Genomic DNA, 106,230 nt, shown 5'->3' on the forward strand with positions numbered 1-106,230 from the left:
TCTGCATGTTTACTCAAGGAAGCAAAAATGCAAACCTTGCCTTCATCAGTAAAATAAAGTCAAACAATATGACAACAAAGTGTTAGCTATCATAATGTATCAGCCCTATCATCTTCCTACAGCATTTGATCAGATTCTCTTTTCCTTCCTGTAAGCTGTCTAGGGTTGCTAACTTGTATGTCAAAACTAGGAAGAGCCACTTTGTGCGCAATCATGCACATGAGCATCGCTGTAAACTCAGAAACGGCAGGAACTAACAAGGTTCAAAGGGGGAAGGGCAGGCAGGCGTATATGCGCTCCGCCTTAGCGCAAGATGATCCAGAATGCAACCCCTGCACACGTCAGGGGTTGCCTGATGTTTCTGCCAGAATAATATTCCACTTTAAATGAATGAGTCACACGCAGAGTGTTTGATTTTTGTTGCTGCTGCTTATTCTACATGATGCTGATGGGCAACATCAATGCCCCGATCTCCCATCTCGTGATTCTTCAGCTTTAAACTAGACTTCAGCTAGAGAAGGGACCTTCGTAAAGTAGGGCACATGGCCACCCCGTCGTCTTCCCACCAGGGGGCATGTGCAGACAAATGACTCTGGAAGAGAGTACAGTGGTACTTTGGCAGTCAAACGGCTTTGCTCCCGAACAAATCAGCTCCCGAAGGCCGGAAGTGAGTGTTCAGGTTTTTCGGAAGCCAAACGTCTGCCGTGGCTTCCGATTGAGTACAGGAAGCTCCTGCAGCCAGCCGGAAGCTGTGCCTTGGTTTTCGAACTGTTTCGGGAGTCGAATGGATTAAATTTGAGAACCAAGGTACCACTATACAGTACTTGGCTTCTCTGAGCAGATACCTTTGAAGGTGACCCGGAAACTGCAATTAATCCAGAATGCGGCAGCTAGACTAGTGACTGGGAGTGGCCGCCGGGACCACATAACACCGGTCCTGAGAGATCTACACTGGCTCCCAGTACGTTTCCGAGCACAATTCAAAGTGTTGGTACTGACCTTTAAAGCCCTAAACGGCCTCGGTCCTGTATACCTGAAGGAGCATCTCCACCCCCACCATTCAGCCCGGACACTGAGATCCAGCACCGAGGGCCTTCTGGCGGTTCCCTCATTGCGAGGTTACAGGAAACCAGACAGAGGGCCTTCTCGGTAGTGGCACCCGTCCTGTGGAACGCCCTCCCAGCAGTTGTCAAGGCAATAAGTAACTATTTTACTTTTAAAAGACAACTGTTTAGGGAAGTTTTTAATGTTTAATGCTGTACTGTTTTAATATTCGGTTGGAAGCCGCCCAATATTATTATTATTATATATAACTGCAGGATAATTTTAAAAACATTCATTTTGTTTGAGGTTTGCCTCTAAACTGGGGGGAGGTGTTCTCCTAATCAGAAATTTGTATGATCACTACTATTGCACCTTTGAGATGACAAGCTTGAAAAGAGAGAAAGTGGGCCATTTGTGTGCACATCCACAACCCATTAAAAATCTTTCTTGTGCAACTCTCATTCAGCACAATGCGATTTGTTCAGGAAAAGCTTCCTAGGGATTGTGTCCCGATATGCCTTCCAGCAAGCAAAAAATGTGCTAGGGGGAGGTCTTTTAGGCTGCTAAATCCACAGTGCTACTTGATATTCATCAGTCAAGGAATTTGCCTGCTGGCTCTTTAACTCTCACAGGCTATTATGGCTTCTTCTTTGCTAGCTGGAGACACGGAAGTTTTCCTCCATATGACTTAGAAGCATTCTCATTTGCAAGTCTCCTGCATCCTTTGTTCAAACTTCATGCCACCAAATGGCTTGCTGTGGGGGGGTTTAAGTTATGCAGAGTTCACTGTATGAGTTTATTACCTGGGGCAAACTGAAAAAGAGTCCAGCATAAGAACATAAATCAGTAAGCAGGAATCCAACTGTTTCCTAAAAACAAAATCAGCACGTAGTCATTTTTCCCAACTACAGGAAGAGAGTATAGTAAACATAAAGCGGAGAGGCTCATCGGCACTCTCTGGAAAGAGTCTGTTATCTGAGCTATCACAGAAGAGTCTTTACACATGCCTGGGGAGGTCCTACTACTGGATCACAAAGGCAGAAACACCTCCAGTCACCATCTCTCTTTGGGAGAACCAAAAATTCCCAGGAAACACAACTTGTAAGATGGTTTTGCATCCCATCATCTTGTAAAAACAGCTTTTCTCCATGTTAGCAAATTACAGTGGTATCTTGGTTCTCAAACACCAAAAACCCGGAAGTAAGTGTTCCGGTTTTCAAATGATGTTCGGAAGCCGAACATCCAATGCGGCTGTTGGCTATTGTTTCCGGGGCACCTGCATCAATCAGGAGCTGCACCTTGGTTTTCGAACATTTTGGAAGTCAAACAGGCTTCTGGAACGGATTAAGTTTAGTGCTTTTGTTTTTGCTATTTTGCATTTTTATTTTTGAGGCTTTTGGGGTTAATTTGTTTTTGTGACTGTGTGAAACCCAGTTCAGCTACTGATTGATTGATTGATTGTGTGACTGCGGAAATGGATAAAAGCCCCCATCCAAACAGTGAATATCATCAGTGCAGGTAAGAAAAAAAAATTAATTTTAATTTTCATCATCTACAATACTGTATTGTTTCTTTTATAGTACAGTACATGGATTATTGCTTTCATTTTATGGATCAATGGTCTCGTTGGATAGCAAAATTCTTGTTAAATTGCTGTTTCAGGGGTTGTTTTTCAAAGTCTGGAACAGATTAATCCGTTTTGCATTACTTTCTATGGGAAAGAGCACCTTGGTTTGGGAACGTTTTGGTTTTGGAACGGACTGCCAGAACGGATTAAGTTTGAGAACCAAGTACCACTGTACTAAGGGCAGTTTTAGATCTCTGCACATTAGCTTGGTTAGTCCATGAAAATGGGCTCATACATTTTCAAGATAAAGGTTGTTTAAAATTCAGGTTGTTGTTTTTTTTTAAAAAAAAACAGGCAACGAGCACTTTGTGTGCAATCATGCTCATGAGCATCGCTGTAAACCCAGAAGTAGCAGGAAAAGCAGGTATAACGGGGTGCAGAGGGGGTAGGGCAAGTAGGTGTATATGTGCTCTGCCGTCACATAAGATGACCAGAACACAACCCCTGCACAAATCAGGCATTGCCTGATGTTTCTGCCAGAGGAATGTTCCACTTTAAATGAAGGAGACACACACAGAGAGAGTTTGCTTTTTGTTGCTGCTGCTTATTCTACATGCAGTAAAAAAAAATCTTACAAAAATTACACAAATACAGACTTTATAAAAGATGGTTAGGCAGTGTAGACAAGTCTGCAGTCCCTGAAGAAGAAGAAAATCAGGCAACCTCAGAAGCAGTTCAACCAAAGTTCAGTCCTTTGTCAGGAAGAATCCAAAGGAGAGTTTTCTAGGGCCTCCCCAAAAAAACACATTGTTGACTTCACTGTTCGGAACTGTGTTCTACACAGGCATTTATGTGGAATGGCTATGAAGGATGGTTGAAAACTCTAAAGGCACGTGCCACCCATTTCAATGAGGGTCATATTAAAACAGCTTGCATAAAAGAAAGCCCATGAGGCCAAAATCCTGAAAAGAGAAATTAACACTTTTTCCACTCTCGGTGACAAACCACCTCTTTATGGCAGGCTCTAGAGTAGGTCTAGCTGGCTTATGCTCCACCAAGCAGAATGCAGCCCACCACCTATATAAAGCAACTTACAGCAGCTTCCCTAGCAACTCGCCTGTTTTAATCAAAGCATTGTGTTATCAGATCAGCATCCCTATCTGGCCGATGGGCTCTTTTCAGCTCGGTGAGTCACAAGCTGTGTGCAGGCTGGCCGTGGGACCTTGCTCTGATACGGGCCGCAACCTGACAAGCGTAAGAACATCTATTTGCCATACATGAAGTGGAAATGACCACTTTTAAAGAGCTTTGCAAATACCCCTGAACATCCAATACATCCAATTATTTACACATACCTAGGAGACTTTAGCATATTCATTTTTCACTGCCACAAAAAAGATAGATAGAAATGTGGTCGGCTCCAAAGAAGTATGCCTCCAGGTATCTAGAAAAACGAGAAACTTCAGTCCCAACGGATAAATGGCTTTACGAACTACTACTATATGAAGTAACGTTAGCAAAACTGTAAGCAGACACATTTCCTTGTTCAAATGTCTATAAATAACGCCGTATTAAAAAGGAGACGTGGCGTGAGAAGTCAGCCTTGACCTTTCCAAAGGAGGCCTGTGGTCTGATGCTGCTGAACGTACAATTGACTTTTACTATACAAATCCTGGTAGGTAAGGCAAGTCCTTTTGAAATATCTCCAGTGTTCTCTCCAGATCTCTAGCATAAAAATGGACACATTAGATCTGGCCTGAATAAGAGGAAATCCCTCCCTTCTGTTCACTTGATTTCCGGCACGTGACATGCCCCCCCCCTTAAAAACAAAAAAAACAACCTCCGGCAACACTGTACAAACATGGCTCTCATTTAAAACACTCACACAGTGCATGCTTCAGACTCTCAACAGGCACAACATTCCCTGAACAAGTTTTCCATATTTAAAGGCATTTCGTGTATCTTCCCCAACCCCACCCAAGATGCAATCATTTGGCATCGTGGGGCTGTCTTCTAGGCACTGGCCAACTTTTGGAATGTAACGAGTCTAACCTCTAAGGAACTACTGTAAAAGGAAAACTAAGGCAACGGTCCTTAGACAGTAGTAGCTTTCAGGTAGGAGCGTCTAGCACGCTCCATTGGTGCCTGCCGCAATTTCACATCTGTGCACAGAAGGATGAAGATAAATAGCCTTCTTTCCGAGAGGTCAGCATTGTAAAACTGTTCATTAGCCAGGCGAGAAGAGGAGCAGGTTCTTCAGCTCCAGCTTGAAGTAGGATAGCATCCAACTATGTTTTTTGTTTGTTTGTTTAAGTGGTATATTATGGCTTTACGCTCTAGTTGTATCAATACTTTTCTAGATCTCCGGTTTCGTTTCTTTTCTCCTTGCTCTCACAGCAAGAGCAGCCGGGGGGGGGGGGCGACAACGGACGACTGATTTGTCTTTACAGATGATCTTGTCTTCAGAAATGGTAACCTGCCTTCACAGCTTCAATGTCGCAAATCAGTGTCCTGGCTAGGAAAATCCCAAATATCTAACAAAGAAGAAAAGACAAGATAAAACAAGCACTATTTATAAGAAAGAACATGTTTTAACAGTCTGGCGTTCTTTATGAAAATAACAAAACAGTGCAAATTCTGGCTCCTTTGCTAGCCTGTTTCAAACTAGCTTGGAAATAACTGAAGTCCTCATCAACAGTGCTGAGATATTGCAGAACTATTTAGCCCTGGAAAAATAGGTTGGGCATTTAAGTGGTTTGGAACCAATGAGGTTTGTGCTGCTTTCTTCCACTGAAAAGCACTGTCCACATTACAAGTTGGAAAACTATTACAATTGCTTTGCAGGACTGAGATTTGTGAGCATAGCTGCTCAGTCAACACAACATATTCATTCCTCTATTTTCCTTTAGAAGACAATTAACAGCTGAGCAAGGATGTGGGGCAGGGAAGAGAACGACACTCAAACCAAAACATACAGCAATTTTCTTGATCTAAGTGGGCGGGCAGGTAGGGGTGAGGAACAGAAAAACACGCTCAGGCTACTAACCAGCCTGGATTTTACTGGTCCAAACAGCAAAACTGTTTTCTGTTAGTGCTGCTATATTTGAAATCTGAAGCTAGCAACTCTATTCATGGGAACACCAAATGGTATTTTTTGCACAAATATTTGTCTCTAACAATTTGTCTCTTCATCACCCAAACACTGTAATACTAGACAGATCTAATCATTGGGTAAGAAATAATATTTGCTACTTCAACAGGCCAACAGGAACTCACCTGCAATAATGAAATTGCTACAAAAATTCCTGCCACGATGTAAATATTCCGGGGCAACCAAGCTTCCAGAGCAGGGATGCAGCCCCTGGTATAAATTCGTTCTCCCCAGGCGGATACAGGCTAGAAAGAAAAAAAATAAGAGGAGTCAGGAGAGAGAGAAAACTTCACATGTATTTTCTTTTTGTTACTACCTCTTTTTAAGAAAACCAAGGACAACAAAACTGGAATCTCCTTGCTATGGGCAGGGCTGAACTAAAAACAATTAAAATTCTGCACCAAGCTAGGTTCTACAACCAGTATCAAATGGCAAAATCTCTTACTTTGCATAATCTATTCTGCTATTTTTGCTCTCTTGCTGTCTTCACTGTAACAGTGAAAGATAACCAATGAAAATCTTATTTAGCCACCTCTTTAGATTTGTGGCTACAGAAAGAATAAAGAAGTATGTCACAGGTATTTTAAAAATGCTCTCTTTTGATTGTGTTTTAAAAGATATGACCAATGTAATATTTTTGCAACCTCAGGCATTTATCTGTAACTTGGAGAATTGGTTTCTCTAAAAGTATCAATGAATATAATCCACCTGCTACAATATTCATAAAGAGCTAATATGGGGACGTGTCAAACTTTTGGTAATGTTTATTGGGGGGGAAATGTTCTCTTACATTTAACCTGTGACTAATGTAACATGACCAATGTAACATGTGAAAATTAATTGCTAGACACCAACAAATAAATGCCTCCAAACAAGACCTTGTGCATATTTCAGTTGACTATGCATTCATAAGTTGCAGCCCACTTCAAGTCTGTGAGGAAAGTTGTAGTGCCCAAAGAAATTTACACTTAGCTGTGGAAACATCCTAATTGTTTCTTTTCAACACAACATTTATCATCATTTGCAGGGAAGACAAACGTCAAAGAAGTCGTTCCCCCCCCCCCAAACAACTTTTAAAGAAAAGGATTTCATACTAATGAATATCATACTGCATCGTCTGGCCAACCAATTTGCTATTCAAACTCATCCAGAACAAAGTTTCCAACAGACACCAGTACTTCAGTAGTTGTTTCCGCTTCTGCGCCGCTTCTTTTTTTTTTACAGGATAATCACATTTTCCACTGGGAAGTTATTCCCTGAGTTTGTAGTGTCCATTGTAAATTATGCTAAAAATCCATTTGCACTTTCAGACCCCCTTCAACCTTTGACAGGGTCATGCTGTTCGCTCGGGCAAGAGAAGAGACCTTCATCTCTAGACCAGGGGTGAGCAACCTCTGGCCTGTGAGCCAATCTTAACTCACCAGGCTAATTTGACATGATATCTTACAGGTAAGGGTGTAATTTGTCCAAGGCTACTTTATATAGCTCCCAAACACTGTGATATACTGATATATCACAATGTCTGAAATAAGGATGGAGCCATGTAGAGGCATAAGCTGGCTTCAGTTTTCGCCACATTGCAGTTTCTACATAGCGCATGCACACACACACACCACGATTCATGATATATTGCCAAGTCAAAAACTATAAAACCATTATCACAATATGGACTTTAAACCAGTTTTGGACGACATATTGAGCTATTGCCCAGTCCTACTAGGAGTGAAAGGAATTTGGAGAAGCAGGCAGCCCCTGCTCTCTGATACGTTGCAAGAAAGAACTGAACATCTTAGCGCACCAAAAAAAACCACGTCCTGTTATTTTATTGTCATTTCCAGTTTGGTAACAGCGCACTGGGATGGAGACTTGGGAGATCAGAAACTCCTCCAGATTGCAAGTACATGCCAAGGGCATCTTAACAAAGAAGTACAGTCGTACCTTGGTTCTCGAACGCCTTGCAACTCAAACGTTTTGGCTCCCGAACGCCGCAAACCCGAAGTGGGTGTTCCGGTTTGTGAACGTTTTTGGGAAGCCAAACGTCCGATGCAGCTTCCACGGCTTCCAACTGAGTGCAGGAAGCTCCTGCAGCCAATCGAAAGCCGTACCTTGGTTTTCAGAAGTCGAACAGACTTCCGGAACGGATTCCATTCGAGAACCAAGGTACGACTGTATTGGGAAGACACTAGCCTTGGCCAACTATGGTTTCCAACATAGTTCTGGAAAGGCGACTGATATGGCATGAGACTTCCTGCCTCCTATTCTAGTTTCTTGCATCAAGAATTTACCAAGTTTAATTGCCCGATGCTTCTTTTCACAGTGGCCCTAGCTCCTACTCCCTTGTGGGAAAGCAAAACTGGGGGTGGGAGGGTGATATGAGACAAACAGCAACATCAAAAACACTCACCAGATTTCTTACATCATAGCCACACTGCGTGTTCACAACCTTTTGCTGGAGAGAGAGGAAAAACAGGGGTGTCAATATAGCTTATCAACCATGCCAAGATTTGGATGCATTTATTATTTTAAACCAGTATGAAGGGTCCTTTGCGAAGCAGCACGCAGTCAATACTTTAGAGGACATTTTACGTGCTCAATTCAGGAAACACTTCCTTTTTCCGAGCGCCAGTATTAATGCAGAACTAAGACAACAGGAAATATCTCACGGCAGGATCTTGGATGCAGCAGGAAAAAGGAACCCCGCATCTCTCACGGCTCTTGCTTGTGCTACTGCAGTTGAAGTATATGTTAAGGTTCCAGTCGTTTGGCTCCTGAGCACCACAACAGTTATTCTGCAATAGATAAATCACTCGGTTAGACAGGGGGTGTGCCAAAGGATTCAGTACCTGTATCAGAAAAATCAACCAAGAGATTACATGCATTGAATGTAGTGGAATTTGCTACCAAGGAGTGTGGTGGAGTCTCCTTCTTTGGGGGTCTTTAGGAAGAGGCTTGACAGGCATATGTCAAGAATGCTTTGATGGTGTTTCCTGCTTGGCAGGGGGTTGGACTGGATGGCCCTTGTGGTCTCTTCCAACTCTATGATTCTATGAATCATATGGATGATGTAGGTGATTTTGTTGAAATAGGGCATCCTGTTATAAAATAATTCACTGATAATCATGAAGAATGGCAACTACTGAAATCACAGACTGGACTTTGGCAAACTTAACTAGATCGATCTGTCCTGGAGGGGGGCGGGTTGGGATTTTGTTTTAGTATTCTTTTCTCTCTCTCTCTCTCTCTCTCTCTCTCTCTCTCTCTCTCTCTCTCTCTCTCTCTCGTAATTTTTATATACTGGGAATTTAAAAGACTCTTTTTGGGTGTTTTTGTTTTTTTAGGATTTAGTGCATCCACTCCCTGGGGTGGCAAACCCAACTATCACACCTGTTTTATGAACAAAATACACAGAAGCGTTTTTTGGGGGGGGGGGAATTATGTAGCATTCCCATTGTCGCTAAACCGTGAGCACATTCTATGTTTCTGTTTATTTGATTGGGATGGCACAGCTGCTGGACAGAGAGATCTTATGTCAAGAAATAAAGCGTACAATGTGTTCGCATGACATATGTGTTGCTGAATTCAAGACTGCAGAGAGAAGTGGTCAAATATCTGAATAGGCCTTCCATGTAAACTGGTTCCTGCATATTCGACACATGTCAGGGCAAAGCTTCTAGAACAGGCTTCTTCAACCTCGGCCCTCCAGATGTTCTGAGACTACAATTCCCATCATCCCTGACCACTGGTCCTGCTTGCTAAGGATCATGGGAGTCGTAGGCCAAAAACATCTGGAGGGCCGAGGTTGAGGAAGCCTGTTCTAGAAGATCACAACTTCCATTCATCCTTCATGGTAAAATTCTTCAGCGAATCCAATACATGCTTCAGGTTAACAAGCAGTTCATTTTCTTCCCCAAGAACTTTCTAAAGACCCTAACTCACTACTGTTTTCCGAATTTAAAAACCAAGCAGATTTCTCAAAGCAGCTTACCATTTTCTGCAACGAATCAATGAGGTTCTGCAGGTCAATGTCATCTCGGTAAGACTTAATGTTGTTCTTGAAAAACGTCTCCACCCGGTCCCTCACCCAGTCTTGGAACAAGAAAGCCAGGACAGCTGCTGCCAACTCCAAGAGAAATATTAGCACAATTGTGCCACAGAACTGCAAAACAAAGCGGGGGGTGGGGGTGGGGGGTGGGGAGAGAGAATGAGATTCTGCTCCAAACAGAAACCAGCCAGTAGTTCTCCAACAATGTTCCAGGGGACCTTGAAATCCCTCAAGAAGACCTTAGATATAGGATAGCTCAGATTTTGTAAAGTTATCTTAATTAACCATATTGCCTGTGAGTCCCGGAAGACCTGCTCCCTACCTTGCAGGCCATTTCCCACCTGGCCTGAGAGGGTGGGGCTCTGACTGACTCCAGCTACAAAAACCAAGGCTGCTGAAGAGGCCAGAAACTATCTTGGCTGTCTCTTAGTGCAGACCCGGGTCATTGAGCCTGAGCTTCCACAGTCATCATCTGCCATCATCTTTTAAAATGTTTTATGACTGCTGTGTGTGCCACCCTGGGTTCATCCAGGAGCAAGGGCGGGGTGTAAATAAAATAATGGGGACACTTCTTGGCTTGCAAAACACACACCCAACAATCCAATTACTTACGAATTTCAGGAGGCAGATGTTCTCCCGCAGGGCTCCTACACAGCCAGCAAATCCCAGAATGAACATTACCCCGCCAACAAACAGGATAAGGACCACAGGGTCAAAGCCGTGGAGGCGGGTCATTTTGGATATGTCATTGAGCACCCCCTAAAACGAAGCAAAAACGATGAAGAGTGAGAACCTGTTCCTTGTAAAGTTATGACTTTAACGAATTAAAGCTTCCTAGCATTCTACTGCAAGGATACCATATACCTCAAAACAGAATTCAAAAGCAGGCCTGCATCAAAGAAGGATGTACATTGCACGCATAAAAGGCTCGGTGCAATTTAATTTCCATTAAATGTTAGGGGTGGTGGTTATGTCAGTCACCTCACAGGGTATTTAATTGCAATAACCCCGCATACCGCAAGGAAAAATATTTGAATAAGACTTAAGGTCATTTCACTTACTATATTTTTAATTACTAAATTTTAAATAGCATCAAATGGCTATGTGCATGAAGGGAGCCTGGGCTGGCCTCAGCTCTTTTGTCAAGGTACACACTCCTGAATTTGTCATCAGGAAACATCCCTAAATATCAGGTTCTGCCAACAAATCTAAGGACCTTGCAGCCAAGCAGGCTTCCACTAGGTGGCACTAACAGAATGAGGAGCTGCAAAATGATTTTTATTTCTGATTTGGACACAGCTTTCAGCCTAAGACCCCCATGCAGTCATTTTCCTGCACCTGAGACAAAACTGCATCATTTCTGGGCGGATGAAATAACTATCAACGTAATAACTGTTTACTGCAACACTGGGGTATTAATTATTATTATCTTTCTGACATCTGGATATTTACATTTCAAATACGCCTTTATTTATAGGTGTTTGAGGTGCTCCCATCAGGTATATGCCCTCAGGAGGGGACACATCACAATGACTAGGAGTTTCAGAAAGAATTTAAGAAGAAATGTGAGCAGATAGTTCTCTCAAACAGTGGTTCGTAGCATCATTCAAATATGAGCTACTTCACGGGAATTAGCATTGTGTTTCCTTTTAAAACCAACTCACCAGCTACTAATACATTAGATTGGATGGGCAGAGACAGGACAAGTGTTTCATTTGTGCGACACAAAGCGCTTTGGTTTTTTTAAAACACACACACAGATCCAGATAACAGGAAGTGGCAATGAAAAAGAAACACCCTGGAAAGCCTTGCGCAACCTTTAATACCAGGGTGGCAGCTCCATAGCGGTTTTTGCGATTCTCCTTGCACAAGTGGAGAAGCAACTTTGGGTTGGGGTTCACCTTTACCACGCAAAACTCTTTGCAACATCCAGGAGTCGTTCGGTGAGCAAAAGGGACCTTTCCCAAGCGGAAAGGCACTTTTTGATCCAACCCACTGAGAGTTCTTTGGAATGCATGAGCGCATACGGAGAAGCCCTGTTGGATCAGAGGGCTGACAGCAAATCCCAATCTACCTCCTGCCCACATCTGTTCTCAAGTTTTCTTCTTCTTTGGCGATCCCTCGTAGCTGAGTAAGATTGTCTTCCATAAACATGGTTTTAACAATGAGTACGTAAGTGACTGTGGAGGCCAATTCTGGATCCACACGTCCTTCCACAATGGAGACATCGGTTTCCGGGCAGGAGTTGATCACAGCGTGGATTTGCCAAGCGTGCCTTCCTCTTAGCATGTTTCTCCCTTACATCCTGAGTTCAAGTGTCTTCAAAGCCCCATGACACCTTTGGTAAAGGCTGTTCTCCAATTGGAGCGCTCACAGGCAAGTGTTTCCCAGTTGTCGGTGTTTATACTACAGTACATTTTTTTCAGATTTGCCTTGAGACAGTCTTTAAACCTCTTTTGTTGACCACCAGCATTACGCTTTCCATTTTTAAGTTCGGAATAGAGTACAGTACAGTAGTTGCTTTGGAAGACGATAACCAGGCATCTGCACAACATGACCAGGCCAACGAAGTTTATGTTGAATTTTTTCTGCATACTACCTGTCACAGTATCACAGGTAAAAATGCCCATAGTTTGGATATGGAACACCCCCATTTTCTCATTCAGAATTGCTTCTCTTCCTGTCTTCATCCCTGCTCCACTCTCCTAATAAATCATACATTGATAAACCCACTTCCTGAATATACTCCACTGCAATTTCTATGGTTGCAATGGTTCAGAAGAAGGCGCCTTTGGAGTGGCAACAAATCGCAGCCAAAGGATCTCAAGAGCAGCAGTTCACAGGTTGTATTTTCTCTGTGAGACTGTTTACCTGGGAACAGTTTGCGGCTGAGGGATTGGGAGGGGTAGCGTAAAGCAGGCTAACTAATAAAACTTGGCAGCTGAATACAAATAGCAAAACCAGAAAACCCCAAACCCAAAAGATTAACATTAAATGCAATAAAACATTTTCATTACTAAGCAGAAGAAAACAATTTCAGGTTCCAGGGCCCTGAAGATCAACAGCCTGCCCAATTAAAATGGCCAAATCTGGGCTGCTGATTTTTGGTGTGGGTAACAGCCATATGATGCGTCCCTCCTACAGAACTTGTGTGTGTGTGTTAAGTCAGTCCTTGGAGGAGAAAGGGTACCATAGCAACTATTTTTTTTCTGGAACTCTGCCCATTTTGCATGAGGCTTCAGAAATAGCCTATCATTTAGAAGTTAAATGTAAATCCGCCAAATATCCCCTTGCCTCCTCTTTCCCCGTCCTGACCTGCAAATCTCGCCATCACCCTACGGTTGACTGCAGAACAGCCAGCATGTCTAACAAATTCAGAACCTACAATCATGTAAAAAAAGGACCCCATTTTAAAAAGGGATTACCTTAGCACAAGGAATTCAGAATTCAGAAAGGATGTTGGGCAAAAGGGCTGCCCTTTGTCATCTTCAAACCAAGCCCCACAGAGGCAGCAGGAGTGCAGAAGGGGGAGCAGGAATCTCTGCCTTTTCATTCTAACACAGAACTTGTGGTTTTCCCTTGCTGAAACTTGCATATAGACTAAGGCAGTGGTTCTCAAAGGGCGTGGCAGGAGAGGGTGGCAAGTGTGGTGGGAAAATTCAAGAAATATAACAATGTAGTATAGGACAGTGTAGAATCCAAATAATTTTTCTCAAATATACAACCAGAAATAGTATCCACGCCTCTCTGCAAGAGCACAGGCTACTCTTATATAGTTGTCCACAACATACTGTTGTGAGCAGGGATTTTCAACCCTGACAAATATGAAAGAGCAGAAAAGAGAAAGGCTTCTGTGTGCTTCAAATTTAGGCCTAGTATAAATGAGATTACCCGGCAAAAGAAAGCTCATACATCTCAAACATACTTAAGGTATACATGTTAGAGGTTCTTTTATAATTAGTGTTGGGTTTTTTTTAATGACTCATGTTCTTATGTAGCTGCATTGTTTTATACTTCTGGGATTATAAAGCAGTTGTGTTCCATTTTATAAATCAAGCACTTTTTGTTTCCCAATGTATTTCTTATCAATAAAAAAATTCGGTGTGACCATGAGCAACTTTTTTTTTCTAAAAGTGTGGCTCAGAGAGAGAGAAAGGTTGAGAACCACTGCCCTAGAAGCTGAAGGTGTTCAGCTGCTATTCAGACACATGATTACGTTTCCAACCTTGCTGCTTCATTTTGCCGTATCAGACTTCCTGGTGTCAAAATCTCTTCTGCAGCACCTCATCGCATAAGGGTGGGGTGGAAGACAAACCAGGTGCAGAATTAGGCAAGACATGCCAGCTAACAATAAATTTCGGAAGCTAGGTACCTACCCTCCCAAGCTTTCATTCAAAGCAACATGGGAGACCTGCCCCAGTAACAACCATATATAGCCAAAGTCACCCAAGAGGGAGGCAGGATATAGATATTACCTCCACTGAAATCAGCAGCCCAGGTTGGGTGTGGAGGTGATGAGATGGCATGGCTTCCCCACTTAAATGCCTACCTGGGGCCTGGCAGCGTATTCAGAAGTAAGCAAAAAGGAACTTGCTCCCAGGAATTGTATAGAGGGTACCAACCTAAGGCTTTCCCCCTAGAACCATACCTGCCAAGTTCTTGCCGGAAAAATAAGGGATCGGCAGACCGGAAGTAGCGCTGCCGCCATTTTGGAACTGGGCAGAGCAGCATCGGAAGTCGCTTCTGAGCCTGCTCCACCCAGTTCCAAAATGGCCGCCGCACCAGAAATCGTATCTGCGCATGTCCAGAGACTCCAGACATGCGCAGAAGGAGCCTCCCCTGGCCGGTAAGTAAACCGGGGGGAAACAAAAAAATCCGTTTTTCCAGCTGGAAACGGCTGGAAAAACGGGGGTTTCCCGGGGAATACGGGAGACTTGGCAGCTATGCCTAGAACCAAGCCCCAGGGAACCCTGCTGGACTTTCTGAGTAGATATAGGCAGGATTATGCTGCAAGACTCTTTGCATCCCCCCAGGTAAGTAGCTGATTTTGCCGCACACTCATGAAAATAAGCCTGGAGGCAGAAAAGCGGTGCTAGTTGGGATTTCTGTCCTTCAATAAGAAAGGCCAGTGAGCTAAGGATGAGCGCATGTGCTGTGTGAGACGTATTGCACCTCCTCAATGAGAAGCAGCTCAATTCTCTATAGCAAAGAGTCACACTTTTCTTACCTTTTCGCTCCAGGCCCAAAGACCAGCCCCAAGAAAGGCAACTCCGGCTAGCTAGGGAGGAAAAAGTAACATGCTTATTATATGCTGGTAAGCATTGTTTGGTCATGCACCCCCACCCACAAAGAATCATTATGAGGCAATATGTACATCACATCCCCCCCCCCCAATCGGATGGAGTAAGGGACAACATCATGAAACACCAGGTACAGGACATCTGCCACACAGGTGTGTTGAAATTTCGCTTCAGGTGACAGTTTTACAACTGCTGCTGTTTATCAGGTGTGGAAAGCCTCAAGGCAAGCACAGAGGATATTGCCCAAGGAACTCTAAGGAGCGTCTCCACCTCCATCGCTCTGCCCGGACACTGAGGTCCAGTGCCGAGGGCCTTCTGGCGGTTCCCTCGCTGTGAGAAGCCAAGTTACAGGGAACCAAGGCAGAGGGCCTTCTTGGTAGTGGCACCCGCCCTGTGGAACGCCCTCCCACCAGATGTCAAAAAGAAAAACAACTACCAGACTTTTAGAGGACATCTGTAGGCAGCCCTGTTTAGGGAAGCTTTTAATCTTTAAGAAATTAGTGTATTTTAATATTTCTGTTGGAAGCCACCCAGAGTGGCTGGGAAAACCCAGCCAGATGGGCAGGGTATAAATAATAAATTATTATTATTATTATTATTATTATTATTATTATTATTATTATTATTATTATTACCAGATGGTGAGGTCTGAATTGGCTGCGACTATCTGGGGAAGACATGCTGAGGTAAACAGTTCATATAAATCTATAGTACAGCTAAATGTGGCAAATGTTTTGCGTTGAGTCTCCCACAAAATAGAAGGTGCCAAAAAAAAAGAAAAAAGCAATGAAAATTATCAGAGGGGCTACAGCACCTTCATTCCTGACCAGTATTGGTGTTAGCAGTCTCCCTCTTTTCAAAATGAGTCCCCTGCCTGGGGGTGGAAAAATGAGGAAGCCAGGCGGAGCCAAAATTACCGCGTAATGAGATTATGGAGGGGGGGGAACTGTGGCTTTAAAAACTACCACCACCAAACAAACTCAAAATCCATGTGGAACGAGGGCTCTGTATGTCAGCTGACAACACATAGCACAGGCTGTAAGCCTGAACAGAAAGACACCCAAAGAGGAGGGAATTAGCATCATCTGAGCCCAGTTTCCCCCCCTACACATATATGATACGCTGAATCCCCAGATGCACAAAGATGGAATTGTACTAACTGCCCTGCCCCATTCTCAGTCTAGAGAGGGGAGGGGGAAAAGAAATCACCCATCTGTAGTGATATTAAAACCACAACACACAAGAGAGCGCTCTCTGGAACAGATATGTCAAACCCGTCAATAGCCTAAACAGGAGCATTTCTACAGAGAAGATGAAGCTGAGAAGGTGATGAAACAGGAAGGAAGTCATGAGTGAGGGAGAGGCAACTGTTACCTTTGTAATGAATTTCCGAACTTTGTTCACACAGTGTGCTAGGTCTGATCAGTTTTGCATTCTCTCTAGCAAAAGCAGCTGTAGATTTCATTGCAATTTCCACCACACAAGAATGCATTTTACCCCCCTGCCCCAAGCAAAGGTTGTTTATTTTTGAGCTCCCAACAAGCAAAACAGCTGGGTGCCAGTTCAGCTTATTTACTGCCGCACAGCATGAGGCCAAAGTGAGCGCCAGTCAAACGGTTTCGGAGGGGAAAATGCTCTAGTGATCTCAAAAGCTCGAGGTGGAAAACCAGGGTGCAATATTCCAGTGCAAATGAAGTCTTATTGTGGAACTGTAATGTATGACTGGGCCATAAGAAAGAAGAGTTTGGATTTGGATTTGATATCCCGCTTTATCACTACCCGAAGGAGTCTCAAAGTGGCTAACATTCTCCTTTCCCTTCCTCTCCCACAACAAACACTCTGTGAGATGAGTGGAGCTGAGAGACTTCAGAGATGTGTGACTAGCCCAAGGTCACCCAGCAGCTGCATGTGGAGGAGCGGTGACACGAACCCGGTTCCCCAGATTACAAGTCTTCCACTCTTAGCCACTACACCACACTGGCTGTCAATGGCTACTAGTCAGGAGAGTTAAAAACTACCTCCAGGATCACAGACTGCATGTCTCTGAATAAGTACCAGCCTCTGGGGAGTAACAGGAGGAGAGGGCTATTGTCTTCATGTCCTGCTTGTGGTCTTCCCATTAATAGACAATCTGGTGGGAAACAGGATGCCAGACTTTGGTCTGATCCTGACTCTTCTTTCATTCTGAAGTACAGTGGTACCTTGGGTTACGCTACCTTCAGGTAACGTAACTTTTGGGTTCCAAACACTGTATATATTTCTGGGCTTCACTATGCGCGTATGTGCAGAAGTGGCACCTCCTGTTGTGGACTTTTCGGACCCCTGGAACGAATTGAGTTTGTATCCGGAGGGTCCACTGTAACTTATTCAGGTCACCGGAGATACCACCCCCCTAAAGAAACCCATGCACACATGTATGGAGCTCACCCATTAGAGCAGTGGTTCTCAAAGGTTGTGGCACACCACACTGGTGTGGGAGGAGCGGATGACAAGGGTGGTGGGGAGATTCAAGGGCAACCGAGCATTTGAACATTTCACTGTCGTATTATACAGTATACTAGTGTATACTATAGTGACAAGTCCTTTTTTTTTTTACTGAATACAAATAGATACCTTTTTCAAAATTAGATACTGAGGACAATCTCACCATATAAATGAGATTACCCGGCCAAAGCAAGCTCACGCCTCCCATTGAGCTTGTATACATACGTAAGGTACATATATAAGAGGCAAGTTTATAATTCTATTTTGAGAATGATTCACATTCCTATGTAGCTGCATTGTTTTATACTTTCTGGGTGTCCCGTTATCATAATACAGTGGTACCTCACAAGACGAAATTAATTGGTTCCATGAGTCGTTTCGTGTTGCGGTAATTTCGTCTTGCGAAGCGTGGGAAATTAATTTGTTCCACGAGTCGTTTTGTGTTGCGGTAATTTCATCTTGCGAAGCGTGGTTTCCCATAGGAATGCATTGAAATTTAATTAATGTGTTCCTATGGGCAAAAAAGGGCGCCACCTCACCCGCCACGGCCGCTCTGGAAGTTTTTTAAGGCTCTGGGGAGGGGGAAGCAGGAGGAGGGCCAGGGAGAGGCTCCTTCCCCAGCACCCATTCGCGCCCAACTAGATGGCCACTCACGCCCAGCCATTCACGCCCAACCAGGCAGCCAGTGGGACTGGACGGGGGCGGATGGAGCGCTTCGGCAGCCTGCACTCTGCTCAATGACGGCCGCTCTCCCGTTTGCACGCCTCCACGCAGCCATGCCATCCTACTCGGTGACGACGGGCAGCCAGTGGTTCGCGGGCACCGACGAGTAAGTGACTAAGGGAGGGGCGCGTGCGGGACGACAATGGAAACTTCTGCCCACTCCCTCCCTCCTTCCCCAGCAGCCGTTCACACTCCGTTCGCCATTCGCACTCCCAACCAGACGGCTACTCTCCCGTTCGCACGCCTGCCCTGCTTCGTCTTGCGAAGCACGGCCATAGGAAACTTCGTTTTATTAGTCTCCAATGAACTCACAAAACGCTTTCGTCTTGTGAGTTTTTCTTTGTGCGAGGCGTTCGTCTAGCGAGGTATCACTGTATAAAGTAGTTGTGTTCTATTTTATAAAGCAAGCGTGGCAAGGAGCTGTTTCTTTTTGTTTTCCCAACGTATTTCTTATTAATTAAAAAAAATGGTGTGACGTGAGCAGATTTTTATTCTGAAGGTGTGGCCCGGAGGGGAAAAGAGAGAACTACTGTATTAGAACTACAAGCCATGGACACATTGTCTTCTCTGCCGCCATAAACCATCACCACATCGATGCAGGGGGATTGCAGCCATTAACCTCATCCCAGTACACAGCATCAAGGCTTCGGAAGACCTCAAGACTAGAAAAAGGGTGAAAAGTAGTTACGGAACTAATGCGGGTTACTTTTTATTATTAAAAAATATTTCTCATGGGCAGAAGCACAACAGTCATCTCCATTTACACAGCAGAACATGCATCTACGATCTAGCTTTAAAAGCACCTGTAAAAACAGAGGGAAGCTTACCAAGATTTAGACAGCTGTTTCAACTTCCGCTCTCTATGGAAATATAGACCTGCTGCTGGATTTTAAAGCTGACCCTGGGACACAAGCAAGCAGAGAGAATTCTCAGGAATTCCTGTTGCAGCTTCTGAATTCTTGAGAATTCTCTCTGCATCCTCCACCTTCTTAGAACATCACCTGGGGTTGGTTCCATGCACGTTAGAATGGGCCAATAAAATGAGGGAGCCCAAACAGCTACCCCAAACTTCTAAAATCTGATTACTTTTCTAAAATTTTGTGGCAAACACACAAACCCAAGAGAGTAACCAGACAGCAGCAAGCTGGATCGGCAATGACGGAGGCCCTGAGGACTTGGTCCCGTTATCTACACTGTCCCCCGCCACCAAATTTTCTAACACTGCCTGGCCCTCGCTGATACGGGTCCTGCACCAAGCACAATATGCACACCCAAAACACACACCAAAAAAGGAGTGCAGTTCCCAAACCCCAGCACTGCAGCATCTTCAGATCTCCTCTGTCCACAGATAACCGACAGGCCTTTTGTGAGAGTTCAGCTGAACACCAACCCCTCCAACCTCCCAAGCCTGACAAAGAACATATGCACGCCTCTGTATCCAATCCAGTTACATTTTCCAGGAGTATTCGGTCAGTTCTCTTTAGATTAAACCAGCCAACTATCCTGTGGGGTGTGTCATTTTAGGGCTTAAACCATGAGTAGGCAAACTAAGGCTCGGGGGCCGGATCCGGCCCAATCGCTTTCTAAATCCGGACCACGGACGGTCCGGGAATCAGCATGTTTTTACATGAGTAGAATGTGTCCTTTTATTTAAAATACATCTATGGGTTATTTGTGGGGCATAGGAATTCATTCATTTTTTATTTTTCAAAATATAGTCTGGCCCCCCACAAGGTCTAAGGGACAGTGGACCCGCCCCCCTGCTGAGAAATTATGCTGAACCCAGGACTCAATTTTTTGCAATTTCTTCAGTGAGGGGGTCTTACATTTTTGGGTGTAATTCAAATCTGCTATTACTTTTGTGACTGGACAACATTTAGCTTGCTAAGTCTGTATTTGATGAAGAAGCACATAAACTGCTTTCGGGAAATTTTTATTTTTACCTTCTGAAAATGTCAGGTAATGCTAAATAAAATTAATAATACTATAAAATATAAACACAAGGTACTTGACAATCATTTTTCTATGCAATTTTACACACGTTTTACTTACCAGGCAAAACTTAAATTATATTGTTTTAACCCAAATATTTCTTGAATTCCCAAGTTATGTTACAACCCTTTTTAGCACTCCTCATTTTGGGAATCGGAAAGTTGGGAAATTCAACACGCCCTACGTAACACCTCACAAAACACCACATGCATTGTGACATGAACTTTTTAAAGAAAAAGTTAATTTCCTAGCCTGCTTTAGGATTTCTTGTTTTCATTTCCAGATCTTTGTTTATTTTTATATTTTTACAAAGGACACAACTGTGTCCTAAACCTTTCTGAAAGCCAGAACTATCCATGGTCTCTGCAGACAATGCTACCTTGCTTTATCCCAACCTAAAAACCAGAAGCACAGCAGGAAATGGCTGACAAGTGTGGTATCTTTGATAAGGATGAAAGGGAAAAGGGAAAAGTAAACACCAAACACATCTGTTTGCATTAAGCCAGGAGACCCCCATCTCCTGGTGAATGCATGCATTAGAACTTCACAAAGGCTGATGAGTAAGTGGCAAAGGGAGGGCAGGGGAACTCACACAGAGAGGAAACTCTTTTAACTCACACAAACAGCTCAGCTCACAGATTTTCCAATCTGATATAAAAAGACTAGCCAGAGGGCTGCACTTTCGGTGTGGGTGGGTGTGCAATTCACAGAAGCTTTTTGTTCTCATTCTTATTTCTCAAACAGTAGGGGCTAACCCCCAGTCCAGGGGCCTGATCCAGCCCAATAAACCGTTCCTTCTGCCCCATCCCTCTGTAAATCTTCTCCAATTTTGATGGTGGCAGAAAAATGGGATGGGGGCCATAGACACAGAGCTGGGCAGTGGGGGATGTTCATAGCTGCCAAGTCTCCCATTTTTCGCGGGAAACCTCCGTATTTAAACCCGTTTCCCACTGTTATCCCAAATAGAGAAAAATCCCGTAAATCCCCCGGATTTCCTACCTGCCAGGGAGGCTCCTTCTGCGCATGTCTGGACATGCACAGAACCGATTTCGGGTGCTGCTCTGCCCATGTCTGGGCACCGGAAATCGGGCAGAACAGTACTACACAGACATGCGTAGAAGCGACTTCTGGTGCCGTGCCGCTGCTGATCCCGGATTTTTCTTACCGAGAGTTGGAGGGTATGGGGATGTTTGTGTACACACACATATGTATGTGTGAGAGAGAAAGAGACTGTGGGTGGGGACACTCACTTCTAGCATATACACCCCAGGGAGGTGGCCACAGGTGACTACAGTCCTCAGGTTAATAATAATAATAATAATAATAATAATAATAATAATCAGTGCTTTTTCTGGGGAGATGCGGGGGGGGGGTGTTCTCCTAAACATTTTGTGAATATTTGTACTTTTGTCCATTTACTGTATTTATTTTTCCCGATTTGAACTATAAAATGGTGATTTTCTTGAGTCAAAATAAGAGTATCCCTAAACATTTTTAAAAGCAATAATAATAATAATAATAATAATAATAATAATTTGCTACTCCTGTTATATAGGCTGGTTTACACATTCATGCATTCTCAAAAATTTCTCTTCTCTTAATGACTGGAAGCTAATTTTCTAAACAGGTTCTTTTGAAAACCATTTACATCCTTAAAGATGGCAAAAGTAGTTTCTTTCCCAAATAGGTTGAATCTTAAACAACTGAAAGCAACAGTTAAAAAAAAAAGAGTTCGATTGTAATAGATCAGTGGTTCAATGCTCATTTCTTCTCTTTCCAAAATAGATTTTTTTTATCTTAAACAATTGAAAACACAGTAAATACTTGTGATATACCAGTCCACTCGTGATATACCAGTGGTTCAGTGTTCTGATGTTGTTTCAGCAATCAGATGTTTCATTGCTAAAGACTGAGCTTAGTCATCAAGCTTTGTAGGAAGCAATATACAAGAGAAGACAAGCTGCAAAAGGAGCACCCCTTACAATATTTCCTTAAAGCTTGCTGCTTTCTCCCTACAGCAAAGACAACCCCTGTAACCCATCAACTTTCCCTCTAGCTGATAGACACAAGGCTTCCCCATCTTCAGCTTGACAGAGGCGTAGTAAGGTCAGGCCTTCTCAAGCATATCTGGCCCCGGGGTACAAAGATCCCTCTGCCCCCCCCCCCATTTCCCACATCATACATTCAACACATATTTAAAGCACATGATTCTCCCTAGAGAATCCTGGAAACTGTAGCTTCCCACTCACAGAGCTACAGTTCCCCGGATTCTCTAGAGGAAGTCACATGCTTTAAATGTGTGGCCTAGTCTAGAACTGGTGGCAGCAGTTGAACATCTGCTTAACATGCGGAAGGTCCCTGGTTCAGTCCCTGGTATCTCCAGGTATGCTGGGATAGGACCATGTAAAAATCCCAGAGGGCTGTTGTCAGTCAGTGTAGACACTACTATGGAGCTAGGTAGGCCAGTGATCCAACCGGATTGGTTGGCGGGGTGGCATGACGCACCGGGTGCCTGGAGCCGGCTGTCTCAGCGGCAGCGCCTCAATCGCTGCCCCGAACACGAACAGCGCATGGCGCAGCTATTCCTGGAAACTGCTGCTGGGCATGCGCTGTGGTGCAGGGCGCCACTAAATCAAATGGAAAAGACACCTCTGAATTCAGCATTACGGGCTCAACTGCTTCCTCTAGGCCAGGGGTTCCCAACAAAATTTTCTCGAGGACCCCTCATTGAGCCGCTATTGTGACAAGGACCCCCATTAATTCCTAATCCTAAAATTAAAAAGTGAGAGCCAAATTAAGAGTCTTTTCATATTTTATATTTATACGTTTTTTACAGTTACGATTTAGGTTCAATGGACACTGACAAGATCGGTTCGAGAGTCACTGACTTACTTGCTTGAACATCAAATGCACTATCTTCCTCTTCATCTGTAGGCCTTTGTCGTTTTAACAAACCACTTTTTAACCAATGGTCCATTTTTAACTACGCAAACTGTAGCTTCCGCGAAAAACAACGCTTTGTTTACACTACTGTTTTGCAAAGAGGCAGCGCGCGCCAGGGAGGAGGGAGGGGAATGGAGAAGACAGGGTACCTGCGCAGTAGCGCACAAATGAAGCTGACGCGCGCAAAGCATCTTGGGGAGGTGAGCGTTAGTAGAATGCGTGCGCTGCCTCTTTGCAAAACAGTAGTGTTTGTAAAGCGCCACCTAACGGCATACAGCAGAACTACTGCCTCTATCTAATTCTAGTTTTGCGCTAGACTCTGCTCATGCAGGAAGCGGCCAAAACAAAAAATCTGTTATCATACGAAATATATTTAATATATTTTTTATTCTAATAGCATCTTGCGGACCCCTCTGGCATAGCTCGCGGACCCCTGGGGGTCCGCGGACCACCTGTTGGGAACCACTGCTCTAGGCTGCCATGAAGGAGCTGCCAATTAACTACATCAGATAGCATTACAAAGGAGGGAGCAGAACTTATCCAACACTGTCACCTCATGATATAACCGCTGTCAAAAGAAATCCTGCAGCCTCACCTACTTCTTCTACCGCATTTCCCTTTTAGGGAGGGATCCCATTCAGAGTTTTAACTACGGTCAGCCTTACGTGGGCACAGGCACTTTCACTTACCATCGTTGTGCCAAACCACTGTTTCACAACCAGTGTTCAAAGAATCAGAGTTGGGAGAGTTCCTGGGGATTCTCTTGTCCAACTTGTCTCCCTGCCATGCAGGAATATGCAGCTTTCCCATATAGGGATCAAACTTGAAATACCTTGGCATTATCGACACCATGTTCTAACCAACTGAGCTATCCTGGCTGTTAAGAAGGCTTACAAACTGTGGCATCAGCGAACTATGCATCGTAAGTTACAGCACTGGTTTGGACAATACTCCAGAGGTTTGAAGTCTTTAATGTTTGATGTTTTATTGTGTTTTTAATATTTTGTTGGAAGCCACCCAGAGTGGCTGGGGAAACCCAGTCAGATGGGCAGGGTATAAATAAATAAATTATTATTATTATTCTCATCCAAATGTGGAATTGGTTTGCCAGCCTCACCTCCACCATCCATGAAAAAGGATAGGTGTAAATGTGGCCTACATACATGGAACCACACCATAGAGGCCAACATTATGGGGTTAATTCCCCATATAAAATCTGGGAATCAACCAAGTGATTTTGGCTACATATAGGGGTTGTATAGGCATAGGTACAACTGCATGGGTGGTGGAGGCAGCATCAGGCTTCCTTTAAGAAGCAGGATTGGGCCCTTGAATTATCATATGCTCTGAAACTGAAACAGGGTGGGGGAGAAAACTGCATATTTTCCCCCCAAATTGGAATCTCCACCCCACCCCACCTCGCCCCAAATCCCTCAAACAGAAGAAAAACTCTACTCTCGGCAGTGGACTTTCTCCACATTTATATTACACACACATACTTGCAGAGGCTTAAACGCCCTTTGTTTGGAAGATTTGTCGCAGTGTTACTTGTTTCTGTTGGTAAACAAAAGGTAGTTACTAGGAAGCAGTGCTTCCGGATTCCATTACTGTACAGTTAAAGGGCAACAGAAACGATATCCTTTAATGGATCAAAGAACTGCTTACAATGCCATAAATAAGGGAATCAAGTTAATGCCCACAGGACCAAGTCTCGCTGTGCTCAAAAAATGAAATGGTTAAAAAAAACCAGAATACGTCCACAAAGTTGTACATGGCTGGGCCTTGCTAAAAGTGATATTTGCAGAGAGTAGAAAGCTGGACTTCTTAAGTCAGATCTGTGCAGCTTGTGACCAGCCATAAGTTGATAAATTCCCTGGCTTTGCTGCCTGCTTGGGACTGCAAAATCAGAAGGGGTTTTCAAGCACGTGGCAAGACCCATACATGGCTAAAAACTGTGTTTGTATTGCTGGTGTTTTTATCGTTAACCACTTTCATTGGGGAGCAATTCATAAGTGAAATGAAATTAAAAAATTAAATCAAATCCCTTTGGTGGTGGAGGGAGGGGGGGGGAAGAAGACAGTGCCACTCCAAAAGGTAAGTTTGGAGGCCAATTTAACCACATCATCCCAACCCCTAGGAAGACCGTGGTTATGTTGGTGTGGTAGAATCACCTTAACTGCATGGAGAAGCTTTCAAACAACATTTCCTTGTGCCCAGAGACTGGATGTGAGCTTCCAGCCCTCATTTATTTAGGATCAACATGCCAGAATCTGCCTAGGGAATGTGTTAGTAGCTGGTCACCTTCCACCAAGTGGGTTAGAAGCCTCCAACCAAACTCTGTTAGGGTTCAAGCTTCAAGGGAACAGAAATATATCAATGCAGACAAGATGATGTTCCTGGCAGATAGCAAGATGTTCATAATGAACGAAGGTTTACAGGGTGACCTTTTTCGAAGGAGGAAGCAAGAAACTGAAAGATTCCAAGTTACCCACATTTATACATTGTTAAGAGAACCACTTTTCAAATGGCATCACAGTGCTGCTCTATACAGTGGTGCCTCGGTAGACGAATGCCCTGTAAGACGAATTTTCCACTATACGAATAGGTTTTGTGATCAGAGGTTGCCTCGCAAGACGACGAGGTTTTCTATGGCCGCCGCTTCATCTTGCGAAGCGTGGCCATAAAACCTCCGATCACAAAACCTAGCAAAAGGGGCATTCATCTACCAAAAGGGGAACCAGCTGTAGCAAGGGAAGAAGGTTACTCCAGCTTGCTATTTTGCTGCTGTTCTGTCTCTTCCCCTGTGTTTTAAAAACCACAGCTCAATATAAAAACCAAGCAAGTGAAATGTTTCCAAATCTGGAGATTAAATGGTGGCTACGTTTGGCTGGACCATAAAGAAGGCTGATCGCCGAAGAATTGATGCTTTTGAATTATGGTGCTGGAGGAGACTCTTGAGAGTCCCATGGACTGCAAGAAGATCAAACCTATCCATTCTTAAGGAAATCAGCCCTGAGTGCTCCCTGGAAGGACAGATCGTGAAGCTGAGGCTCCAATACTTTGGCCACCTCATGAGAAGAGAAGAATCCTTGGAAAAGACCCTGATGTTGGGAAAGATTGAGGGCACTAGGAGAAGGGGACGTCAGAGGACAAGATGGTTGGACAGTGTTCTCGAAGCTACGAACATGAGTTTGACCAAACTGCGGGAAGCAGTGCAAGACAGGAGTGCCTGGCGTGCTATGGTCCATGGGGTCACGAAGAGTCGGACACGACTAAACGACTAAACAACAACAACAACGTTTGGATGTGTTAGCTGGCTACTCAAAAACATATCAACAAAGTGGCAATACCAGCTATCAGGTTCTAAAAATCGAAAAAACTACCGGTAAGGCTTGTAGGGAGAAGACAGTTGAAGTCACCCATATGCTATTTCTTAGCTTGTCGTATCTTGCTCCATCCCATGGTCAACGCATTTGATGTCAACATAAAATCTGTCCAATCTAAGGTACATAGCACCTGAGCAATGGAAACATGGCTAATTTGACAAGATGACCCTTATCTATGAAAATAGAAAAGAAAGAAGACTGGATACTTACCCAGAAGATTATGTTGTAGCTGAAAAGCAGGTATTTGTACCAACAGCTGACTTCAGCAGAAGAATACCGGTAATAGTGCATCTTTTATAGAGCTGTGACTGTATAGAACCAGGGGAAAAAAGATAGATCAGTAAGGAGGAGAAATGCAGTGGCATTCAACTTACCCAAGCCACTCCAATAGTCCATATTCATTGGTTCAGTAGCGTACAGTGGTACCTCTACTTACGAATTTAATGCGTTCCGAACGCACATTTGTAAGTCGAAAAAATTTGTAAATCGAATCCCATAGGAATGCATTGGCAGAAAAAATTCGTAAGTCGAAGCAACCCTATCTAAAAATTCATAAGTAGAAAAATCCTATCTAAACCGCATCCAAGATGGCGGACGGAGCTCCATTTGTAAGTAGAAACATTCGTAAGTAGAGTTATTCGTAAGTAGAGGTACCACTGTAATTCCATATTAACTCACATGGCATTTGGGCATGTAATCTTTTTGTGTTAGCTAATATAACCACTGACCCTCCGGGGGTTTGCCAATCAGAAGTTTGGCGGTTTGAATCCCCGTGCCAGGGTGAGCTCCCGTTGCTCGGTCCCAGCTCCTGCCCACCTAGCAGTTCAATTCTCCAGCAGAATTAACAGGGGCTGCAGGAATCAAGAGAGCACTGGCTAGCTTCATGGTTTTCCCCACATCGTGATTTTTGCATGGCACATACACACACCGTGATTCGTGATATATTGCCAGGTCAAAAATTATGAAACCAATATCGCAATATGGACTTTAAACCTGTTTTGGACAATATATATCAATATATCACCCAGCCCTAGTTGGGAGTGGGGCTAAGTAAGCCCATAGATAAGAGATTCCTTCACTACTGAGGGCCTTCTCAGTAATGGGCCTTCTCGGTAGTGGCACCCGCCCTGTGGAACGCCCTCCCAGCAGATGTCAAGGCAATAAGCAACTATTTTACTTTTAGAAGACAACTGAAGGCAGCCCTGTTTAGGGAAGTTTTTAATGTTTGATGCTGTACTGTTTTTCATATTCGGTTGGAAGCCGCCCAGAGTGGCTGGGGAAACCCAGCCAGATGGGCAGGGTATAAATAATAAATTATTATTATTATTATTATTATTATTATTATTATTATTATTATTATTACTGCTTTCAGCTCTGGTTTTCTGCTTATTTCCCATCTCTTCAAATAAAAAATAAAAATACTGCAATGAACCTTGACTTCAGCTGAATGATCCCCCAAAAGGTTTCTTTCATTCAGGTATAAACAAGTATCACAATACACCTGTAGACAAAGACATGCAAAAAAACAACCCAATACTGTATTTGACAAATGATGACCATGCATTTGTGAACCAGCCCTGAGAATCATGTTCTCCTTTCCACGCCTGCAAATAACTATCCTGCATGGCCATGGCTCTGTCTCAAATAACAAGGCTTAACTTACTTACTTACTTCACTAAACTCAAAACACTGTCGCTTCCCCTGCCCTTAGTTTCTCAACTGCTGAAGCAACAAAAGCCAAGCCATAATCAGAATAAACCTTTTACATGTTCTAGAAATGCCCTTGGCTGCCAAGTGGAAACACTGTTCAAGCAATGGATTGCTATGTTCTCTGAAGGCATCTGTGCTATCAGCCACTCGCCTCAAATGTCCGGTTTTGTTAATTAAGGTTTCAGGTAGGTTCTATACAACTGCTTCTAGAAAGCTGGGGTTGTTGTTTTTTCCCCAGCCTGTTGTGAGCAGTATTAATCCAGGCAGTAGAGCTTCCCATCACAGTTCACATGGGTTCATTGAACCCCTGCCCATAAAAAAAGAAGAAAACGTCTACCACAACCACCCCACCCTTCTTCATTTTGTGGATCTGTAAAAGTCACACATGCAGCAATGTTCCGTTTCCAAACCAAGTGAAAATTGATTTCCAGAAAGGGAGTAGGCCATTTTTTTTTTGCTAGATAGAAACTGACACATGAGCAGAGAGCACAGAGGACAACAGAGTTGTGGTTCATGGAGAAGGGAAATGTTCCCTATAGCCCTTTATTCTCCCTTCAGTGTCACAGAAGGCCAGTGAGACATCTGACCTTATCTGCTGAGGGCACATTTCCTTGGCTACTGCTGACTGGAGAATAGCCAGCAAGGCAGTCGTGTTCCTCCCCATTCTGAAAATCCCTGACCCCCGCAGTACTTTCACTCTTCTATCTACTCTCCTCCACCACCATCTCTAAATGAATCCTTAGAAACTCATATATATAAGCTAGGTGCCAAATGGAAACCAAGGATGCAGTCGCCAAAACAGAATGTCTACCGGTAGTGCCATTTGGGAGAGAGGGGACTCCAAAGTCTTATTTTTCAAATGTTGGACTGTGACTGATTATTAGTTAAACATCTAGCTACCGGTAGTTCAGATGACAACCTTCAGAACTTTGAGAACTTAAAGAAGAAAAGTTTCTTGATCCAGGGACAGTCCACATAGAAATTGGCCTATTCGCATCGCTTTTTCCTAACAGTGACATGGACCATTCATAACATAGGGATATTCTTCAGAACTGTGAGCAGGGCAGTGGGGGGTGGGTTAAGTGAAGACAAGCTACAACAATTATAACTATTACATTGCTCACTGCTCCTGCTCAGGTAGCACAGAAAAAGCATTTTGGTTCCGGAAATTCATTCCATTTGTACAGATAAAATATTAACTGATAGAATTCTATAGGATGTGGTAATATTGTGTGAAAACAGTCCAGATCCAATGATGCCCTGGCACGCACCTCCAGATGATGGAGATGTCAGGCGCCAGCCTGGCACCAAAGGATCTTCACTTGGTTGCAAGTGGTCGAAAGCCAGGTGCAAAATGCGCCTGGCATCTGGCTAATTTCGAACATGGAGTCCTTGCCACCTACTGCCTAGGACCCCCCCCCCCCCATTTAGCCCTCAGATTCTACTCTTAGGAAATTGGAAAGCATACATATCAGACTGGATGATAAATCTCTCAGATCTCAGTTGAACAGATGTCAAGTGTGGCAACTTAGTTGTGAAGGATTTACGTGGTGCACATACAAAGACAAATACTTTGCTGTATTCATATTTAAAAAGCAGAGCCCTTAAGCAATACTGTCTACCATATTGTTTGGCTCTTCCCAAAACGCTCCCTTCTGCACAACAATTTATGCCACGAGAGTCCTTCTGGAAACAGCACTGGTCAGTCACAGACTCAATATCTAGCCTCAGACAAATCCTTTTCGTCTTAATTCCCATGCTATAGAAGGGAGTTCAAAAGTTATGTGAAGTAAAAACAGTTAAGGATTTTTCTAGCAGATTTACTATTTGGCCATGAATGGGCCACTTTTTCACAATCTTTAAGGTAGGAGATGTGTTGGCAGACCCTTGGAAGGTAAGATATGGGTGGAGGGAAATTTTCTGGAGAAGGTGGGACAAGAACTAGATGTGAGGAGCATCACATAATGATAATGCTAGGGCTTTACAAGGACATTATTCCCCCCCCCCCAAAAAAAAAACTTTTTTGGTATCTTGAACAGTTTAGCAGAGCTATTCTGAAGAACAAAAAATGCACACTTTAGCAAAATCACAAGAAAATGTGACGCATGACTTGTCCGCTGAACCCGACACGTACACTATGTTTACCAAATCCGTATTTCAAACAGGACCTATGCTGTGTTCCAACATTCTCCACCCAGCACCCAACCCACAAGGGCAGAAAAGGAAGCTAACATTAAAAACAGGCAAACTTTGGGCAAGCTGCATGTCAGCCAAAACAATAACAACAATAATTATAGGCTCTAACTCCTGCTTTAAGAAGAAGCCAAATGTATACCCTACGTAGGCTTGTATAAAATGTAAAGTGCAACTCTTTTTGCTCCAAGGCAGTTCCTTTTTCCCAGAGAGATTTGCAGGACGCAGTTGAGGAATACAGTCTTCCTGTAACTTGGACACTCCAGTACCTCCCCTACTGAGGAACAGCTTTACAAAAGCAGAGTGTCACAAGGAATCAGATGCCAAGTGTGGAAAGCACACTCCAAAGCAGGGGTTGCCAACCTTTTTTGGACTAGTGGGCACAATTTTACTTTTTAGGGAGTGCCGGTGTGGTAGTGGCCCAAAGGGCCCTAATGAATGTGATAATGTGGATCCTTGAATATGTTTCTAATAGAGAAGTTATGGTAACCTGGTGCTTTAAGAAACTGATGATTTGGCAAGACAGAAGGACAGCTAATACGCTCATAAGCTAGAACATAAGTTGATACATGGTGCAAATGGCTACACGTTACACAGGTTCCCAACATGCATACTAACACAATCTAACAGATCACGGTGAGAATCAAAGTTTAGTTAGCAATGCTTATTGAGCATTCATATTAAACATGAAATGAGGTAATGATGTACATGATTGTTTGAAATTGAAATCCTTTGTTTGAAATGTTATAAATACCCCTGCCTGGACCTTTGGGCGGGGTTGCAGTTTTGCGAAAATATTTGACTGTAACCTATTGCTTTGCAATAAACAATAATGGATTCCTAACTCCTCTTGTCTCTGAGTTTTATTGGCGTAACTCAGAAGATAAGCCATTTTTTACTTACAACACTGGGAGCGCCAGTCACAAGATGGCCGACTTCAGGGTGTGTGGCCAGGGGCGTGAGAAGATAGGGCGGGGGGGAATCGCCCCGAGCGACACGATCCCAGGGGCACCATCGCCGCTGCCCGCCCTGCCCCAAAACACGGCGCGCCCCACCCCAAAAGGCACACCACATCACTGCGCACGGCGCGCCCTGTGGCGATCCTCCCTTCTCTATTACTAACAGTGTGCTGAAGGAATTCAGTTATTGTTCAAACAACCCACTATTCCTTCTTTCTCCCAAATAAACTCCCTGTTTTTATATGGGTTTGCTAGTACATAGAGTACAGTTCCAGCTTTCCAAATAACGTGGCTGTATATCCTTAAAAACTCCAGGCAAATATTACAGGAACAATCTTGTGCCCTCAGTAAGGTTTCCCTCTCAACTCAGGTTCACCTCAGCAGCGGTTGCCTCAGCACTTTAGCCACTGCAAGGCACTCTTTCCCTCCACTTGCCTCCTCTGTGCGTGACTTTGAGATGCAAACTATCCACCTACTCCTCAGGCTTAGTTTTATCTCCCCGCTTCAGTCACCACCCTTTTGAGTTTAGGTACGTTGCTGGAATAAGGAGGAACATCCAATTTGACACAACATAGATGAAAGTTTATTTAACTGGAGAACATGTATATTTCTTTATGGTTTCATTTGTTTAAACTCTTAGTTCATAATGTAGCAGGGGCCCAAAGGGCCCCAATTAAGGTGATAATGTGAATTCTAGAATATGCTTATAATAGTGAATTATGGGAACTTGTTGCTTTAAGAAACTGATGATCTAGCAAGATGCCGTTCTTTTACCAGAACAGGTCAGCTAACACGCAAATCACAAAGAAGCAATTCATAAACTAGAACACAAATTGTTATATAGTACACGTAACACAGGTTCCCAACATGCATACTATCTCACAATGTAACATCTTATTGAGAATCAAAGGCCTAGCTAGCAATCCTTGGCCTAGTTAGCAATGCTTATTGCGCATGCGTATTAGATTAGGTAATGACATACGTATTAAATATGAAATGAGATGATGATGAATATTAAAATATTAAATGATGTAATGCTTTATGTGATTGGTTAAATCAAAATCCTTTGTCTGAAATGTTATAAATTCCTGCCCGACCTTTGGGCGGGGTTCCAGTATTCCGAAAAGATTCGACTGGAACCTTATTGCTTTGCAATAAACATAATGGACTCCTAACTCCTCTTGTCTCTGAGTTTTATTGGCTAACTCAGAAGATAAGCCATTTTTGGGCTTACAACAATAATCTTCTTTTCATATAACACAGACTTGCTAATACAGCTCCTGCATCCCTCTCTAACACTCTACTCCCAACTGCCAACCCCCAACTGCCAACTCCCAACTGCCAATTCCCAACTGCCATTTAGAATGCCCTCAAGCTCCGCCTCCCAAGGAACACCTGCCTATACTGGGAGTGATAGATTAACCCATGATGAACCGGAATCATCATCAGGCACCATTCCGCCACATGCCCCGCCCCCAGAACATGCGCTACGTCACTGGGTGCAGCGCGCCTGCTCTCCGCCCCTAGTGGCGGAGCATGAAGCTCCGCCGCTGTGTGTGGCATAACCAAAATGGCTGAGACAATCGCCTCCGATGACCTTATGATTACCATTGGAAATCTGTTGGGTCTTGCTGGTTCTAGTTATGAAGATTTCACACAGACAGACGCTGGTGCTGTTACTGTCTAGTAGCAAGGAGCATTTCTTATTACCAGTAAAAATGTACAAGGCAGCCACACCACCCTCATTTCACAGAATTTGTTTAGATTAGAAGTTACCAGCACACTTTGCCCTATAATGTCCCCCCCCCCGGAGGGCCAGAAACTTACTTTAAAAAACAAATATGGTACACCTGAAATCTCAGAGTCTGGGGCATCTGCCCACCGGCCTCGCTGCGAAGCTTTCATGGATGCCATAAACCCTGCTCCAAAGGATTACAGAGTTAAGATAAGCTTTTCTAGGAGTTGGCGAACCAGTTAGGCTCCTTTGCCCCGTTTCGATGCATTGAAAAGCAAATGGAGCTGTGATTTTTTTGAGTATTCTTGTGAGGCCCCAGTACTCTACTGTATATGGAAGAGGCTGCCTAGTAGGTTATAGCAGCTAACTTTCAGGCCACTTGTGTATGCCTGTTACTTTCTTATTCTACTTGCTGTGCCTTCTTCCTACAATCAGACCCTTTCAACAAGCTTTGTCTTGCTTACTTGCTTGCCTTTTTCCTGACACCTCCCCTTAGGGCTTTTCCTATCCTGAACCGACCCAGACTTCCTTGTTGGATCCCAAACAGTTAAAACGCTTATCACTAGGGTGAATCTGTATTCCTGCAGGAGGACTTTGGAAATCAGTGTTGTTTCTCACCATCCCCCACTCCTGCCTTCCTGAACTAAAAGACACAGTACATTTGTTTGCACACAAAAAATTGCACATGCTTGTGCTAACTTACAAAGCACTACCTGCAACTTTTTGCAAACAAAAGCAGCTTTGGACATGGCGGATTTGAGGGGAGAAGTGATGGGTGGGTGCTTAAAATCCATTTCCTGGTTGCTGTTTGGCCTCCCCAAATTCTGCTCCCCAAGCTGCTTCCTAACACAACCCAAGAGGCTCCAGACACATGTTTGGGAGAGTACAAGAGTTTAGGTCCTGGAAGAAGGAAAAATGCAGTCATACCTCGGTTTAAGTACGCCTCGGTTTGAGTATTTTCAGTTTAAGTACTCCGCTGAGCCGTCTGGAACGGATTAATCCACTTTCCATTACTTTCAATGGGAAAGTTCGCTTCAGGTTAAGTACGCTTCAGGTTAAGTACAGACTTCCGGAAACAATTGTGTTTGTAAACCGAGGTACCACTGTAGTTGGAGGGGTGGGGAACCATTTGAAGCTGAAAACTAAGCTTGCCAGGAAATGGTTAAGCAACCCCTCTAAACCACTTCTCTGTTCACATTCACCCCTTTTCAAAAGCAGCTTCAGCAGGGGTCAGCAAACTTTAGCAGGGGGGCGGTCCACTGTCCCTCAGACCTTGTAGGGGAGCGGACTATATGGGGGGGGGGAATGAATGAATTCCTATGCCCCATAAATAACCCAGAGACGCTTTTTAAATAAAAGGACACATTCTATTCATGTAAAAACACACTGATTCGCGGACCATCCGTGGGCCAGATTTAGAAGGCGATTAGGCCGGATCCGGCATCCGGGCCTCAGTTTGCCTACCCCAGAGCTTGAGTTTACAAAAAAAAGAAAGAAAATAAAAGTTGTTGGAAATTTGTTCTAAGCATTTTGGCTAGGGAATGGATGAAGCGTATTCATTTAGGCAGGAAAAGTGCAAATCTTTCCAGTTGCCAGGACATTAACATCTCACTGGTTGTTGTTGTTTTTTTTTAAAAAAAACAACTACCATCACCACTTGGCAGGGTAATGTGGGTGAACAACTTGCCATGTGGTGGGATGCACACTGTAGTTTAGCAATTTGGTAAAAAAAGAAGGGGGGGGGCATCTGTAATCACCCTCCAACCTTTAGCTTGTTTGTGTTGTGCTTCCCCAGCTACATTCCAGATTTCCAGAAACCAACAGAATATTCAGCGTCCTTTCAAATAAAGACTTACTTTGCATGCACATAACTCATTATTGTTTGCATATTACCATGCATTCTGGTGGCGTTCAGTAGAGTTTCAAAAGCAACCATTTGTTTCGTCTATATTTGTTCCATGAATGTGCATTCCAAATGTCAATTCCAACTCGCACGCTGGCCTAGTTGCGTGCGTGGGTGACACTCATAAAAGGGACACTTATTTCTTATTGGAGTGGGGGTGCTTCTTACCAAGCCCATATTTTCCCAGTGTGGCAGTTTCTCCCTTCCCCTCTGGATGGATCACACTATGTTTCTCAAGAATTCACTCGGCAGCCACCTCTAAAGCTTCATTAATAGTAATAAAAATGCCTATGAAAAGACCCTGCTTTGCATATGACTGACAAAGATTGGAAGTAATTTACTGGCCAGCGAGGCAGCTTAGGGTTTCTAGATGCCTTTATTCCAACTTAAATCTGAGCTAGTCTCAGAAAACAAGACACGATTTAGAGAAACTTCAATAGTGTATAGGAACCTACATCGGAACTGAAGAGCAGCGACGACATGCATACTGCAATTTTCGGCCAAAAATGCAGAAAAGAATTCAAGATGTATGAAAAGTTACTGTTCTTCATAGTGTTATTTAGGGGGGGGGGGAAGCTTTCCAACAAACACACTCTCTCACTCTCTCTCCCAACTAGGATGGGGGTCATGAGAAAGTTTCCCCCATTGTGATATGACTCCTTCACTGAGAATGTAGACAACTTCTCTCAAAACGCTTTTGTGTCGCAGGCCTCATCTAAAAAATAATAATGAATTGTTTGGCAGTTCTGGGGAGCCCTTTGAAAGACCTTGCAAAAGTCACCCCTGAAGTGACACGGCAAGAATGTGCTCAGAACAACAACAACAACAACAAAAACCTTTCAAATCTTCAAAGATGCTGCCACTCTTCTGAGGCATAAAATAAAGCAGCCTCCGGCTCAGCCAGGGGATGCCACACCTGTTGATAGAGGAAGAGAAACTAAGCCTGGGAGAACAGATGTGGCGGAAAGGGAGGTTTGATTCTGACATGTTTCAGCGGCTTAGAATATTGCCCACTTTGCTAAGGGCCTAGATGTTACTATGCAGACCTGCAAAAATCTCATTATGAGTTTTAGCACCCACTTCACACCGTAACACATCATAGGGTTTAATGCTGTGGCTGTGGAAAGGCATTTTGCTGCTCAAAAGCGCACACGCACACACACACACCACACGCTGGAAAGACCAAAACGCAGATTTGCATCTTCATATAACACTTCCTTCCTTCTACTTCATAAAGCCACAGTCCTATGCATGCTTACCTGCCAGTAAGTCCTGCTGAACTCAGTGGTACTTACTTCGGGTGTAGGCCTGCATATCACCACACCACATATCCCCACCCCCCACCTTGCAAAACCACGATTGGTCCCCTGAGCCCTACCTCCTCCTTGTGTTGTTGCTATGACAGCTGCTCCTCATCAGCCACACCGGTCTTGCAGGTGAGCAGACACAGCTGGCCAGAAGACATCCTGCACCATCACCCTTCCATGCCCAAGAGCCACAAGCGCACACCTTGGCTCCCCTCCAACTGATGTGGAAGGAGAGGCAGCCCAGAGAAGTCCACACCTCATATTTAGTTTTGAATTGGAGAGAAGGAAGAGGAGGAAGTGGAACGAAGCAGAACAGCAGCGCTACTGTGGTGGGGCATCAGCAAGCTCACTTTCGTTTGGCTTATGTACGAGTAAAAAAAAAAAATCTTCCAGTTCTGAAAGATGCCCCAAATCTGCTGCCTGAAGCAGTTCAGCTTTCTGCATAGTCAGCCCAGTCCTGACTCTTAAACCAGTCTTCCCCAACAGGGGGTTGAACTAGATGACCCTTGGGGTCCCCTTCCGACTCTACAATTCTATGCTCATGCAAAAGCATCCCATGCTCGCTGGAAGGACAGATCGTGAAGCTGAGGCTCCAATACTTTGGCCACATCATGAGAAGAGAAGACTCCCTGGAAAAGACCCTGATGTTGGGGAAAGATTGAGGGCACTAGGAGAAGGGGACGACAGAGGACGAGATGGTTGGACAGTGTTCTCGAAGCTATGAACATGAGTTTGACCAAACTGCGGGAGGCAGTGGAAGACAGGAGTGCCTGGCGTGCTATGGTCCATGGGGTCACGAAGAGTCGGACACGACTAAACGACAACAAAAGCATCCCATAAGAGATTCCACTACAACACACCATCTGTGTGTGTTTTTTTTAATCCTGAATGGCTTCTAGTGGTGAAGCAATCAAAAGCTGCTGTCACATTTGCAAAGCTAAGCAAGGTCTGGGGTGGTTTCAAATTGGATGGGAGACCGTGTGTCAAGATCCCTGCATTGCAGAGGGTTGGCTAGATGACCCTCAGAGTCCCTTCCAATTCTACAATTCTTTATTTAAAAAGCCTGTACCCTGGGGGCAGCTTACAGTAATTAAAACCAAAAACAGATACACACACTACTACTCTAAATTATCCATCACTTTTACATACTTTCTCCACGGAGACTCCATGGGGACTGTGTATTTTATTCTCACAATTACCTGTGAGAGAGATTAGGCTGGGGAATAGTGAATTGCCCCTGGACCTCCGAGAGAGCTTTCAAGGTCAAAACAAAGGTTTGAACCCAGGTCTGCTGCTCCAAATCCAACCCTCCACCCATTACATCACCTTGTCCATCATGTGACCAACAGGAGCAGCAGTTGAAAGTCAGGCTAGCTGGGAACTTTTTCCCCCATTGTGCATTTTCCCCCGGAGGTTCCTTTCATTCGCCTATGTCTCAGCCGTGACCTGTCTGAACTCTATTGTACTGAGTAGAATGCCCAGAGAATGCTTGGGATTATAGCTAGGAGCATTGCTGCGGCAAGGCGACCAGTCATTGATGCTACCACAGAGAAGGCTAAAGTTCAGGATCCCCTAGCACCAAGCACATAAACCAAGATGCTTTCTTATTTAGGTTTGCCCAGCTAAGGTGCTTCTCAAACGGCAGATGGGAAGACAGGACCAGTTCCACCACGAAGCAACCTCAAGCAGTAAGTTAGAGCCAAAGGACATCACTTTGGTTCAATCTGCTGCAGCCGACAATGACAGAAGAAATTTTCTCATTCTAGTTCTGACTTGACAGGCGCAACATTTCTGCTCACGATCAACTGGGAGCAAAGGAAGGATGGAGGGCTGATTTTACGGAAAAGCAAAGAGTCAGGCAACAGGATCTACTCAAGGAAGGGGAGACGGTTCCAGTCTTAGGCACCAGACACAGAAACCTGAACAGCAGCTGAATTCAAGTCTGCTACCAACCATCTTCGGCCTCTTGTCTGTCCTGTTGCAAAAAGAACGAGCACAAGTGGCCCTTTTGTAAGCGAAAGAGAGGTGGACAATGGCACTATAGTTACAGAAACCAGTAAAAGCACATTTCTTCTGCCAGAAATCTGGAAAGTGCTGCTTGCAACCAGCGGCGGCTGGTGTTAATTTTTCCACTTTTAGAAATGTGTTGTGTCATAAAATTAATTAGTAACATGGTAGATGAACACAGTACAAATAAACTCGGCAGCTGGAATGGTGACTGGTCAAAGCTGAAAGCCAAGCTGTACTTAACTATCGCCAGGAAGCAGATATATATTTACACGTACAGTTCTTCATGCATGTGAAAATGAATACACTGATAGCTTTAAGAGCTTTTCTTCTTCTTTTGTCTTAAAATCTAAACAATGTAAGAGAAATGTGTGTTACTGTGTTTTTAGCAATTCTCATTTTTATATGTAAGTCATATAAAAAAGGGTGGAGTAATACTACTACTACAACAAATTATTTATTTATTTATTATTAGTAGTAGTAGTATTATTACTACTACTACTATTATATGTCATTTAAAATATTTACAAGTATTCCAATAAAAGTATTTTCAAATAAAGTTTGAATTTGTTTAAGGATTTAAACATCACTGCCAGAGCAATTCTTTTTTTGTTGTTTGGTGGGTGGGTGGGTGGGGAGGTGAAAGCCATGGCCAAGCTCTCAATGCCCTTCCACTCACTGCAACCACGGTGGAGGTTGAAAGCTCCTCTCTTTCTGCCTTCCTCATTTCTTTCTCCTTCCACTGCAGCCAATAGGAGATCCACTATATCACCTTTGGGGCTGGCGTAGCTTGAGGACTCCTTTTGGGGCGTCTGGGGGAAATGAGGTGAGTTAAGATCCTGTAGATCCTTAGTTGCCTCTGACACATCCCTCCCCACCCCACATGCTACTGGCAAAATGTACTGGTGATGGCCTACTTATGCCAACCGAGTTTTCAGGTGGCCTCTGGTGGCGTAAGTTGCTCTCTGGCTGATGGGCTTTCCTGCTTGGTGGTCCCTATATACCTGCATTCTACAGCTTCCTACATGCCCTTAAGCCAGCTTTAGGACTGCAGCCAGAGTTAGAAACTCTTACAGTGGTACATTGGTTAAAGTACCTAATTGGTTCCAGGGAGCCATTCGCTCCCCGAAAACTACTTAAACCGAGCACCGATAGAGTGCTTCTGCGCATGCACGTGCAGATCGCTTCTGCGCATGTGCGTGCTGCAGAACCCGGAAGTAAACACTTCCAGGTCCGAGAAGTACTCAAACCGCAGTGGACGTAAACCGAGGTGTGACTGTATATAAAATCTAATTGCCTAATGGCACCTTAAACCTAGGTTGTGATCACCATAATGGGATGTCTAGGTGCTGTTTGTGTGGCCCTTTTTTTGTAATTGAGTTTATTATTAGTAGTAGTATCATTTATATACTGCTTTATATTTTAAAGAACAAATCTCAAAGTGGTTTACAACATATCAAAACATCAAGCAAGCCAATCCAGAATAAAACAGAAGCAAGCTTCAGGGAAAATATTTCAGATCCTTCTCATTTTGTTTTCCCCACGCACTAACCTGGCATCCAGACATCTCCATGTGGTCGCAATTGGACCTGCGTTAGTTGCAAAACATGCATGGCTAATTTCTAACACTGCCTGTATGCACTTTATTTACTTTCCTGCCCTGCTATCATATAATTCATTTCAGCTACTTTTGCGTTCTTGAAAATCATTTCAGAGATTTATACAATTTTTAACTTTAAAAACCTACATCATCATCATCATTATTATTTATTGTATTTCTTAAATGGGGTGTCACTTGGATGTGCTAAATGAGATTTCTAGTGATTTAGGGCACTGAGAATTCTTCCAGATTCATTAAGCGATCCAAAATATTCAGGAAACCCACATTTCTATTTAGCAGTGTCTTTGCGTGGGATTTTACTTGAGGATATTAGTTGTTTGTGTCTTTTTAGTACCTTTTCAATTGTCCAGCACAAAGGACAGGATACAAATGTGACAGGCGCTCTGAAGGCTTAACAGAAAAGGAAAGCTTATAAATAGCAGAAACACAGTTTTTTGAGGTTGTTGAGGAAAAGAGGAGGACATTCTTTGTGGAAGCTATTCTCACATTTCCTCATTCTTGTATCTTTTCATTATAAATAGTCAGCAGAAGTAAGCTTCCTCTGTCCCTTCCTTTGCTAGCGTCTCCCAATAAATAAGGCCACCATCTGGCCACCTTCTTTAAACGAAGCTTGCAAATTCATTATTTATCCTTAAAACCCTGAAGAGGAAGAAAAAGGGGGGGTGGATATATGGGAGATGGTTCAAACAAGAACTCTCAAAAACAGCCATTCTATAATAAAATAAAATATCCATGAAATGGGGAGGGGGGCCAGTCCATTACAAAGAACTAGATCTAAGCCAAAAATTTATCAGAAGACAAGAGAGATCCCACCCCCTCACTCCAGAAAAAGTCCACTTTGCAGATTTTTTTGCTGAATATTTTGGTGACAGACCCTATTTTTCCTCTATAATGCCGTGCATGGCTACTGTTGAAGAATGCAAAATGGAGGTCCCGTTGCCCAAACTTGCTGCTGCAGCAGCTCCACACACACCCCACCCCCAAAAAAGGAGCTGTACTATTGATACTGCTGAGGAACTGTTGAATTCAACTCCTTTTCCTTGATGAAATTCAGTGTAACAGCGTCTCAAATTCTCTGGCCGCAAAAAAAGGCTAAAGAATTTCAAGAAGTGTTTTGCATGCACAACTGTAACAAAACAAAACAAAACAAAAACCCACCCTGGTTGTTTTCATAAGCACCCCCAAAGTCAATGTTTGGCAGACTCCCTTCAGGAAGCTGTTTCACGAGAATGTTGCCATGACAGAGACAGAGCAGTTCTGGCTCACCATCTTCCGTCCAATCTCCAGAAGTAATTCGTGCTGTAATAAATGTCCCAGTCTTTTAAGGAAGCTGTTAGCCTTTTTGTTTCCTCAGGAAGCAATGGCAAAGCTCCACCAGGAGATCAAGGTATCAACACTTCTTGCAGACATTCAACGACTTGTGTGGTGGTTTTAAAAAGGCTTCTCCCACCCAACCCGCCATATTTGTTTGAAACTGAAGGCTAGGTAGTGGGCAAATGTACCACTCATTCACCTGAAGAAACAAACAATTTGTAAAGGTGGTTTCCATTTAGACAACTTTTTTGCATCTTACTAGAACTGGTAGCCATCTCTCTGGCCAGGAAAAGAATTGGTGTTACCAACCTCTTAACACTGGTTATGAAATAGCGAGCAGACACCCCTTCCCGCCTCTTCTTCAAGGCACAGATCTCCCTCTTTTTGTCCACTTTAAGCCACTGTTTAGTGTCTGCACTAACCAGGGGGAATCTTGGTTAGTACTAGCCTCTTAAACTCTTGGGTGTTAAATCTGGATTTGCAAACCCAGTTTAGCATTAACCATGGTTAGTGTCATTACAGATGCAATTCTAAGCCACATTTAAAAGCCACTGATTGAGAGGAATTTGGAGAATGTGGAGAGGAATCATGAGCAAACAGTTCACTAAGAGATCTTAAGTGGGATCGTATTTAAAAGTTCTGAAGAATTATCATTATGATTTTAATACCATACGCTTTCAAGGTAGCAGCTTCTGTACCAGACCTTTTGATCATACCCTTCCCCACTACACACTGACTATCAGAAAAATATCCTTCAGTAATGCCAGTACTGTAGCTTCTTTTTCTCAAGGCCAGGACCATAGCTAGGTAATCTTGTGCCCCTGGCAGAACCATCCAGATTGCATCCCCCAGCCAAGGACAAATTAGCTCTTGAATCCATTCAATGCACCCTCTATTTAAAACCATTTCTTATGAGGCAATGCGGTAATCAATATTTATATTTATGGACATATTTTAAGCCAATTTTGTGCCCGCCCACCCCCCAATCGCCTGCGCCCCTGATGGGGGCCCACCTCACCACCCCTTAGCTACAGCTCTGCTCAAGGCACCAAGTACTTGCCTGCAGTCCTTTTGCAGCGCTGAGAAACAAAAGCTGGGGGCAGAAACATTCTTGACCCTTCAATGAGACCCTGTATCAAATGCTCACTCTGTCTCACACATTTGAATGACTCATACACTTTGATCCCAAAGTCATCAAGAAGCAGGCTCTTGATAAGATGAAGCCAATACTCATTGGCTTGATTCAGATGCACATATCTTGGATTACTAACCCTCTAGCTCAGGGGTCAGCAAACTTTCTCAGCAGGGGGCCGGTCCACTGTCCCTCAGACCTTGTGGGGGGCTGGACTATATTTTGAAGAAAAAAATATGAATGGATTCCTATGCCCCACAAATAACCCAGAGATGCATTTTAAATAAAAGGACACATTCTACTCATGTAAAAACATGCCGATTCCCGGACCGTCCGCAGGCTGGATTTAGAAGGCGATTGGACCACATCCAGCCCCCGGGCCTTAGTTTGGGGATCCCTGCTCTAGCTATTTGGAGTTTAAGATCCTCACTTGTTGTGATCCTAGTAACCACAGTTTCCTGGTTGGGATATATTATAACAACAAACAGCGGTTAATCAAAGAATTCCTAGATTTAGTTGCAACACAATAGCCCCCCTTGGGTGTTCTCCATGTGACACACTCTCAAACAAGGCCTCCTCTGATTGTCTTAAAAGCAGAAAGGCGTACTTGAGAGAAGAAAATCCCAAAGGTACGTATGTAGGTTCCAGACCTAGACCATAAACATAATAGCCTGCAGGCTAAAAAATGTGCATGATAGCAAAATTTACAAGTACTTTCCACACAATCCCATCGTGCTGTGGAAACAGAGCTAAGAGGCATAGCCTTGGACTTTTGTCACCCAACTGAAAGCCACCATTTGCACAACAGTGACACATTACGGAAACCACTCTCTTGCTCTCCCCTATGGCACTATCTGCGAGGAATTGGTTACTGCACAAAAAGCAGCGCTCATTGTGTGACCATCCTATGGCACTGGGACCCCACAAATGTGCAGTCATTCACTTGACTTCAGGTCTCAATGTCCTCTCCACATTGACTGCTAGGAGCTTGCCGCATGGATGTAAAGATTCACAGTGCAAGCGAGGAAACGGATGATTGCTGCAGGGAACCCATCTTCAGTGGTGCTCCTGTCATTACAGCAACACAGGATTTGGCCCTTGGCTAGCTTCTAGTCTAGAACTACAACAGGTCCTCCTTCCAAGCCACCAGATTGCAGGTTTGATCCCTGTATGGGACAGCTGCATATTCAGGTTGGACTAGATCAGGCATCCCCAAACTGCGGCCCCCCAGATGTTTTAGCCTACAACTCCCATGATCCCTAGCTAACAGGACCAGTGGTCGGGGAAGATGGGAATTGTAGTCCAAAACATCTGGAGGGCCGAAGTTTGGGGATGCCTGGACTAGGTGATCCTCAGGCTCCCTTCCAACTCTGTGATTCTGTGTATCTGATAGTACCACCCACACCTACAGCATTTCACCCCTGTTCAAGGAAATAGGCTCTGTTTTTATTCAGAAATAAATTTAGTCTGCCAACTAACAAGAGGTATTAAAATCAGAGCTGCTAACTGTGTAGTAAGTGGAATGCTTGTTGACTCAATGGGAAGTACAAGGCAGGGAGTGGTTGTCTCTGAAGCATCAGATGAGTCTTTGCCTTGCCTAGCAAATCCACAGGCAGGGCCACTCCCACGAGTTGCGAGGTTTTATCATTTTGTGTCCAGGCAAAACTTTTCTGGGCAGTGCCACCTTTCTCACTTTGCACAGAGCACCCAAGAAATTCAGGTTACCCACAGTCCCATTTCCCGGCCTCCCAAGGATACCTTGCCCAGCTTTTCCAAGGACCCAGTGTATCCACAGAACTGAGACTGCATTCACACAAACAGAACATCAGTGAGCACAATGTGGAAGAAGCTAGCTTTATGTGCAAGAAGTTATTCTCTGTAAATCTGCAAATTTTCCTTTATAATCCCTAATCCCGTCAAAAGAGTTACAACTCAAAGAGTGGTTTAACACTGAATCCCTCTTCCCAGGGAACTCTGCAATTTGTAGCTCTTTAAAGGGAATAGGGGCAACTCTCAGCGCCTTTAACAAACTACACTTCACTCCCCCCCCCATTCTTTGGGTGAACGCATGTCTGTTAAAGTGATATGATCCTGCTTTAAATGTAAAAGTTCAGATGGGGCCCAATAAACTAACCAGCCTAGTAGCAAATTCTTCCGTCACCACTGACAACAGGGCAGCATCCTCTACTGCACAGGACAGCAGGCCACATGATACGCACACCTTTTTTCCCCATCCTGCCAATGTACACCACCCTGCCTAACAGTAGGGCCGGCATGCAGTTAGCTGAAGACAGAAGGCAGTAGGAGTTATTCAGTTGGGTGGTTTTGCTTCGAGCCTACTAAGTTGCCATCATCCTATGAACAACAACAAAAATGTTAGCACGTTTGGAAAGCTAAGCAGTATGGTTTCAAAATGAGTGGAGGACCACATTTTGAGATTCCTGCTTTCCAGGGGGTTAGACTAAATGACCCTTTCGAAGTCTGCAATTATATGATTCTATGAACCCCCATTTATCGGATGCAAAATGTCTCACCACTAGTATACTGTTAGTTTACTACTAGTTTTATCAGAAAAAAATAGTGTCGCTTATCTAAACTTTTCACCTGTTTTCAGTGACTAAGTAGTTCAGAAAGTCAAAGGGATGAGATGTAGTTTTATCAGGAAAAAATAGTGTCACTTATCTAAACTTTTCACCTGTTTTCAGTGACTAAGTAGTTCAGAAAGCCAAAGGGATGAGACAGGGTGTGGCAAATAAGTCATAATTTTCCTGTCAAATGAGCTAGCAAACACTCAATGAGGAGGCAGGAAATTGCTCTCAGGAAAAGGTTTAGCAGAACTGAATTCAGTATTCATGGGAGGAGGGGGAAATACCTCTCAATACAAGTTAAAGCTCCTCTTCCCCAAGTCTGCAGATTTAAATATTCCAAAGGACGGAAACTTTTTTAAAAAAAACAACAACACACTATCTGCCTTCCCCAATTGAAAATTTAAGAAACAAACCTCTGATAACTCGAAAGCTGAAAACTCTCTGCCCAAGCTGAACTTGCTATGGGCCTTCTGAAAGCCCTCCCCGTTTCCTGAAAGGCCCTGCAGCTCACCAAAGGCGGGGGGGGATATATGTAAATAAATATAAATATATATATTTGTCCGTGTTCTGTGAGCAACTCGATCCCAGTGGGCAAGGCTCGCGCAAGAGGAGGCTTGGAGCGGAGAACAACAAAGCGAAAGACAACAGGATCGAGAGAGAAAACCAGCAGTTAAAGTTCTAACAACAACAACCGGGTCGTCGGGCAGCAGAGAGGCGAGCGCGAAGCTCAGGAGCGCACAGGAAACCAAAACTTACCAAGTAGCAGGGAGCCTGGCAAGTTTCCACCAAGTTGTGGGGGGAGAACCCTGAAGTGCCTTCGAGGAAGAGGAAAAATTCAGCTCCTTTCGTGCTTTAAGCGTTCCATGACTCCGCCTAAACGCCACCCAAGGAAAGCGAGCTTGGAGAGGAGCGAGGTGGGCGTCGGGGCTGCCCTCGTTGCGCGCTGGCTGTTCTTGGGCAGGACAGGAAATCTCATGCGCAAAGCTCGCCTGGCCACGCCTGCTTTACAACCCGGCGCGCCCTCCCCCACCGGCGTTTCTTTCCTTTCTTTCTCTCTCTCTCTCTCTCTTTCCCTCCCTTCCCTAGTAAAAGGGAAGTGCGAGGCTGGAGACAGCGAGCTCCCTCTCCCTTCCTGCGCGCGGAATAACATCCGTCAAGCCGCGCCGTGTTTCGGGGAGCCTGGTCGCAGCCTTGCGCGGAGAAGCGCCCTGAAAGCGAGGCGTCGCGCGTCCCTTGTTCTGCAGGGGGGGGTCAGGGGTGCCAATTTTAATAAAATATTGAGGGGGCAGGTAAGCTCCGCCCAGCATAATCGATCACATGGGGCTGCGTACTCACACTATTTGAATGGCAATGTTCGTCAACTGGGGAGGGGGGGGGGGAACCCGTTAAATATTTTATTGGGGGGGCAAAGACCCCTCGACCCCCTAGGAGTTAGTTCCTATGGTGGGTGTGTATATTTTAAAAAATGCAGGGCCAGGCATTATTAGCTCAACCTTGGGGGACCAGGTTTTGTAGGACTACAACTCCCTTCATCCCTGACCGCTGGTCCCCCTGCTTGCTAGGGTTGATGAGAGTTGTAGTCCCATAGCATCTGGGGAGCGAAGGTTGAGCTAAGATTATCATCATCTGGCAGGGTCAGATTATTCTAAATCCTCTCAGTGTCCAGTTCCTGGTGGCACAATTTAATAAGGATATTGACTAGTTGGGATGTGTGCAGAGGAGGGTGACCAAGATGATCAAGGATCTGGAAACAAAGCCTTATGAGGAACGGTTGAAGGAGCTGGGTAAGTCTTACCTGGAAAAGAGTGGCTGAGAGGAGATGTGACAGCTACCTTCAAATATCTAAAGGCCTGTCACGTGGAAGATGGCACAACCTTGTTTTCTCCGGCTCTGGAGAGTAGCACCCAAACCAGTGGATCCGAGTTACAAGAAAGGAGATTCTGACTAAGCTTCAGGAAGAACTTTCTGACTGTAAGAGCTGTTCAGCAGTGGAACAGACCCCCTTGGAAGGTGGTGGACTCTGCCTTAATGCATTTCCACCCCGCCCTCAAAGAGCTCAGGGTGCCACTCATCATTCCCCCCTTCTTTTTATCCTCACAACAACCCAGCGAGGTAGGTTTGCATGCGGAAGGTCCCAGATTCAATCCCCAGCAACTTTAGGTGAGGCTGGGAATGTCAAGTGGGTATTGCATATGGATGCAATTAAAGACATTCCTATAGAATAACTCTATCCATAACTATGAGCCGTGGGAACTCCCAAGCTCAGAGGCAGCATATCACTGAATACTTGGTGTTGAGGGCAGAGAACACGGGAGAGAGCTGTCACATTAATTCCCTGTTTGCCCTTCTCAAGGGTCCAGAGGAGCCCAGGCCACTTCCAGCTTTTGCATGCCCAGCCATGATTTAAATTTTAAAATGACAGCACACGTAAACAAAATAAGGTGCCGAAAAAAGAGCGAGTGGTTTCTTTATGATAAAATCAGCTGATCTGAGAGCATATCTTCACCGTGGTCTAATAGCTATATTTCTTCCTATATACATAAAAAGTTAAGGCTGTCACCATGCATTCATCCATTGGAAAATTTGCCTCAGTGCATTCTTGGATTTTCATGAAGTCAACATGGGCAAGAGAAGCGAAAGAGAAGGCAAGTTTCAAAATGGTGGTTTTAAACAAGAGCAGGGGTTTGAATAAACCAGGGGGGGGCGGACACAGAAGAGCTTTGAGAATATGGGGAGCTTGAAGGGGCTGTGAGTGGATAGGGGTTGGGTGTGGGGAGTGGTGCGGGTCGGCAAGTGGTGGATTAGTGAGCAACAAAAGCAGGGGGCGGCCTCTAATTATTACAGTCGTACCTCGGGTTACAAATACCTCGGTTTGCGAACAGTTCGGGTTACGAACAGCGCAACCCCGGAAGTGTTTTCGCCGCGCGTGCGTGCGCAGAAGCGGCGTGCGCGCAGTCTGTGCATGCACAAAGCGCAAAAATCGTGCTTTGCGCATGCGCAAAATGGCGCTTCGGGTCGCGTTCGGTTTACGAACTATTCGGGTTACGAACTGCGATCCGCAACGGATCGCGTTCGTAACCCAAGGTATTACTGTATTGAAGTTTTTAACTCTGATATGACAAAATCTATACTGCTTAACAAAAACCATGTCTTTTACCCAGTGCTTTTTTCCCCGGGGGAATGCAGGAAACTGTAAAATGGTGATTTTCTTGAGTCAAAATGAGAGTACCCCTAAACATTTTTTTAGAAGAAGAAAAAAACACTGCTTTTACCAAATCAGTTCATCATTTGCTTTAACTTGTGCTCTAAGCTGAGAGTGTATCACATTTTGCTCTGATAACTCAGGTGGGGACTTGGGTAATATGGCACCCTGAGCGAGGACAGCCTTTGGTGCTGTGCCCTAAATACTTCTTATTTTCGCAATAATTCATTTTGCTACAGTTGCTTTTTTATGAGAAGGTACCTGTATACATGGGACACGGGTGGCGCTGTGGGTTAAACCGCCTAGGGCTTGCCAATCAGAAGGTCAGCGGTTCGAATCCCCACGACGGGGTGAGCCCCTGCCAAGCTAGCAGTACGAAAGCACGTCAAAGTGCAAGTAGATAAATAGCGGGAAGGTAAACGGCGTTTCCGTGCGCTGCTCTGGTTCACCAGAAGCGGCTTTGTCATGCTGGCCACATGACCTGGAAGCTGTACACCGGCTCCCTCGGCCAATAACGTGAGATGTTCCCCTTCAGCTCAGCACCTGGGGTAGGGGTGGGGGGAGCCATTCGCACTGCCCTAAATCTGAATAAGCATAAAAAGAAGTTGTGAGACTTATCAAATGCCAAAAAATTATCAAGTGTCTAAATTTGAGGTCCCATTGGAGTTTGAGGCCTCTCACTGGCCTGTCTTTGCAAGCTTTCTGGAGTCATTTATAGCCGGCTGCTGTTGCTGGCAGAATGTGGGCCCTTCGATCTGACTCAGCAGGGCCCTTCCTGTCTTCATGAGTGCAGCTGGTCAGGACGGGAGAAGCAGGCATGTCTGGGCTAGGATGAGGCAATCTTTTCCTGTCTGCTGCACCCTTTTCTGCTTATCACTTGGCTCCCACACAGCTGGTACTGCCCTGGTTCTTATTTCATTGACCACAGGCTGGAAGCGCAAGGGCACGAACCCTGCGTTGACCTGGTGACAGAGAGCTTGTGGCTGCAGGGTGGGGTCCGCGCCTTTATTTCCCCACCTCTCCCCATACTTCTTCTGTCTTCTTTGGTGATCACTCGTAGCCGAGTCAGATTGTCTTCCATAAACATGGTTTTAACAATGAGTCCATAAGTGACTGGGGGGGGGGGCAGCTTTGGATCCACACATCTTTCCACCATGGGCGTAGGCAAGGGGGGGCAGGAGGGGGCAGCTGCCCCCCCCTAGAAGCAAAAAATTAACGTATTTTACAGACCATAACCAGCACTTTTCCCCTCCAAAAACTGAAGTGGAAAGGGCTTTGCTTTAGCAAGAGCAGCTAAGTCTCCGCTTGCTGGGGGGGGGGGGACACAGCTGTAACAAAAACACATCAAATAAATAAAGCAAAGTGGCTACCAGTAGTTAAGCAGTTAAGACAATGGAGCAGATATCCCCAGGCAAGATTCGATAGCTGACCATTTCACCCTATTGTTCTTAAGTGGGAGTTGTTAATGAGCATTCAGGAGCATTAAGAGTTCTATTGGCGATTTAATGAAGGTGCAGACTCAGGATTCAATTTGACTAAGGTGGCTCTGCAAGGCTAAAAGGAAGTGAATAAGAAAGGGGGGGCTGTAGCTTTGACAGACACAGTGATGTTTATAAAAAGCAGTGGTGTTCCAGTCTGGGGGGGAGGCCCATTTTTGTTTAGGGCTTCAGGTCATAGTTCAACTTTTTTTAGGGAGGAGGAAAATTTTGGGTGAGCTTTTTTAAGGGGTGCCAGTGACCTACCAGTGATCTACCACAGACATCCAGTGATCTACTGGTAGATCACAATCTACCTGTTGGATGTGCCTGCTGTAAATCAAGCAGAGAGAAAGCTGCTTACAAGGCTCCTGTACATGCAGAGTTCCAGCATCACAGCGTCACCCAGAGGCACCCACAAATATGAGTTATCCCTCTCTCTATTTCTTCCTTCCTTCCCTCCCTCTTCCATCCTTAATAAAATAGGGGGGACAGATAAGCCCCACATAGAAAGCCCATCAACATGGGGGGATGACTCTTTCAAATACGGTATTTACCAGTAATTGGGGGGGGGGGAGAGAGAGGCACCTAGGCCTCTAGGAGTTGGCTGCTATGCCTAGGAGTAGGACAATTCAAGAAAGCAGAATGATGCATATGCTATGGTAATATATCAATAGAATCATAGAATTGTAGTTGGAAGGGACCACAAGGGTCATCTAGTCCAACCCCCTGCAATGCAGGAATTTTTCCTAAGGTGGGGCTTGAACCATGGTTGAAATATTATGCTGATATGCAGCAATGCCTCGGAGCTGTCGTGGCTGCGGCCATGCCTTGCCTCGCCCTCGCCCGCCCTGCCACCCCCTCTCGCCTGCCTGACCCTCCCGTCCTCTCCAGCCAAGCAGGGTAGCCGCCAACGCTGCCAGCCCCAGAAGCACAAGGTGGCCGCTGCCTCCGCCACTGCCACGATGTCATCAGGCCCGCTGGCCTGTAGCCCCGCCCACATTCCCACTTCATGGCCCCTCCCCTCCCGTGCCTTGGCCCCGCCCCTGAACGACCATGGCTTGCCCCCCCCTAGTTTTGATCCTGGCTACGCCCCTGCTTTCCACAGTGGGGACATTGGTTTCCAGGCGGGAGTTGATCACGGTGTGGATTTGCCAAGCGTGCCTGCCTCGAGGGTCTTCAAAGCCCATGACACCTTTGGTAAAGGCTCCAACTGGAGTGCTCACAGGCAAGTGTTTCCCAATTGTTCGTGTTTATACCACTTTTTTAAAAAGATCTGCCTTGAGACATTCTTTAAACCTCTTTTGTTGACCACCAGCATTACACTTTCCATTTTTAAGTTCGGAATAGAGTAGTTGCTTTGGAAGACGATCATCAGGCACCCGCACAACATGACCAGTCCAGCAAAGTTGATGTTGAAGAATCATCGCTTCAACACTGGTGATCTTTGCTTCTTCCAGTACATTGGTATTAGTTCACCTGTCTTCCCAAGTGAGGTGTAAAAATTATCAGAGACACCGTTGATGGAATCTTTCGAGGAGTTGGAGATGGCGTTTATAAGTGCTCCATGTTTCACAAGCATACAGTAAGGTTGGCAGTACAATAGCTTTGTAAAAAAAGCATTTTGGTTTCCCTGCGAATGTCCCGGTCCTCAAACATTCTGCACTTCATTCGGGAGAAAGTCGCACTCGCAGAGCTCAAGCGGTGCTGGATTTTGGCATCAATGTCAGCTCTTGTGGAAAGATAACTGATCAACATTTTCCAATGTTACACCATTGAGTTGGATTTGTGGCGCTGCAGAGGGGTTATTTTGTACTTGTTGGTGAAGAACTTTGGGTTTTTTGGATGTTGAGCAATAGGCCAAGCTTTTCGTGAGCTTCTGCAGCTGAGCAACGGACGCAGCGGCCATCCTCGCTCTGGAACGCTTTCCGCCCGACTAGCAACTCGTGGCCAGCTTCCGCATGCACACACAGTGCTCCCCCCCTCGGCAGATATGCTGAAGCTTCCTGCTGGGCAGAGCCACGGAGGCCCTGGCCCGCCCCTCGCCTCCGCCCGAGCAGGAAGAAGCAAAGTGCGCACTGGCCGAGCAAGTGAGCAAGCAGCCAGCCGCCGAGCGAGGCGTTTTACCGGGCGGCGGTTGGCTGCTCGCTCGCTCGCAGGGGGGCCGCCAAGTGTCACCCTTCTCAGAGTGGAACCCGGGGTGCCCCGCCCCCATGGCCCCCTTTGCTACGCCCCTGGCTAGGCTCTGATATACCCTCATTTTTTGTCTATTGGTTGGAATACTTTGTGCTTTTAATTGAGAAGGGGAAGGTGTTTTTGGATAATGAAAAGTTAGGTTGGTGTTTCGGGGGAGGAAAACCGCATGCAACTAGAAGCAAGTGTTCCTTACATTTTAAGAGCTTTTTTGTGTTTAAGGGTGTTTTTTTTGCAATTGTTGTTTATGTATAAACAGTATATGAATTCAGAAACGTATGTCACGCGGCATGGCTTAATTTCTAAAAAGAAATAGAATCAGTCTTGTTTGAAAAGCATTTTTGGACCCTCTTACATGGAAGCTCTTTCCTGCCCATCAATGTGCACATGATAAATGATGTCTTTTAATAAGGAGACCCTGGCACTCTGCACATGTGTAATGGCACACTTTCTTAATTAAGTGCTGTACAGCGAAGTTACAAATTGCAGCCCTACAAAATCAAAATGTCACCAGCCACCACTAATTTCACCCTGCAGTAGCAGAAGAATGCAGATAAAAATCAGCAGAGGTCGCTGTTGTAACATACTGTAACTGCCATTACTATAAAATATTAGGCTGCCGGTTGGTTATATCAGTTTAAACAAGAAACAAAAAATAAATAAATCCAAATGGGGCTTTTCACAATTTTACTAATCAGATCGATATTTTGACTCTTCCAATAAATGATTCAGGTAAAATATGCTCTTTAGCTTAATATTTCTCATCACCACTTTCATGACTTTCAGTCCTTTTTTCTGGCTTCTTTAGTACAGCTGTAGTGTAGATGATTCACAGCACAATCCTAACCAGGGCTACTGAGAAGCATCACCCAGGAGATTGCTGCTGCAGAGATAAGAAGAGTCTTCTGTGGTCTGGAGAGATCTCTTCCTGGTTCGCATGGAGAAGCCGTTTTCAATGGAGTCCATCAACGAAAGCCTGAAGCTGTATTGAGGCAGCACTGCCTACTCAAGTTTTGAGCCCCCTAACACTTTTGCACCGGGGGCAAATGCCCCCCCCCCACACTACACCACTGTTTCCCACAATTTCCTGCCTGGAGAGGGCATGAAATTTGTGGAGGGTGTATACATAACTCAAGCCTCTCCCCCCAAGGCCTTTTCCAATTGGATCAGTGATCTCTGCCCAAAGAGGAGAAGCCGTATCATCACTTCCAGAGCAAATTGTCTACTTAGCTTGAGCAAATCTGAGCTGTGGACCATAGGAAGTTGCCTTAGACTCAAGTCAAGACCATTGGTCTATCCTAGCTTGACAATGTCTACACTGACTGGCAACAGCTCTCCAGCATTTTAGGCAGGGTTTCCCCGCCCCCCCAAGCCCTAGCTGGAAATGCCAGGAATTGGGAGATGGGGCTTCTTGCATGCTCAGTAGAAAAGGATGCCTGTGGCTTGCCAGTCTTACATCGACAGCCATTTTGTGACCAGCTCTGCCCCTGCACCGCCATTTTGTGACAGGCAGGCCTCACTAATTTTCAGTCATCTCGCGTGGGCCCCCGAGGCTATCAAATTTTCAGAACCCCCACCCTGCCAGTTCTGCAGTACAATTCATCCCATCTTAAGACTGCTTGCACCTTAAGTAAATAAATAAATACCAGCTACCATTGGGGTTCCATTGCACATAGCAGTATATGCATTAAATAAGTCGACCAGAAGCCTGTTCCCATGTGGAAAGAATGTGTGAGGGTTTTTGTAGGGCTGTGAGCAAGCCCCTCTCCTGCTAATGCTTGCAACAATGGGAAAATTCGCTTCAGTTTATGAACGCTTCAGTTTATGAGCACACTTCCGGAACCAATTACACCCATGCTTCGGGTTAAGTACGCTTCAGTTGAGTACTCCGCGGACCGTCTGGAACAGATTAATCCATTTCCCATTACTTTCAATGGGAAAGTTCGCTTCAGTTTATGATCGCTTCAGTTTATGAACAGACTTCCGGAACCAATTGTGTTCATAAACAGAGGTACCACTGTATGTGGTTTAACAGATCACTGCTGGTTTCTTTTTAAAAAAGGAATGCTATGTGACAAAAAAGCCATGCTCAGTTGACAAACAGAGAATGCAAGTTCCTCCCGGAATCTGTGTTTGTTGTGGTTGGAAGGCAGTACTGTATATTTTATTATTTTGCGGATAAGATGCACTTCCCAACTGGTTATTGAGACCGCTGCAAAATAACAATGGGGAAAGTGACCTATGCGCTTTGGCAGGGCAAACATAAATGAGGACTGACATGGGAGAGGTGGGGGGATGACTCTTGTGTGTTTCTGTGTGTAGAGTAAAAAATAAATAAATTTTCAGCACAATTCTATACACTTATCCTCATGTGCCAAATCCACGCAAGCCCTTTTTGCCCCAAAGGAATCGCACGGGAAATTGGGGCAACCAGTTGGGGTCATGAGGAGCGAAGAAACAAGACACGTTCTTTTTCTTACTACCGGTATTCATGGTGCAATCGGCGCAGTTATACACAACCTGTTTCTATGCCGTTGGTGCCCGTTGGAGAGCGGGCGTACTGCTTCATTTCCAATTGGTGTGTTTACCTTCCTGCTGAAACCCGGTTAAGTGTCCATGCCACAAATGTTCGGGGTTTGTGTGGTTGGCATCCTGATCTTGTCACAAGCAGTACCCTCCTGAAGGGCAATAAAAGCAGCAGCACGGGGCAAGCATCACAGAACAAGGAAGCAGAATTATAAGTGGACGTTGGTGTAAATCTACCGCTATTGTGATGATATTGCACCAGTGACATGTTGAAGAACAAAGCTGCAAGAGCCCCGAGACTTCAAAAGCAGTTCTTGCTTCAAGCAGGTTTGCAACAAGATACGCAATTACAAAAGCCTGCCTTCGCCAGAATGCTCATTTGGCGTTGCAAATGCTCCACCCCTACCCTATATGCTTTATTATAATGAAAAGTAAAAATAAAGTTACTCTTGTGGAAAACGCCCTTTGCCCAGAGGGCTAATCGAGATGTGAGTCAGGAGATCCATTTTCGGAAGGTGCTGGGGTTTTGCATGTTTTTAAATGTTTCCCCCCCCCAAAGTTGTAGTGGCAGCCGACTTTTATTATAGGACAAAAGTGTCTCTCACTAAATGTAAGTGAACTGTGAAAAATACTAGATGTACCTTTCCGTCTATCTGTTTTGTAACAGAAAAACTCTAATAATAATAATAATAATAATAATAACCCAGCACGTTAGGAATTTTAACGCCTCCTTCCCAGCTCTGTTATCCCAACGTACAGTGGTGCCTCGCTTAACGAATGCCCTGCTTAACGAAATTTCCGCTTAACGAAAGGATTTTTCGAGCGGAGGTTGCCTCGCTAGACGAATTCGTTTTATGAAAAATTTGTCTAGCGAATCGCGGTTTCCCATAGGAATGCATTGAAATTCAATTAATGCGTTCCTATGGGCAAAAAAAAATTTCAAAAAAATTTCACTGCATTCCTATGGGATTCGCTAGACGAATTTTTCATTATAAGAAAAGACTCGTGGAACGAATTAAATTCGTCTAGCGAGGCACCACTGTAATTCCCTCCCACAAGGTTGCAATTACTGTATATATATTTTTAAAAAGAACCAATAAAATATTTAATTAAAATATTCTTTAAAAAAGAAACATTAGAGAAAGCCAGGTGACAGACCTCAAAGATCACAGGTAGTAGGACACTTGGCACAGCGAAGGAAAAGTTCAACAGGAGAAGGCATGACTAAATAAGGGGTGGTTAGCAAGATGACTTTACTAAGCTACAAAACAAAAACCACTTGGGTGGGACTTCTGTAATGGTTTCAAATATAGTTTTTATTAGCTTCCCCTCATCAATCCTGAATACAGATATCCAGATACGCCTAGCTGTTTTGTTCTAACTGGAAACTGTCTTGGCTAGATCTTTGGATTTCAGACCAAGCCTGTCATTAATCCAGTAAGAGAGAAACAGAAGGACTATCTGGAGCCAATGGGAGTACTAAACAGCCGCTATAATTGAACATTGTGTTTGCTCTCTAGGAACAAGTTAAGAGATATAGTTAAGAGTTTGCACCCAGATTTTGTAGCTTTTTTTGTAAGAAAGAAAGGGCCATCTATATCTCTATTTATGCTCTGAAGGTTGTGGCTGGATCTTCTCAACAGCTCCAAGGACAGCATCAAGGCTCACTTTGTCTCCAAATTCCTTCTCGCGATGCTCCAGGAGAATGCCCTAAAATAAAAGGGGAAATGTGGGTCAGGTACGCACTTCCTTTGTACAAAACGATGTTTCAGGCTCTTAAACCTCAGCAACTCCCCTAGCTCCCTATTTCTGTGCACGTGAAGTAACGCTGGATTCGGGCAGTGCAGGCAGTTCCCCCACATGGGTGCAAAACCGAGAAAATCCATAACTGAGAAGATGCATTTCTGGAACAGGACCGGTGCGTGTGTGTGTGTAGGCCTGCCCTCCTCCCCCAATGAATCCTGGCTACGCCCATGCCTCATGTACCACATCCCTTCCTTACTTAATCCTGCCATGCCCTTAAAAAATACCACACCTGATCCCCGCCCCCCGGTTAGGATTTCAGAATTTCATTACCTCTGTAAGACTAACTTTTTCGCTCCCTGGCCTTTTGGTAAGGGGGCCAGCTGCCAGAATCAAGGCCTGGGCCTTCAGCAAAATGAATACCTCTTTGCATCTTTCCCATATCATGAAACCAAAAAAGTGGGGCCCTCCTCTGTGAAGGCTGCTGAATGTTCAATGCAGCCATAGTATTGCCACAATTCAAGAGACCAGACAAGAGAGAGAGGAGTGGTCTCCAAGACCCGTCTAGAGGTTGAAAACTGTGCAGAAAATGGACCTACAGGATTCATGGAAACAGCTTTGCACTCGTTCATTTCACACACAGACACAGACAGACAGACAGACAGACAGACAGACAGACACACACACACACACACACACACACACAGATACCTGATTCCCAGGACCAATAACGAAAACTCCTCCCAGGACAAAGCCTTCTCCTGCCAAGTTCCCAGTATAGCCATGCTTCCAACCGTGGAAGAAATGCCTCCAGACACTGCAGCGAAACATGCCCCAAAAGGTCATCTTTCTTTTCTTAGGCCCATAGAAACGTTTCTGCAGGAAGGGATTAAAAACACTGGGTCAAAACAGAGAGAGAGTGTGTGTTCTTCCTAGAGAAACACAATGCTTCCCTATCCAGAGCAAAACAAAAGGTAAACAAGGTTCAGCCTACCACCGACAGGACCTTCTCATTCTATAGGGGTGCAGGGGACCTAGGCTGCTTGCATGCTATATACATTTAGAGCACATTGCTCCTTACAAAGAATCCTAGAAGCCGTAGTTTAAGGGTGCTGGGGATTGTACCTCTGAGGGGTAAACTACAGTTCCCAGCATTCTTTGGGGGCAAGGTACTTAAATGTATGGTGTGTGCGTAGCCACAGAGCATGGTATAAAGGTAAAGGTACCCCTGACCATTAGGTCCAGTCATCTCGCTTTACTAGCCAAGGGAGTCGACGTTTGTCCGTAGACAGTTTTTCTGGGTCATGTGGCCAGGATGACTAAGCCACTTTTGGCGAACCAGAGCAGCGCACGGAAATGCCGTTTACCTTCCCGCCAGAGCGGCACCTATTTATCTACTTGCACTTTGACGTGCTTTCAAACTGCTAGGTTGGCAGGAGCTGAGAGCTAACAACGGGAGCTCACCGTCGCGGGGATTCGAACCGCCAACCTTCCAACCGGCAAGCCCAAGGCTCAGTGGTTTACACCACAGCGTCACCCGCGTCCCTACAGAGCGTGGTACTGGGCGCAAAAACTAAGCTTCCTCAGAATCTTGGCTTTCACACCAAAATAAGCTTCTAGCCAGGCATCCCCAAACTTTGGCCCTCCAGATGTTTTGGACAACAATTCCCATCATCCCTGACCACTGGTCCTCTTACCTAGGGATCATGGGAGTTGTAGGCCAAAACATCTGGAGGGCCGCAGTCTGGGGGTGCCTGTTCTAGCCCTTATAGCTACAAATATATGCTTGAAATGCTTTAGCTGAGATTCCTGCGTTGCAGAGGCTTGGACTAGATGACCCTTGGTCCCCTTCCAACTCTATTATTCTTTGAAAGTATTTGGGTGATGGCTGCTGCAATTTCAGGAGCTGGAAGAGCCGTTGTGCAAGGTCTCTAACGGCTCTGGGAAGCAGGACCGGCCCAAGACATTTTGGCACCTAAGGCAAGCCACAAAATGGGAGAATGGGTGAGCGGAGATCTACGTCAGGAACAAGAGGGGAATAAAGATGTACATCAGGGGCAAGGGTGAGAGGAGACCAGCAGCGCCTCCTACTGGCCAAGACGCCATTGTAGAGGCAGCATCGGGGTGCGGCTGCCAAGGAAGTGGCAAATCCAGCCTCCAAGGAGCAGCCACTGCAAAAGCAGCAGGGAATGCTTTCCTTGGAGGCAGGATCAGCTCCCTCTATGGATCCCACTGCCTGAGGTGATCACCTCAACTTGTCTAATGGGTGGGGCGGCCCTGGGGCAAGGGCTTTGAATGATTTAGGTACGGTAAGTTGCTGAAACCAGGTTCTCTTGGTTGACATAGAATTTGGATTTCCTAGCTGCGGAATTGTAATGTTTTTAGCACCCCCTCCTGAGTAGAGAGTTCCTCCCCCTCTCTACTTTTTCATTCATTTTTTTCTCGCCTGCCTCCCCCCTCACCTGCATCCCGATTCATGCGCTATTTGCAGCGCAGCCTCACCATTAAAGAAGGACCTGCTTTTATTCTGCCCCGAACATTTTCAAAACAGCTTAGTCCCCGCTTGGTTTACCATTAGTAAACATAGTGAAATGCCATCACAGTAGCTGTTCTTACTGGTGAACCACATGCAACTGATTTGTTACCAACTTTCTTTTTATATTTGGCACCTGCTAAAAGATGGGGTGTCGCCTAATAAGACACACAGCCCAATTAGGTGGGGAATAAATAGATGTCCTAATCTTTCCATTTATCTATGCATGCTAAGGGGGAAATCATGCAAAGACAGGCCAGTGCTTCAAAGCTAACCTGTTTTCTTCCTATGCCTACTTATGATATATAAATAGAAAACCAAAAGCCAATTAACCTCTTAAGTAGCAGCTTTGCTAAGATACTCTTCACGCAACCGTCTTCCCTCCAGACCCCCTAGTTGAAAGGAATGAGGCTGGAGGGATCTGTGTGCTCTGAAATTTTAGTAAGTGGGATCATGGACCAACATGAGCAGATTTCATTTCTGAAGGTGGTCAAAAACCTATGGGGGAGTGTATTCCCACTGTGTGCCCCTGCAAAGAAGAAAGCAAGACAAGACAGGCATGCCTTTGTACCCGTAGGTCCTTGCGGAGCCATCACCCAAGCTATGGGCGTGTGTGTTTTTTTTTAAAAAAAAGCCCAAATCACTATGCAATGCAAATGGTATTCAGAATGCAAATTTGCATTACAAAAAGTCTTGTGTTTCACATTTGCAAATGATCAAACCTTCAGCCAAGCAGCACAGGAGGGGCTCAATGGTGAATTGTGGAGTTTTCCCACACATATCTTTGAGCCACCTCTGAACCTTTTGCTAATAAAGGACCGTGTAAGCTTTCTGGCCAGTGCAAACTTAACACCTGCTTCACAGACCAGTTTAAGCGAGAATAGCCTTAAGCCTCACACCTGAAAACACATTTGCTCTACACAGGGCTGCCCTTGAAGCTGTCCCAGAAACTCCAGCGGGTGCAAAATGCTTCAGCGAGGCTCCTCACGGGGGTCCCTGCCATGGGAGCATATTCACCCAGTGCTTTTACAGCTGCACTGGCTCCCGGTGGAGTACAAGGTCAGATTTAAGGTGCTGGTTTTGCTGGTATACGGGACTGTCTCTCCCGGTATGCCCTGCGGAGGACCTTAAGGTCCATAAACAGTAACACCTTAGAGGTCCTGGGCCCGAAGGAAATCAGTTAACCTCAGCTAGAACCAGGGCCTTCTCTACATTGGCTCTGACCTGGTGGAACGCTCTGTCTCCTGAGACCAGGGCCCTGTGGGACCTGATTTCTTTCCGCAGGGCCTGTAAGACAGAGTTGTTCCACCTGGCTTTTGGCCTGGAGCCAACCTGATCCCCTCCCCCATTTCCCTTTCCTTCCGTACGAGGCTGCATTTTAATTATAATTTTAATTTAATGTTTATTTAATCTTGTTCTTATGTTTTATTTTAATTAGCTGTTTTATACTTACCGTGTTTCTCACATTTTAAGACACGTCTTATATTTATTTTTAATCAAGAAAATAAGCCTATGGCTTATTTTCGGGGGGTGTCTTTTTTTTTACTAACCAGTAAGTTGCTGCTGCTGCTCAAGCGCCGACAAAGCGCCCAGCAGCGCATGCCGCATGGAGCCACGAGCCAGCGGGACCCGCTGAAGCGCTGACAAAGCTCCTGGCAGCGCTGCGCAGAGCGCCCTGAGCCGCAGGAGGAGCACCGTGGCTCTCAGCCTCTCCGCCGTCCTGTTCCTGTCTCCGCCGCAGGCGCCGCCGCCTCCTGCTCCCTCCCTGGGCGTCCCAGGCTTTGCCCGCTCGGCAGCGCTCCATGCAAAGCCAGGGGCGAGCGCAATTCCACCAGGAGGTTCCCTCCACGGCACCCGTAGAGACCATAGAGGAAAGGCGCGCGGCAGACACACCACTTCCGTTACCCTCACCCACTCCTGCTGCGGCTCGGGGCGCTCTGCGGCTCGGCAGAAGCGGGGCACCCCGGGTGCGTCACCGAGGGCCGCTGAAATCACTTTTGTGACCCAGACTCGCAACTTTGACTGCACACAATCGCGAACGCACGCATGCCCCGCGCCGATCCGTTTTCTCGCCGCCTGCCTATTATCTTTTTGAATTAGATTAGTAATAACCGAAAGAGAAAAGGGAAACTTCAGCATGAGCCCCAACAGCTCGGACTTTGCTTTCCATGCCAAGGGGAAAGGAAGGGAGGAGGGGAGAGAGAGCGGGCAGAAAGGGAGGAGGGGAATAATCGCTGGCGCTACACGGCGAAAGAGAAAGGCAAGTTATGGCTCCACGTGGAGCGACTGTCCCGAGATAATTGGAAAACAATCCTGCACTCTGTGAGCGTTTCTGCAGACCACGAGGCGCTGCTTGGCCCTTCCAGTTTGCTGCTGCTGCACGCCACGAACAGCGGAGGGTGAAAGGAGCAGCGCCGGGTAGCCAGAGTAACCTCCACCACCCCACAGCCACAACGTTTCCCAGCACAGGACGATTGAGGCTTTGTCGGCGCTTCAGCTGGGTCCCGGTGGCTCGGGGCTCCACACGGCGCGCGCTGTGGACATTGCTGGGTCCCGCTGGCTCGGGGCTCCACGCGGCGCGCGCTGCTGGGTGTTTTGGCAAGGCCCTCCAGAACTGCACTTACGGTAGCACTAGGGCTTATTTTCGGGGTATGTCTTATATTTTTTCAAAGCATGAAAATCGTGCCATGGCTTATTTTATAGGCACGTCTTAAAATGTGAGAAACACGGTAGTGTTAGCCGCCCTGAGCCCAGCCTTGGCTGGGGAGGGCGGGGTATAAATAATTTTTTAAATAATAATAATTATTATTATTATTTAGACAGAGTGGCTCAAAACCTCTAACATAATCTACGGTATGAGACAGATTAATAACCCAAGTACAAGTCACCAATTGCATCTACCTGTGCATCAAGAAATATTTCCCCCTTGAAATACGGCTGAAATTGCTCCACCTCGGTGCCAATGTTCTCCTTCACAACAGCATACAGGGGGACACCCAGCTGGTCAAGCTGGGGCTTCAGAGAGGACAGCTGAGCAGCCTCCTTATGAATGAGAGAAGAGAGAAGTTAGGTGGCTGCAGCCTACAAGCCATCCCTATGTAGCGACAACCGTCGCACTGCTCTTATACCAAACATGCCCTGAAATGAAGCCCGTGGGAATGTATGTTAAGATGGCATCACAGGCTGATACATTGGCAGGGGATTTTAGAAGTGCTAATGCTATGTGGCTTATCTAAAGAATAGGCAGAGCCTGCTGCACGGTGGCATTGCAACTGTGGACCTCCTAGCGCAGTGATGGCGAACCTATGACACGCATGTCAGATGTGACACCCCATTTGTTTTCTTGTCTCCACTACAGCTTGTCTCCACTGTTGCTGGTAGCCAGAGATTGGTTTTTTAACCCTTTCTGTGCTGGTTTTTTTCTGGTGCTTTGGCAGACGATGATTGGGTGTAACAGCGTTCGTTTTTTAACCCGTTCTGTGCTGGGTTTTTTGCACTTTGGCAAACTATGCCAGTGCTGCGTGTTAGTTCCAGCGAAGGTATTATTCGTCATTTATTTCTCTTCTCTTTCACCCCCCAAAAGCGCAGCAGCTTTGGGGCATTTCCCCCCCCAAAAAAGCAAAGCAACTTTTGCACACACCCCAAAAAATCCTCCAAAACTTTGGTTAGCAGCTCCCCCCAAAAAGCTCAACAACTCTGGGCACTTTGTGATAAATAAGGGTTTTTTGGTTTGGTTTAGTTAAATAATTAGTTTTTGGTTTATTAAATACAATTATATATTACAATTATACATTTTTGTTATTTAAACTATAAATATCGCGAAATTATGGTTTTTTTTCTTGAAGTGACACACCACCCGAGTTATGCTCGGTTTTTGGGCGAATTTTGACACACCAAGCTCAAAAGATTGCCCATCACTGTCCTAGAGGAAAGCCACTTTAGATAGCTAGAACACTTTCAACTGTGTTCTGCTACCGCTTTTCACATTTTAATTCCATCATTTGTTGCAGATTTTAGGGCCGTCACCTTCTTGTAATTTCTTGTGGTTTTGTGATTTAGTTGGCTGGACACAGTCTGGGTATGCAACCGAAAATTATTTAAAATACTGTAAGTAACAGTGCAATTCAATGGGGCTTCCTCCTAGGTGAGTGGGTTAGGATTGCAGGATTAATTTAAAGAACATTTTAATTAATACCTTGTTTTAAATTGCTGTATGTGTCTATCTCTTTCTCTCTCTGCGTGTATGCTTTATTATTGTAATAATCTAATTATTGTAACTGGGTGGAAAACCAGGCTTTCCTTGTGCAGATCTAAAGCCAAGCAACATGCAAAGGTCAAAACACATGTTGTAACCTAAGGAAACCTAAGCTCAAAATTAATGGTAAGTTTAGCTGCTGAAGTTTAGTCCCTCCACCGCATCTCCACACTGTCAGGCGTCCAACACAGAACAATAGGAGGAAGGTAGACATAGGAAGAGGACTTGAGTATTAAAGAGAAAACGCAAACAGGGCTGGACCTGTAATGTTCCTACCGCAACTCATCTGAATGGAAGATTTGGAAGAAAGAGGAGATCGGCCAAAAAATATCAAGAAGCAAATAAGATAACTCAGTTGGTATAGCACAGGCACATCCAACAGGTAGATCATGATCTACCGGTAGATCACTGGATGTCTGTGGTAGATCACTGGTAGAGCACTGGCTCCCCCCCCCCAAGAACCTCAACAACTTTGGCTCCCCTAAACAATGCTCAACATTTTAGCCCTTCACCCACCCACCCTCCCAAAACAGGGATTTTCTCCTGCCTCAGGAAAGCTCAACAACTCTGACCTGAACCCCTAAAAATGGGCCTCCCTCCTTCCTAAAAAAATCTCAACAACTTTGACCTGAACCCCTAAAAAATGGGGCTTTCCTCCTCCCTAGATCACTGCCAGTTTTTAACTCTGTGAGTAGATCGCAGCCTCTTCAGAGTTGGCCACCGCTGGTATAGCATGAGACTCCTAATCTCATGGATGTGAGTTCAAGCCCCACTTGGGCAAGAGATTCCTGCATTGCAGGGGGTTGGACTAGATGTCCCTCGTGGTCCCTTCCAGCTCTATGATTCTGTGAAACTCTTTAACGTAGTACCAAAACATTGGCAACATGGAAAGCATACTCGACCCTTATCTTTGTATCCATGCAGCCCACAAGCATCTTGAAACAGCAAGATTAAACCCCATCATTTGCTCTTTAGAAAGACACCACGAGTAAAACCACGTTACCTCTCTGCACAAAAATCATCCAGGCCGCCGCACTGCCATGATGACGGCACCATGCTTCCTCCACAGCTCCTCTGCTTTGAATTGTCTTGGCTCTGCTGAGGGACAAACCATAGCACATGTCATTATGGTACTTGTTGCCTCTTGTTCACTTTGGCAGCTGTGCGAGATGGATTGTCCTCTCAGCTTTTTCGATATTACTTATGGGGTTTTTGGAGAGCACTTGAATTTCAAGTGTTACGCTGAATGATATAATCAAAGCCACCATGCCACGGGCTCACAAACTGTGCGTGGCAAGTACAGCCTCAATGAGTTGGGCTGGAGCCTTTCAGCGAACGCATTTTCTTTCCGAAACAGGGGAGCAGCAAGTGGGATCTGTAACCAAGTGTTGCAGAGTGAAGCGCTTCTGTTCAAGATTCCAAATGTTCTATCCCACACTCCAGCCACTCATTTCCCCAAAATACCAAAAAAAGAAAGAGGCAACACGTCGGCCAATTATTAAGACGAACAGAATCACAATTTATTTTTATGTTCAAAACGCTTCATCCAGAAGGACTGAACTCTGAGTTAGATTGGAATTGTTTCATCTAATTATATTACTTTCAGGTTTCATGTAACTTTAAAATTTCAATAGCCTTGATTGGTGGAACTGTATATGAAGCTTTCCATTTCCTGCTACAGGCAGCAGGGGTCACATATGTGTATGACCCCTGTTCTGCAGATTGTATACAAACACTAAGGTATGTTTTATTTTTGTATTTTTCTGTATTTTTTCAATGTTAAGATATTATGGACTGCATAGACTCGTGTTCATGCTGGCCATTGGCCTTAATATAATGTATGACATAATTAATGATATATATTTATTTGATTTATTTTTTTGTAGTTAAAAAACTGAAGAAGACCAAACCAAAACAGTATGATTACCTTGGATCACTGTCTCATATGTTGTTATAGTTTACAAAGATAAAAACAGATATATTTCGCCCGTGGAATTGGTCAACACGTTGCCTCTTTTTTTGGTATTTTGACTCAAGTCTACAACACAGGGGTTGTTTCATTAGCATGGACTCATTTCCCCAAGACATGTTAGCATTCTGTGTGCACTGATCATATTCGGTCCTCCCTGGGTTGTTTCCCAGAGGGCTCCCCCCCCCCAAAATATTTTTTTGTACTTCTGCAAACAAGCCCATTGAAGATGTGGTGGCATTTTAACCATTTAAGCCAGTGGTTTCCAATCAGTGTGGCGTGGCACCCTGGGGTGCCTTGAATGATGGCCAGGGGTGCTGCAGGCAACACTGGCCTCTGTCCCTCTTTCTTTCCTTCCCTCCCTCCTCTGATGCCCTCTCGTGTCTGCCTCCCAAAGGCTAGCACAGCTATTTATTGCAGCAGCCCTGGCTATAAGCTCTCCTGTACAGTAGGGAAATGCTGTCTCTGGGTGGCACCTCTATTTGGGGCATGGGGAGGGTTAGCTCAGAGACCAGGGACGGCAGCAGCAGCTGACCAGAGGATTCCCGAGAGGGGAGAGGAGAGGGGGGGTGAGGGAACACTCCACAAGGGAGGGTGTGAGAGGCTGCCAGCTCTGCAGGCAAGGGGTGACACAACTGGGCTCCTGAGCCTTACAGGAGTGCCACAGAAAGAATGTAGTTGGTTAAGGGAGCCATAGACTCAGAAAGGTTGAAAACCTCTGATATGTAAGCAGTTCAGGGCCTGAACACTGGAAACAAAGGCAATTGTGGTAAACTCTATGCTACATATTAAAGGTAAAGGGACCCCTGACCATTAGGTCCAGTCGTGACCGACTCTGGGGTTGCGCGCTCATCTCGCATTATTGGCCGAGGGAGCCGGCGTATAGCTTCCAGGTCATGTGGCCAGCATGACAAAGCCGCTTCTGGCAAACCAGAGCAGCACATGGAAACGCCGTTTACCTTCCCGCTGTAGCGGTTCCTATTTATCTACTTGCATTTTGACGTGCTTTCGAACTGCTAGGTTGGCAGGAGCTGGGACCAAGCAACGGGAGCTCACCCCGTCACAGGGATTCGAACCGCCGACTTTCTGATCAGCAAGCCCTAGGCTCAGTGGTTTAACCACAGCGCCACCTGGGTCCCTAAATGCTACATATTAGAAGGCTGCAAATCCGATTCCACGAACAAGGCATGCTGCAAAGGCAGAAATGCCAGCCATGGGTCTTTTTTCCATGCCTGCAAATCAAGGTTCTTTCCCGCAAGAGGCTTTCCAAAGTATAACCGACTGCTTTTTCAGAACACTGGGTTCTCAGCCCATCGAGGACCCTACCACACATAAGCCTTACCTCCTCCCAGAGTCTTCAGATCTGCCGACCCGAGATAATCCAAGGAAGCCTTTTCTGCTTTAGTCAGAAACAAATCTGTATTGGCAAGGATTATCCCTGTCACAGCAGCCCCAATGGCGCCGAGGCCAATGGTCCACATTGCCATGGAGAAATATCCCAGGTCAAGCTCCGAACACATGTCTGAAAAAAACAAAAAGACAAAGACAAAGGTATCCATTACTCCACTAGCTGACAAGGTTTCAAGACAAAACAATCCTACAAAACCAATTTCATCTAGAGACCTGATGGGATTATTTAGAACTGGCTTGATGTTCAAAGAGTTCCCAACTTGGACCATTATGAATTCTCCATGAAACCATCACTGAGAAACAGAGAGTTGAGAGAGACAGAGAGACACAGAATTGAACGGCACATTGGCAGGAGAAGGTTGCGGGGCCGGTCTGGTTTGTCCATCCATTAGCCAAGAACCCCCAGGTGTAAATTGCAGACTGCTTTCTCTACTGAAACATGGGAGTCAACAAGCAATCTTGCTTTTCAGCAGGCAGTGGTTGCCACTTTCAAAGAGTAAAATTCTAATCCTTACGGCTCCAAGGATACTTCAACGGGTGTGGGCGGGCAATGTCTGCTGGAATCTCGGAAGGGAGGCAGAAGAAGATATCCAACTAACTGACAGCGTGCCCTACATAGCTCATGCTCGCCACAGTCTGTGATAAGCCAGCTTTTGCAACCTGTCACACTATTGGCACTTAATTTGGACTGGCCGGACACCAACTTGTGTCCCCCCCCTTTTTTAAAAAAAACAACAACAACCTGAATATAAAGGCATACCCCTGCGTTCTGGATTTTTAGATTCCATACCATTTAAGTGGATCTCCTTTAGCTATATAACTCCTTGTGAGGGATGTGCTCTAAAAAGGGAGCAGATAAATACATTCCCTTTTCCAGGGTTTTTGCAGGGTTTCTCCAAGAAGAGGGATTCTCAAGGAGCTCAGAGGGAGCAGCTGGGGGAAATGGAAGATTCTCAGTTATAGAATTATAGACTTGGAAGGGGCCCTGAGGATCCTCTAGTCCAGGCATCCAAAAACTTCGGCCCTCCAGGTGTTTTGGACTACAATTCCCATCGTCCTCCGACCACTGGTCCTGTTAGCTAGGGATCATGGGAGTTGTAGGCCAAAACATCTGGAGGGCCGCAGTTTGGGGATGCCTGCTCTAGTCCAACATGCAGCTGTCCCATACGGGAATCGAACTCGCAACCCTGGCATTATAAGCACCACACTCTAACCAACTGAGCTATCCAGTTCCCCGGCAACTTTTTTTTTCTTATTTAAAATATTTCTGGGTCACTTTGTTCATGGCACAATCAAAGGCACATTTAAAACAACAACAACAACAACAACAACCACACAGGATCTACAGGCTTTTTCTTTGTTTTACAAAAAATATATATACCACTTGATTGTAACAAAACCTCTAAAGCAGTTTACAATACTTTTTTTTTAAAAAAAAATATATCAATCAAAACAGTTTTTAAAAGCAAATACTGTAGTGAAAACATTTCAAAAACAAGTAAAACCAGAAGTAATCTAAAAAGCGATTAAAATATGTCAACATCTATATATCTGGGATAGGCTTGCCTAAACAAAAAATGTTTTATTTGCTTAGTTCAAACATGTGCATTGCATCATGGAGGGGTGAACCATGTGCAAAATAACAAGGATAGCTGCACACTGATCTTTCCTCAGTCCCCGTGATTTCATTAGTGCCGTGTTGGGAAAACATTTGTGCAATAAATACTGATTAATTACTCACACACGGCATGCAACCAGGAACGTGCCAATCTAAGTTCCCTCTAACCCAGAACAGAGTTTCAAAGAGACAGAACTGAGTCAGAATCTCCCCCACATCCGACCTTGGAGGCTGCCGAGATCTTATTTGTACAAGATTCCAAACAAGCCATCACAGCATATGGCAAGCGACATGTGTTGAAGCAGGGATTCTTCTTGGACTTAGCCACTGTGAACTCCAAATCTGTTAGTTATGTGGGCATATGGCTGGAGACACTACAATTTTGGTTAAAAGAATGAAAAGGGACAAGGCAACAGGGCTCGCTCATAAGTTGGAATGGCAGGTGGAAAGGAGAGAACTCTGCCCTATTTTAAGGGGACATTTGATACACGATATAAGCAAATCCATTCCCATCATATAGGACTGCAGCACTCTGGAACAGAACAAGAGGGATGGGAAGTGCCAATTCTAGTGTTTTAATTTGTGTGGCATGGACTGGAGGTCTCCCAAGTAAAGAACTGTAACGAAAGCAAAAAATAAAATAAAATAAAATACCGAGTTGACCACATTGGTTCCCAGTGCAATCAAACAACCCCTGAATTTAAGACTTTCCAGTTGGCCCCTTACTAACCAAACCAGAGATGGAGATAGAAGAATAAGTGGTACTATACTTTGCTGGCAAGCCACTTGGTGGGTGGGATGATGGTGGTAGTGAAGAGGTTTGTCCCACCACCCACCATTTCCCTCTGTAAATGCTCCTCTGGCCCACCAGGATAGTAGAAAAAGAAATGGCGAGCAGATAATGGGGTTTCTGTGGGATTTGACATACTTAAAGAGCATTGTCTCGGATTATACAAATCGCTGTTCAATCCCAGAGTTTTCTCTGAAGACTTTAATACTAGCAACCAGAATAGATGTTCCCAACAGCATTTCAAGTTAACCAGTTGTTTTTTGTTTTCTTCCCCAAAATAAATAAATAAATCATAGTAATCCATTCATCCCACATGCGGTGGCAATGGGGTGAGAGGGTAGGAGACCAATGCCCAGAGGTCATATATCTGCGTATTTACTACTGTTCTGACAGTAGCATTGATTCTAACTTAACTGCTATTATTAAACAAATTATTATTTGTTGCGGACAAAGGAGGAGGATTTAAGTGGCTTAACCGCTGTAGAATCTGTAGCTCGGATTGGCACTTTTGCAATGTAGGATTTAAGAGCTTGTGCCTTGAGCCAGTTCCTGGTAACCTGTTAAAAGGATGTTGAGAAGCTGAGCTGAGACAGACCTCAGCCAGGTGGCTACAAAGAAAAACCCCTAGCCAAGGAGTAGATGGCAGTGCCCTCCTGCTGTTGTGGAGTACAACTCCTGCAAGCCCCAATCGGCATGGCCAATGGTTAGGGACAGTGTTCAAAACTCCCACTGTTCTAGGCGCATTTTGCAGCAGGGAATTTCATTGGCACGAGCCGTTTCTGAGCTCTGGGCGCAGTACTGCACTTAAGATGTCAGATTAAAACTGCAGAGTGGGAGGAAAGGAGGACCCCACTTTCGGCTACTCTCTGAAGACTGGACCCTCTTAAGAATATTAGGGGGGGCGGCCAGGGAAAGGACCAGACCATGTGAAAAATGAGCACAGGCATTTTAGCTGCAGTTCATTCATTTTCAACTTTGTATTCTTCTTATAAAAAAGGGGGCCTAGACATTCTGTTGTTGCACCCATAACCTAGGTTTAAGTTGCCATTCAGCTCCTAGCTTTCCTATCTCAGTTTCTAACACTGGTTAGGGGTGATGGGAATTGTAGTCCAACAACAACAACTGTGTCAGCTGAAGCAGAGTCCGTCTGAGCAGCCAATATGGGGCTAGTTGAATAAACCGTCTGACCCTGTATAATATGGCAACCACACAGTAAATCTGTGATTGGGTGGCACCCAAATACCCTAAATAAGATACCATTATTATTTTTATTTTAAAATCTGTCCTTCCCATCATGTTCACAAATTTTAGTGCAATTGCATCCACTTTTGCTTCAGCTGCTGGAGTCTAATTTTAAACCTGTCCCACTTTTAAGGACCAAATTAGACAAAGTGGTAGAAGTCCGTAACTGCACCTCCCACTTTAAAACTTTTAAAAAGCAAATGCAACCACGGAAGTGCCCTGATTCAGAGTCAGATGGAAGATGTTGCCTTGGGGTACGGGGATTAAGCCTTCCCACCTCAAATGCCTTTTCTCTTATCCAACCCCCGCCTCTCAAGTTTGTGGGGCATAGCATGCAGGTAGTCATGTAACATGAATAGAGGGTTAGGGACCTCCTGATCTGAATTGCTACATCAACATAAAGCAGCTTTTGTGTTTGCCCTATTCCTTTGATTTAAATCCATTTTAGCTGTTTCACAACTGTATTTTTACACTGTTGTAACCCGCCCTGGGACCTCAGGGTGAAAGACGGGCAAGAAATTGCAGAATTGTAAATTGGGAAGGGTCATCTAGTGCAGCTCCCTGCAATGCAGGGATCTTTTTGCCCAGCGTGGGACTCGAACCCACAACCCTCAGATTAAAAGTCTCATGCTCTCCCAACTGATTTTATTTCTTTGTAAGAACTTCTCACGAGTAAGGCATGAGCTAAGGAAACAAAAGGCAACGAGCAGCTCAAACCATAAACCTATAACCCAAGTGCCCTCGGGACGCTGCTGAAGTACAATTCCCAGCACCACTGGCCCCTGCAATATATACCATCATACTATGTGTGTTTTTACCATGTTGATGCCATTTGGACTCCACATGCCACAGATACACAATTTTTCATCCTGCCCAGCCACCACATTCATTATAGCATTACTAAAACCAATGCCCTAGTAAGCCCGGAACACACACACACACACACACACACACACACACACACACACACACACACACAACGGGTGGATGTGAGAGGTTTGAAACACAACGGAACCATTTACTCCTTCTTGCAGAGAATGCACAAAGCATGAAGCAGTGCAGATCTGCATGCGGATATTAAATCTGTTCGGAGCCGGTCAGGACTCTGAAAATGTGCAAGGGTTAAGATATGAATATGCACTTACCGGTGCCCGCAACAGTTAGTAAGCCGGCATGTACGCGCACACTTGACACCCGGGCGAAAGGAAGCCAAGAGCCATCTAGGCTGGCAGAAGGGCAGATACGATGTGAAAAGGCTCCTGCGGGCCAAACGCTTTTGACTCACCCTCCTCAGTAGTGTGGGCAGGACCAGGCGCGTTGCCAGCATGAGAAACCTTGGCGTCAGCCTGAGCACATCACTCCAGAAGCCATTGCACAAGACAGATCATGTCGAAATCTAGAGCTGGCTCATGACAAAGTGTTGTGCCAGGGATACGATTCCTTGCAAGTTGCTTGGAAGAAGAAGTGCTCCCGATCGTGTGACCCTGGCGTGGCAAAGAAAAATGCCACACAAATGACAGCCTCTCCAATAAGCCCACAGAAATTACTTGGCAGTGAAAACCACTACTAGCCTGGCCTGACAGTGTGCAGTTCTTTTAGATGTTTGTGGCTTGAAAGGAGAATTAAGAAGGCGCTTTCGCTGAGCTGCTTCTCTGCCTCGTTGCCCAGAACGGATTCTTACTCCCAAAGGCAACCTGGGAACAAACCCTATTTACTGATTTGCGGGTTTTTGTTTGGAAAATTGGGGCGGGTGAGCTCAAGCCGGATAAAAGTGCAGGGTCACCACAAGCCTTATGAAAAATGTAAATACAAAATCAAACACAGTCATATTAATAAAAGCAATGAAACGGATCCAAGAGAGGGCTTGCCTCTGTTTGGCCTGCCACTTTCCCCCAGGGAAACCCAATCTTTAGCTCTGAATTGGAACAAGCGGCAACTGGACTTTCCAGAGGGAAGCGATGGGTCAAAACTGCTTGAACCCATGCTTAGAAAGCATGGGACATGCGGAAAGCCCCTCAGCTTTCTAGGCCCAGGGCAAGCAGAAGTGTAGATGAGCCCAGAGTATTGAGATCATAGAATTGTAGAGTTGGAAGGGACCACAAGGATCATCTAGTCCAACCCCCTGTATGTAATGCAGGGATCTTTTGCCCAACATGGGGCTTGAACCCATGACCCTGAGATTAAGAGCCTCATGCTCTACCAACTGAGGAGTCCACACTTCTCCCGTCCCTGCCTGCTCATCGTGTATTCTGCCAAAACAGCATTTCTGAAATACTGAGATCAACCTTGTGCAACGACACCCACGGAAGAGATACCAGGTCAGTATCGCCACCTTGGAAATGTTTACGCTGCCAAAAGCATTTTCTCCATATCTGATCAATCACTATATCAAATCAGCTTGCTTACTGAGCACACTTTCTTCTACCTTCTCTCCTGTGAGCTGAGAGAGTTCTGAAATATATGTATAGCCCTCCTAAGAGCCACACTAGATGGGAGAGAGTCTCTCCCCACCCCCCACCCCCCGGCGCCCATTTAAAAAAATAAAAACAACGCAGACTTGGAATATTAATCAGAAGAAGAGCAGAGATGGGCTGCTTTCCCTTCCCTCCTTCCCTTCCCACCTTTCATAAACTGTGTTTCTCCCTGGGTGGGGAAATGCAGGATTCCCAAATCTTTTCCTTCAAGGGAAGGGAAACAGCTATGGGCAGTGATTTTTAGCAGGAAGCTGTCTACCTTATAGCGTCAGACCACTGACCTATCGTATTAAGTATTGATATGAATCTGCAAGTACAAGACACCCTGGATTCAAGTAGTGTTAGAATTTTACTAAGGTTGGGATGGAAGATCCCTATGTATTTAAGAATGTTAATCCTCTGTAATCAGCATGTGTGAAGTGTTAACGAACATAGGCATCCTAATTTGTGCCTTAGACACTCCCTTTAATCCTAGGCAGGCAGGTGTAAAAGCTATTTCCTCAGAGGTAATAAAAACCTGGGTGTAAAAGCTATTTCCTCAGAGGTAATAATAACCTGGGTGTAACCAGCGGATTGCAGATTACACGCGGGTGGCACCGTGGGTTAACCCACAGAACCCAGGCCTTGCTGATCAGAAGGTCGGCGGTTCGAATCCCTGTGACGGGTTGAGCTCCCGTTGCTCGGTCCCAGCTCCTGCCCACCTAGCAGTTCGAAAGCACGTCAAAGTGCAAGTAGATAAATAGGGACCGCTCCGGCGGAAAGGTAAACGGCATTTCCGTGCGCTGCTCTGGTTCGCCAGAAGTGGCTTAGTCATGCTGGCCACATGACCTGGAAATTGTACACCGGCTCCCTCGGCCAGTAAAGTGAGATGAGCGCCGCAACCCCAGAGTCATCCGTAACTGGACCTAATGGTCAGGGGTCCCTTTACCTTTTTAACCAGCGGATCAGACCATCAAAGAACTAGATGTAAAAATACAGGTGAGCGGGGTTTCTCTTTCTGTGTTACAAAAAAGCAAGGCTTAGATTAGCATGGGTAGAAAAAGAGGATTTTTGGAGTTTCCAAGGACAGGCAAGCTGCAAAGCAAGGATGATGCTACGGTAGCTTTGGAAGAACCTGGTGCCGCTACTACTAACAACAACAACAACAACAACCAGTATTTATACCCTGCCCCATCTAGGCACACACACACACAGTGGTACCTTGGTTCTTGAATAGAGTCTGTTCCAGAAGTCCGTTCGACTTCTGAAACGTTCAAAACCTTTCCAATTGGCCTAGACGCCCTGTAAACAATAACCGACAGCCGCATCGGACATTCGGCTTCCAAAAACCATTCAAAAACTGGAACATTTACTTCCCGTTTTTGGCATTCGGAAGCCAAAATGTTCGAGTACCAAGCTATTTGAGAACCAAGGTTCCACTGTGTGTGTTTGTGTGTGTGTGTGTGAGCATCATTTCCCATGTTTATAAATACTGTATATATATAAAACACACACAACTTGAGCTACACAAACACAACCTGTTCACACAATATATCATAAAGATGCCCCAGTCTCCACTGTGTCCCTTTCCCAAAAGGAAACACAGACCCTGGGTGAGTACATGAGTCTAGCGCACTACTTGGTGGAGATAGTATTATCAACTACTGTATGTTGACCAGCAGTAGCTCTCTAGGATTTCAGGCAGAAATCGAACCTGGGACCTTCTGCACTCAAAGCAGATGTTCTACCACTGAGCAACAACCCTTCCCTTTAAGGAAAAAAAGAGAGAAAGTATGGGGGGGGGGGCGTTAAGTAGCTCCTCCCTGTCATCACTCCCAGCTGGGAAATACTAGCCTTCTCCTTAAGCTATTTCCCCATGAAATGGTCAGATCCAGGAAACAACATATCTGAATGTGTTGTCCAGCTCTCCACTGTGGGGTGTGGCAAGTGATCGTGACAGGTTTTGCTGAGATAAAGAACAGAGGCAAAAACAGAACACTCTCTTTCTCAGCTGCAATTTGCTTTCCTCGCTTCAGCCTGGGAATTATCCCTCCACTATACAAATGTGAGAGATCAAAGTTCATGCAGGGTCTGTGCCTCGGAAAAAATGTGATCTGGCAAGAAGAAACCGTAGCAGGTTTGACCTGTCTAAGCAAGGGCCTTAAATTTCAAAAATGAACACAGCATTTATGGCAACCACTTTAGCAGTGGCATAGGGGCGAGAATTTTATCGGGACCAGCTTTTTACACCGTCGCACAACACAAACTTTCCTGCTGAAGTTCTCCGTTCTAAACAATTACCAGAACCCTGTTGCCTCTGGCAGTGTATATGTCAGCCGGGGGGGGGGGGTTATGGGCATGGGGGGATATGGGCATGCACAGAAGAATATAGGCAAACCCTGAGTGTTTGAACACTGCCCCGCACTTCTGAAATCTGTACAGTGGTTACATGGTGAAGGAATTGAGGAAACGGCCAATGGCTCACCTTAGTCCTGTATCCTGTTCTCACAGTGGCCAACCAGATACTTGTGGGAACTTCCAACAACACCCACATTTTCTAGGAGTGCAATGCTGATCTAGAGCTGATTGATAGATAGTTGAAAGCCAGGGACAGTGAAGTAATTATGCAATCCCTTTATAGTGCATGCCAATGTGGTCACCATTCATTTGCACGCATTGAATGCCTAGGCTTCTGTTTCTGCACTCAACTCAGATAGCATCTGTTTCCTTATTAAAAACAACTGTGTCCCAGTTTAAGGGATGTTTGGACTGCCATCACAAGTGAGGAGGGCCCATCTTCAAAGCCCTATCGGATACGGGTGGCGCTGTGTTCTAAACCACTGAGCCTTGGGCTTGCTGATCAGAAGGTCGGAGGTTCTAATCCAGGCATCCCCAAACTTCGGCCCTCCAGATGTTTTGGACTAAAATTCCCATCTTCCCTGACCACTGGTCCTATTAGCTAGGGATAATGGGAGTTGTAGGCCAAAACATCTGGAGGGCCGCAGGTTGGGGATGCCTGTTCTAATCCCTGCGACGGGGTGAGCTCCCATTGCTCGGTCCCAGCTCCTGCCATCCTAGCAGTTCGAAAGCACATCAAAGTGCAAGCAGATAAATAGGTACCACTCCGGCGGGAAGGTAAAAGGCGTTTCCGTGTGCTGCTCTGGTTCGCCAGAAGTGGCTTAGTCATGCTGGCCACATGACCCAGAAAAACTGTCTGCAGCCAAATGTTGGCTCCCTCGGCCAGTAAAGTGAGATGAGCCCCGCAACCCCAGAGTCATTCGCAACTGGACTTAACTGTCAGGGGTCCTTCACCTTTACCTGGCTAGAGATGTCAAATGTCCATAAATTTGGAAGCTGGCGGTGGGGTGGGGTGGGGTGTCTTCCCCCAGGGTTTCCGAGAGAGGAAAATAAAAAATATATGCAATTCTTTCTTTTCAAACCTAAACTTATTTCACTGTTTTTACAACATATAAGGCATCATTGTTAACATTTGACAGAGCAATTCCATGCCCGTTTACTCAGAAGCAAGACGTACTTGGTTTAGTGGATTTTACTCCCAGATAAATGCATGCAGTTTCAAAAGTATTCATGCCTTAGTTCTGTTCAAGCAAAATTGTGAATATACCCAAGGCTAGAGAAAGATCCGCAAACTGCTGCACTCCATTCTACCAAAGGGGATGCTATCTTGTTTCTTCCTGTTGGCAAAATGTAAGAGTTGAAAAAGAATGCACCACCAACCAGGGGAAGGCAGAGGCAGCAATTCACAAGCATGCTTCTCTCCTGACAATGGTAGCATCCGATGCAGGTGTCCACACTATTCACAGGCATCAGTCCTATAGAGTTTTATATGATGGACAATCTTCATACTACACAATTTGGGTGTGTAAAACCCTGTACGAAAAAGCATTTAACTCATTCTAACAAAGCAAGTACCGGTATTTCATAGGCGATCCCCCTTCTCCCGTTTTCCGCAAAGTTTCCAAACAAAAAATGAGATGGAAGGATTGGGGGGGGGGGATCTGGTTTCTCTCCCCTCCGCCAGGGCACATGTCAGCAAGATGATGTCAAAAGAGGCCAAAACCTTTTGACAAAGGTATTCATTAAACACTCCTAAGTGTAATAGCCATAGGATAAGAGGAGAAGTAGTCTTGTGGATCAAGAAATGGTTAAGAAACAGGAAGGGGAGACTAGGAATGAATGCCTCGTTCTCCCATTGGAGGTGTGCAGAAAGTGGAGTCCTTTGAGGATCAGTATTTGGACTTTTTAACTTGTGTACGAGTTATTTAGTGTTAGCAATGAACAGTGGGGTAGCCAAGTTCGCTGAGGATATTATATTGTTAAAACAAAAAGGGTTTGCAAGAGCTCCAAAACGTTCTGTCCAATCTGGGTGAGTGGACAGTAAAAATGGCAGATGGAATTCAATAAGCTTGCTGGAAGAGTGAGATGTGATCATCTCCTCTGTCTGTCGCCCTGAACTCCTTGGAGAAAGAGTGAGAGACAAACTGCTTTCACATATTATTGCTCTCATGGAGCTTATGGTGGCCCCAACCAGTCACTAACCAGATCTGCACCTCTTTCACTTCCACAGTGGTGGGGTGTATGGGATGTTAGGGAAGGGGGTATTACCTCTGGTGAGGGACACATCACGCTCCTTCTGCAGTAGTTTGTCTACCTTGGTCCGTACCCTACACCCAGTTCTCACCTGTGGCCCCTAGAAGCTGTCTGCATGCAACAGTGGCCGCACCCTGGGAATGGCTTCGACTGGCTGGCAAAATGAGGGGAGGGTGGTCGGTGGGTCTCAAACCCTCAGTGAGTTAGGGACTTCCTCTGCATGCAGAGACAGACTCTGGCGGATTGAATGGATGAGACCAATAGCAGGTCCAATGGTCAGGAAGGTGGTTTCTGCACATGTTGTAGTAGAGGGACGTCAGGGGCAGGTGGGACTCGTCCACCTGGGAAGGTAGCCCATCTAGGAGAAGGAAAACTCTGATCCTTTGGGAGAAGAAAAGGCTAAGGGGTAAACCCTACATCAGGCATGTCCAAAGTCCGTTTCGGGGGCCTAATCCGGCCTGCCGGTCGGCTTAATCCGGCCCCTGTGGCATTTTATTTCCTGGGGTAAAATCCTAAAAAAAAACACCCTGCAGCTTCAATCCCAAAAGAAGCCCCCATGACCCTTCACTTCATCAAATCTGGCCCTCTTTGAAAAAAGTTTGGACACTACTGCCCTACATAAATCTGGAGTGGAGTCCCTAAGACAGTTGGATAGCTTGTACACCTCCTTCTGGCAACTCCTGCAACCAAGCCGGTGCCAAACGTATTTCTCTGCTTTCCTTTGGACCACATCAGCGAGGCCAAGAGGGTCTTGTCATCTGGTCAGCCTAGGAACTCCATACATACTGCCTAGGCTTGCGCCCAGGGAGGTCGGTTCCATGTTCCCAATTTAGCAGTTTGACATCACTCCCGGAGGCGCACTCTATTGACTCTTGAGACAAGACAGCTGCCAACAAGGGTACCAGGGTGGGTGTTCCCAGACCATTCACTGCACCCAACAGATGTGGATTACTCAGTAAGAGAGAATGCAAATGTAAGATCTTTCACTCCTTTTGCCTTTGATCAGCCTTGCCAAGAACAATTAAGCAGCTCTTTTAGTCATTAATATCTCATTTCTCTTGGATGAGTCAGTCCCGATCGCTATACATTCAAAGGCATAGGCCACTCCATTCAGCTCAGTCTGTTGCCCCCACCCTCAGATCAAAGGGCAAATCCAAAGGCACTTTCGTGCACACTCACCATTTGGCAACAAAACAATCCCATTTCAGGAGACCCACCAATGCAGTGGCATTTAAATGTTATATTTATAGCTTATAAAGTGAAGCCCTGCCTGGATTGCAAATCAACCTGGAGCTATAAGGAGGGGCAGAGCATACAGAAGGCTTGAGGTCTCTAATTAGGGGAACCAAGGCAGCTGGACTGGGAAAGACTTTTACCTGGGGTCTTAAGAGCAGGTGCCAGACAGCATCACTGCAATATATGAATCTGTAATGTGACTCAGTATAAGGTGGGGGGGGATATTTGATCTGGCCTGTGGCCTGGATGCTTATCTCCTCTGCCTCACAAACCATGGGCATAGCTGCCAAGTCTCCTGTTTTCCCTGGGAAATCCCCGTTTTTCCAGCTGTTCCTAGCTGAAAAAAACGGATTTTTTTGTTTTTCCCCCGGTTTATTCTGGCGCGGCAGCCATTTTGGAACTGGGCGGACATGCTCAGAAGCGACTTTTGATGCTGCTCTGCCCAGTTCCAAAATGGCTGCAGTGCGACTTCTGGCGTGGCGGCCATTTTGGAACTGGGCAAAGCAGCATCAAAAGTCACTTCTGAGCATGCTCCGCCCATCTCCAAAATGGCGGCAGCGCTACTTCCAGTCTGCTATTTCCGGCCCGGTCCCTTATTTCTCTGACAGCAACTTGGCAGGTATGACCATGGGCCATGTTTAACAGCTGGGCAGGGCCATGGGCGAGACCTCTAGTGCTTAATAATAATAATAATAATAACAACAATAATAATAATAAATACCATCCTTCATCCAAAGATCATGGGGCGGTTTACAGCAGAACGCTACCAAATGAAAGCACAAAATACATATCATAATAAGAACAAAAACAAGAAACCAATAACCCCCTCCCACAAATTTCACCAGCGAAGTACTGTGGACCCCATTTTTTTTTTTAAAAAAAAACACAACCAAGCCATGGACCCCCTACTTTTGAAAATTTGCCGTGTTAAATCAAGATGGCAGACCCAAACTTTCAAAACTGCACTTGTGGGATGTCCCTCCCATTCATCTGACTTCCTGAGCAATGTGACTTACTGCTGGCATATGTGATATACTGTATATATGCCCCCAATCCTGTGGATTTGGTTCTGAGGAAAAATATTACACAAACAGCAAGCCAGTTTTCAGAAACTTTCAACTATGCCGGCAGGTCTTAATCCCAGGTAACTGGATGGAGCCCCAAGATGCTGTTCTCAATGTACATAATACACTGTTTTAGAGATGCACTTTAAAGTGAGGATCATTTCAAAACAAAGCACAACTGTTTGATTAATGTAAACTAGGATTATTTCTAAATACGCCATCTGTTACGCAATGAGTTTGCATGGCCTCCCCACAGGATTCAGGTCACAAAAGATTTACTCGATTCCCAGCTCTGTTCTCCCTACGTTCAAAACGAAATACATACCAACTCAAGCGCACGTGTGTTTAAAACTAGGGAGACAAGAATAAATCAACACAGCTATCTAATCATTCTAGCTGCAATATTTTGCTTTTAAATAGGGCTGCCAACCTTTCAATCCACCACTGTAACAGTTTTAATACTGCCTTTAATACTGTGCAGACATTAGTGTGCTAATGTTTATCTTTTTTGGGGGGGGGGAAGAAGACACCTGACAATTTATGCACATCAAACTGTTTTGAAATACAGGAGTGTAAGCCAGGCTAGCTATTTTCTGGCAACCTGCTTCTTAAAATAGGCTGCTTCTTTACCATTTGAAAAACGAAGCCTTTGTTGAACCTCACAAATCAAAGGTTGAAATGGTGCCTGAAATCCAAGCCACAAGTCCGATAAAATGGAATATTTGGACAAACTTTGCTTAACTCCTCCTAAGGAACATATTTATTTACGTTCATTGAGGAATATTCAAACAACAAATAAAACTGCAAAAGAAACAAACAAACAAAAAACCCTAAACTATTTATCCATTCTAGGCTATCCAGTGCAGAAATTACCTATAACAGTATACAGCGTATCCTCAATCATTACAAACAGTAATAATCTTTCAGAATATGTTTTAAAATAAAAATAATAATCTGAAAGCCATGACTTTCATTTTCTCAAGAATTAATAACACTACAAGAAAGCAAGATTTCACCTAAACATTTGGAGAAGCTTCTTTAAGTTCAGCAGTGGGACAGACTTGATTCTAGTACAACTTTCTAGAGCCAATATGGTAAATATTGCTCCTCTTACTTTGCAGTTAGAAATACAGAATCGCAAAGTTGGAAGGCACCCAATGGTCATCTACTCCAACCCCCTGCAATGCAGGAATTTCAACACACAGTTGAAACCATACTGGACCCTGTTTAGCTTTGCAAATATGCTAGAGGCTTTACTGCTGCACCATAAACAGAATGTCATTTTTAGGACCCTACCGTTTCATTTTTATGGTTGTAAATTGCTTTTAATATAGTGCTTTACTGCTGTAACCCACCCGGGGTTAAGGATGAAGGATCATCAATCGTTCGATAATAATTTCAGCAGAACTTCCAAACTGGGGCAACTTAACTTGAGGAGCGGGCGACAAGATTATATCTAACTAGATTAACATATAATTACATTGCAACGATATTGGGGGAGGGCAATTATAAATGCTTTTAATAAAGAGAGAGAAAAGCTATGCCTTTAAAAGAAGCGATCCTTTCTTGGTAAATTTTATGCATTCTCCCGCATACTCTGGAGCACTCCCAGCGGCTTCGTTCAGCAGACAGGACTGGGAGAAAACCCTCCACCTACAAGCCACTCGGCTTCCAGGCAGCCCTGGCTAGGCTTTCCCAAGGGACATCGCAGAGTGGATCCCGCCCGCCCCCGCACATGGAATATTATTTCTTCTCTGGCTGCGCTTTTTCTAGCGACAACCAAGCGTAGATTCCCCCCTCCCTTTATTTTGGCTGCAGGGAATATTGTTATTATTACTGCGCATTTTTCAAGGGTCAACCGAGAGTGGATCTTTCTTTCTTTCTTTCTCTTTCTTCTTTCTTCCTTTCTTTTTCTCTCTCTCTCTCTCTCTTTCGGCTGCAGGGAATATTATTATTCCCTGCCTGCTTGCGTTTTTTTTCCCAAGGGACAACCGTGCGTGGGTGTCGCCTTTATCTGCAGCAGGGAATATTGCTGTTTTATTCCCTCCCTCTCTCCGCCCTCCCACGGCCGGGCTATCGCAGAGACCTCGGGATACTCACACCACAGCAGCTGCTGCGGAGATGCTCCTGCGGGCTCAGCGCCTCCCCTGCTGCAACTGCTGCCGCTGATCAGGCGCCTCCCCCGCTACCTGCAAGCCACGCCAAGGACTTTGCTTTGTTGCAACCTTCGCGCCTGGGAGCGGGGGGGGGGGAGGGAGCGGGGGCGCCCCAACGCGCTCCCAGGCTGACTAATCAATCCCCCGCACGCTGATTGATGGCAGGGGAAAGAGGCGAGCTTGGCTGCAGGCTTCCCCGCTCTGCGTATGCTGCGGGCAGCGTTTGCCTAAGGGGAGAACGTGCCATTATCAGCTGCTGATAGCCAGGCCATCCATGGGCGCCTGTGATTTTTCTCTGTAAGCCGTCTTGAGTCCATGCTGGGGAGGGGGGGAAACAGCGGAAGGTTGTGGACTCTCCTTCCTTGGAGGTTTTAAAGCAGTGGTTGGATGGTCATCTGTCATGGATGCTTTAGCTGAGATTCCTGCGTTGCAGGGGGTTGGACTAGATGGCCCTTGGGGTCCCTTCCAACTGCACGATCCTAAGATTCCATAAATAAAACCGCCTACCACTTGAAAGTTGTGCTCACCCCCCATGCTGATGCACGGAGTGCTTGACTCCCAGCAGCTTCACATCCAGCTGCACTCCCTCTTTCTAGGCAGTTGGCAACTCTGGTGTGCTTCTGCCAAATGCACCCTGCAAAATAAGAGCTCCAAGGATCTCTGGGATCCTCTCAGTAATGGAGCAAAGCGCCACATGACAAGCAGCACAATGTCTGTGGGCTTTACATTCACCGCCCATGCACCATTAGCTTCCACTGCGCATGCATGAGCACACAAATGCAACTGCCTCCGCACTGTACGTAGCACCGTGCACATGCAGCAAGAGCACAAGAACCAGGAGAGCCCTGCTGGGTCAGATCAAGGATCCAGCTGGCTCAGCATCAGATTCCTGAAAGTGACCGACCAGAAGATGCTTTTAGGTACCTTGGGAGCAGAAAAGACTATTTATGTATGGGACCACGGCTGCACGGATGTTATTGGCCCAGAGATGGAAAGAAGATAAAGTTCCTACCAGAGAAGAATGGTGGATGAAGCTGATGGACTGTGCTGAAATGGCTAAAATGACTGGAAGAATTAGAAATCAGAAGACCAAAATTTTAATAAGGAATGGGGAAAATGTATAACATATCTTAAAGGTAAAGGGACCCCTGACCGTTAGGTCCAGTTACAGACGACTCTGGGGTTGCAGTGCTCATCTCACTTTACTGGCCGAGGGAGCCGGCACTCAGCTTCCGGGTCATGTGGCCAGCATGACTAAGCCGCTTCTAGCGAAACCAGAGCAGCACACGGAAACGCTGTTTACCTTCCCGCTAGAGTGGTACCTATTTATCTACTTGCACTTTGATGTGCTTTCGAACTGCTAGATTGGCAGGAGCTGGGACCGAGCAACGGGAGCTCACCCCGTCGCAGGGATTCGAACCTCCAACCTTCTGATCAGCAATCCGTAGGCTCTGTGGTTTAGACAACTGGGCCAAAGCAAACAAGATGACTTTTAACAGGGAGAAATGTAAAGTACTACACTTGGGCAAAAAAAAAAATGAAAGGCACAAATACAGGATGGGTGACACCTGGCTTGAGAGCAGTACATGTGAAAAGGATCTAGGACTCTTGGTAGACCACAACATGAGTCAACAGTGTGACGCAGCTAAAAAAGCCAATGCAATTCTGGGCTGCATCAATAGGAGTCTAGCATCTAGATCAAGGGAAGTAATAGTACCACTGTATTCTGCTCTGGTCAGACCTCACCTGGAGTACTGTGTCCAGTTCTGGGCACCACAGTTCAAGGATACTGACAAGCTGGAACGTGTCCAGAGGAGGGCAACCAAAATGGTCAAAGGCCTGGAAATGATGCCTTATGAGGAACGGCTTAGGGAGCTGGGTATGTTTAGCCTGGAGAAGAGGTTAAGGGGTGATATGATAGCCATGTACAAATATATAAAAGGATATCATATAGAGGAGGGAGAAAGGTTGTTTTCTGCTGCTCTAGAGAAGCGGACACGGAGCAATGGATTCAAACTACAAGAAAGAAGATTCCACCTACGGTAAACATTAGGAAGAACTTCCTGACAGTAAGAGCTGTTCGGCAGTGGAATTTGCTGCCAAGGAGTGTGGTGGAGTCTCCTTCTTTAAGCAGAGGCTTGACAGCCATATGTCAGGAATGCTTTGATGGTGTTTCCTGCTTGGCAGGGGGTTGGACTGGATGGCCCTTGTGTCTCTTCCAACTCTATGATTCTATGATATCTTAGACCACTGTAAACACTTCAAATCATTAGGATTGGAATATAACTTGTAGTATAAGGGTGAATTCTGGAAACAATGGAGATGTAAAAGATTTTGATCATCATAAAAGATGCGAGAGGAAATTATTTATTAAGGGGGGTGGAAGTCCAGGAGAATCATTGGAATCTTGTTTTTATGATTTGTTTGATAAAGGTCTGTAAAATTTTAATTTGAAAACCAAATAAGTTCACAAACAGGGATGCACAGCTACATCTCTCCCTGATGCCATATTCAAGAGGTGCACCATTTCCAAACAGATTCAGAATGGCTCCATTTGATTCCCCAACCTGAAACTTGTGCATTCTCCATTTCTGGTCAACGGCCAGAGGATAACCTTTTAAGTGCAAGGCTTCATAAGAAGGTGTTTTTCATTTGTAGACAGTTTCCAAGATTAAGTGTCCACAGTTCTTATTTTTAACGAGATAAGATTTCTCTAATTACTGTACTTCTCCACCCACAGCAGGAATTTCTCCACAACACAAAGGCTGCGCACTGACCCCTTGCGCCCTCCGGAGGTACCAATTAAAAACAGAGAGAAATGAATTATTTTTCTTTACAGCAGTAATCACGATGTGCCATACAGCAAACTTGCTTTGTGTAATAACATTACCATAAATCTTCGTTAATGCAGGTGTCAACTTTTATTCTTTCGGAACAGGAAAAAGCAAGGAGTATTTATTTATTTATTGTGTTTACATACCACATTTTCCTCCAAGGAGCTCACGGCAGCGTACACAGTTCTCCCCCTCCTCGTTTAATCTCCACAGCCCTGTGAGGTAGTTTGGGCTGACAGGCGGTGACTGGCCCAAAACCTGGAGAGTTTCACGGCTAAGCAGGGATTCGAACCTTGGTTTCCCAGCTCCTAGTACAGTGCTCCAATCACTACACAACACTGGCTTTTTAGAGCATAAAATTGTAATTCTTTGTTCTTGCTGTGCCTTTTTGTAACTGCCCAATCGTGCCAGGAGCCTCCATGAATAGAGCAGGCTCCTCGCTTCAAAAGTAATTTGTTGTTTATTTAGACATTTACAGCACACCTTTCACCATGTAGTCCCAGGACCTGTTGAATTCGGCTCAGAAGCATACTGGCAACCAGTGCAGGTTTAAGGACTAGTGTAAATGCACCCAGTCAATAGTGCCCATCAGCACCCTGTCTTTTACATCCTGTACCAATTGCAGCTTCCAAACAAGTCTCCAAGGGCAGCCTCATGATGCCTCTTGCATGACAATATAAAAGCTGCACGTAAGAACTGAGCGAAGTGCATGACCCCACACGACCCTTTTCGCCGCACTTGCCCTCTTTGTGTGAGTAATGCCTGAAGAAGGCTAATATGTAAGAATGTCTGGGGTTGAGCTGCTATGGCTTTCTCATGCCCCCCTTAACAATGGCAAATTAAAACAGGCACAAGGGTACAATCAAGTCAGCAAGTCTAATCCCTGCTTCTCGCTGAACAAAACTGTAGAACAGCATCATCAAGGGAGGTGTTCACAACCACCACCTCCTCTAGCCAAGCTTCCTCTGGCTGCTTTTAGGAGCCAGGATGGTCAAGCGTCAACTCAACACATGGATGGCCACGAAACTCCAAGCAACTGGTCCACAACAGGCTGAGGAATCTGAAAGCTAGCCATCAAAATAGAAGCAGATGGAGAGGACATTCCTATCCAAGTTCACACTGTACTGTAATATTTACCTATCTATAGATTTACTTGAAGCCCCTGTCAAATTAGGGGCCAGTCAAACTAGTTTTACAGGTCTCTAAAGCATTTCAGGCAGTACATGGGTAGAGCCTAAACTGGATGCCAGAATCATACTCAGCATTTTAAAAGTGTGTTTATTGCTGGGCCAGGTATTTAATGGTCAGGCTCTTCCCCACTTCCCTGTCACAGATTCTTTAAATTCTGGTGGTGTCAGTTGATAATACAGTACTGTATAGACTTAGGTGGTTAAATTATAGACTATAGTATTTAGATACCTTAGATTTATTATTGGTTATATTAAAGATCAGCTTCAAAACTGTTAAGCAAGGAGTAAGGCAAGGAAAACAGCCTCCCCTTCAGATCAGTTCTGGATATTTGTAACCAGCAAAAACACAATAGCGTTATGACATCTATGGCAGCATTTGAATGACCCCTGTGTAAAGTAACTACAAAGAAATAAGGAAAACTGGATAAGATATGTTGTAAGAAAGTTTTAGAAAATATAGAAAGATTAAGGTAATAATTGTAAGTACATTCGATATTAGAAATGAGATGATGGGAAGTCAATCATACTTTTGTAAGAATGTAGAGGGAAAGAGACTGTATAAGATTGGATTAATTTATATTTGTAAATTTATGTAAGATTACTTACACATGATTGTCTTTTTTGTTTTTGTTTATTTAATCTTGTTTTTGTTATGAATTTCAATAAAGTATGGCTTGAAAGAGAGAGAGAAGGTATAAGTAGCAGCAACATGCATGGATACCCAAGTTCAAATTCAGGACTGTTACACCCATTGCACAGCAGTAAATCTGAGTTTGGCACACGCCCCCTCTAGTAAATGACTACCTAATTTTACTGGGGCAAGCGGGTAAGGAGCTGCAAAGGCATTTTATTATTCCTTTAATTTATACACCGTCCTTCAAAGATCACAAGGCAATTCAAAACATAAAACCACAAAGTACATAAATAAAAAGACCGTAACAACCCCCAACACATTTAAAAGGTCATAGTTTAATCAGCCAAAGGACTAATGGGAGAGTGGTGTTTTTTCCTGGTGCCTAAAGATATGTAATAAAGACACCAGGCAAGCCTCCCAAGGGAAAGCATTCCACAAATGGAGAGCCACCACAAAAAAGGCCTGTCATCATGCTGCCACCTTCCAGACCACTTGCTGAGGAGGCACGTGACGAAGGGCCTCAGATGACTGCAGGGTCCTGGTTGCTTCATATGGGGAAATAAGGTCTTTCAGAGTAAATCTAGTTCTTCGCATAGCACCATATCCAGTGCTGTTCTTCTAGAAAAAGAGGTGCAGGGACTGAGTTCCTGCGAGTTACAGCTGGGGGAAAAAAGCCCTGACCATATATCAATTACAACCCAGTGCAGCACAGAAAAGCTGAATATAGAGCTGTAAAGGGGTGGAGACAGCTTGGAAGAAATGGGGTGGGGGTGGGGAGAGCCATCACAAACATTTGAGAATCCCTCTCTTCCAATGAAGTATTTTAAGTGAGACTCAAATTCCTCTAAAGGAAAAAGCACAGTGCTTTTCCTATGTGAACTGAAATTTGAAAAAATTACAGGGGAACATTAAAATGTGCAGTCCCAGCCTTCTGATGCAGGACAATCCAGCAAGAAAGGCATCAGCAAGATTGTGCACTTATGAAGGTAGTAATGTATTTTTTGTTTCAAGAGGAAGTTGAATAGTTCTTACTGTTGAAGATTCATTCCCCGTGCTTGCATTCATGGGTTTGTTGTCTATCACATGACAGTGTGTTTTCATTCCAGAGTCGGGTGTGACGAAGACAGGAAGTTTGTGTTACTGTGTGCCATGAAGTGGGACTGTTGTCCTTTGTTCATTCTCTTTGCTGTCTGATACTAGAGAGAGAGGGAGTCATGTTGCAGTGCTCTGTGAGTGTTTATATGTAAATACAGTGGTACCTCTACTTACGAATTTAATGCGTTCCGAACGCACATTTGTAAGTCGAAAAAAATTGTAAGTCGAATCCCATAGGAATGCATTGGGAGAAAAAATTCGTAAGTCGAAGCAACCCTATCTAAAAATTCGTAAGTAGAAAAAATCCTATCTAAACCGCATCCAAGATGGCGGACGGAGCTCCATTCGTAAGTAGAAACATTCGTAAGTAGAGTTATTCGTAAGTAGAGGTACCACTGTAATATAGATTAGCCAAATGCTGTGCTACTGAGTTCTGTTACGCAATTGTGCAAACTCTGCGGATCCCTAAGTGTGCTGATGAATGCTTTTGAAGCTCCCGAATGATCGACCCAGAGGGAGGGAACATGCCAGTTGGGCATGTGTCTCTGCCAGGGTCCTACTCAAGAGCAAGAGATCCTAACACTTACAACACTATAAGAAACAATTATGGAAGCCAACTTCAACATCTGATAGCTGGCAGGCAATTTCACTGTATTCTTTTCCATGTATGCTAAATACATTCTTATTTAGAGAAGTCTACCCAAATGTTTAGAAAGTTTTAATGAGTTTTAATTTGTTTTAGTCTATTCTATTGTGGTTTTAACTTTCTATATGTTTAAAATTCTTGTTGTTTTTTATCTTTTTTTGTAAACACTTTGAAGGCTTTTCCTGGAATCAGTACTGTATATAATTTTTTTTTTTAAAAAAACACATTTCTCATGGTAAGTGCAACAAAATCAGCTCTTTCTGGAGACAAGCACTCAAGACATAAGCCACTTCTTTCATTTATACAAACCTTTTTATTTTTCACAGCTTCATCAAGTACAGCTGGCAAAAAGTAATTGCAAGTCTCTGCCCACTCACATGGGTGTAAACCCCACTGAATTCACAACTTAATTCTGAATAAACACACATGTAATCAAGCTGCAAATCACTAAAAATACAATGAGAATTAAAAATAACAGACCAAAGGGAGGTTCCCTTTGTTTTGCAAATACCACTGACTTAGTTATAAAAGTCTGAAGTATGCATACTTTTACAAAAAGTGTACAAGTCACAGCCTGACACTGGTAACAACAAGCAGACATAAAGTGTCAGAAAACAAACTCAAGAGCAAAAGATGCAGAATAAAAAAATAAAAGTATTTGAACTTTAACATTTATTGCCTTAAATATAAAAAATATTTTAAAATGTATTTCTGGGTCATCAATTCCACATAAGAATATCCATATAAAATCCCTTCCCATCAGTTTTCTAACAACTTGGAAACGGCTTGTTTCCTCTGTTCTGCAGTCATGTGTTCACAGGCTTCTAAGACATTTGCCACAATTAAAGTCTGTTGAATTGTTTTGGCTTTCACCCAAATTCTCCCATTCATTCCTAACACCAGTTCAAATGGATAAAGTTGTCCCAAATCTTGGATTATTTCACACTCCGGAGCTAAGAGTCTGCAGTCAAAATAAAATGAAGAAAAGTCAATATATGGCTCTGGTAAACCTCATATTTCTAACAATTAATACCTCAATTCTTACAAAGCTACATTTTTTTCTTTAGGACCTACCCAAATCAGAGCAGGTGTCGGATGTTTTTTTAAAAAAAGGATTTTGCTGAAAAAGTAACCTGCAATTTCACAGGCCCACTCATTTTGGGACTTGGGAGCTGCCCATTATCAGGTTACATCCCACTAAGATGAGGTGGTATAAAACATTTTCATGGGACTGTCACTCTTTAGATTGCTGGTCAAGAGGGCTAGGGGCAGAGTGAGAAACTACATGACTGACTGATAAATTAACATATTTGTGCAACAAAAACATGCCAGGGAGAAAAGTTCTTGCTTGCCTTTCTTCCCAAACAATTTAGTTTTGTATATGCAAAGAATCTTCAAGAAAAATATAACCTCTCACATCTAAAGTCCTGGAAGAGTTTGTGTCAGATATCCTGATAGAAGTCTGTTTGTATTGATTAGTAGTCTTCAGTTACTACATCATTTTTTTTAGTTGCGTCAATTTTGGCATGCAATTAAAATGCCAAAGTTATATTAATCCTAGTTTGCATATAACAGTTGCACTGCCAAACATGTCATTTGCTTTTGTAATCTAAGCTAGAACTTCCAAGCTCAAAACACTTGGTTAGAAATCTGACACGCTTACTTTCTTATTAGGCCTAATGACACCTTGAATAAGAAACCATCTTGTCCAATGATTCCCATTCCATTTGCTCGGCCACTGCTGTCAATACAGACCATCTCAGGTTCCATATCTTTATTGGCCACAATGAACTGTCCATAAATAAGGTCTCCCACCTAAGGGGAAAAAATACATACATAGATGAAATGGTTCTGAATGTGTAACTCTTATGAAAGTTATTGAGTTCAACTTTAATACATTTATATACAATTAGCTTCGTCACACAAGAATGTTTCTATATTCATCTGAAATGTGAGAGGGTATGTTACATTACAAATGAAGAGTTTTATTAAGAAATCATTTTGCCAGGAATGTAGTTGCTTACAGTTCTTATTAAACAGGGCAACAAAAATCTGTGAAATGTAGTGTTGGCACGTCAGTCAACTGACATAAAATATTTTTGAACAACAAAAGATCTCCGAGCTTTTCTTTAAAGTGTCAATAGTCCAGCAGTAAAAGGAAGATGCAACATCAGACTCTTAACTGTCCGACACCAATTTTAAAAGGAACCCAAACAGCAAAGCCTGTTCCTATTATTCTTGGCTATCAAAGCATGACATTGAGTAATTTGTTACCACATGCATATTCCAAAGATCAGAAGTTCTTGTCATAAATGGACAGGTGGAGAAGGAGCAACATGCAAACTCTTTGCTCATGGTGTACGTGATCTCCTTCAACATGTTCACACAGAGATATACGGTACTGATAAAACATTGTGACTAAAGGAGAGGTATTGACTCAATATTACCATTAGCACAAGCTTAACAACATAATCCTGTCTGTTGCAGTAAATCACACTGAATTCAACAAGGCTCTCACGAAATTGTGTACAGAATGTAGCTTTAGAGAATCAATGCTGTCACAGTCATGTTCAGACTCCTCACCTGCACATTTGGCCTGTTTCTTTTGGTTGCACCTTCAAATGCCAAGTAGGATAGAGATGCTTGCTCACTTCCCCCAACATCCACTTTGAATATGTCCCCAGCTTTGGTGGTCACTATGCCAATCACATGGTCTCCCTTGACTGGAACATACTAGTCATTAAAAGAATTTGGGAGCAAGGGAGGTAAGTATTTTTAAATATGCAGATTGTTTTATCCTTCAAAACAAACAAGAATGCTGGTATCACATAGTACAGTATGCTCCTCAAACACAATCCATCATCACAATCCACTTAGCGTAGCAGAATGACCAGGAATGGGCAAAGTGGACACACTGTTCTCTGCAGGAGCCCGTATGTTTGTGCTAAACTATGGTTTGCCTTGGCGGAGCATGTGATCCAAACCATTCTGCCCATATACACACATACAAAATTTGGGCATAAGACCTTACAGTGTTGTCATATGGTGTACAGGGATAAAGTACAGGGTATTCTTTAAAGGTTCAAACCACACTTCACCCAATTTCACTCTGCATCCTGGTACAGTAAAGTTAATCGCTAAAATCACATTTATTATACATAGTAATTAACGTAACGATTAAAACAAACAAACAGCAAAAAACAGAATAAAAAAACAAAGAGCCCACTCTCTTGGGCTTCTCTGACATGAATCAAGGACAATGCAGCCAAAGTGGGTTCTTACAGAAAACCGCTTCCAGAAAGTGCTTAATATCTGTTCTAGCTGAAAAGGGGTTCAAAGAAGTTATGCTCCAAGTTGGGGGGTATATACTGGTTTATACAGATCTTCTCCTTGAGGTGTTACTGGAGGAGGTTAACATTTTTAAAATTAAAAAATAAAATAAAAAAATAAACAAGCAGCGCTGTACACAACAACAGCACCTTTTATTTGTAAACTGCTTTGTTATTGCGGTTTTACGATTCTTATGAAACAAATAAATAACGCGGTTATTATGAAACCAGTCCTCCCGCCCCCCCGTCCCCTCCCTTAATAATCATTGGGAATATATTTATTTGGTATACCGCCCTTCACCGTAGATCTCAGGGCGGTTCAAAACATCAATTACTGTCTGGAATCCTGTTTGCAGTGCGACTAGATGAGGCAGTTTTTAATTTAATTTTTTAAAACCTAAAAATTCCAGCACTACCGGTATACAAATACCCCCCTTTTTTTGTAACCCGCTCTGTTGTTGCTTTAAAAAAAGAGAACCATTCTACGGAATAAATAAATGAAAACGTGGCCAGACGACAACACCCTCCCTACTTAATCATCCCTGTGAAATAACGGCGCGGAATCCCCGACCGGGCGCCCGCCAACCGCCACCCTGCCACGCATGCCCTGTTTCCCAGTCCGTCACTTTCGTCGCCCCGCCCCATCTTACCCGCCTCTGCTGAGAGTCCACCCAATATGTTCCCCCGGAACCACTTCCGCCGCTGCTGCCGCCGCGGTAGCGCAACAGCCCGCACTTGGCGACAAGCAGCCCGTCCCCACCGCGCCTCAACCCGGGCCCGCAAACCAGCCGCCCTTTCTGAGGGCCTCCGGTGGCCAGGCACAGCCTCTCGCTGTCCGCCTCGGCGTGGCCCGGTAGGAACAGGGCGTCCCCCGGCAGCACCACCTGCCCCACCAGCTCCTCAGCCGAGCGCGCCATGACGCCGCCGCAAAACAGCCCGCTCGCTCCTCCTTTTCCTGCGCATGCGGGGGCAAGGGGCTTCTCGCGCATGCGCAGGCGTTTCCCTCCGCCATCTCTCTCTCTCTCTGTGCCCTTCATCCTTTGCCAGGATCGCCGATGGACTCCTGCCACTATAGAGATAGCATGGGGGCTAGAGGCACTCGCTTCCTGGCATCTTTCTCACGGGATCATAGAATTTTAGAGTTGGAAGGGACCCCCCGCTGGTCATCCAGTCGAACCCCCTGCAATGCAAGAATCTCAACTGAAGCATACATGGCAGGTGGCCACCCAGTTGTCACAGAATTGTAGAGTTGGAAGGGACCCCGAAGGTCATCTGCAGAATTGAGCTACTGTATTTCCTTTACAGGTAGGTAGCCGTGTTGGTCTGGATCGAAGTAAAATAAAAAAATTCCTTCAGTAGCACCTTAAAGACCAACTAAGTTTTTATTTTGGTATGAGCTTTCGTGTGCATGCACACTTCTTCAGATACCTGAGCTTTCGTGTGCATGCACACTTCTTCAGATACTTCTTCAGATACCAGGTATCTGAAGAAGTGTGCATGCACACGAAAGCTCATACCAAAATAAAAACTTAGTTGGTCTTTAAGGTGCTACTGAAGGAATTTTTTTATTGTATTTCCTTTGTATCTGAAGAAGTGTGCATGCACACAAAAGCTCATACCTATGACAAACTTAGTTAGTCTCTAAGGTGCTACTGGAAGGATTTTTTTATTTTTTGTTTCAACTACATCAAACTAACACGGCTACCTACCTGTAACTTGTATTTCCTTTGTTGATTGGGAAAGGACCCCCCCCCCCGGGTCATATAGTCCAACCCTGCTGCAATGCAGGAATTTCAACGGAATCATCAAGGGTAGATGGTCGTTTTGCAGTGTAGGAAGTGAGAGCGCCATGTGACTGTATGCATGCAAAAGGAGCAAAACGGGGTGGTACTGTATTTGTGTGTGGGGTGTCTGTTAGGCACAACGGTTGCCGAATTGCTATCAGGCCCCATTCAATGTGTTGCTGTTAGCATGCAAAGCCCTTAACAACTTGCGCTCAGTTTACCTGCGAGATTGTCGCATGCTCATTTAACCGCTTCCATCTGCGGAACTGGCACTGCTACAGGTGGTGCCACATAGTACCTGTTCTGCACTGGTAAGAAATCCATCTTCTAATATAGCAGCACCTATGCTATGGAACTCACTGCCTATTGACACCAGGCAGGCACCTTCACTGTACCCTTTTGGGCACCTACTAAAAACGTTTTGTTTAGACAAGCATCCACTGTATATAGAATATTTATGTGTGTGTTTAATCTAGTTTTAGTTTATCACTGATCTTGTCTCAAGTATTTTAATTACCTCTGTAAATACTGCATTCCTTTCTAGCTTCAACTTTCTAATTTAACAGTGAATGAGATAAAAGACCACAATGATTCATATCCTGGTTTCCAAAGCTATGGCGACACCATCTGGTAGTTAGTGGAGACACAAAGATATGTGACAGCCGCCATATGAGTTTTTAAGAAGCACAGTAGCTGAGTAAGTCTATCATGCACATCTCAACAGTAACAAAGTCTTGAAAAAGTGTCATGAAAACTGACAAATCTAGACCTTTATTTGCGTGACCTTTTCCCTAATATGAAAATGTCAAGGTTAAAAGAACTCTTGTGGTTTAGTTCTACTGAAATCAACAACTGTAGTAGAAACACCTTGATCATCCACCCCAGAACACTGCAAGTTAGAGAAAGGGAAGAATCTAAAGCAACTCAGAAGCTGCTGCTTTCATTTTTGGTCACAGTCCTATTCACAACATCTTGTGAGAAAGTCCTGCTGAACTCAGTGGGACTTGATTCTGAGTAAACATGGTTAGGATTGCACTGTTACTCCAAATTCAGATCTTGACTGGATTTGGATTCCTCATCTGGAGTGTCCTCTTCATCTTCCGTGTCATCTTCTGTTTGTGTATCATGTTCATTCTGATTTACTCCATCATGTTCCAACTGGCTTTCACCTCTGTCGTCCATCGTCTCCTGCGGAATCCGATTAAAATCTTCATCCATGGTTATCTCTGTCAAGGCCTCCTGGAGAGTTGTGCTGGTATTCTGCTCACCAGGTGTCTCACCTAATTCAGCCTTTACAGCACTGATGTAACCTTGTTCCATTTTGTCTTCTAAGGTTTCTTTCTTTGACTCAGCAGTAGTTTCATGTTCTTCTGGAATCCTCGCATCCTTCTGTTCTGTTCTCTTCTGTTAATACAAATCAACATAATATATATGAGCACAGGGACATACACCACCATGAAAATTCTCCCTTTGAAATCAGTTATGGTATCTAGAGGTGTTTATTCATATATATATATATATATATATACATACACACACACACACACACATATATATATACATACAGTGGTACCTCGACTTCCGAAGGTTTCGACTTATGAAGTCGGCAAACCCGGAAGTATTTTCGCCGCGCTTGCGGTCTGTGCATGCGCAGAGCGCAAAATCGCACTTTGCGCATGCGCAAAATGGACGCTTCGACTTACGAAGAACACCGCGGAACGGATCGCCTTCGTAAGTTGAGGTACCACTGTATATATATATGTATGTGTGTGTGTGTGTAAAAATATAAATGCTGGCAATGTAATGTACCAATGGCTCAGATAATTCACAAACTTAAAGGAGATTTTTTTATTAAAAGCAGTATAAGTTCTCCCTTATTCTGGAAATCAATAATAATAATTTATCATTTATACCCCGCCCATCTGGCTGGGTTTCCCCAGCCACTCTGGGCAGCTTCCAAGAAAATATTAAAAATACAATTTATTATTTTGTAAGAAAATATTTAATAAATAATAAAACGTTCATGATAACTCAACCTCAGCCAAGGTAGTCTTTGGCCATAAGGATCTTCACTGAGTCCTTATGCTGAGCCCTTCACTGAGTCCTTATGCTGGACTTTTGGGGCAAGGAAGAATGCCCTCCCAGGGAGGCAGTACTTTTTTACAATCCAATAAAGAATACTCCCTTATAAATAAAGTAAAAAAACAAAGTTCTTATCTGGTGAACCTTCTGTTCTCATGAATACAGGCATTCCTTCCACCTACTCACTGACTCAAATGTTCGCTTCCTCTCTCCTTATATTAGTTGTTCTCCTGCTGATGATTTCCGCCCTTTTTTCCCTGTTTCAGGGTGATCCAACAGTGTTGTTGCATTTCTGCGTATGTTGCAGATGTTTCCATTTTTAAGTTAAGTTGGAGAGTGAGAGGTAGCTACTCCCACTTTACAGGAAGTGGCCTTTCAACCTTGCCCTTCCAACCCGCAGTGTCGGACCTAACCCAAAATGTAGCAGCCTATCTGCAAAAACTGAAGTTCACTAGATGAGAGTTTTGGTTATTTCCCCGCTGAACTGTACGGTACCTCTTCAGACTGCAATTAGTAAGACTGCATGTTTGAATGTCTCTAATAAAATTAATCCCATTGCATGTCGAATGACTACAACATTGGGGAGAAAGAAGAATTTCAAGCAGCAGTGAGAAACATATATAAACGTGGAGAGCACAAGCAATATTCACGAAGCGAAGACCCCAAAAAAATCGTTGCAATGTTTCCCCAGCTCCTAACAGGAGCTGTCTCGTTCCAGACTAGCTGAAGCCCTGAACAAAAGCTGTGCAACTCTATTTGAAACTTGCAGAGGAAACACCACACCACAAAAAGTCATCCCTCTTCTGCTATACTAAAGGGCTCAGGATCAGATCTCTCCACCAGTCCTAAACCAAACCATTTTGTTGCTATATAGGGAGGCAAGTGGAGTATAGTCTGGGGAGGAGACTTTAATCTCAAGACCTACATCTCTCCTCATCCAAAACTAATGTTATTCTTCATTAATATTATAAGCTATTAGGATCTTGACAGACCAATTGATTCCCTTTCTCTTCCAATTTATTTTATTCATCTGATTCCATGCATTGACCACAGACTTAGTTTTTAGACTCATACAATCTGCTCAACTTCTTCCCTTTGACCCGAGCTTCCCAGGTGGAAGTGAGAAATTTCCATAAAAAATAATGGAGAAATTGAGGATTTCATTAGAGCTATAACTGGCCAGCCACACACAGCTGACTCCAAGCGATAGAGATAGGAAAGACAAAGGAGCTCCTGTCTTAAGTGTTCATTGAGAATCTAGAAATTCATCCACCAAAAGTTAGTTACTCTGTTTTCTTATCTCGGTGCCCAAAACATTTTTGGAAGGTCACAGTTCGTGGAAGGTCATAGAGCAGTTATTTTATTTAAAAAGAAAGCTTTTTTGTTTACACACTTTTATACCCTACTTCTGCATACCTGCGTATGTAGAAGCTACTCCCTTATTTTTTGGTGGCGTCATTTTACTCTCAAACTGAAATACTCAACCACCCAATTTCATTATTAAAAGGGAATTCTGAGACAATAAACCCACATACATGTTGTTACTCACTTCATCTATATGATTTTTGTCAGTTTCTTCGATACTCTGCAGAATTGGTGCTTCATCCTTCTCAGATAACTTTGCAATTGTCTTCTTGGATTGCTGCTCTTTTATGATCTTTATAAAATAAAAATGTGATTTAGCTAACTAGAACAAATGATTGATGGTGTCTCAGCCACTCATCATTTAAAACCCAATAGCCATTCACTACAGTGGTATTAGTGGCTTATTTTTGGCCCTCTGCTGTCATTACAGATTACCTCACCTATTCATATTGTAAACTTAATATTGCTTGGGAAAGGGTTTCAGACCTGCTGCTGTTTTTCAAATTTCTTGGCAACCAGGAGCTCTTCTGCTTTCAGCTTTTCTATCCTCTTTGCTTCTGCAAGGGCTTCTTCATGCTCACGTTCCAGCTCGGCCCTCTCTATCCTCCTCTATAAAAAGCACAAAGTATTGGGGAAATAAACAAAGGATTAATGGAAACCCTGTCTCCTTAATGCCTTTAAATTAAGAAGAGAGGCATTACCTTTTCTTCTTCATTTAATCTGTTCCTGTAGTTGTAAATAAAGTGTGCCAGGAAATCTATTGGGTCCACAGGCCGACGGTCCGCTGCTTCTGCAAGTCCCTCAGCCAAACATCTTCCTATGCATTCCTTGAGGTATTTGACATCCATCCCCATCTTGTGCCAAACTGCATGGATATGGTACATTGGGTGAACTCTTGCCAGATCACAGTCCTTCCTTCCAAGTTAATAAAATCAATGTTCCAGAAATAATTTCCAAGATCCTGCACTCTAATCAGGTCTCTTTACCTTCCGCCTTTGCCAACGTCCTCCCTGCACTTTCATACATCTCAGCTGTATTTTCAAAGCTTACTTTGCTTTCTGCAGCGAATGAAAACATTATTATTATTATTTATTAAATTTGTAATATATATGGGTATAGATAGTCACTGGAGCTAAACTAGTTGGATCATTTACATGCACCATTAGGCACAAGCAGCTGCCCTGCCGATGCGATGCACCTCTGCATGCACAGGAGGGATGCCGGAAGGGGCCTCCCACAAATCCAATGGGAGATAAATATATGCAAAGGGAGCAGGAAAAAGAGAAAAGACCAGTTACTTAATATTTGCATAGCACAATTATCACATCATCTTGGCGATCCTGACAGCCCTTCACAGGAGCTGTGGCTACACTCATTTGGTGGAGCATGCGACTCTTCATCTCAGGGCTGTGGGTTCAAGCCCCACCTTGGGCAAAAGATTCCTGCATTGCAGGGGGCTTGATTAGATGACCCTCGGGGCCCCTTCCAACTCCATGATTGAGTCTGTGATTCTATTAAAACCCCTGATCATTCCTTTTCCAATGACTCGGCAAGATACAGCGATTGCTAGCCGGTGGGTGCCCCAAAGATTGGGGCACGCAGAACAAAGCCTTGTCTTTTACAGGACCAAAGTGAGCAAAAGTTTTAAAACTTTGCAAGGAAGCCTTTTGCAACCCAGCCAACTAAATAAACCCTTTATATAAAAAGTACTTAAAAATTAATTCAGAAAAAAAAAATGTGTCCCAGGTACAAAAAATGTTCAGAATTTTTTTTAGGTAACTTTATAAATGACATCAATGCTACTACCCCTCCAAAGTACAGTAAATAAATAAATCTGCACCGTACCACTAGCCAGCCAAGCGCCCCCAGCGCATCCGCTTAAGTCTCGCCGGACTGCACTCTGCCTTATGGGGCCCGATCGCGGGGATTCGGGCTCACTATCGCCTAGCAACCAGAACGCCTTACTCGACACAGCCCCGCCCACGAGGCGGCGCGGTACGTGCACAAACGTCTTGGTTGCGCGTGCGTGCGCATGCAGCTGCTACCGTCTCATTGGCTTAATCGCCGCACGCCTACTGTTTCCGTCTCCAGGTATCACAAGAGATAGGAAAGGGGGTTAAAAAGAAGAGAAGACCTGCAGCTGTCGTCTTCAGGGTACCGTTCCGTCCGTCTACCAGTCCCTGCCTGCAGCAGAGAGATAGGAAAGGAGAGAGAGAGAATCCTTTGCTGCTCTCGACGTTTTGTGCATTATTGCCGTGGAAACAGAAAAGCACACTAGCTGGTTGTACATGAGATGGACATAGGAGGAGGTAGCAGAGCCCAGTTCTCCAAGACTGGAAGGCGCTGCTCTACAAGAAGAGTTCCAGCTTGAATCCAACTGCACAGCACGATTTTTGAAATGTTTCATTTTTTAACAACATTTTTGCTTATTAAAAGTATTTACGACGCGCTCTTCATTCAAATGTCCCAGGATGGAAATGTACACAGTGGAAAGCAAAATTTGGCCTTAAAGACAAACAAACCCCAAAACCCAGCCAAAAACTTAAAGCAAAATATAGGCTTCGGTTACAAATAAAACCGGCACCCGCAGCAGAAATTCAATTGCGCAATACATCTTACCCATTCCCAGATGCCTGGGTTGTAAGGCAGAAGGCATTGTCTGCGTACTATTTCAGTCTTTAGCTTTTATGTATTAGAATAATAGAATCGTAAAGTTGGAAGGGACCCTGAGGATCATCTAGTCCAACCCCCTGCAAATTCAGGAATATGCAGCTGCCCCATACAAGGATCGAACTTGCAACCTCCGCGTTATCAGCACCACACTCTAACCAGCTGAGTTACACATTGAGAACTTGGATTGAAAAGTAACTAACAGCTAAATCCAGTGCTCTTTTCTGGGGGGGGCGCAGGGGTATGCATACCCCTAAACATTTTGTGAATCTAAGTTTGGCCTCATTGAGGGGCAGTAATGTATTTCAATATGAGTAGGAAAATGAGAGTACCCCTAAACATTTTTTTAGAAAAAAAAATGCACTGACTAAATCCAATGTGCAATTACCCTGAACTGAGCCCCACTGTATCCAATTGGGGCTTACTCCCATGGTATGTTAAACTTGCAAGTTAAGGCATCAGTCTTGTGTTCACACACTTGTAAGCAGCATTGGATAAAGTAGTGTTTATCGCTCAGTAACCATGCACAGGATTGGGCTGTAACGTTTGAGGCTAGGGACATTTAATGCAAAATAGGGATTAAAAGCATTTGGCCCAGCTCCACTTGAGAGTAATCACTATTCTAGGATTTCTAATGAAGAGTGCAGCACAAAAGCTTGCACAAGCTTGCATGAGACTGAAATGTGATGGTGGTGGTGGAACACTCCCCACAGATTGTTATGGAAGTCCGCCAGCTATTTCTGAACATCTGAATTTGTGAACACTTGGTGTGCCCAACAGAAGTTGTATCACTTCTGTTCTGTATGTGTCCCCTTCCTTCTTTGGTGTTGTTGCATGTCACTCCAATCTCCGAGCGGTGCAAGAATCCAGGTGTTCCCCCAGGGTTCATGTTTCCTTTTGGAATGAGGCACAGCGGAAACTATGGTGTCTTTATGATCTATCAGGGATCAGCAAACATTTTCAGCAGGGGGCCGGTCCACTGTCCCTCAGACCTTGTGGGGGGCTGGACTATATTTTGGAAAAAATAGGAACACATTCCTATGCCCTACAAATAACCCAGAGATGCATTTTAAATAAAATGACACATTCTACTCATTCCCGGACCGTCCGTGGGCCGGATTTAGAAGGCAATTGGGCCGCATCCGGCCCCCGGGCCTTAGTTTGGGGACCCCCTGGGTTATTCACACTGAGCCTACGATCACAGCATCATCACCCCCAAAGGGACTTGTTTCTCCCATAACTGCAGCCATGGATTCAAACAGACATCAAACATTGCTCTCTGACACTTTCTCTGCCTTGCCACTTTAATTCTAGGTCCTATCACTGCTCTGAAACTTTCTACTCTAAACCCTAGCTTTATCAGTTGAGGGAAGGACCCCCACCCACCTGGTGTCACACCAAACCCCTTAATCCCCCTTAATGGCTTCTCACCCAGACTATCACCCTCACTAGGAGGCTAGCTTGGCTATTCCATGAATTAGAAGCCTTGATTAAATTCTAACACTTGCTGGATCCAGGGATTAGAGGGGTCTGGCACCCAGCTTAACAACTAGTGGGTATGATTCCTACCTTTTTGTTGCAGCTGCTAATTGGCTAAGGGAACTGTTTAGCTATATATACTGGAGGCTGAAATTAGCATTAATTTCTTGATAGATGCTTGTATAATGTGGGTCAAAACAAGTACCTGTCATTTCTTGTTACAAGTGGAATACTGATGTGTTGACCTTAGTGGAAAGGAAAGGAATAAAAGGGTTTTTTAACCTACCTTTGAAAGGTGGAGGTTTATTTTTAAAAGGGTTCCTTTTCTGAATACAGTAATGTGCAAGCTTATAAATTACCCACATTAATACAGGTATCCAAATATAAAGTAATGCAATGTAAACATGTCAACCTCATATATTCCTTTTTCCAATTGATAACAATAAAAAACACAAAGAAATCCTTTCTATCCAAGAATGAAGGAGATACAGAATCTTCAGGGAGATAGCAGCATGGGGCTAGAACACTGGTCCGTTGCTAGGATACCAAACAGCAGCATCCAGACTTAACTGTTTCTTTCATTGGATACACACAGAGCTTATTCTTCTAGACAAGAGTGAATAAAATACCAGTAAGGGTTTGGTCACCCTTGCATCAGGAACAAAGTTCTCTTCTTATGAGTGTGGGTTGTCTTTTAGTAAGTACTCTTTCCATGTTCTTAAGTAGATATCAAATGGCAGTTTACCGTAGTACCTACTTAGTTTGAATAGGCTCTGGAATCTGCATTAAGTTAATCCAACCGAAGGAAGGTCAGTTTACGCATCAATGTGGTTGGATTACGTACCGGTACTATGGGCCTGAACCACCCCAAAATCTGGCTTCTGTTCTGTTGTGGCTCCTGTCCATTTTCGTGGGCTTATGCAGAAAGATTTCAGGGGTGGATAGCACTAACCTGAAATAAACTCTTAGGAATTGCAGCCTTTAAGTTCCACAGAGCAAGCCTTTAATCATAGATTTCCACCCAGGTCAAAGCTAGCTATTAATTTATTGGTTTCTTTAAATATCTCGGCAACTTTTTAAACTGGTAAAGGTTGTTAAAGCAGCTTATATTTCTGTTTGTTAAATTACTGCAATGTACATCTGTTATTCAAAATGTTTTCCTCCTCCTCCCACACTGCTTGCCACCATTTTTAGATCCAAAAGGACTAATCACCATCACAGATACCTGGAGAACTGAAAATGGAGACTGCATATCTCAAAAAATGCTTAGGCAGATGCTTGGCAGAGGGCCTTGCCGAGGTGGCAGAACGTCGGCCAGCAGACCCAATCCTGTACTTGGCATGGTGGATTCATAAATATCGGAAAAATATGGATGACGCACTCCATGTGAGTCCTCTGCTTCTACACTTAATATTGTCAGGCTCTTCAAATATTAAATGCTAATGCTAGTTATTATATTAGGGGAACAGTCTTTTGTGTGTTAAGTGAAAACAAAAGTATCGGCTTTGCATCATTTGATGCTTGCTGAATGGCCAGTTGATAATCTTAGAGCCATGAATGAGATAACACATACCGGTACTTTCAGGTCAGGAGCTAAAATTACTTCGTTCCCATTCTCTGTCCTGGCATTCCTGTTATTAGTAAATTAAAGGTGCTATGCCCCTTTCTGCAGCTAGAGAGAGTCCTAAACAAGCAAATTTTTCAATTTTTCAATTTAAATTTATTATTATTATTATTATTATTAAGCTAGGGACTGCACTCTTGCTTGCTCTGCTTGCATATTTGTAAACAGACAAGATATTACTGTAAAGTCCCAGATACTTTTGCCTAGCAATAGATCTGAGCCTCTCATTTTCTGTCGCCTGAACCTTTTGCTACTCAGAGATGTGAAACTCCGTATCTCCTTTTCTGTTTTCTCTTCTGATGCCTTAAAAAAAAATCATTGCCAGAGGAAACTGGAAAGGGAAGAGCTGGAGCGAGAGCGTGCGGAGGCCAAAAGAGAACTGCTAATGATCGAAAGAATGAAGGAAGAAGAACTTTTGTTTCAGCAGAAGCTAGAAGAAGAGAGGCAGGTAGGGCAGAGCAACCAAACAGAGAAAAAGTCAAAAAGTCCAAGCTGTGTGTGAGTGCTTCCAGAAGGGGGCGTTATCATAAAGATCTGACACCTCCCCCCCCTTTGTGAGTAGCATCCACACATTCCTGAGGACCAGGGGGTAACAAGAGCCTTCCATTGCATGAACAGAAGAGCATTGTGCCTGCAACAAGGGATTCTTTTGAATGTTCTGAAGTTATACATTGATAATTTTTGAGAGCTCATATCTCAGAGATGAATCAAAAGGCACCGGCAGGATTTGTAGTGGTTTGGGCAGAAATGTGCTTTTGCGCTAGCTAATGCAATTTCATTTAATACACCTGTAGAAGTCTGCTGAGAAGTAAATCTGGCTGAGTTTGGTAGGCTTTACTCCCAGGTACCTGTGTATAGGATTGCAGCCTTTGTGTGCACCATGTGTGGATGGGCGGATAGTTTCCCTTTGGCTGATCTCTAATCCCAACCCACAATTCATAAAGCAAAGCCAACTGGTCCTCTTTAAATGATATAAACTATTTATTCATACATAGCTGGGGGGGGACCCTTGTTTAAACATGGAGCTAAGACATAAGACTATAAATTTTTATGTGACCATAAAGCAAGGAAATGCAAAATTATATGATTTCTACTTTCATTGACCAATCTAAACCGAACACCAGAAAAGTTGGCTCAGTTTGCACACAATGCTAAGTCGGCCGGTGGGTCTCATTTTTTTTTTAATGCTGCCACCTCCCCACTGGGCGTGCAAAAACTCCTTGTAAATCAAGAAGAAAGAAAGAAAAAGACTAGCACACCAAGGCAGAAATTCCTTTTCACCAACTTGCACTTTTGCATGATATGGCTGCAGGCACAAATGGAACGAGAACGGGAAGAACAAGAGAGATTAGAGAGAGAAAGAGAAGAACAGCTTCTATTGGAGCAGAAACAACAAGCAGAGTTGGAGGTAGGATAAAATGACATTGATGATCATTTCTATTTTGCATGCCAACACTCATCAAATAGCTGTCTCCCAAATTATGTTCCAGCAGATTTCAGCAGAGGAATGGCACACTTGGGGGTCTCACTTTTTAAAAATCAACTGTGTTCAACTGCTATTCCTTCGACAGTTTTAAAAAATTGTTTCCCATTCTTCCACCACGGAGAGCGTCTTTTACTCATTTATCCCATTTCTATCCTCAGAACAAGCCCATGAGATGTAGGCTAGGCTGATGGAGGAAAGTTAGTGCATGATTAGCCTAAAGTCACCCCCAGTGTGCTTAATAAGTGCTTAATACGTGTCTCAAATCTGGGTACGTGTCTCACAGCTACATCACGCTGACCATGGTTTGTTTTACACACTGCTCATTAGTCACAAGTTGCCCCGCAGACAATCCAACAAACAATGGCTTGTTTCTCCTGTTATCTGGGTCGCCCCACCCCCCACCCCCAGGTGTTCTTGCCTCGTGTTTTTGAAGTTTGGTGAGCATCTAGGTTAGGAGAGCCAAGCAAACCATGGTCAAGGATAAGTTTGCACATAAGGCCAAGCCATAGTTGTTTTCCCATCCTTTAAAACAGGACATGTGCAATAACAATAAGGGCCAATAGCTGCTGGGCAGTGGAGCAGGGGAAAGTTACAGATTGCCAATTTATTTAAATTATTCCCGAAGAAGACATCTTTACATTGAAAAACAAGCAACCATGTAATCAGTCAGAACTGGCCTCTGATGACTATGGTGGCCCATTGTCCTAGTTACATTGCTCAGAGAATAGAGGGAGAAATTCAGTGGGTCTCAAGTGCTGCTGAGCATCTCACACAGGTACCAGTCATTTCAATGAAATTTTTGTGCACAGGAGATACTGCCCATTCAGCTCAATGGTCTGAGAAAGGAGCTGGGGAATGGCTTGCACCTTGATTTTCCGTGTGCTTACATATTTATGGCTTTGTTCAGCTGATTTACCTCTTAAAATCGCTTGGATTCGCCATGGTATTGAAAATGGAATTTGAATTGTAGGCAAAGGCAGCTGCTGAGAAAGAGACACCGTCAAAAACCTTGGCTGAGCTGACCGACAAATATGGGGCTCCTCATCTGAGCAGAGTTGACGAGATAGATGAACTTGAACAATCTGATGTAAGTACGACCAGATTCCTCTAAGACTGGTTTTCATTGGCATTTTGCCTCTGAATATAGAGATCCCATGGCATTGTTGGTTTCAGTCTTATTATCCTCCATGAATTTTCCTAATCCCCATTTACAGCTACTTAAGTAGTGACCACCATCTCCATAGCCTCTGGAAGGAAGTTCTCATTTCCAGTGCATGATTCCATTGAGAGCGTGAGCTACTGGTGTGACACTCACGTCAGGGTTTCTGGAATACTAGAGTGTGGACAGAAAGCAAGGAGAGTGGTGCTGTTCACCTCTGCTCCTCTTCTGGGGCAGCGATTTTCAAGCATTTTGCCTCCGGAGGACCGATACTTGCACATGGTTTGGGTGAGTGGAGGGAGGGGATAACCTCAGTCCCATCCCTCCTGAAATGGCAAAATGCAAGGATCCAGTAATGAGAGAATACTCTCTGGTGCCCGGGGTTATTATAGGGCCAAACTAGATATGATGGCAGAAAATCTGCCACAAACACAACAAAAAAAGGAAGGGGTGTTATCCAGTTTTAATAATAAAGGGAGTGGTTGAATAAAGAGTACAGAGAGATCTCCCCCTATCTGATGCTTACCTCCCTGCAATGATCTCTCTAGGCAGCTTTCTCCCAGTTGAACCCATTTCTGATGTTAGAATAATGGAATCGCAGAATCGTAGGCTTGGGAGGGACCCTGGGTGTCATCTGATAAATTCTAAGAAACCCTCCCTTAAGAGTTCCAATAAGTGATAACTTTCTCTCTTTCTCCTCCTATTTTCTTGACTTCTAGCATGCACTGACTACAGTAGCTGAGGCAGACGAAGAAGAAGAGTCGCCTGTTTGAGAGATATCTTTCTCACCTGCAGCTGTTTATTCCAGAAACTTCAAGGGGTGCTACAGATGTGGGTGGCTGGTATCTGTTTTAGGGCTACTGATACAATGAATTAACGCAGCTAAAGAGCAAACTCCCACCACCAAAATATAAAATAAAAGCAAGTTGTAGAAGGTAGTCCCTATTTACTTACTGGATGAGGCGGTGCCTTCATGTACAATATAACCCAATCGGTAGTTGGGATTAAACAGAGCTAAGAGCCCAACAGCAAGACCTGGTTCAAGTTGGTCCCCCTCTGTTGTATTGGCAATGAGGTTGTACCCAAGGTTGCCATGTCATATTCTTCAAAACACTGCCTCTCTGGGGAAGACCAGAGAGGGCAGAAGCAGAGCGGATTCTAACGGGTCAGGAGTCATGACTGGCATTGACAGAATCTACATCAGGCATCCCCAAACTCGGCCCTCCAAATGGTTTGGGACTACATTTCCCATCATCTCTGACCACTGGTCCTGTTA

At 44.5% G+C, this 106,230-nt stretch overlaps 5 protein-coding genes across 11 annotated transcripts; 1 reads left to right on the top strand and 4 right to left on the bottom strand.

Moving 5' to 3' along the window:
- Positions 1-3,189: 3,189 nt before the first annotated feature.
- On the bottom strand, positions 3,190-46,210 carry TSPAN14 (tetraspanin 14). The gene is made up of 9 exons (XM_060274990.1): positions 45,858-46,210; positions 26,843-26,940; positions 15,032-15,082; positions 10,417-10,563; positions 9,748-9,918; positions 8,426-8,551; positions 8,167-8,211; positions 5,888-6,007; positions 3,190-5,145 (listed from the first exon to the last, which is right to left on the bottom strand). Exons 2-9 carry the CDS (start codon positions 26,921-26,923, stop codon positions 5,074-5,076), a joined length of 813 nt encoding a protein of 270 aa, XP_060130973.1. The 5' UTR covers positions 26,924-26,940; positions 45,858-46,210; the 3' UTR covers positions 3,190-5,073.
- A 9,577-nt stretch (positions 46,211-55,787) lies between these two features.
- Positions 55,788-81,663, bottom strand: PRXL2A (peroxiredoxin like 2A). 4 transcript variants are annotated; one of them, XM_035138163.2, is made up of 6 exons: positions 81,522-81,663; positions 66,340-66,519; positions 64,032-64,126; positions 61,675-61,815; positions 56,952-57,116; positions 55,788-56,207 (listed from the first exon to the last, which is right to left on the bottom strand). In XM_035138163.2, exons 2-6 carry the CDS (start codon positions 66,515-66,517, stop codon positions 56,100-56,102), a joined length of 687 nt encoding a protein of 228 aa, XP_034994054.1. In that variant the 5' UTR covers positions 66,518-66,519; positions 81,522-81,663; the 3' UTR covers positions 55,788-56,099. The 4 variants fall into 4 exon arrangements, with proteins under 4 accessions (XP_034994054.1, XP_034994055.1, XP_034994056.1 ...); XM_035138164.2 differs by lacking the exon at positions 81,522-81,663 and adding an exon at positions 71,343-71,364; XM_035138165.2 differs by lacking the exon at positions 81,522-81,663 and adding an exon at positions 71,203-71,336 and having other exon boundaries at positions 64,032-64,123.
- A 6,612-nt stretch (positions 81,664-88,275) lies between these two features.
- Positions 88,276-92,258, bottom strand: EXOSC3 (exosome component 3). The gene is made up of 4 exons (XM_035138651.2): positions 91,956-92,258; positions 90,560-90,709; positions 89,640-89,791; positions 88,276-88,937 (listed from the first exon to the last, which is right to left on the bottom strand). The coding sequence occupies exons 1-4, from the start codon at positions 92,220-92,222 to the stop codon at positions 88,736-88,738; spliced, it is 771 nt and encodes a 256-aa protein (XP_034994542.1). The 5' UTR covers positions 92,223-92,258; the 3' UTR covers positions 88,276-88,735.
- A 1,369-nt stretch (positions 92,259-93,627) lies between these two features.
- Positions 93,628-98,474, bottom strand: LOC118096453 (DPY30 domain-containing protein 1-like). 4 transcript variants are annotated; one of them, XM_060274992.1, is made up of 5 exons: positions 98,382-98,474; positions 97,238-97,401; positions 97,023-97,145; positions 96,721-96,828; positions 93,628-94,493 (listed from the first exon to the last, which is right to left on the bottom strand). In XM_060274992.1, the coding sequence occupies exons 2-5, from the start codon at positions 97,388-97,390 to the stop codon at positions 94,128-94,130; spliced, it is 750 nt and encodes a 249-aa protein (XP_060130975.1). In that variant the 5' UTR covers positions 97,391-97,401; positions 98,382-98,474; the 3' UTR covers positions 93,628-94,127. The 4 variants fall into 4 exon arrangements, with proteins under 4 accessions (XP_060130975.1, XP_060130974.1, XP_060130976.1 ...); XM_060274991.1 differs by having other exon boundaries at positions 97,238-97,594; XM_060274993.1 differs by lacking the exon at positions 96,721-96,828 and having other exon boundaries at positions 97,238-97,594.
- A 3,450-nt stretch (positions 98,475-101,924) lies between these two features.
- LOC118096555 (DPY30 domain-containing protein 1-like) lies at positions 101,925-105,849 on the top strand. The gene is made up of 5 exons (XM_035138507.2): positions 101,925-102,071; positions 102,635-102,757; positions 103,622-103,717; positions 104,766-104,882; positions 105,674-105,849. The coding sequence occupies exons 1-5, from the start codon at positions 101,925-101,927 to the stop codon at positions 105,725-105,727; spliced, it is 537 nt and encodes a 178-aa protein (XP_034994398.1). The 3' UTR covers positions 105,728-105,849.
- Positions 105,850-106,230: the final 381 nt, after the last annotated feature.

This window comes from Zootoca vivipara, chromosome 5 (genome assembly GCF_963506605.1).
Source record: "Zootoca vivipara chromosome 5, rZooViv1.1, whole genome shotgun sequence".
Lineage (NCBI taxonomy): Eukaryota > Metazoa > Chordata > Lepidosauria > Squamata > Lacertidae > Zootoca > Zootoca vivipara.

Coding starts and splice junctions, on each gene's coding strand:
- LOC118096453 (XM_060274991.1), bottom strand. CDS start 97,420: ATGTACCATATCCATGCAGTTTGGCACAAGATGGGGATGGATGTCAAA. Junction 97,146..97,237: donor GATTAAATGAAGAAGAAAAG/GTAATGCCTCTC, acceptor TGCTTTTTATAG/AGGAGGATAGAGAGGGCCGA. Junction 96,829..97,022: donor AATTTGAAAAACAGCAGCAG/GTCTGAAACCCT, acceptor TATTTTATAAAG/ATCATAAAAGAGCAGCAATC.
- LOC118096555 (XM_035138507.2), top strand. CDS start 101,925: ATGGAGACTGCATATCTCAAAAAATGCTTAGGCAGATGCTTGGCAGAG. Junction 102,758..103,621: donor AGCTAGAAGAAGAGAGGCAG/GTAGGGCAGAGC, acceptor ATATGGCTGCAG/GCACAAATGGAACGAGAACG. Junction 104,883..105,673: donor ATGAACTTGAACAATCTGAT/GTAAGTACGACC, acceptor CTTGACTTCTAG/CATGCACTGACTACAGTAGC.
- EXOSC3 (XM_035138651.2), bottom strand. CDS start 92,222: ATGGCGCGCTCGGCTGAGGAGCTGGTGGGGCAGGTGGTGCTGCCGGGG. Junction 89,792..90,559: donor GAAACAGGCCAAATGTGCAG/GTGAGGAGTCTG, acceptor TTTTCCCCTTAG/GTGGGAGACCTTATTTATGG. Junction 88,938..89,639: donor TCATTAGGCCTAATAAGAAA/GTAAGCGTGTCA, acceptor TTTTGACTGCAG/ACTCTTAGCTCCGGAGTGTG.
- TSPAN14 (XM_060274990.1), bottom strand. CDS start 26,923: ATGCACTATTACCGGTATTCTTCTGCTGAAGTCAGCTGTTGGTACAAA. Junction 9,919..10,416: donor ACATCTGCCTCCTGAAATTC/GTAAGTAATTGG, acceptor TTTGTTTTGCAG/TTCTGTGGCACAATTGTGCT. Junction 6,008..8,166: donor GCTATGATGTAAGAAATCTG/GTGAGTGTTTTT, acceptor TTTTCTTTCTAG/CCTGTATCCGCCTGGGGAGA.